General features: G+C 42.4%; 3 protein-coding genes across 4 annotated transcripts; 2 read left to right on the forward strand and 1 right to left on the reverse strand.

Moving 5' to 3' along the window:
* Positions 1 to 48,660: 48,660 nt before the first annotated feature.
* Positions 48,661 to 48,978, forward strand: LOC115647505 (histone H4-like). The gene has a single exon (XM_030554232.1). The coding sequence runs from the start codon at positions 48,667 to 48,669 to the stop codon at positions 48,976 to 48,978; it is 312 nt and encodes a 103-aa protein (XP_030410092.1). The 5' UTR covers positions 48,661 to 48,666.
* A 12,184-nt stretch (positions 48,979 to 61,162) lies between these two features.
* On the forward strand, positions 61,163 to 90,801 carry NR2E1 (nuclear receptor subfamily 2 group E member 1). 2 transcript variants are annotated; one of them, XM_030556066.1, is made up of 9 exons: positions 61,163 to 61,776; positions 66,781 to 66,926; positions 70,857 to 70,944; positions 73,347 to 73,582; positions 75,780 to 75,926; positions 83,655 to 83,751; positions 84,137 to 84,286; positions 84,544 to 84,649; positions 89,438 to 90,801. In XM_030556066.1, exons 1-9 carry the CDS (start codon positions 61,752 to 61,754, stop codon positions 89,598 to 89,600), a joined length of 1,158 nt encoding a protein of 385 aa, XP_030411926.1. In that variant the 5' UTR covers positions 61,163 to 61,751; the 3' UTR covers positions 89,601 to 90,801. The 2 variants fall into 2 exon arrangements, with proteins under 2 accessions (XP_030411926.1, XP_030411925.1); XM_030556065.1 differs by lacking the exon at positions 61,163 to 61,776 and adding an exon at positions 61,978 to 62,065.
* Positions 90,802 to 95,754: 4,953 nt separating this feature from the next.
* Positions 95,755 to 121,210, reverse strand: SNX3 (sorting nexin 3). The gene is made up of 4 exons (XM_030556068.1): positions 120,875 to 121,210; positions 100,145 to 100,240; positions 99,674 to 99,798; positions 95,755 to 96,449 (listed from the first exon to the last, which is right to left on the reverse strand). Exons 1-4 carry the CDS (start codon positions 121,034 to 121,036, stop codon positions 96,344 to 96,346), a joined length of 489 nt encoding a protein of 162 aa, XP_030411928.1. The 5' UTR covers positions 121,037 to 121,210; the 3' UTR covers positions 95,755 to 96,343.
* Positions 121,211 to 121,412: the final 202 nt, after the last annotated feature.

Genomic DNA, 121,412 nt, shown 5'->3' on the forward strand with positions numbered 1-121,412 from the left:
TTGGACTAGATGACCTCCTGAGGTCCCTTCCAACCCAGATATTCTATGATTCTTTGATTCTATGATAGGGAGCAGGGCTGTTGTTGTTCCGTTCCTGGCTCTGCTATTGTCTCACTGTGTGAATCTGAACAAGTCCCTTATCTCTGCCACTAACGGCTGTGTAGCCCCGTTACATGATCTGTGAAATGCGGTTACTAATACTTCCCTACTCACAGGCATGTTGTGTGGTGTGATTAATTAATATTTATTCAGTGCTTTGAGATACTAGAATGAAAGGTGCAGTGGAAGAAGGGAAGGAATTGACAAGGATTGTAGGGGATCTTAATGCATGTCAGTTTGTTAGCAAGAGTTAGGCCAGCTGTAACCCTAATGACGTGAGACTTCTGGAAGCGAGGATAGTGTGAGGCGAGTGGAAAAGAACTGTGTGAGAAGTTGTCACGACCTTGCACTAATAACCAAATATGTAGACTGGCGCCTTCCAGAAATGAGAAAAATAAGATAGCAGGATGGCCCATGTATAAACAAAATGCAGTTGTTGCTTATTATTATCTGTATTATTGCTTGTTATTGTCTGTAACAAAGGTATAAATGCTTGCTGTAATTGTTTACCTGTTGAGAGACCTGTCCAGGTCTGGGGCGACCCTGTGTCCTAGGGCACTCCCTCCCTCTATTGCAATTGCTGGAGAAATAATAAAGTATTTGATTTTGCTGCACCCAAACAAAAAGCGAGAACTGAGTTTTTCTCCAACAGTGCTAAGTATTGTTCAACATTGCAGCATATTTTACAAACATTGTTCAAGAGTTGTTTACCACAAAGGGCCAAATCTGCGTATCTTATTCATGTAAGTACTTCTGTTGACTTCAGTGGAACTGCTTGCATGAATTACAGTGGCGGATTAATGATTTTGCCAACCCTAGGCCCTGAAATAATTGCTGCCTCCAGCCCGATATGAACTTGTTTTAGTTATTTTACAAACTTGTTTGAACTAAAATGAATCTAAATATCATTAAAATAACTGAACATTTACAAGTTTTATTATAAATAAAATTACAAGTATAGCAGACCCTCACTTGAATGCGTGTCTGTATAGCGCAATTTTGCTTATAGCACAGGACCGTGCATGGATCCAAAACTAAGAACCACTTACTTTCTTCCTCTGGTCATATTATTAATGTTTAGGATTCTCGTGAGTATGTTTACTAAATGGTGTTGCGCCGTCATTGGTGGTTTCAGTAAGCACTATGATTGGTAGAATCGCGGCGTCACTGATACCGTGATTACAAAAATGCTGCTATTATAAATTTGCCACCTCTGCAAATTTGCCACCCTAGGCCTAGGTCTTGTTGACCTTGGCGATAATATGCCACTGATGAATTAAGGTAAGCAGGATTTGATTCAGGGGGATATAAATACCATTTTGGATATCAGATGACATTCTTTATGCTTTGCATGAGCTAAGAAGGAGCCTTCTAGAGGCTACAAATGGTTGAATGTGGTGAATGAAATTAAAAATAATTTCAGTGGCATCACTTTGATCCCATAGTGTTTGTTAAAGTCTTAAATTCACTTATCGCATTCCAAGGATTCACAATTATTAAGCAACACAACCAATGAATCAAAGCTGTGTTTCCTGCTAGTATAGAATTTTGGGCACTACATATTTTTAATTCTCTCTCTCCCTCCCTCTCTCTCTGTTTAACCTTAAGGATATTTTTCAACACTGCATCAGCTCTTGAAAAAAAAACCCAAATCATTCCCAATTTTAAATTCTGAACAGAAAATCTTTGTTTAATCTTTTCTGGCTAATTATAAAGAAAAAAACAAACCCTCTTCAAATTAGCAACTATCTAGACTACTCAGGCAATATTTCCATTCCAATCAATGGGCAAACCCTTACTCATAGGAGTAATCCTTACTCAATTGAGCAGTCCGATTGGCTAGTTCCATGGGACTACTCATGTGAGCAAACATTGCTTTTGTGAAGAAAGCATTTCCTTCAGAAGCCAGAGAGAAGCTGCAGTCCCGCGCCTGCCGGGGATAGAGAGCACCGGCGCCCACAGCCCTATAGTTCTCTGTCCCTGGCCACCATGGCTTCTTTCCTTTGCTGAGCACTAGGCGAGCGCACATAAATGCCCTGGCGGGCACCATCGCACCCACGGGCACCACATTGGGGACCACTGGCATATACCATAATGAGTAATGTATATGATATACATTATCATATACATTACTCTTTGTAATGCTTTAAGGAGTACTGTTTCAAACTGTACTACATTAAAGCACACTAGTAAAGCTTTAGTGCACACCAGCAGGGATTATGTGGCCCAATTAGTACTCAGCAGTTTAGTGCGCTTTAGAAATCACAGTCCCCATTGCCTGCATTGCTGCTCTATGTAAGCAAGCTCATAGATACACGCAACCATTGCTGGTATTTTTCCTGTATTTGTTGGATAAAAACCAATTTCATTTTTTCTTCTTCTTCTTTATTTGTTTGCATTGAGGGTATTTTATCAGTGTCTAGCAGTTAAAATCTAAAATCAGAAGGCCCCTTTAACACTAGAAAAAAACAAAAACAAAAAAAACACCCTTACATCTGTGCCCCACATTAATCCAATTCTCAACCAAACTTTTTTCAAGTACTGTCCCTTCTGACCTCTATAGAATATCTGCTCCTTTAGTCCATGCTGTAAATTGATCTTGCCTTTCTGACAGAGAACTATAAAAAAATCTTTGTGGGAGGGATTTTTTTAAGTTCTGCTGTGTCCTATCATTCTTGCATGAATATTTTGACTTATACACTTCACCTTCTGGGCCCAGTCTAAAGTGGATTGAAGAAGAACTGCAGTGAACTTTTCATCAAAGCTGTGAAATCCGGAGAACAACAAGCCCTTGGAAGTTGTGAGCTTTGGTTTGTTACTGCCATTCACCCAGGGAACTCTATCTTCATCACAAGCCTCGAATGTGCCCAAGAAGTTTTCAGTGAAGAGCAAAGGTTTTACAAAAAAACACTGCAAATCACACCACCATGCTGGTGGGAAATTCAACCTGTTGTCAGCACAGGAGGCAATGGAGCTGCTGAAATGTTCAAGACGAGGTTAATGTGTCCTGATCTTCTTGTGAATGTTGAGAGGAGGCAGGGAGGAGGGGAGAAGGGAGCTGAGTCTGAGGGTATGTCTACACTACGGGATTAATACGATTTTACAGATACCAATTTTTTAAAACAGATTGTATAAAGTCAAGTGCACGCGGCCACACTAAGCACATTAATTTGGCAGTGTGCGTCCATGTACCGAGGCTAACATTGATTTCCAGAGCGTTGCACTGTGGGTAGCTATCCTGTAGCTATCCCATAGTTCCCGCAGTCTCCCCCTCCCATTGGAATTCTGGGTTGAGGTCCCAATGCATGATGGGGCAAAAACAGTGTCATGGGTGATTCTGGATAAATGTCATCACTCAATCCTTCCTCTGTGAAAGCAACGACAGACAATCATTTCGCGCCCTTTTTCCCTGGATTGCCCTGGCAGACGCCATAGCATGGCAACCATGGAGCCCGTTTTGCCTTTTGTCACTGTCACTGTATGTGTAATGGATGCTGCTGACAGACGCAGTACTGTAGTGCTACACAGCAGCATTCATTTGCCTTTGCAAGGTAGCAGAGACGTTTACCATCCCTCTTGCACCGTCTGCTGTTGTAAATTGGCAATGAGATGATGGTTATCAGTCCTTTTGCACCATTTGCATTTGGAAATTGGCGATGATGGTTATCAATCCTTTTGTATCGTCTGCTGCTGTCATGGGTGCTCTTGGCTGGCCTCGCTGAGGTCGGCCGGGGGCACATGGACAAAAATGGGAATGACTCCCCCGGTTATTCCCTTCTTTATGTTTTGTCTAAAAATAGAGTCAGTCCTGCCTAGAATATGGGGCAAGTGTACTAGAGAACCAGAAAGCACAACTGCTCTGGGTCAGAGCTCCAGAGATCCCGCAGAAATGATGAGCTGCATGCCATTCTATGGGGTGCCCCTGCAACAACCCCACCCATTGCTTCCCTCCTCCTGCAAACCTCCTGGGATACAGTGGCAGTGTCCCCCAATTTGTGTAATGAAGTAAGAAAGAATGCAGGAATAAGAAACACTAAGTTTTTAGTGAGATTAAAATGAGGGGGAGGAAGCCTCCAGCTGCTATGATAGTCCAGGCAGGACATTAAAGGGTTGGGGAGAGAGGAGCCCAGCCTCCAGCTGCTATGATAGTCCAGGGAGTACAGAATCTTCTTTAGACATGAAAGTGGGGCGCTGATGGAGCTCAGCCTCCAGCTGCTATGATGAAGACGGTAACCAGCCGTTCTGTACTGGCTGCCGGGAATGACTGGAAGTCATTCCCATTTTTACCCAAGTGTCCCCGGTTGACCTCACTGAGGCCAGCCAGGAGTACTCACAGGCTGATGATGACAATGGCTACCAGTCATTTTGCACCATCTGCCACCAGGAAGGGGATGCTGGTGTTGAGCGCTGCAGCACCCCGTCTACCAGCAGCATGAAATAGACACAGAGTGACATTGAAAAAAGGCAAGAAAAGATTTTTTTCCCTTTTCTTTTTTTGCGGGGGGGGGGGGGGATGTAAATTGAATACATATACCCTGAAACACCCGGGAAAATGTTTTTGACCCTTCAGGCATTGGGAGCTCAGCCAAGAATGCAAATACTTTTCGGAGACTGCGGGGACTCTGGGATAGCTGGAGTCCTCAGTACCTCCTTCCTCCCTCCATGAGCATCCATTTGATTCTTTGGCTTTCCATTACGCTTGTCACGCAGCACTGTGCTGAATCCCTGCTGCTGACTCTGTCTATCATAGCCTGGAGATTTTTTCAAATGCTTTGTCATTTTGTCTTCTGTAACAGAGCTCTGATAGAACAGATTTGTCTCCCCATACAGCAATCAGATCCAGTATCTCCCCTACGGTCCATGCTGGAGCTCTTTTTGGATTTGGGACTGGATTGCCACTCGTGCTGATCAGAGCTCCATGCTGGGCAAACAGAAAATGAAATTCAAAAGTTTATGAGGCTTTTCCTGTCTACCTGGCCAGTGCATCTGAGTTCAGATTGCTTTCCAGAGCGGTCACAATGGTGCACTGTGGGATACCACCCGGAGGCGAATACCGTCGATTTGCGGCCACACTAACCCTAATCTGACAAGGCAATACCGATTTCAGCGCTACTCCCCTCGTCAGGGAGGAGTACAGAAACCGGGTTAAAGAGCATTTTATATCGATATAAAGGGCTTCATTGTGTGGATGGGTGCAGAGTTAAATCGGTTTAACGCTGCTAAATTTGGTTTAAACACGTAGTGTAGATGAGGCCTGAGCTGCTATGTGTTAATGAGAGATGGAACAGAAGAGGAAAGGGAGCCTGGCTTGAGCAATACAATAAAAATAAAACAGGTGATAAATGTAAATCATTGAGCTCAGTGGAACTTCCATACAGTGAAGATTTCCTCGCTGAACTGCACAATGGAAGTACAGCACTTCACTCATTTATTTTCACTGTGATCTCTGTCTACGTGGAGTTCATACTTGGAGTTGAATGTTGAATCACAGCTCAGCATTTTTAAGCATCTACTGTATTGCACTGCACAGATTAAACCTGAAACCCTGGATAGCATTTTAAAAGGCCCTGTTTCCAAACCACAGAAGCCCTAGACTGAAACTACCTTTGGGTATGGCAGGTCCTAAAATGGAGCCTTTATGATAAATGTGTAACTAGGGTAAATTATTTAGACATTTCATGGTGATATGTATTACAAACACTAGGATCGAATTATTCTGAATGCCAAAATCCCTTTGCTGTTGCTGACCCAGTTACTCTGTGTTCTCATACTCTGCCCATTCATTTTGGGGTCGCATGGTTAAGCCCAGAACTGCTGCTGTCATGAAGGGCATTGGAGCTGAGTTTATGATGCACAATAGTCTTTTTCACCTAAGAGTCTGAATCTTTTCTGCCAATAAAAAGGACGGAAAGGATGCCAGCATGTCATTGGAGGGCTCTGGTACCTATTCCGGATGCAGGATCGAACTTTTGATCTGAAAGTGAATCTGTGACAAATGCCCCATTCCATCTCTCACGGGGGCGGGACGACCGGGACGGTGGGGAGGAACAGTGATGGTGCTTGGGGAGTTTTCCTAGGTTAGTTCTTTAATTTTTGTCCATAGCATATTCCGATTTCCAGGTTCTTCCACCAGGGGTCGACGTTGCTTCTTTTGTCTCCCGGCTGATGTGACTCCCTTGCTCAGTAAACTCCTTAGAGCAGCTTTAAACCGCCCCAAAATGTGTCGCGGTATTTCAAGCCCTGGAGGTAGCCGTCATCAAAACACCCATGGTCCAATATCCTGGAGGAACGGCACGTTCATGAGAGTGTGTCGCTCCAGGTCAGGTTGCTCCCAAGCAGCAAGAATTAAAGACACACAACTAGGCAGAGATCCCTGGTGTACCGGCCGGGGAGTTTACCCAGGAAGGAGAGGGGCCAGCAGGATCTAGGTGGCTGCTGAGGAACCGCTGAGAGTAGCTTTCAGAGCCAGTCTCGGGGAAGGTGAATGTAATGGAGCAGGTAGATTTGTGAGGCAACAACAGCAAAGACTTTTTGTCCAAATGAGTGCAACAGCCGCTGTCCTGCACCGCGGCCCCCTCTCGGGAACGATCTGATCCTGTCGGGGAGGCATCGCATTGCTGAGAGCTCCCTGGGGTGTCTTTCCACAGGCCTCGCGCCTGCCACTGGGCTCAGGGGGGACTTTGGCTCAATGGACAAAACCCATCCTGGGACTTCGGCTCTATCCCTGCCGGGGGCAGCGGGAGAGCGGAACCTCTCCTGGGTCTCAGTAACGGCACTGATTGCGGTGCAGGTGAAATCCTGGGAGCAACCCAGCTGCCAACGTGAGGCCTCCCGGGGATGGCCAGAGACCCCTGCACCAGGCTGACACGTTCTCCGTCCTCAGAGCCCCGGCTCAAGCTGACCTAAGAAACTCCCTTGCTAAAGGGGAAATCGGAATGTGAGCTTTCTGTGGCCGAGACACTCTCTAGCTCCCTCTCTCTTACACACACACACACTCACTCTCACACATACACACACGCTCTCTCTCACACACACAATCTGTCACACACACTCACACATACACACTCACTCTCTCACACAATATCTCTCTCACACACACACTCACACTCACACATACACACTCACTCTCTCACACAATATCTCTCACACATACACACACACACACACTCACACACACTCATTCAATCTCTTAGACACACATACACACACACATACACTCTCTCTCACATACATACACACACAGTCACAGAGGAATTCGACTCGTTTTGAAATCGGTTGTGTTTTAAAACAAGATTGTGACTTTGGGGAACGAGTGTTCGTGTGGCTCCCGCTTCCCCGCTCCGCCCCCCCCCCCCCGCAAGTCCCCCTGTCTGACTCCGGATCCCATTCGTCATGCTGCGGTGAAATGTTTACATGTCACTTTCACTTGCCTAGCACTGCCCGGACGGGCGCTCCGACTCGGCTTGCAGTTATTTTCCCAGAGACGATATTAATTAAAAGAAATACATGATTAAAAAGTAATGAGTTGAATAAAAATTATCTCCACTCATTTTCTGATTATGTTAATTGTTAAAAACCCTTCAATCACGCGGTTGCAGTCAATGGGTTTTAATGTGAAATTAGTGGGCTCTTGATACTTACAGTCCAGAATAATACTGGAGGTTTAGTCATCATTCCTAATAACGAGCATGTTACTAAGAACAGCGATGTGACATGATTTTGTACATGCAGCCTTTCCCCCCATAAAAGAGTCTGTCTTTGTGGTACACAACTTCTGTGCTTATGCCTACGACTACTTTGTTAATCATGCCCAGCAGACTCCGCTATATGCCAATTACGATAGATAGATAGATAGATAGATAGATAGATAGATAGATAGATAGATAGATAGATAGATAGATAGATAGATAGATAGATAGATAGATAGATAGATAGATAGATAGATAGATCTGGCATACCAAAAGATAAACTATACGTCAGTGGGCATGTAATTGTATTTTTTATTTTTCTGTCAAACTCTTTTTAGCCTTTTAACTGCTTACATTCTTTTATTAATTATATGCATAATATGTATTCAACCCAGAATGATATGAAGACCTGCATGAAAGCTAATTAAAAGTATATGAAAAATTATTTGCTGCAAGAGTTTATATCATAGAGGGAGTTAAAGTACTATGAAATGATAAAAGCGTAGTGCTTTTCCTATTCGTGATTACAAATGGCGATACATGCAGAATCATACAAGCACAGTCCTCGTTTTCAACATTTTCAGCCCTGTATTTTGGAAATACTATGGAATCCCCTAATATGGCACCTCAATCTCTTTCCCCAAAGTGTTTATCTACCAGGAATTCGTTTCAGAGGGATTCCACTTGTGTACAGCTAATTAAATCTGTTAATTTCTATATGTCGTCGCTGAGAATTTGAATGTAAAATAATCTATTTTTAACCAGCTAACAATTTAGATACATTTCAAGTATTAATGTAAAGCACACTCCTAAATGCAAGCAAAAAGTACGCCAGAAGAGACGGGAATGCTTTTAGGGGAATGCCAGTGGGATATCGGACAGGCTGTTTCCGTGTTCCATCCATTGCACACAATTTCTCATGAGACCACAAATTCATAGTTATGCCAGCACTCATGTTTGCCTGGGAATCAGACATTCGGTGTAAATGAAATTCGCTCAATCCTGTGCCTTACTTGTAGACTTCCAACAGGAACACGCTGCTGGATGTTCTCTGCGGGTCTGTAATAAAAGACACTGTGACATTTGCTGGCTATATATATATATATAGATTAGATTCCTCTCGTCCCAGTCCCGCCAACAAGTTCCCTGAAAAAAAGTAGCTGGGGATCTATGTATCACGGGGGAGGGACCACTAATTACTAATGACAGATCAGAAAAGACGTTTTCATCTAAGAGGCGGTGGGACATGAGGAGCAGAGGGAAGGAGACGTTCCCTGCCGGCCGAGCCACCAGACTCAATCTCGGGAAAGTCAAGAGGGGAGCCTGAGTAAGGACTGCGGGATCCGGCCCCTCTGTGGGTTCGGCCCCATCCTGACGTAGCACGTGGCTGTGCCCAATGCCATTGCTTTCGCGAGACCCCACAGTGGTAAGCATCATAGATCGGGGCCCGATCTCGCCCTGGGAGGCAAACCCGCCCCCTGCTTCCCAGCAGTTTCGCCGGAGAAAGAAGGCGAGGCTCGGGCCCCTGACATTTGCAGGAGGCGGGCAGGCGAGGATTGCCTTTTCCCCCTCTGCCTCCTTGTACCTGGCCTTGCACATCGGGCACGAGTGAGCGTGTCCCTCAGTTACACACCCACCAAACGGAGCTGGAGCCCCGGTGCTGGGCTGGGATCGGAGGGCGGGAGGGTGGGGGGAGCCTCTTCTGCCCTAATTTGTTGTTTTGTTTTTCTTGCACCTCGTAAAAGAGCAATTGGTTTTCAAAGCGCTCCAGTCCCACACCTACCCAGCCCGAAACCAACAGCCAGCGGAGAGCTCTGCAAGGGGGGGAGAAGCCCCTCTGGGTAATTTCCTCTTGTTCATTTTCCTATTTGCATCCGCTGTTAGCTGAAGATCATTTTAATAAATAACAATGACAGGGACGCGCATCTCGAGGGCTTGTCGGCAACATTTAAAAGCCAATAGAGTTTATAATTCTACTCTATCATTTCTTATTGATTAGAGTAATCAGGATAAAAAGCTAGCCGGGCTCCGAGGAGTTCAGCGGCATATCATTAAAGATAAGAGTCAGTTAATTCATGGAGCTGGGGTAATGGTGCCTGCGCTGAAGAGTTCATTTGCATGAGCTGCTGAGCCCAGTAACAAGAAGACAAAAATCACTAATTAGGAATGCAGAGTGTCTCCAGCTCTTCAAGCACCCTTTGGAGATGAGAGATGATGCAAAGATCGCACTTTTATGGAAATCGGGGGCAGGACACCACAGTGGAAATGTTGCTTATAAGCAGCGATTATCTGAGTACTCCTGACCGCCTCAAGGGACAACGGTTTTATAACCCGATGGATGGATAGATAGATAGATAGATATGCGCAGTTCTAGCGCTATGGACCAGATCCGCTTTGCAAAAGGGACCAGGAGAGAGCTGGGAAGGTCTGGAGAGAGTATTTCGTTATGTTAAAATTGCGATTGGTCTGTCTCACTCGCTGCTCCGTTTGAAATGTCCTCTGTCTTCTGCATGCGTCTGTCAATTACCAACCCCTTTCTTTGATGCAGGCCTGAGCAAGGGGCCGGGCATTCTGCTAGAGAGATTCCCAGTGTCTTGGACGCTAGTAGACACTAAAATGAATGAGGAGGAGAGAGCAAGGAGAATGGGGGCTTACTCGTGTCTGATACACTTGAAGGCGTTGCCATCCTACACTTTGATGAATTTCATCTTTACCCTGAACCAAACAGTGCCCTGTCAGCGAGGGTTCCTGGGCAGCTAATTTCATTAATAATTTCATTTCGATCCCCGTTTAAAAAGAACTATATTCCTCGGGGTTGTTGAGAGAAAAGAGTAGTAAAGATAGTCAGGTAAAAAAAAGTGGATCTATTGTTAGCAGATAGCTTTTGGAAACTAGACCTAAGTGATTATATTGACAGCATTTCAAAACTGCGTGGGTAGATAGATAGATAGATAGATAGATAGATAGATAGATAGATAGATAGATAGATAGATAGATAGATAGATAGATAGATAGATAGATAGATAGATAGATAGATAGATAGATAGACAGATAGATATGCACCGTTTCAGATGCATAGCTATGTGTGCGAATAGGAGTGTGTGAAAGTCTCTGTGTGTGTATTCACATGTGTGTCTGTGTCTATGTACACATCGGGGGTGTATACGCACCTATAGACGTGTATAATGACTTAGAGAAAAGATTCCAGTACTGTACTAGAAAGCCACAGGGACATGTTTCAGAGTAGCAGCCGTGTTAGTCTGTATAGCAAAAAGAACAGGAGTACTTGCGGCACCTTAGAGACTAACAAATTTATTTCAGCATAAGTTTTCGTGGGCTACAGCTCACTTCTTCGGTTTCATGAAGTTGATGGATTTCCACTCCATACTGGGGGACATGTCAATACAAAGCAGGGCTAGCAGACTCTTTGATTAGTTACACAGCGAGGTCTAACAAGTTGCTACATTTACCATAGCTGTTTTCCAGGCAGTTCCCCCTCCAGGTCCTTAACGCTATAAAAACCGTCCCGCACACGCCAATATTAATGATCAATAGCACGCAAAAAATTGTTAGTGAGGGGGGCTGAACCTGGAGTTTCCTGGTGTTTGTTTGTGGGGGGGAGGGTTGTTGGTTGCTTTTGCTGGAAATGTTCCGAGTTGCTAAAGGAAAACGGGCTGGCAGGTTTTGTGTCCACCCTCCAGAGATCGTTTTGCTAATCAAGGGAGCTGCATTTCAGCAACTGTCCGTCCTGAAGGGGGGAGGAGAAGGCGAGGTCGGAGGGTGCACCACGGTTTGTCTTCCCAGCGGAGTCACCAGCGCTGCTACTGGTTTGCACTCGCCCTGGTCTGCGAGATGGGGGAAAGCCCATACTCCCCATCGATGCTACATTCCCGCCGATCGGGCACAAGCGAGGGAGAAGTGGCCTGTAACAACACCCCAGGACGGCTGAGACTGGCCTCGCAAGTCTGATTTTCTCTTCACCAAATTAGACTCCTCTTAGCCAGTCTCTGTGACACAAAAGCCCCCTCTTCTAGCCGCTCCTGCTCCAAACAGCCTGATCACAACACAGCTCTTGCTGTTTTCCCCGGAGGTTTGATTCAAACTCTTCATCTAGTCTGGAAGTTCAAAGGAAATAAATCGTGCTGGTTCCGCGCTAACCACTAAAAAAATGCGGAGGCGACCCAACGGGTGGGGGGATCAGTGGCGGGTAAGGAAAACTGAGCGCGTGCAGGAGTGATTTTCAGGTCTGTCAAGTTGCTTACTTGTCTAAAACCAGCCATTCCCATGAGCGCTTGGCACGGGCAGCCAGCTCTTTGGTGCTCACTTTGCCCCTCACTTGGCTGCGGAGGAAAGGAATCCTGGCCTTATTTTGGGTATTTGCAGGTGTCAGCCTGGAAAGGGGCTTTCAGAAATGTCCCTGTCTCTCTTCCCCTTAACAGCTCCCGCCTCTAGCAGTGCTGCGCCCCTTCCTCGTCTAGATGCGCTGTTTGCGCAGGGGGATTTTGAGAAAGATCACATCAGGTTGAGAGTACAGGCAGTAGGCAGAAAGGGGAGCGCTCAGAGCACAGACCTTCTCACTCTGTCTCACATACATATAGTTACCCACATATATACCCCCTCCCTTACACTTACACACACACACACACAGCCTCACTCCCTCTCATTTTCTTTCTCCGGGGCCCGTGAGTCTCCCAGGCATGTCTCACACACTGTCTCGCACACACACTTTCTCTCCTCACATATACACCTCCTTGCACACACCGATTCCCTTTCTCACGCTCACACTTATTCTTTGACGCACACACACACACATTTCCTCTTCCAGTTTCTCTCTCAAGCACATGCATCACACATTCTCTGTCACATATACACACGCGCGCACGCACATACACACACACACACGGCTCTGTGCCGAGGCTACAGACTTGCCTATTTCTTCTGCCTCGCCTCCCTAGCCCTCGCTCTTTGGACTTTCTGTCTAGTTCTGTGGCTGAGGGCTCCTTTCCCCCTTGTTCCTCCCATGCAGAATAAAGTCAGTCTGTATTTAATGGTTATGGCGGATGTGAGGAGGATTTGGCACACGAAGAGGCCTTTTCGCTCTAAAATATTGCTCCTTACGTCGTGTGAGTCTACCAACCCGCCACGACCCCATATTCTTCTCCGGGTGTCTGACTCGAATGACAAACGAGCTGATTTTTTCAGTACATCGCTGGGAAATGTAGGGAGTGATAATAGAGATTTCTCTTTCATTTTTTACGCTTGACTTGGTTATTGTTGCTTTTCTTTTCCCGTGATTCCTTCTGCGGATTAGCTCTGACTTCCCCACTATTGGCGGTCAAAGTGGCCCAAACTCTGGATGACAATTGATGGGGATCAAGGGATTGCCCATTCTGTGCCTGTAAGAACTGATTTGTGCCAGAGAAACTCATCAAGTATAGGCGAAGAATAAAAAGCATTTGGGGGTAAATGTATTCATTGAGAAGGGTTCTCCCAAATTGCTTCTAAGTTTTCTTAATGAAAAGTAACGCTTGCAGCAATCAACGGCTTTTTGACGGATTACAAACCTTGACAGAACTATGGAGCTGCATTTAAAAGTGCCCCAGCCTTAGCATGGGGGCAGCTTACTCACAAAAGTGTAGGAACGAGGGTCAGTCCCGAAAACACAAAGCTGAGGTTTGATGCATGTAGGAGTAATGAAAGGTGTATTAATTTATTAACATGGTGCACACAGGCAAAGTGAAAGAACAGTCCAGTGTAAGAAGAATCATTAACTCCCTACCCCAGGCACCCACCCAAAGCCGGCCATTTACATCAAAATAGTTATTGTAGCTTCACACAGAAAAATCCTACAGCAGCAAAACTGCGTGTAAAAGCTCGGAGAAAGAAAGAAAAAAAGAAAACCAGCAATCTGAGATCTAGACAGGGATTTAGACGCATTGAGTGTGCAAGTTGCTGGGAAGGTTCATTAAGACGGGGAGAAAGGGAAGTTGACTTCGTCCCAAGTAAGGACAGAGTTTCACAAGAAGATACAGATTACCCCCGCCCCTTCCTCCCACCCTGAACTGCCTTACAGATCTCTCTCTCTCTCTCTCTCTCTCTCTCTCTCTCTCTCTCTCTCTCTCCCCCCCAGCTATAGAGCCCATTCTGCAGTCCTCACTCAGGCCAGACTCCATTGACTTCAGGGAGAGGGGCCTGAGTGAGCCGCAGTCTTCATGGCTGTTTGTTTGCAAGTCACCCACTTGGTAAACAAAATACTACTAATGAATACAGCACGCTTAGATGCATCGGTGGCAGAGCTGTAACTCAGCTGTCGCTGCAGAACCCCGAAAGCCAAGAGCCCCCAAAGGCCGAGAGGGTTTGTGTGTTTAAGGAAAAGCAGGGACACCCAGTGGAAAATTAGGAACAGACTAGCAGGATGTAGGAATCTAACTTTTTTCTTTCAGCTCTGTTGCACCGAAGGCTAAAAGCAACGAGTTCTTCCCTCCTCCCCTTTAAACAGCTCCCCCCCCCCCGCCCCAGCATCACTGACAGCCGCTAACCCAAAGCGATGGCTGGGAGCTCACAGGAAGAAAAGTCTTGCCCCAGAACTTTGTGACACAGAAGATATGTTGTAATTATTCCATGCAGATCACACTAATCAAACTTGTCAGAGAAAGGACTCGACTTTCCCCCCTCCCCCACCCGCTCCGCCCCTAGTCTCTGCTATTTATTTGCCTTCCTCGGATCACGTCCAGTTTAGCTTTCCTGGCGTTAATGGTCCAGGAGAGAGCCCTTCGCTCTGGCCCTTGTCATTCGGACTGCACCGGACCTCCCTCTCCCCACCGCCGCATGAGATGTTTAAACCTCGATGTTGTTGAATTAGTCGAATCATTAAGGACCAGGGAAAGCGGCTCTGGGGAGCGGCGAGGAAGAGAAAGGGAGACTATATTCCGAGGGGGATGAAACATACAGGCAGCTTTAGGAGGCTTTGTTCATCTGGGCCATTTTTAATGCTTTACAGGCTCAGGGCGGGTTAGGTTTTTTTCCTTATGCACGGTGGAAGTGTACAATGAAAATGAAGAGATCGGGGAGGGGGGATAGAGGGATCCTCGATCCCTTATATTAGCCCCCTTCCCCAATCCTGGAATATTAACCTTTCCCCCCCTTGCATCTTGTCAATGCTATCATGGCTTTGATGGGAGGATCTTCAAGGTGGCACATTTCTGAACTTAACCCCTTTTCAAGCTAACTCTCTACCTCCTTGTTAGTGCCCAGCTCTGAACTTCTGAAGAGTATTTTTGTGTGAGTCAGGGTTCATTCACTCGGGCTCTTTTGTGGGACTTTCTTCCTTTCAGCCCTCAGTGTGTTACACCAATTAAAGGACGACGTGCTGTAAATGTAATGGGCCGAGGAGTGATTGTTTTTGACAAGCAACAAAACACATAGATCCACCCCTTAGATTAGGCCGTTGAAGGGGAGGTTCACGCTGGTCAGTTTACTGAATAGTTCATGAACTGTAATTCTGAGGGCTCGTGTGAAAGAAAATGTCTCTCTCTCTTTCTCTCAAAACCCCCTCCCCCCAAAAGAAGAAGAAACAAGCAGCATCTATGAAGAGGCGGGTGGCGGGAAGGGTGAAGGGAGAAGGAGGAGAGCACTGATGGCCCTGTCTTGTCATTTAGAAAAAAGCTAACAATCAAGCCACTTCATGATATTAAACATGCCAGCCTCCTTTACAGAGATGCCCATCCATTATCTTTACTTATAAGCTGATGTAAGGCTTTGATTTAATAATCACCTAGCTGGAGCAGTGTTTATACCCTCTGATTATTTCTATTGTGGTAGCACCCAGGAACACCACTAAAGGACCCAGGGTCCCATTATACTAGGCACACTGCAGACAAGGAACAGGAAAGGTAGTCCCTGCCCCAGAGAGCTTGCAGTCTAGGTGCTTCTGACTTTATTTCCTATGGTACAAGCGCTAATCGGATCTGTACACACTGCCTCCGTCAAAGGTGCAGAAAGCATCAGAAAGACCCTAAAAGGATCCTTCACCATCTGCCTTCCTATGGATCTGATCCTGTTCCTATGGACTCAATGGCAAAACTCCTCCAGAGCTCAAGAGAAGCAAGCCAAAGCATTTCCAAACTCCAACGGCTCGACTTTGCACTCTGAGTCACTTGGGATGGGTCAGGTGCTCCCCAGACGACTGTGGGAGGAAAGGGGCAAAAAATCTGGTCCTGCCTCAACCAAGCCGGCGTGTTCTTATCTTGTTCTAATGGCCCTTCCTGGACTGGTCAGGAAATGTACTGAACTGTGAGTTGGGTTTTTATGGTGTGTTTAAGAAAGGAATCTGTCTGTGACACAAAACTGCAACGGATGTCTGCTGAGCAAGCCTGGACAGTGAAAAGCAGGAAGAAGAGAAGATGGCTTTCCTAGTGAAATTCGGAAAGTTCCTGTAGCTGTTTCCACTGCTAACATCACAGAGAATGTATTTTGATAGCATTTCATACAGTATGTGAATGGGATCTTACTACGCTTTAATTAAGTAAAGTGGAGCCATGCCTGTGTTGTAAGTTTTCTGCAGTTCTGGAGCTTCACAATAAACGCAGGGCACAGGTCATGTAAGAGAATTGTGATAGTACAATCTGTTTAAGATACCATAACAGCAAACATGTCCTATAGATCTCTTCTAGAATGGCTCTAGAGTCTCTGAGGGGGATTCGGCCCTCCATTACTGCCTAGTAAAAGCCTCTTAATTCCCTGGGGAAGAAACCTCCCAGTGCAGGAACTACCTTAGACAGCCATAGGTTGTTCTGTGCAGGGCCCCTCCAAATCTGATCACAGAGAGTGTGCCAGGGAAGGGGGCATAGGCCATGCTGCTGCAGCTACTCTAGGTATCTCTGGGTTGTAGAGATGCCTATAGGCAGCCCAGGCAAGTGCTGCTGCAACTTAGAGTAGCAACTTGAGCTGTTTACGTTGCACTGGGGACAATCTCAGAGGGGCAGCTGGGTCAAATCTCAGCAGCATTGCGACCAGCAGCTGCCCTACTGATGGGATCACTGCTTAAAAGTGGGCAGACCAAGGCCCCCATCTGAAGCCTATGGAACTTTGAGCAAGTGTTAAAATATTTGGGAGGGGGATCATTCACTGCCCCTCCTAACTGGAGGCACTGTTATGGAAGGAGGGTTCAACCACCTCCCCTGCACCATCTTCACTTCCCTAGAGGACCCAGAAAGCCTCTCAGATCAGTGAGTTCTGTGCAGGGAAGACCTGGCAGATTGGGCAAAAGAGAGGGATGGGATGGGGCCCGGGGGAAGCACACTAGTTCCAATAACCAGTCTCAGGGAGCCAGGTAGAGGCAAAGGGCTTTGCTGCAAATGGCGCTGTCCTCTCTCAAGTCCCCAAGGATCTACTCTGTGGGGGCTGTTCCCTGGCCTCTTCCACAAATAGACAAACCCCACCAATTGGCCATGAGAGGATTCCCAAGAGCATGTGCCTGTGACAATTTCCTCCTGAAGAAACCCTCCCAAGGCCATGGCCCACTCTCTCTTCACTGAGTAACATTTCAATTGGAGTTGCCCTTGAATCAGTATATTATTTTGTATTCCTACAGATGCCCTATCTATTTCCATAGGAATTTCGTTGTAAGTCAAGGACTTCTTCAAGTCTCTGCTAACAGATGCTAAATTCATGCTGTGCTGCAATGAACTGTGGCACTGCAGAAATCCTTTGGCTAGCCAGGTGGAGAACATCCAAGATTACTTCAGTGTAATGATATTGTAGCTCTGAGGGCACAGCTTGCTTTGCAAAGAAAATATTTCCTAACTCATTCCCTTCATCTCAGTACAATGGGACCTAATTTCTGCAACAGCTTTGTGATGCAGGAAGTTGTTTACATTATTAATAAGACTACTCTATGCTCTAAACTCTGTACATGTCACTGCTGCAAATTAATGAATATGTGAATCCCATCTGAACCGTTTAACTCCCATTGACTTCAAAGATATCAGCAAACAAACAGACAAAAGTATATTACACGAATTCTAGTCTGCAGGGCCTCAGCAAAGCAGACCTTACATCTGCGATTGGTGCAGGCCTGCATGTTGTCCACCCTGGGCCTTGGACCAGTTTCATTTTGAGGTGCAAATGGAAGGAACCACTGTGGAGGAAGGTTGTTTTAAAAAAAGTGTCTGTTTGAAGCTGCCCAGAGGTTTGAAATCTGTTTCTTGCAGAGAAGGACTAATTAGATAAGGCAATCAAAGGAGAACAATAATTGCTGTTAATCACATGACCCTGCAGGTGATGGCTATCACCACCAGATTTGCAACCATGTAACATTCATGCAATACATTGCAAAACCATGTGATAAACATACAAAGGAGTAAAGGAGCACAAGGGCTCCAGTCCTGTGTCCTACTCCAAGAGCGGCAAACCTGACTTCCACTAGTGGCGCGATGTGAGGAATCTCTCTGAGGGACTTCTTGGCAAGTTTCCCTCTTTTAGCACCCCAACCTGTGGCTATTGACAAGGGAGAGGATGATTTGGCCCATGATTACTCAGGCACTTTGCTTTGTGGCTGGAGGGATACAAGAAATAATCCTAATGAAAGGTCTTTAAACTCTGAAACATGGCTCAGTTAGCATTTCTCTAATGTATGTGGCTTGTGCAAAGTACATAAGGGTATAGTGTGGTAGACAGATGTTAGTGGGTCTCATCTGGGAAGAGCGGCATAACCCATTCATGGTTTTGCCAGTTGTGAGTAACATGTCCATCCCAAACACATGCCAAAACACTTTATATCACCAGCTATTTTGCTGAAGTTTCTTTACATCAACCACACAGCGGCTGTTTAGCTGCACACAACAATTTAGGACAGGAAGTGAAGAATTCTGCATGCCACTGACGCTGCAGTGTGTAATTCTGAATGGCAACTGGCCATCTCGAAAGACAATGGTGTAAGTGCCAAAGCCCTTCAGTTCCTGTGTGTCTTGCTGCAGCATCACAAATGGCTAAAAAGTCCAGTTCTTCAGTGACAGCCCTTGCCACAGATAATGCATGCATAAAGCAAAGGCCAGAAGATGACAACAATGGCTAAGCAACCAAAACCAATTCGTCTATGAAAAATAAAAGGACACATACACACACATTTGTACGTGTATATAAATATATTTGTATGTCAGCTGATTAAATGATTTACTCACAGTATTCTCCTGGATTTAGCTGTATCGTAAGAGTCTTGTGCGGCTTTATTAGTTAATGTTTGCACTATGCTCTGTGAGTCTTGGTTGAAGAGTGCTATGTAAGTTCAAAAATGTATAGTAACACTGTTCCCATGGGTTAGAAAATGTGTTATTCACCAGAATGCAATGGGACCCCAAGATCTGAAAATTAAAATAATATTTACCATTAAATCACTCCACCAAAATATACTCTTGGACTGCAAGAGTTCACTGCAGAAATAGTGCGCCCTTGTAGCTTATAAAAGTAGTTGTGTGTTACATGGAATGCAGAGAAATGGGAATTTTCATCCACTCTTAAAAGTAAAGTACTGGCTCTTTTTATGAAAACATAGCTTCTTTGGATTCTGAGAAAATAGGTGGGGAATGATTCATTTGTATGACAAAAATAAAAGTTCTAACAATTTCTGCAACTCTATTCTTTACCCAAGAAAAGCACAGAGTAGAGACATGTATGAGTGTGTGTGTGTGTCCTCCCTGCCCCCTGAAAATACTTTAACCTGACTGAGAAGAGGTAAAATTAATATTTTAAAATAATCTTGTGGAAAAATGCATCAAATAAGGATATCTAGGTTGCCAACAAGCAACCCTGACCAAACGTGGGGGCAGTGTCCACACTGGTTAGCGTATATTTGATTGGCAAGTAATGTTATCTCCTGTGGAGATGGTTTTCATGTCTCTTCACTTTAGAGATATCAGAAACACTAGCCAATTTATCAGGACTAACATCTTATGAATACTACACTGGGTAGTTGCATGCAATAGGACTTTTGTTACACTCTGATGTGTGTGAAGGATTGGTGACAAAGAGAGATTTATTGATAAGCAGCGTATCCAAAGACATTCCCCAAGTAAACTGCTTCCTCAATGTTCAATATTTTCCCCTCCCTCCTCCATATATAATTCCATGGTTTGTGTAATCATTTGCCACCTATATCAGAACACTTTTTATCCAATCCCACAGTTTTGGGACCTTTGTGTGGTTTTCTTAGAATGTCTCAGAATTTCACAAACCACTCAGTGCAGAAGGAAAGAAAAACATACTAAACTAGCCCTAGAGATCACATCAAATGACAGATTTTGTGAAGGAAAGGTTTTTTTTACACAAGGCTATTTTCTGGAGCTGCAGTAAAGGGAGGGCAGGGAGAGGCAGATTAAAGCTGTTTTACATTACCGGCTCTGTGAATGATCATTGGTAAAAGTAGAGGAGACTGACTGTTGTGCAGAGAGATTAGCAGAATTCACATTACCACTGAATGAAAAGGTGGGGGAAGGCAGAAAGCTAAGCAAGTGAATTCAATTACATCTGAAAAAGAATAGACTAAATTAGGATTCCCTTCTCGGTCTTGTTCCGGGGACTATTTCTACAAAGTTGGTTGAAGAATACCAGTTATCCAAACCCTGATTTTGCTATTATGTCAAAACTCTTATTCCGTGGTGGTTTGGTGGTTTCTGATTAGGAAATATTTCCCTTGTTTTGTTTATGCTGCTGGCAGGTGACTTCTTAATTTAATTTTGGTTTCTGATTACACCAGCCAGTGTAAAATTGTTTGTAAAGATTTCAAAAGGAACACAGGACCTGATCCAAAGCCCACTGGAGTCAATGGAAGAGTCTCAGTGACTTCAGCAGGCTTTGGATAGTCCCAGAGTATATTAAGCAATCTGAGCGTTCTATCGGTTTCTACAGAGCACAGTGGAGTAGTATATCTTAATGAATACACTTGGAATGACTGCTGTGCTTGTTGTTATAAAGTGTGTTGGTTGTACGGCGCTATAGTAAATGACCTGGAAAGTTTGTATTTTAAATATATTTGCTGTGTTGTGTAGTACTTTTTTTGTAGTAAGTTATATTATGGTGTAAGTATTATTAATTTTACAGTACACTGGAAAGAGATCCTTTGATTAGGAAGTTTAGAATTCCCACCTTTGTTGTCCTATCTCTTTAGACTGCAAGCTCCTGAGGGCAGGAACTGTCTCCCGTTTGGCGTTTTTACAGTGCCAGGCACAATGGTGCTCCAGTCTTGGCTGGGGCCTCTGTATATTACTGTAATAATAAAAATGATAATGTTAATATAGGCTGAGATTGTAACTCCTCTGAGGGATGGATGTCAGTGTTGACAGAGAATAGCCTCCCTGGGGCTCTTAGCCCCCATCCCACACAGGTGGGCAGCCAGGGGTGGGGAATAGGTGAAATCTTGGCTCTGCCCACTCATCCCCATGCACCAGAACACACAGCTGGGCTGCTGGTGTGGAGCGGGAATCAATCTGCACCAGATATAGGGCTGGCAACGATCATTTCCCCTCTGGGACAAGGAGGAAATCAGGGACCAGACACTCTGGGTCACAATCTGGTTTCTGCTCTTCACTAGTTGTGCCGCCCCTTATCCAGCACTTATGAAAAAGGCACAGTTGAGCCCATAAACAATTAGTTATTTGGACCATTGCATCTATTTTTACAAACTTTAGGAGGCAACATTCAGGCTGGGAGGGAAGAGTAAATGAAGTGGGGGATAGTGCATGAGGAAGGCTTATATGACACTTGGAACCTGGCTGGATGTTGAATTCTACAAAGAGAAAAGGTGTAGAATTCTACACAGAGAAAATGAACATTGCTTTGGTGTGTTACCTTGGCTTCACTGACACACACTCACCACCTTAACTCTTCTGAACATAGTTTTTTGTTTGTGAATTTGCCTGTTTTTTTCATGAACAGGGAAGGCTTAAATTAGCTTAGCATATATGGCTACAGTCTGCAAGAGGGAAACCTTGCCTGGCAGATCTCAGGATGCCCATCAAAGCATGGCTTTTCTCCTGGAAATGTTAGTGAGTCCTTAGAAGGTAGGTGGGGACAAGCAGGTAAAACAGAAGGCGGGTGGACAGTGGAGGGAGGCGTGAAACACTTACATGTTTAGATCTAGAAATGTTAAGTGTGTAAAGTTTAACATGAAGAGAGACTCTGCCTTTCCCTGTTCTATTCTCTACCTCTTCTGGTCCCTTTGCCCCCATCTCTATGCTCTCCAATTCCCTGCAACCTTCTCCCCACCTCTGGCTTCTGTATCTCCTGCTAAGTTGTCCATTCCCCACTCCCTATCTCCTCTGCTTTCCATGTCCTTTCCCTATGATCCCCAGGCTCCCAGCACGCCCTTTATAGTCCCTGCATGCCAGCTTCCTAACATCCCTGGATCTCCTCATTCCAAGAATGGGGAGCAGATCTCCATATCTTCCCTCTACACGCCCCCAGTACCCTGCCTCCAGTTCATTATTAATTGGGCTTGTATTTATTTGTACTGTAGTAGCACCTAGGAGCCCAAGGGTATATCTATGCTGCAATTAAAAACTCACGGCTGGCCTGTACCAGCTGACTTGGGCTCATGGGGCTCAGACTAAGGGGCTCTTTAACTGCGGTGTAGTTCTTTGGGTTCAGGCTGTAGCCTGGGTTCTAGAACCCTGCAAAGTGGGAGGGTCCCAGAGCTTGGGCTGCAGCCCACACCTTAATGTTTACACTACGATTAGACAGCCTTAGTGGAAGCCCCACGAGGCCAAGTCAGCTGACATGGGCCAGCCGCAAGTGTCTAATTGCAGTGTAGATATATCCCCAGTCATGGACCAGTGCCTCGTTGTGCTAGATATTGTCCAAACATAATACAAACAGACAGTCTCTGCCATTTGTCCCTGTCATCCCCTTCTTTATACCCCTCATTCATATCCCCATCCTGACTCCAACCCCTCCAGATCTTTCCCTGCTCTCCTATCCCTCATCCATTTCCCATCACCACAACTGCAGAAACATAGCACTGAGTTAGTCTGCAGCAGATCAATTTACAGTTATAAATACTATCAAATAATTGTATCCATTGCTCTGTGTCACTAAAGAGCAGGAGGGGGCTCCTTGATAGCAGAAGCAACCTTTAGGCCCCAGGAAAGAGAATCTCAGCTTTCAGTTTTAAAAAGCATATCAATGTAATTTCTAGCTCTTTCCTTTTGAAAGTAGCCTTAAAAACTGACGTCAACCATTTGCAGTGGCTGAAAGATGCAAACATCTGGGCTCCCTTTCTGGATCAGCAAGCTGTTCAGGCAGGCAGGCACGCACGCACACACATACACCCCTGATTTACCGCACAAAAAGTGTGTCCAAAGAATTATATTGGTAACCCACCCCTAGAGTCTCTTTACAGAACTCACTTGTCTGTGCAGAGCATTCCTTCCCACTTATGGGGAATCAGAACTAGGATCCTGACCAAAACCAGACAAAAAAGAAAAACTGCCAGGAAAGGGTGGCTTGCTTCAGCCAAATGAAAAGAGCAGAGAGGGCCAGATCTTCAGCTGAGGTAGATGAGCATAGTTCCATAGAAGTAGATGGAGCCATAGTGATTTAGCCCGGCTGATAATCTGCCCTGCAGTTCTTAACTATGCATAGCAAGATGGCCAATTTTCCTTGCTGCCTGGACCTGGGAACTCCCTGACCCTGTTTGTTACCTGGGCTGAGTGGAGGTGGGGCGGCAGCGTGAGAGGGGAAGGTGCTTTAGCTGTGTCTCCTTCTTATATCCCTGCTCTAATTTGCCCCTAATAAACTCCTTTCTGGCCTACCATAGAGTGGGGTGTATACACTCCACCACAGCCAGTCAGAACACTGTGAGCTACTTTTCCTCAGCAAAGTTAGCAAAACAGAAAGCAAGTGGTGGTTTTAAACCAACCCTTCTGGAGCTAGGATGAACCAAACCCAGAAAAAATTAGGAAGTTTTCCAAAAAGTGAAAAACCAAGGAAATGTTTTTAACGTGAAGGGTGGGATTCTGGGGGGACAGCCCCAGGAGGAGCAGTACAGAAAGGCACAGCCTTGGGCCACCTTTTTGTCCTCCCTATTTTGGATTCCTCCTGCAGCAGCCTCCCAGCATAAGTTGGAGCAGCCAGGAGTCTATCTAAGTTACAGTACCCTGCCCAATCTCCTGGGTTAATTAGGGCCTGCTCCATGGTCCACAACAGTGGAGAAGCCTCATAACTGCAGGAGCTACAAGGACTGTCCACCTCCCCTTGACACATCCCTTTCGGCCCTTTGCACATTCCCTACACTGGGGCCTGGAAACGGCAGCCTACACAGGGATTACACCCTCAAGGAAACTCCCTGGCTAGCTAAGGGGCTTTCACAGCCCCTGTAGCAGGAAGGGGAATCTTTTTAAAACTGCTTTCCAATTTTTTTTCCAGACTTCCCAGAAAAAATTCTCCTTTCAGTTGCGAAGTGGCAGAGGAATTTGGTTCTTTCCAGAGAAGTTAAGGGTAGAGGTTGAAAATCTGGTTAGCAGACAAAGGCATAAACAAAATCCAGCGACTATACAAGTTCAGACTACAAATAAAGTGGTAATTTTTAAGTGGAAATAATTAACCATTGGAACAACCTACCCAGAGCCGTGGTTGATTTCCCACCACTTGAAGTCATTAAATCAAAATTGGATGTCTTTCTAAAGAACAAGCTTGAGCTCTACCTGAAGTTATGGCCATGATGCAGGAATCTCTGGGTAACATTGCATAGTCTGTGTTATGCAGGTCGGATTAGATGATCATAATGGTCCCCTATGGATTTAAAATCTATAAATCTATTAATCTTCATTTACTACTGTGGAACATACTGCTGCTACATAATACAGTAATAATACTGATCCTTTATATAGCACTTTTCCTCTCTCAACATGCTTTACAATGGTGGAGAAGTATCTGTTTCATTTTACAGGGTGAGAAACAAAGACACAAAACAATGAGGACCAAAATTGGAGTTTTGGATGCTCACCTCCTCTGGAAGTCAAGCTCAATATATCCCTGTTGAGATGCTCAAAATAAGAAGACACTTTTGAAAAGTTTGGTCTCTGGTGAGTTATTGTCAGAAACAGGAATAGAATCAAGATATTCTCCGTCCCCTGTGCTCTCTCCCCTGCCTTACCTACCTTATTCCCATATTCCCCTCTTGACCCACAGCATGTGGTCCATGAGCTCTATGATAATTTATGATCAGCTCTAGCCAGGACTCAAACAGAAGAGTTTCAGATCACACTCCACCGGAGAGAAATAGCTATGGAGCAAGGCGTCTGGGATCACATTTAAAGATGTCCATTCAGAGGCCCTGAGACTTACAGGCCTTACTCACCAAGTAATCCTTACTCACCAAGCAGTTCCTTTGAAAGCAAGGTGACTATTCACATGAGTGGAGGTTGCAGTGAAGAGCTTCTAGTGAGTATATTGAGATTTCTCCACCATTTATATGGAAGAGGTGCTGCCAGTTCCTTCTCAATTGGACAAATTGCTTTCTACGGTAATGGTATTATTTAACTCTAAAACGTTTTAAGGTACCGCTTGCATGAAAGATGTGATACAAAATATAGCATTGACTTTTGCTATAGAGTATAACAAATATAGATGGTAAAGTAGTGTTGTCCTGCATGTGTCTTATTTAATATTTACTTCTAAAATGTAGCAATAGATTTTTAAGGTTAGACTATTTCATGGTACAATGGAATAGCAGCAAAATTCCTTTTGATGGCGGGAGAAGCTTTGTCAGAGTTAGAAGTGCCAGCATGGGCACAACATCCTTTCAAGGTCCTGGAAATATTTAATGGCCTGAAAATGTGTATACCTTTGTTGTTTATCATGGAGAAAGCCAATGAAATAAAGTGCTATTCACGCAACTACTTTATTTTTGAAATGTTACTAATACATTTTCTATCACTTGGCATCACTAAAGGTATTTGTACATTCATATAAGGTTTGATCCTGTATTTCTGAAGTACTCAGAACTCTCACTGTGGTCAACAGATGTAATGGATGCAGGGTTGGGGCTTTAAACATAAATATGTCATTTGCGGGTAACTGTTGTCCCTGCCTTCAGTCTCTGGAAAATGACAGCCCCTCATGTCCATGCGAAGTGTTGCTCAGATATTATGGTGATGAGCAATACACTGAGCGGGTGACTGGAGAGAGACAGCCAGTGAGAGAGAGATGTGCAATGGGACTTATTCGGCAATGACTGTACATCAGATTTTCCATAACTGCTACGGTAGATATGTAGAGACACACGAACAGAAAATCACCCCATCCATTCAAAATGTGAAGTGCAAAATTATAAATAAAATAGTCACAAAAATCATGCCCCCGCCCCTTGCTCCTGGTAGGTAAAAGAAAATAGTCTCATTTTAAAACACGGGGACTCTACAATGTTTCACGTGGCGTTTTCCACAGCAACACTGGAACTGCAGCGGTTCAAAGAGGGCAAAAAAGCCACAGTCCCCATCAAGGCCGTTCAACGTTAAAGTGAACATGTGAGTGTAGGACGAAACGTTTGAGGCACAGATGCATGTTCACTGACCATTGCTTAACAGACTCGTTTAATGTTTGGAAGGAAGGGGGATGGATAGCATTTTACCATGCAAAAGCAATGTGTTCTGCCCAGGAAGACTGGGATATTAACTACTAGGGCTGAGAGGCAGCAGCAACAGCAGCAGCAATGAGTTTCTCTTGCTCTTCTCCCCGCCCTCCCCCGCAAGCCCATCTTCCAGGTCCAATAAAGATTACATCATGGAGAAAGCATGCAATGTAGCCTGAGACTCAAAGCCGTCACAATTGGCGGCTGTTTAACTGTAATGTCGCTGAAACACATACTTTCCACCCCCCACTTTCCCCCGACCAGCCCCCCCATCCCACCCCAAGCCCTCGGCTTTTCGTACTATTAAGGCGAGCATTATTGGGGAGAGGAAAATCTGATCAAAACTGTCGACCGCCAACTGCCGATTTTCTATGGATTCAAGAAAGGCCACCTTAACGATTTCCCTAATTAATGGATGACATCTTTGGCTGGAGGAGAGCCGATGTATTCTACTCTGCCTTAGTCTTTGTTAACCTTCTAATTAACTTTCATAGGTCACCCAGGTCTCCCAAACCTAAAAGTGAAGAGGGCCATTGTGCTAGGAGCAGTAAAATTACTTTTTCTGCCTGGATACTTAAAAGGGGGAATGATTATAGGCAGAGAAAAATAACTCCATTTAAAGTCTTTGTGACTACAGAGAATGCATAGATCCCTGCCTTAGAAAATAATTGAAACACCATTTATACCAATATTTCCATGCATAATAAAAGAAATTAGCAAAATGCATCTAAATTCAGATGCACACCTTTTTAGAATGTGAACTTGGGCAGCGCAACAAAAGAATTTAGATTTACTGTGCAAATTGCAACTGCAACAGCAATCAGTCTTTTTACTGAATGATTTCAGGCAAAGAGTATGGGCTAATAGTGTGTGTGTGCGTACACACACACACACACACACACCCCTAATACTATAATATTGGGCCAGATTTATCCAGAGTAAAACCACTGAAATCAATGGAATCATGTCAGAATAAATTTGGCCCACTGCCTATTGGCCTACTGCCTTTCTAATATGGACCGACCATTGAACTGGAGACATCAAAGATGATGAACACTGTTCCCTTTCAAACAGACTGATGCAGCCAAAAAAGGGTGGGCAGAAGGCATTTGGGTGGCCTTTTTCTGTGTCTACAATGTTTTCAGTGAAATTCTGCCCTCCTTCACACTCATGCAGCCCTACTGAAGTCAATTGGATTCTGTTCATAAGTGGCTATTAAAGTGCATGGTGTAGGATGAAAAATAAAACTTCATGGTGGCAACCTGAAGTTAATAAACCTGAAATTAATGGTTCATGGTGGCAACCTGAAGTTAATAAACCTGAAATTAATGAAAAGTAATGAATATGAGTGGTTCTGTGGCTTTGGGAAAACACATGGAATTAACAGTTCTCTACCTAACGTAGAATAGTAATAAGATAGTACAGAATAGGATAATAATATAACACACATATGCACACTCACACACAAACTCACACACAGCTCCTTTCTCTTACATAAACAGGAATACAGAGCCCCAACAATTTACTTTTTCAAAAACGTTGCCTGGGGAGGGATAATTTAGAGCATATTTTTCAATGAGGAAGAGGAAGTCTGATCTGTGATTAAAACACAGGCCTGGCAATCAGGCTATCTGCGTTCGATTTCTGGATCGGCTACTAACTTGGAGTGGGATGTTAGGAAAGCCACTAAGCCAGGTCTACACTAAAATATTAAGTCAACCCAGCTACGTTGTTCAGTGGTGTGAAAAATCCACACCCCTGAGCGACTTAGTTAAGCTGGTCTAATCTCCTTTCATCAACCTAGCTACCACCTCTCAGTCACTGTAGTGAGTGTCTACACTGATGCGCAACAGTGGTGCAGCTGCAGCATTTCTAGTGAAGAGCTAGCCATGGATTCTCTTTGATTCGTTTCTCCATCTCTGTGATAGGTGCGCCAATAACGTAATGGTTATATAGTACGTTGAGATCCTCAGATGGGATGCACAATAGCAGTCCCAAATATTAAGCAACAAACCAAAAGATCTACGTTTTCAAACAGGTAAGTCTATTATTACAATGGTTCGATTCTGCCGCTGTGTGCATGTTGCATAGCACTGAATTTTGTAATAGGCCAAGTGTATGGTCTGGCCTGCAGCCTGTTATATACTGCCCTCAGTTCATATAGAGAACTCCCAGGGTCACCAACAGGCATTCCCTGTACAAACCCAGGGAAGTACATGGCCCCGCCTGCTTAACTTTTGATACACTAGAATTCTATCTTCTTTCTAAAGTTTACTTTGGTTTGATAAGTGTTCTGCATTGGTGATGGCAAAGCCCAGCAGGAGGTGTAGTTTACTCAAAAGAGGATGGCTATCCCTATACACATAGGGCTAGACTGTGAACTGTACTGAGATAACATAAAGGGGCTGCAATGGAAACAGAAATGGTACCCTCCGAATCCCTTTGTCTCAGGAGGGTTCCTGGGCTTGCACAGAACCAAAGTAATGGCTTTATACTGGCCACTCTCACAGCCTGCAGTGTAGGGGATGAGCCAGAGGTGGGAAGGGTTAGGGACAAGGTAGGAGTCCCTACAGTGCAGCACAGATATTCTGTCCTATTTTGAATGAATCATAGAAGCCAATGCAACTTAGAGCAGCTCTGGGTTGCTCTAGGTTGCAGTGGGAAGGGGCAAGGAGGCCCTAATCCAGGCCAGAATTCAGGAGATACAGAGGTGACTTAAAGCAACTTTTGCCCACCTTATTCCTCTCTTTCCATCTCCACACACATATACTTTCGTGTATCCAGCACAGAAACAGGGCCACCCAGAGGAGGAGGCAAGTGGGGCAATTTGCCCAGGCCCCGCAGGGGCCCCCACGAGAGTTTTTGAGGGCCCCTGGAGCGGGGTCCTTCACTTGCTCGGGGGCCCCAGAAAAATCTCATGGGGCGCAGGTCCCCACAGCTTCTTCTGCTTCGGGTCTTTGGCGGCAATTCGGCAGCGGGTGGTCCTTCCGCCCCGGGGCAGAAGGACCCCCCGCTGCTGAATTACCGCCGAAGCGGGACCTGCCGCCGAAGTGCTGGGTCTTTGGTGGCAATTCAGTGGCAGGTCCCAGAGCGGAAGGACTTCCCGCCACCGAATTACCGCCAAAGCGTGGGCCCCCCTGCTGCTGAAGACCCTAGGCCCCCTGAATCCTCTGGGTGGCCCTGCACAGAAAAGGAGTAGGAGGGAATCAGGTATATAGGGTCAGGTCAAAGTCATCCCTAATGTAACTCCCAAGTGTAACTGGGGTTAATTTGGCCCATGCTTTTTTTCAACTACTGTCTGAAACAGGTGACTCAGGTATGAATTCATTGAGCATAAATTGCCGCTGAGTTTAATTGAGAATAATATACATCTTGATACTCTCCAGCTGTGTAGACAATAAGCAGCTATTTGGCTTTGAGTTTTTCCATCTCTCTGACCTAAATCAAAGATTCAGATGAAATAGCTGGGACCCAGGGGCAACACAGGCCAGCTCCTGCTCTGTTGAATTCCAGGGGAGCAGGAAGGCTTTTGATACTGTCTCGCATGACCGCCTCATGAACAAACTAGAGCAACACAACCTAATGGAACTACTGTAAAGTAGGTGCATAACTGGTTGGAAAACTGTTCCCAGAGAGTAGTTATAAGTGGTTCACAGTCATGCTGGAAGGCCATAACAAGTGGAGTCCTGCAGGGGTCGGTTCTGGGTCCACTTCTGTTCAATATCTTCATCAATGATCTAGATCAAGGGTAGGTAAGCCATGGCATGTGTGCCGAAGGCGGCACGTGAGCTGATTTTCAGTGGCACTCACACTGCCTGGGTCCTGGCCACTGGTCCAGGGGTCTCTGCATTTTAATTTAATTTTAAATTAAGCTTCTTAAACATTTTTAAAACCTTATCTACTTTACATACAACAATAGTTTAGTTATATATTATAGATTTATAGAAAGAAACCTTCTAAAAACGTTACAATGTATTACTGGCACGTGAAACCTTAAATTAGAGTGAATAAATGAAGACTCAGCACACCACTTCTGAAAGGTTGCCAACCCCTGATCTAGATAATGGCATAAATAATAGAATGGCATAGAAAGTTTGCACAGGATAACTAGCTGGGAGGATAGGATAGGATTTTAGGATAGGCTTAAAATTCAAAATGATCTGGAAGAACTGGAGAAATGGCCCCAAGTTAATAGGATGAAATTAAATAGGCACAAATGCAAAGTATTCCACTTAGGAAAGAACAATTAGTTGCACACATACAAAATGGGAAATGTCTGCTTAGGAAGGAGCACTGCAGAAAGGGATCTGGGAGTCATAGTGGACCACAAGCTAAATATGAGTCAATAGTGTAACACTTGCAAAAAAAGCAAACATCATTCTGGGATGTAGTAGCAGGAGCGTTGTAAGCAAGGCACAAGAAGTAATTCTTCTGCTCTACTCCACATTGATAAGGCCTCAGCTGGAGATTGTGTCCAGTTCTGGGTGCCACATTGCAGGAAAGATGTGGACAAATTGGAGAAAGTCCAAAGAAGAGCAATAAAAATGATGAAAGGTCTAGAAAACATGAGCTATGGGAGAAGTTTGAAAATATTGGGTTTGTTTAGTTTGGAAAAGAAAAGACTGAGAGGGGACATGGTAATAGTTTTCAAGTACATAAAAGTTTGTCACAAGAAGGAAGGAGAAAAATTGTTCTCGTTAATCTCTGAGGATAGGACAAGAAGCAATGGACTTAAATTGCCACAAAGGCTGTTTAGGTTGGACATTAGCAAAAAACTTCCTAATTGTCAGGGTAGTTAAGCACTGAAACAAATTGACAAAGGGAATTGTGGAATCTCTGTCACTGGAGGTTTTAAAGAGCAGGTTAGACAAACACCTGTCAGGGATGGTCTAATTATTATTTAGTTCTGCCTTGAGTGCAGAGAACTGGACTACGTGACCTCTCGATGTCCCCTCCAGTCCTACAATTCTATGATTCTATTATGTGACTTTTACTTCTGCAACAGATAGAGGCTTATAATATTGTTCATTTAATTATTACAGTAGCACCTCAGAGTTACGAACATCTTGGGAATGAAGGTTGTTTGCTATGGTTGTTCTTTCAAAAGTTTACAACTGAACCTTGACTTAATACAGCTTTAAAACTTTGCTATGCAGAAGAAAAATGCTGCTTTCCCATTATTTTTTAGTAGTTTACGTTTAACACAGTACTGGACTGTATTTGTTTTGTTCGTTTGTTTTTTAAAGTCTCTGCTGCTGCTTGATTGCTTCCTGTTCTAAATGAGGTGTGTGGCTGACTGGTCAGTTCGTAATTCCGGTGTTTGTAACTCTGAAGTTCTGCTGTACTCCAGGTATAATCAAGTCAGTGATATGGTTTAAAATTGTCTTCCTTTACTTAAGAACACATATGTGAGAGAATATGAAAAAATTGAAGCTGTTTTCATAAAAATTAGTGCAAGATGTGCTGTGCAGCTGAACTGTAAGTATTTTGTAACCATAGAAGTCAAAATTAAGATACAATTAGGGAGCCTGTTCTGAACTGGACAGTCAGAACGATGCATATAATAGATATAAACTTGTTCAGATTGACACATATCTCTGGATCAATGCAAGGATTAAACACTGACCATGTTTTAGAGAAATACTGCTCTGAACAACCATATCCACGGCCAGATACACCAACACTGACTGATATATATCAAATAGAAACAGAAGGTATCAATCCTGTTGTCACTTGCCAGATCCTGCAATTGTTTAAGTCAGTGGGAGTTTGCCACTGATTTCAACAGGAACAGGACAGAGCCCTTTAAACTGTCCTCTATCTGTGGGCCTAACCAAGCCATATACTGCTTCTAGGCCCTATATTGAGCCTCCACTAATCTCAGTAGAAACTGTATGGACAGATCTAGGACAGTATATGGCCCTCGCATTTACATATGTTGGTCACAGATCTTCAAAAGGACAGATCTTGGCCTGTGTGAGAACATATTTTTGGTAATGATTTGATGCCTTCAATGAGGGGATGTATAATCCTGTGTATCAAGGTGAATATTGCCTTTCCCATTTGTTATGTATTTTAGCCCAACAATAAATAATAAATAACAAGTTTGAGTTGTTTTAGATCCAAAGCCCTTCTTGATCTGTTGAAGAGTTTCTACTCTGCCTTTCTCAGAACAAGGATGTTGCATATAGAGTGGAGCTGGACAGCGAGAATCAACATTTGTAGAAAATTGTTTTAAAGATACGGATCTTCACAGATATCGTTCAGCTCTGCTCTTGCATGGCTCCAAATGACTTGTGCCTGGTGCAGCATCTACAACACTAATTAATGGCACACTTTTCCAGAAGTTGCATGGTTTAAGAAGATAAGCATCTGCATGCTCTGCTTTTTCCTCATATTATTCAGATTCAGCCCTCTTGGAAACACTGTCAGCTGGAATGGGCACTGTAATTATAGCATGGCGTGTTAGAGCTTGGTTGTCCAAGCAAGAGCGCTACAGTCCCATTTATGGGATCACATACAACTAAGTTTCAACAAGGGGTCTCTGTAAGAAAAAGAAAGCTGATTGCAGGTAAACTTCCAAGAAAAAATGCGAATGGAAGCATACGTTCTCCTGGCACTGTAGGCAGAGACACTATTAATGTCAATGACATGCAACTAGAGGAAAAAGGAAGACCAGAACCCTGCCACCCTGTTACTAAAAAATCTTAGGCAATTAGGTAGGGTTTGTGTATTTCAGACTGATTAAAGATAAGGAGATGGACGTTTCTAGGGGAGACAGATGATCTGTTATTAGTGGCCCTTTCATTCTGGCGGCTTACTTGGCTGAAAGTGTTCAGTGTCCCCAGTGCCAGGATCCACCTGTGGAGAGGCCTTCTTCCGAAAACAGGAGATCCCTAGGGAGGACCTTGTGGGTAAGGCACACAGGAAATCTAGGTTCAGTTCTTGGTTCTGACACCGACTTCCTGGGTGCCCTTGAGAAAGTCCCTTCATCTATCTATGCCTCAGTTCTCCTTCTGTGAAATGGAAATAATATTATTTCCCTTCTCCCAACCATAGCTTTTCTCAACTTAGACTGTAAGCCCTTTGGAACAGGCACTATCTCTTACTGTGTGTCTGTACAGAACCCAGCACAATGGGTCCCCGAGTCTGGATGGCTATAATTTAGGTACTATAATCAAAATAATGAAAAATAAATAAATAATTTAGATGCATTGTAAACTTCCTTTGAACTGCCTGTGCATCTTTAAAGTGTGATACGGCTAATTAATTCTGTATTTAGTTAAGATAAACATAAGGTCTAGTCTTTAAATACACACAACAAAATGCTTTAAACTTAGAAATTTGTCAGACTGAGGCTGAGCATGGGGCTTGAGGGTCCATGAAAAAATTTAAATCAAAATGGGGGTCCTCGGGTTGCTAAAGTTTGAGAACCGCTGTTCTAACATAATGAGCCTGATTCTCACTTACACAAAGACCTCGTCATACTGCTGTCACATTGTAAAGGGGCCTTAAAGTGGGCATAAACTATATTTACACCCATTTTAAGGCCTCTTTACACTGCTAGAGCCATGTAAAGGGGCTTAGACCTGGTTCCTCAAAGGTACTTAGGTGCCTACCTCCCTTTGAAATCAATTGGAGGTGGGCACCTAAATACCTTTGAGGATTTGGGCCTTAGCGTAAATGCAGTCACTTTTCAGAGCAGAATGGCACTATACATGAAGAAAGAAGGAAACTATTCTTATCCCAGAAGAAAAAGTTACAATGCAAGGGCCTGATCTTGCAACCTCCACTTAGTATTCTTGTTGCTTATTATTTGTGTTGTAGCACTTCCTACAAGCCCCATCAAGATCAGGGCTCCTTTGTGCTAAGCAATGGACAAACAAACGGAGGAAAGGAGTGGGAAGGAGAACAAGGATAACGAAAATACGATCACCTTCCCTAAGTGGCTATTGCATAACTTGATGGCTCAGAAGGTCTCTGTTTTTAAAAAATAAATGAAGTCAACTATCCCTGACTGATGCACAACTAAACTACTCGTAGGCCTCACAGCAGGGGTGGCTTTTGAGGAGGAGAGGGCAGTGGCCTTATCTATGTATTAAGGTAGAGTGTCCCAGCACAGAGAAGGTTGTGAGAGAAGCTGACATACTGACGGATAAAGCTTCTCTCATTGATGGAGTGCTGGGTGAGGAGCAACAGCACAAAAGACAAGAGACAAACAACAGGGCAGAACAACGTTGTAAAGGCCCTTGGCGATGAGAACAGGAAGCTTGACTGGGCTGTGGTGAAAGAGGGGACGCCGGTGGAGGGATCTGAAGAGGTAGTGGAGGGAGATATGGTCAGAGCAACAGATAAGAAAAATAGTCTCGTGGTTGCAATGTGAATGGCGGTGGGAGGTGAGCGTATCAGAGAGAAGCAGACTGCAGTAGCCCAAGAGGAAGGAATGATAATAAAGGCTTGAATTAAAGTCTAGCAGCATGGACAGAGCGAAAGGGTCAGAGTTGGAAATGTTACGCAGGACAAAATGGGGAAGGTATAGAAACCTGGATCGATAGGGATCTATGGGTGTGGTTCCAGGCCCAGCCTTGGGGTGGGCAAGGCTAGGGATGCTGGGGAAGCAGCATGCTCAGCAGCATGCTCAGCCTTTGGGAGGGAGCACCTCACTTGGATCAGTGCAACCCTCTCTGGCTAACTGAGTAGCACCAAAGCCAGGCTCTGCAGGGAGCCCCATCCCTCAGTGATCTGGGCATTGAGGCCTTGAAGTGGGGGACTCACAGGACTCTGACAGGAAAGCAGAGGCAAACAAGAGTGCGTCAGCATCCAGTTCTTCCTGCGGGAGAACTCCAGATGTCAGGAGTTCACATCTTCAAGCAATTCTACCCTACATCTCAGCACACCAATAAGTTTGTAAAAGGGGCACAGTATGTGGCGAATGGCATCAGATATCACAGCACTGAAGAAATAACCTGGGGAGTTATTTTGCATAAAGTCGCTTGGAAAACCCACTGTTAAGTACTGAGTGTATTCAGTCTGGCCAATCTTCCCATACAGAGACAAGCCCGAGCTGCTGCTGGAGCTGTGGTATGCTTTGCTTCATGCTCCTTATCCTTCTGAGTCTCCTCAGATTTCCCAGGGATGGAGAACAGCAGCCTCACTCAAGCAGGCTGTCCTTGTTCACGAGTCACTCCATTGAAGTCAATGGACTACACATGTGAGTACAGATTACTCAGGGGAGGAGGATTTCTTGTACACATCCCCCAGCAAACACAGGAGCCTTAGTTACTAAGAGCACAGCTGTTTGAGGTTCAGAAGCAGAAAAAAATGAAACTAAGCCATTCAAAACACCTCAAAAATTAACCTAAAGAATCTTTTTAGCCATACAAATGTCATCATTAAAAATCCAATGCCATAGGGCCTTTCAGCAGCGGTGGCTCCAGGCACCAGCACACAAAGCGCGTGCCTGGATGGCAAGCCGTGGGGTGGGGGTGGCCTGCCGGTCACCGTGAGGGAGGTCCACCGGTCCCGCAGTTTCAGTGGCAATTCGACAGTGGGTATGCCAAAGGCACGTGACCGCAGACCTCCTGAAGGCATGCTGCCAAATTCACATTACTAGCAGACCTCCCGCAGGCACGCCGCCGAAAGCAGCCTGACTGCTGTGCTTGGGGCAGCAAAATACATAGACCCATCCCTGCCTTTCAGGGCCAGAGGTGCATTACATGTGTCCCATTGCAGGGGAGGGCTAGCTCAGTGGTTTGAGCATTGACCTGCTAAACCCAGGCTTATAAGTTCAATCCTTGAGGGGGCCGCTTAGGGATCTAGGGCAAAATCAGTACTTGGTCCTGCTAGTGAAGGCAGGGGGTTAGACTTGATGACCTTCCAGCTCTGATGAGATAGGTATATCTCTCTCTATATAGGAAAGTTCAGATTGTCCCTTTCCCTGAATTTCTCATTTCTCACCCTCGTTAGTCACAAAATATTGGATCTAAAGCTTTCAAGAGACTCATGGCACAAATTTTTCTGGACCAAAAGGCCAGCTCTGAGTGGCTGTGATGGGATAGCAAATAATCTGGGGTCAGTGACGACCTTTCAACTGGAGAGGTCAGTTTGCTTTGGTTATAGTTTCAAGGCTGCCTCTGCGAGGGTTAGGATTTAGTTTTGGTTTTGAATGAAAGCTGAGATTCTCCTTTACATTTCCTGCTCTCCCAAACAAAGGGAAACCCCAAACCCTGGGCTTTGTGAACCCCTATGGGCCAGTTTTTGCAACTTCCTACAAAATACTACAGACTTTTTAGCAGACTAAACTCTGAGTAACAGAAAGCATGGCTTCAATTGAGAATCTAGTAGAGGAACTGCATGATGTTTGCCTTTTATGTGATATGTAAACTTTGGGCACACATTTCTGGAACCCTATGGGTGAACTGTTGTGACCTAGGTTATCCAGCATAATGGTATGTTATTGTCTATTCAGCCCTGTACACGGGGCCACAGAGTGAGGCAGGTGTAGCAAATAAATATCCAGGGTCCTTGTCCCAGGGGTTTAACGGTCTTGGCACATGCAGGTAAGAAATGGAACAATACAAGAACAGAGCTGGATTCATGATGCACACAGTGTTTGGTAAATATAATCCCATATCTGGGACTAGATTTATTCTGGTCTCAAATCTCCTGTTCTGAAAGGCATCCAGTCTCTCCTTAGTTCCCCTTCATCTCAGTATAATCCTAACTAGGACTAACACCTGATGCCTAAGTCTTTTCTCTCCCTGCCATCTACAGTCTTCCGGGTACCTCTTCCTCCCCCTCTGCTGCATTTTTGTTGCTTGGCTTCCTCTCTCTCTTCTTCTAGTGTCAGTCTCTACCTGGAGGTTCCTGGGATTTAAACCAGCACTTTGACTATCGAGTCAAGCCCAGCACCCCTCACCTCCTCTGTTTTGGGCTCCAGCAGTGGACCAGCTCTCCTACTGGCTGACTTGCCGATTTATCCTCAGATTCTAACATCTCTGTCTCCACGTTTCTTCTCTCACCACTATCTCCACTCTGTCAGCCTTGCCTGTTCCCCTCCCCCTTGATCTTCCCCTGACCCCGTTTGTGACTTCACATTCATTCATCACTCCAATTTTGCTGCAGACTTGGACACTCTCTCCACCCTCCCTCCAATCCATTGATTCCATTGTATTTATCTATAACTTCATGCTTTCCTCAACACTTGACACCGTTGCCTATTCGTCCCCACTAACCCCTAGGCTTTGTACTATCTTCTGCTCTCTACTTTCACTCTTGCCTTGGGTTCCTTTTCTTTTTGTTTTCAAACATGTCCCTGCATCCTCCATAACAATGCATCGCTCTCTCCATCTCCACTTATCTCTCTATAGGATAATGGAAGGATAAGCCAAACTGGATCAGCAGCTATGATATTTTTATTTCAAAGAGGGCAGATTTGAGAATTAATCAAAGAAGTGATATGGATTGAAGAGCTTCAGGAGTTCAATGTGAAGGACACTTGGGCCATGGCTACACTAGAGAGTTGCAGCGCTGGTGAGGGGGTTACAGTGCTGCAACTTAGGATGTGGCCACACTTGCAAAGCACGGCCAGCGCTGCAACTCCCTGGTTGCAGCGCTGGCTGTACACCCGGTCGAGCCTCGGGTGTAGGGATTCCAGCGCTGGTGATCCAGCGCTGGTCAGCAAGTGTGGACGCCCACCAGCGCTTTTATTGACCTCTGGGGTATAAGGAGGTATCCCAGAATTCCTGTCCACAACAAACCGGAAGAAAGGGAGAGCTAGGAGTTCAGCCAAACTGCTTATTTAAAAAACAAACACAGCTCCTGTTTGCTGAGCGAGCGGAGGCAGGCAGGGGAATTACTTTGGAATGTTCACAGCTTTTTGCTTGAAGAGAGAAACAGCACTCTCACACGGCAGAGGGGGAAGGGGAAGTCCATGTTGAGCAGTTGCTTATCTGGTCTGATGGGTATTTAAAAGTACATAATTTGCATTTAGTGAATGAGAGAGCAGCGGGGGACGGGAGTTAGAACTTTTAAAATAATTGAAGGTAGGCACTGTGTGTCTTCCAGTCCTTAGAACTTGCAAGGCAGGGAGCTGAGAACAGTGTCAACTCCAAAAATCCATTCTGTCTGTCTCCTCCACGCTCCCTGTCACATTCCACCCCACCCCCCCTTTTGAAAAGCACGTTGCAGCCACTTGAATGCTGGGATAGCTGCCCACAATGCACCACTCCCAACAGCGCTGCAAGTGCTGCAAATGTGGCCACACTGCAGCGCTGGCCCTACACAGTTGTATGAACACAGCTGTAACTTTGGAATTACTTCAAACCAAGTATACAAAAAAAACCTATCTGAAATGTGCATCTCAAGCAACAGGAAAAGACACGTAGGGCAAGGCTTTAGACCCATCTGGATGAATATCCACCTCAAAAGGTTATTAGGAGTAAGCAGAGAGCCTACAGAGAATGGGAAAAGGGGCTGATCAGCAAAGAAAGCTTCACTGCAGAGGTTAAAAAATGTAGGACTAAAGCGAGAATTGCTAAAAGTCAAGCTGAATTAGCTCCTGCCAAAGAAATTAAAATTAATAAGAGGGGTTTTTTTAGTTATAAAATAATAAGAAAATAAGGACTGATGAGGTTGGGCTGTTATGCAATGTTGATGGGAAAGAGATTAAAAATATCTGGTATGGCCCAAAAACTAAATGAATACTTGGCCTCAATTTTCAATAAGGATGATAATATGGAACGTAGCCATGAAGGCAGTATGGCTGATGGAAATGAGTGTCTAGAAGTGGAAGATGACCACCTTTGAGGTGGAGGAAAATCTTAAAGAGTGTAATGCACTCAAATTGGTGGGAACCAGATAATTTCCATATCAGAATACTGAAAGAACTGGCACATGCGATTTCTAGTCTGCTAGCAAGAATTTTTAATAATCTATATAGGGGTGGTACCATATGACTGGACATTCGTTAATGTTGTAGCTATATTCAGGAAAAGGAAAAATGTGATCTGGGCAGTTATAGACCTGCTAGTCTGACCTCAGAAGAATGCAAGGCTTTAGAACAAATTGTGAAGGAAAGAATAATTAAATTCACTGAGATAAATGGTAAAGGGAATGTAATGCAACTTGGGCTTACTGAAGGTTCATCGTGAGAATCTAACCTGATTTCCTTCTTTGAGAAAATAACTGATCCTTTTTATACTTGGACTTCAGTAAAGCATCTGACATGGTACCAAACAGGAATTAAATTAGGAAAGATGGGGATCAGTGCAAGAATTGTGAAGTGGGTAAGAAAGTGGCTAAAGAATAGAAGGCAATGGATTGCGCTGAAAGGTGAGTCATTGGACTGGAGGGAGATTATTAGTGGATCTGTATTGGGACCAAGCTTACTTAATATTGTTATTAATGACTTTGGCATAAAAAATAGGAGTGTACTAATAAAATGTGCTGATACAAAGTTAAGGCATCACATTAGTGGTTCATAGTCATCCTGCGGTTGTCCCCCACACCCAGGTCTCTCTTGTTCTCTTTTGCTTCCAGTTGATGAGCCCCCAGTTTATAGCAGAAATTCTTATTGGGGCTGTCAAGTGATTAAAAACATTAATCATGGGATTAATCGCACTGTTAAACAATAATAGAATACCATTTATTTTTGGATGTTTTCTACATTTTCAAATATATGGATTTCAATTACAACACAGAATACAAAGTGTACAGTGCTCACTTTACATTTACTTTTGATTACAAGTGTTTGCACTGTAAAAAGACAAAAGAAATAGTATATTTCAATTCACCTAATACAAGTACTTTAATGCAATCTCTTTATCATTAAAGTTGAACTTACAAATATAGAATTATGTACATAAATACTGCTTCAAAAATAAAATAATATTACATTTTAGAGCTTGCAAATCCAGTCAGTCCTACTTCTTGTTCAGCTAATTGCTCAGACAAACAAGTTTGTTTACATTTGCAGGAGATAATGCTGCTGCTTCTTGTTTACAAGGTCACCTGAAAGTGAGAATAGGTGTTCTCATGGCATTGTTGTAGCCGGCATTGCAAGATATGTATGTGACAGATGAGCATGCTTCAACCACCATTCCAGGGGACATGTGTCCATGTTGATGATGAGTTCTGCTCGAAACCCATCCAAACGGTGTGGACCGACACGTTCATTTTCATTATTTGAGTCAGATGCCACCAGCAGAAGGTTAATTTTCTTTTTTGTTGGTTCGGGTTCTGTAGTTTCTGCATTGAAGTGTTGCTCTTTTAAGACTTCTGAAAGCATGTGCCACACCTCGTCCCCCTCAGATTTTGGAAGGCACTTCAGATTCTTAAATCTTGGGTCGAGTGCTGTAGCTATCTTTACAAATCTCACATTGGTGCCTTCTTTGCATTTTGTCAAATCTGCAGTGAAAGTGTTCTTAAAATGAACAACATGTGCTGGGTCATCTTCAAGACTGCTATAACATGAAATATATGGCAGAATGCACGCAAAACAAAGCAGAGGATGTACAATTCTTCTCCAGTGAGTTCAGCCACAAATTTAATTAACACATTTTTTGTAACTAGCGTCATCAGCATAGAAGCATGTCCTCTGTAATGGTGGCCAAAGCATGAAGGGGCATACGAATGTTTAGCATACTTGACATGTAAATACCTTGCAATGCCAGCTACAAAAGTGCCATGCAAATGACTGTTCTCACTTTCTGGTGACTTTGTAAATAAGAAGAGGGCAGCATTATCTCCTGTAAACGTCAAACATACTTCTTTGTCTTAGTGATTGGCTGAAGAAGTAGGACTGAGTGGACTTGTAGCCTCTGAAGTTTTACATTATTTTGTTTTTGAGTGCAGTTATGTAACAAAAAAATCTATATTTGTAAATTGCACTTTCAGAGCAAAGAGATTGCACTACGGTACTTGTAGGAGGTGAATTGAAAAATACTATTTCTTCTGTTTATCATTTTTACAATGCAAATATTTGTAATCAGACTATACACTTCGATTTCAATTACAAATGTAGAAAATGTAGAAAAACATCCGAAATATTTAATTAATTTCAATTGTTAGTCTTTTGTGTAACAGTGCGATTAAAACTGCAATTAATCATTATTAATTTTTTTAATCACAATTAATTTTTGAGTTAATTGTGTGAGTTAACTGCAATTAATCGACAGCCCTAATTCTCATTATTAGACCTTAACTGCATGATTTTGCACTTTGCACTACTGAATTTCATCTCATTTCTGTAACTCCAGCCATTAAGGCCATACAGATCTTCCTGTATAATATTCCAATCCTTTTCTGTACTGATGATGCCTCAACTTTGTATCAGCAAATTTTACTAGCACGCTCCTACTTTTTGTGCCAAAATCATTAATAAAAATATGATTTGCTCCAAGACAGATCCTTGAGGGACTCCACTAGTGACCTCCCTCCAGTCCAATAACTCACCTTTCAGCACAATCCATTGCCTTCTCCTCTTTAGCCTCTTTCTTATCCATGTCACAATTCTCGTGATTGGCAGTGACCTTGGGAGTTTTTCCACCTTCTTCTCCAGCACAGGGCTGCAGGTCACTGGCCAGGATTATCTCAATATATTTCATTTAATTCTTTCTCTGCCATCTCAGGTCTCTCCTATTCTCTACGTGTGGATCTCATTTACTTTGGTCTTACTTCCATTGCTTGGCTTAGGGTGCACATGGTGGTCTGTGATATACAGAAAGTCAGACTAGTGATCTATTTGTTCCACTACATTTTTCTCCTCTCATCTCTTCAAGTGACTCATTTACTTCCATACTCTTCTATTTCTCTCATACTGTTCAATCTGGTTTTCAGCCACTTCACTCCACTGCAGCTGCTCTTGCTAAAGCCACCAATGACTGCCTTTTAGTCAGATTTAAATGCCCCATCTCCAGTCTTTTTCTCTTTAATTTTTCCACTACCTTTGAAAAAAACTGGTAATTCCTGTTCTTGGTGCTGGCCTGGCCTTCCTCGGTTTAGGTGCTCTCCTGAAAATATTTAGGTTTAGTTATTGGTAGCGAAATAGACAGAATCATGATATTAAAGGGGCAGAATGAATAAGACTAATTATTAAATTGCCTTCTGCCCGCTAAATGGGCTCCACATGAAGATTTTAAGAGCAAAATCCAGCTGTCAGGAAGATCCAGGTTGGGGAAGGCCAGGCCTACCAGTGAATAATCTTCTGTGATTATAATCTAATTGTCTACTGCCCCAGACTCATTATTATCTGAGCCTGAGAGTTCAGTTGTCAATAACTACAACTAAACATGAAGCAATTCAGGACATATATTGGGGCGGGGCAGGGGGGCGCAGAGAATATAAAAGTAAGAGGATCAGACAGTGGATGCAGTGCAGTCACCGTCACTCTCGGTAAAGGTTTTACTATCTAGTAAAAGCAGATCCTGCTACATAGCTGGGTTTAGAATAGAAGCTTCAAGAGATTTTCATTCCACCCTCTGATTCAGTGATGAAGCTACAGTAGTTACCTTCTCTCATTAGAAGGCTCTTTTCAAGTTGGAAAAGACTTACAGAGCTATTAGCTATATGCAACATTCAGCTCTAATTGTAACCATTTTCAGAACACCTTACTTCTGCTGCAAGAGCATATGTAATAAAATCTAGAGTCAATTACGTGGACTTTAAATTACAACTTCATGCCCAGAGCATATGAACACATAATACATGGAAATCATCTTAAGCTTCACATCAACCTGGGAAATCAAAATCACCGCACTTCATATTCTTCAGCCTTATTTCATGTTCTGTTTAGCTACTACATAATCAATTACAAAACTAATAATACTAATTTATTAGCACAGCAAATACATATTTTATCTTCAAAGTTAATATTTAGATTACTAATAATTATGTCTATAATATTATTTTAAAGACTCTGAAATGGACTCCTTCTAATTTTGTGCTGTAGTATGCCTATATGCCCCTACATGTCAGAGCAATGCACGCAAATAGGTGGAACATCAGATACCTAGGTCAAAGGGGGAGGAAAAAACCTAATTTCTGATTTTCCCTTAAAAGACAAAAATACATGAAAATGAACTGCAGGTAACTTTTTTGGTATTTGTGTGCATATATCATGCCATTATACCACCCCAATGAGGAGAGCACCATCTGATAAGAGTCCCTCTTCTTCGTGTGTGGTATTATAAAGATCACCTTTTCTGAAAGAAGGACCAAATATGATGAAATGGTGTATCAAGTGTCATGAGATCATCACAACCATTAAAGTGATTAACTACCCCCAAACTATGCCCAGATAACCTCAACCACATAACAACTGCAGGAATCTGAAATGTCTAGTAAGATCAGTATGTAGCTTGATATTTGAAAAGGATACATCACCTCTCTCTCTTTTTATTTCTGACTGCTCCTTTATAAATTGCAAAGTATGGAACTTAACCTGCATTCCTTGTACATCCAAATCTCACCTTGAAGTCAATGGGAGTTTGGGGTGAGCCAGAGAGACCACTGAAGTCAGACACAAAGTAATCAATGCTTATTGCCCATTTCCACATGGGAAAACCTCCATAATTAAAACAAAGAATGGTAGAAGTAGTAGTAGGCCATGATGTCCTCTATGAACATGTTAAAAGAACAGGAGCACTTGTGGCATCTTATGCTCAAATACATTTGTTAGTCTCTAAGGTGCCACAAGTATTCCTGTTCTTTTAGCGGATACAGACTACCATGGCTGCTACTCTGAAACCTATGAGCATGTTATTATTCATGATTATCATACAGTGCCTTGCATCCAAGGAGCACAAAGCATTACAGAAAACTGCAGGAATGGCCTTAGAATATATGGAGACGTTTATCACCATTAAGCAAGAGCTCATGTTAAATCCCCCATGCACAAGTACACACACCTAGGACCCAGTTGGTTTGCTGGCATGCACACATCCACCAGTATGGATGGTTTGTTTGTCCTTTCATTTGTTTTTTTTCCTCATTCTTGTCTTAGGGGAGAAACAACTTTAAAGCATGGGAGAGACAGACAGAGAGACCATGACGCCCTATAATCCAACAAGTCAACTTCCCGAGCTCAAACACGAACTGATTTTTTTTTCTTCCCCCGCCTTATAAAAAAGAAATTGACTTTTGTTTGGAGTTTGTGAGAAGTGGGACTCGGGGCCCAGTCAATGGGGCTCCCCGCGGCGCAGGCTGAGTGGAGCCATCTCGAACCAGTCAGCCGCGGCACCAATTAATCCGCTCTTTGTCACAGCCCCAGCCTCAGCAGCAGCAGCGGCAGTGGCGGCAGCAGCAGCAACACATTTGCCCATTGTTCAGCCCTTCATGCAATGGGATTTACCCTTTCAAAGAACCAGTTTTGTCCCAAAGAGTTCGAGCGGAAGTTTCTCACTGACAATTTGCCCCAAATAGATAGATTTGTCATCAGCAACCTTTAAAAGCAAAAAGCCACATCAGAAAAAATAAAAAAGGTGCATCCCTCTGTCTGTGGATCTGGCCTGGTGAGGTGAGCTAGGGATGCAGTCTGGCTCTGAGGTAGGGGAGAGCTAAGTGGCCTGGACGGGGAGCTTGTTTGCCTCAAGACAGATCAAGGGAAGGGTAAATGGCATGGATGGGGCTCTTATTCATCTCCTGACAGATATAACAGGGAAGCTAACATGCTCCCAAGGCTGCTGTATGGCTGCTGAGTTCTGAAAGCCTGCAGGGGAGGGTGTTCTTTTATATGCCATTAGCATGCTTGCTCCACAGCATTGCATTAGGCCAAGCAGGCTTTACTGACTCCAGAAACACCGGTGGCAGGGTTGGAGCAACAGGCCAGGCCCAGTTCTCCATTGCCCAGCCCCTGGGCTCATCATTTACACCAGTGCCAACTGGATGTAAAATGCTACCACATTGGAATGGGACCACTTCACACATGCAGTGCACTGGTGCGAATGACTGCCCAAGGGGCAGGGCCAGGGCAAAACAGCCTTGCAGTCTTTTTCAGGAGCAGGGCTGCTTCACTGTGCTGGGGCAGGTCTTCAGCTGCCGGTATAAATTGTCGTAGCTCCCTTGTACTCAATTTATATCAGATAAGGATCTGCTCCCGCTAAGGCTGCAAAACATAGCTATTTACACCTGACAAGGTGAGCAAAGGATTATCCTCATGCACATAGCCTAGCCCAGGAGTACAGGCCCACTGGAGGGTAGCCTTTAGGAGCTGTGCCACCCTATCCAGCATACAGAAATGCACATGCTAGAGGAAGTAGGACTATCATCAAGGATAAAGTTTCAATAATCTCAGTTAAAGCAACAGTTTGAGAGAGAGTGAAACACATGATTGATCTCACCAATGACTCCTCCTCCCTTCCCATAACACCCTTTCCTGCGCATAGAGAATCACAGAATATCAGGTTGGAAGGGACCTCAGGAGGTCATCTAGTCCAACCCCCTGCTCAAAGCAGGACCAGTCCCCATAGGACATGGGTGGATGTGACACTTATGTGAGCTTTGTGATGCTGGATATTAAAGCCCTCTATTTATCCAGAAACTGCTGGGAGGGGTTCAATGGCCTGACTCTTAGGATCAGCCTTGTACATGCCAAGGAACCGTATCAAACCCAGGATTAGGCAAATGTACATGGAATTTGCCCAATTCCAGGAGCCCATCCTTGGCAAAGATGCCCAATTCATTGAATAATAAGTAGTTCTTTTATAATAGGGGCTCTTATCCACAGCCCTTAAAGTGGACTGGGTCAGCAGGGCAGGCAAGGCGGGGGAGGGGCTCGGTGTCACAAACCAAGCCAAGAAAACCAGAGATCTCTGAGACAGACCCATGGCAGGCTGCCTACCAAAGAGGGGGCAGTTTAAATGTATCTAACCCAGCTATCCTGGCCCTACACTTTTGCAGGGAGCAAACGAAATTACATCATTGGGAGATAACAAGTCTGGCTCTTCTGCAGGACCACTTCAAATCTACTAGAGATAAGGCAAGACAATCTGCTTCACTCAAGACCATCATCACTTGAGCATTGCTTGACTTACAGCTAGCTATTTTATAGCACTCAAAAGTTTACTAGGAACTTCACAGAAGACTGAAAAATATGGAACCAAGTTTAGAGTGATGTGTAAGATGGTGTCAACCCCTTTACACTCATTTAAGATCACGTAGCCCTGCTTTTGCCTGCTTTTTTGGTGGTTAATAGAATGTCAGTGGGTGTAACTTATAAAATGAGGTGTTAAATGATGTTTGGTACGGCTTTAACTAACTCCTTCTTCTGGCTCATAATGGACATGTTCCACTCCTTCAAAGCAGTCGTTCTCAATCAGGGGTACACGTACCCACGGGAGCACACAGAGGTCTTCCCCGGGGGACATCAACTCATTTAGATATTTGCCTAGTTTTACAACAGGCTACATTAAAAAGCACTAGTGAAGTCAGTACAAACTAAAATTTCATACAGACGATGACTTGTTTATACTGCTCTATATACTATACGCTGACATGTAAATACAATATTTATATTCCAATTGATTTATTTTATATTATGTGGTAAAAATGAGAAAGTCAGCAATTTTTCAGTAACAGTGTGCTGTGACACTTCTGTATTTTTATGTCTGGTTTTGTAAGCAAGTAGTTTTTAAGTTAAGTGAAACTAAGGGGTACGCAAGACAAATCAGACTCCTGAAAGGGGCACAGTAGTCTGGAAAGGTGAAAAGCCACTGCTTTAAAGCCTCTTGCACCTCAGTAGGGCAGGTTTAAGTGAAAATATGGCTCTCAGAGTAAGCTTGGGGGTGTGTCTAACTTGGACCACCTTACGCTTGTGAATTGGTCACAGCACCTATCCCCACAAGCGAACAGTCTAAATACTAGAGATGACAAAATGGGAGGATGACAAAAGGTAGGAAGGGGACAGGCTGAGGAAGGGTGTTACACAGCAGTGCAATCATGTGGTCAATCAATTTAGGCATAGCCACCTTGGGGTGGTGTTTTTCAGTTTCATCAGGGGCAGCTCTAGGTATTTTGCCGCCCCAAGCATGGCAGGCAGGCTGCCTTTGGCGGCTTGCCTGCGGGAAGTCCCCGGTCCCGCAAATTGGGCAGCAGCCTGTGGGAGGTCCGCCGAAGCTGCGGGAGCAGTGGACCCTCCGCAGGCAAGCCGCCAAAGGCAGCCTGCCTGCCGCCCTCACGGCGACCGACAGAGCACCCCCTGTGGCTTGCCGCCCCAGGCACGCGCTTGGCATGCTGGTGCCTGGAGCCGCCCCTGAGTTTCACTGTTGTTGTTTGGTTGGCATGGATGGGAGGGTGGATTTTTTTAAACCAGACTGCCCACACTGACCTCACTTGGGCTCAATCCGGTGAGCTGCTGAGCATTTCCTGAAAGGTAAGAAGTGCCCTCAACTCCCAGGGCACCGAGTATCTCCGAGGATCAGGACTTGAAACTCTTCCCCCTCCCTCTCCCCAAAAATACTCTCTGGCTTCACTGTTAAAAGCAGATACTGGCCCTTTTGAATTTAATAGCAAGTCCTGCATTTTCAGATATTGTTTTTGTTAAAATCATCAAGATATGAGGCTGTGTCTCCTGGAGAGACCTGGACTTTGGGCCTCTAGCCATGGAAAATCCACCTAAGGATAGGGTCCAGGGAGATTGCAATGGTCCAAAGCATCCGCAAGCTCAGCTGGTTGGCCTGGCACTGGCTAGCACAACTCCAAGTGTGGTCAGAACCCCCAGGAGAGATGCATATTCCACATCTCTCGTAGGGAAGCTCCACTAGTGGGATTCCTTGGGAAGTCCAATGGTAAATTAAAGCTGCCTTCCTCTGGCAGAGCACTGGAAAACAGCCCCTGCATCCGTGAGGGGAAACCAAGCTCATGAAGTTAACATAAGCAGAGCAGTACATTGCTCATTGGGTGATGGCTTTGCTGATGATCTCTTACAGACCAGAAATACAAACAGTTGGTTTTACAATGTGCAATAATTCCACTGCAGAGCAGCAGTCGATTTCTTATTGTGACACTGGCAAATCAGGTGCCAGCTCATGCTAAGGGCCCCATGTCTCAAGTGAACACTGACAAATACAGAGCTAGAATTAGTCTGGCTCACCTGTGTGTTTGTATGGTCAAAACAGGTATTAGAGTTATAGAAATGTGCTTGGTCTTTAGTCTATATTGAATGCTTGTATGTCGCCACATGCATCAATCTCACTTAACATCTGTATCTCATACTGTAAGGTGAGCGTTTGCATTATCGGTTGTATGTGACTTGATTTCACCATGTCTGGCCGTGGTAAGGGTGGTAAAGGCTTGGGCGAGGGAGCTGCCAAGCGCAATCGTAAAATGTTTCGGGATAATATCCAAGGTATTACCAAGCCAGCTATTTGTCGCTTGGCTCGACGCAGTGGGGTGAAGTGTATTTCGGGGCTGATCTACAAAGAGACCCGGGGAGTGCTGAAGATGTTCTTGGAGAACGTGATCCGCGATGCTGTCACTTACACTGAACATGCAAAGCGAAAGACTGTAATGGTTACGGATGTGGTTTATGCCCTGAAGAGCCAGGGTCATACTCTCTATGGTTTTGGTGGCTAAACAGGTCACTAAAGTCAACAGGATAAGCCTCTGTAACTGTGTAAATCACCAGACAGGTGACAAGCATGAACTAGTGTGAAACAATAGGCTCCAACAGAAGGTGTTAGGTCCTGCCCGATGAAAAAGGGCCTTTGACACCGGAGAAACTATTTTGGAACATGACAGGACAAAAGACTGTTGATTGCTCTCCCCACTCTCATCCCCCATGAAGAGGCAATGTGCCAGTATCTGCAACTTGGAGCAGAAGTGGGGGAAGGACTAAAAAGTCCTAACAAGGAGGAACTATATATTTATACCGCTTGGACTGTGAGAGGCAAGGATTACTAAATATAAGCAAAAGATCCCCAGTGCTTAGGCTGGGTTAGCCCTAAGGGACATATAGAGCTTGCTTATTATAGAAGTTTCTATCATCTTTTGAAAATTAAGACTAATTCATTTGTGTGTACATGTTTACCTGCTTTAACCTTGTAAATAACTCTTGTTTCCTTTTCTTAGTTAATAAAGCTTTAGAAAGTTTATTATAGGATTGGCTATACGGATTGTCTTTGGTGTAAGATATAGCATGCAACTGAGCTGGGTTAAGTGACTGGGCTTTTGGGACTGGGAGTAATCTGAATTTATCACAAAGGCAGGTTTACCTGGGTGGTGAGATGGATCAGAGTACCCAAGAGGATGGTCTGTGTCTCCCTGTTAAAGTTGTTATAGTGCCTGAGGAGTTTACAGCTGGTAACATCTGAATATAGAACTTGCAACCAATTTGAGGTTTGTGCCTGAGATAGGTATGCAGGATCTTACGCCACTGCAGGATAGCTTGACATTCATGTGTAAGATGTGAAAGGTGAAAGGAAAGAACTTGTCTTTGCTCATCCATCAGGTGATTAGGTCCTTAACCTCATATAGGGAAAACCTCTAGGTGGTCTCTAACAAGACTTCAGCAGAACAAGACTTTTAGCCGCTACTTGCTGCAGATGACAATACAACAGTATTTAAACAAATGTACCCGAAAACAGAAAACTGGTTAATTACCAAGCAGCGGTTTTGTAGTTAATTCTCCCTGTACATGTGCAGTATTTTGTCCATTATTAAAAGGGTTTTTATAAACCATTATTTAAAATTTAGGACAGTCCCCTCTGAACATCACCAAAGGCTCTTACTCAAAGTAAGCTGCCACGGGGTAAGAGGGAAGGTGCTCTCATGGATTGGTAACTGATTGAAAGATAGGAAACAAAGGGTAGGTATAAACGGTCAGTTTTCAGAATGGAGAGACGTAAATAGTGGTGTCCCCCGGGATCTGTACTGGGACCAGTCCTATTCAACATGTTCATAAATGATCTGGAAAAAGGAGTAAACAGTGAGGTGGCAAAATTTGCAGATAATATAAAATTATTAAAGATAGTTAAAACCCAGGCAGACTGCGAAAAGTTACAGAAGGATCTCTCAAAACTGGGTGACTGGACAACAAAATGGCAGATGAAGTTTAATGTTGATAAATGTAAAGCAATGCACATTGGAAAATATAATCCCAACTATATATATAATAAGATCGGGACTTTTCATCTTGGAAAAGAGACGGCTAAGGGAAGATATGATTGAGGTCTATAAAATCATGACTGGTGTAGAGAAAGTAGATAAGGAAGTGTTGATTATCCTTTCACATAACACAAGAACTAAGGGTCCTCCAATGAAATAATAGGCAACAGGTTTAAAACAAATAAAAGGAAGTATTTCTTCACACAACACACAGTTAACCTGTGGAACTCCTTGCCAGAGGATGTTGTGAAGACCAAGAGCAGGAACAGGGTTCAAAAAAGAACTAGATAAATTCATGGAGGATAAGTCCATCAATGGCTATTAGCTAGGATATGCAGGAATGGTGTCCCTAGCCTCTGTTTGCCAGAAGCTGGGAATGAGCGACAGGGGAGGGATCACTTGATGATTACCTGTTCTGTTCATTCCCTCTGGGGCACCTGGCTCTGGCCACTGTCAGAAGACAGGATACTGGGGTAGATGGACCCTTGGTCTGACCCATTAGAGCCATTCTTATGTTAACCATCTTCTTAGTTGGAACAAAAAATATGTGTTAGAACAAAAAACATCATCTCCAATTTTGACTCTTTGTAACTAACTGAAAATTCATAGCTGTATATTATAGTGCCAGGCAACTGTGCTTTCACCCTTCTAGCACTACCCCAAAGCAGAATAAATATAAAAAATGGTTAACACTAAAAATATTAATATTAATATTTATAAAAATACTCTACATGTATGTCACCATATTACATTAAACCATATTTATTGCCATTACACCATCCACACTAACCCTGAGAGAATGTTTAAATATACTGTATATTGCCAAACACAGAATCATGACACAAGAGAAAGAACTATCCCATGATTCCCAGCACCGCTTACACTGATCTGTGTTTCACTAGGAGAAAGCTCTCCCCCAACAAAGATGTAAAATATTTGAAAGTTCTCAGCCTTTATCATGTGGGCCACATCTTGCTAAAGAGACTGTTTCATGCACCATCTTCCTTCCCATTCCCAATCACTTAGAGCTCCTTTGTTTGTATTTGTTAATCACAAAATATCCCTGCAATAGCTACTTTTCCATGTACACAGTTTTTTGTAATATTGGGAAAGTCTTTAATATATATCTGTAGCTTCTTTTAAAGCAATTTAGCAGGTGAAATCCTAGAACGTTAGCAGCATGCAATCAGTCAACTCTCTGCAGTCCACCAGCAAGTCCTCCAGGAACCACAGTTTGAGAGTCCCTGAAACAGACCACAAATACAAAGAAGTAGTGCCCAAGACTTCAAAAGAAAGCAAACCCTGCGTGACCTCATAAAGCACCCATCCAATACGGCAATGCAGTACATGGTGCTATTTTCTCCCAGGCCATGCAGGTGATCACTTTACAGCCTGAAGTATGTGATTTGTGTTATACGAAGCAAGTGATCACCTGTATTTTAGCCGGCGTAGCTATAAACACTGCTAATGATCACACAATTTACACAATTGTAAAACCCTTTCTAAAATCCAGACACAGAAATTGACTTAATCAGTTCAAGAAGCCAAGAATGCCATACGCTGGCTCTGTGCTTCCTAAGGGAATATTTATTTGTGTGAGTTCTAAATTCACTGCCCTAACTAGACACTTTGGGCCATATCCTCAGTTACTGTAAATAGACACAGCTCTATTGAAATCAATGGAGCTGCACCTATTTACAACAGCTAAGGATCCGGCCCTTTGGAAGGACCTGCTCTGTTGGCATTATACTGTGTATTCTGTGATTGCCTAAGAGATCCAATTATTAATATGGTTCTGCAGCCAACTCTGTGAAAACAGTCCACAAGACAGAAAAATCCTAGGCTAACCTATATTAAACAGGGCCATATTTGACACACCCCTACCCACACCCCTACCCCTACCCCCACCCCTACCCACACCAAAAAAAAGAACTTAGGGCTTAACCATGGTTGTTGCTTTAATGCATTTGTACAATGATTTTTGGAAAGCTGAAGTGTGGTTGCAAACCACATAGACCACTTGTAGTTAGTTGTCTTTTCTTCACAGTCTAAAAGTATAGTATTTTAACTTTTCCCATATCAGAGTGCATTGGACCTGATCCTGATCTCACACTAGTTTTACACCAGTGTAACTCCATTGACTTCAGTTGAGTTATTCCTGATTTAGGTACCCAGTGCCAGATCAACATTAGGCCCATTCTCTCCAAAGTTGACGTAACCATTAGATTACTAAAATACTTGTATTTACTTCTAACATGTAAATCAAGACGCTAATTAGAACAGCTTTACTAGGGATTTTTGCTTCACGTTGTCCTGATGGGGTCAGGTACCAATGTGGGCGTACAAGTCAAGCCTGCCATTTCCTTTTATAAAGGCATATAGGATTAATGGAGATTTTTCTTTGATGCAAGTGAATTTGGGCTGAATTGCCTGTACTGCTTCATCTATGAATAAAGAGAATGAGAGAATGTTCAATGACTAGAAAACTATGTTAGTGTGGCCAGTCTTTTCATAGATATCACTCCCCCACCCTCTTTACACACTATATTATATATCTTCATTCACTATAAACATACACTTATAGGATATACATATAGTATATACAATGATCATACTTATATGATCATCTAATATAGTCATCAGTTGATTCAACTGAGCATGCACGGTAAAGAATGTTTAATTTTAATACCTTATCATTGGCACCTGCTGGAAATTGTCTCAAATACATATAATCTTGTGTTTTGTAGCTTATTACTTGATGGCTAACCAGAGCGAATGTGTTCACTGAAAACAAGTGAACGACCAAAGATATTGAAATATAGTCACTGGAACCCCTAAAATGAAAAAAATCATCATAGAATCATAGAATATCAGGGTTGGAAGGGACCTCAGGAGGTCATCTACTCCAACCCCCTGCTCAAAGCAGGACCAATTCCCAACTAAATCATCACAGCCAGGCCTTTGTCAAGCCTGACCTTAAAAACCTTTAAGGAAGGAGATTCCACCACCTCCCTAGGTAACCCATTCCAGTGCTTCACCACTCTCTGAGTGAAAAAGTTTTTCCTAATATCCAACCCAAACGTCCCCCACTGCAACCTGAGACCATTACTCCTTGTTCTGTCATCAGGTACAACTGAGAACAGTCTAGATCCATCCTCTTTGGAACCCCTTTAACCCCCATCAACCACAGATTGAATCAGAGAGGTATCAACAAGAACTTTGTGCCAATTATACAAATGTAATAATAAATAAGATTAGATTTTGCATATTCCGTGGGCAGGGATAGTATTTATAGGTCAACCTTAAGCAGCATGTCCACTTACCATTTTTTCACTCAGAAACTTTTGTTTTTCTCAGCTGAAGAAAACACTTGGCTTGCATCAAAAGACTTTTGGTCAGATATTCTGAATATGCCCCAGAGGTGATTAACTAAAATGTGAAAAAATCAAGTTTTATTTAATTCATGATCATCTAATCTGATTTCCCACATAGAACAGATCATAGAATCTGACCTAGCAATTCCTGTTCACATTAATAACAGTTCACTTTAACTTGTTTTGATTTTGCCTAGAAGCATGATTACTGGTCAGCAAGGAATACAGGAAGTGATGGTCACTACCAGGCTCTGCTTGAGAGAATATTTAGTGGGAGGCAGCAGACAGCCAGCTTCCCTGCCCACCAAGAATGGAGAAAGCATGACCATAGTGAGGTGGCTGCTGATGGCCTTTTGTCCCATTAAGACTCACACACCTCCACTTTGTGCTACTCCCCTGTGCATTGTCACACAGCAGAGACACCCATTCTTCCCACATTAAACATCCCAACCCATAAGTATCCATCCCTCACATGCCTGTTTCTCTGACGTACTCCAGCATGCACACTCCAGCATGGCTCCTTCCACTGCAAGGCATACATCCTCCCTGTGAAAAACACATCCTGTTGTACTGTCTAGCTATCTGGGCTTGAGTGGGCCCAAGACTGTAGAAGGAACTCCCACAGGAATTGAGGTCCATCCTTCTGCTCCAAGTGCAATGTTCAGCTCTTTGAATTTGCCTCCTCTAACATAAACATCCTGCAATGTGCGTATAAATTCCAAAACAGATCAGTCCATTGCACACCTTTCTCCCCCTGGAGAGAGGATGAGAGAACTAACACATGACAGATATCAGTCACAATGCTTAATGCACTACTGGAAGGCATACAGATACTATAGCCATAAGAACTGTATAAGAATTTATATAGAAAGGAATAAAATAACACTTTCACATCCCAATAGCTAATCCATACAACCCACTCCAGCCTCTGCTCCATGAGATATCCAGCCCTCTCTTGCACTCATCTCCCTCCATGAGACACTGGGACTTCATTTTGCCACCAACGTTCCATAATGCACCTAGTCCAGTGCCAGAGTAAGGCCCTGTCCCTCAGGCTCAGATTTCAGCCACAGAATTTGAGGTACCCTAAAAACTGAGAAAACCAGCAAAAATAGAAAGCAGGAAAGTAGGAGGAAGAAGTTTCCCCTGCACAACAGCACAAGCATTTTAAAATAATTTAAGAAATTCTGCAACACAAGGCACTAAGTATTTTGGTTTTTTTTTTAAACAAAAATCTGGCAACTTAGTGGGGCTCTTCAGGGCTCCAAGCTGGCCATTGCCTAAGAGAAGCCAAAGTTTCCTCAGTAACCCACCCGTAGGAGAACTTCAAGAAGGCTGAACATGGTCATATAGGCGTGTTGCTAGGCAACACCTTGACCTCCCTAGGTGGCAGCCATATTGGATGAGATCATTTATGCTGAGTGTTAGGAAGATTAAAATAGTTATTGTTCAGTGTGAGTTACAGAGCTAGTGTATTACACTGAACATACAAAGTATAATCCTCCAAAATGAATATCTGTCATCATGGGGCAGGGGCTTTCAAAAAGAAGGGAGCAGAAAGAAGCTTTAAAACTATAACAAGGCTTATGAAAAGCATTGTTGCCACTCCACAACTAAAGCAAAATATGACTAAAGGACAGAAATTGAAGACTAAGAGGGACATCAGATTCAGCCAAGTACAGAACATAGGAAGTGAACTGAGCTACAGATGTTCTGGAGTACAATGAGGAAAAACGTTAAAGAAAGCATGTGCCTCCAAGTTGCAGAAGCTGAAGTTATAACCTCTACCAATACAACAAACAACACTCTGCTGTGTCCTGGAGGATCTGTACTTTGGCCTGCCATGATTGCTGAAGATATTAATGAACAGCCTGCTCACAAAACTCCTTATTCAGTCCAGGGTGACACTTTTGCAATGGTTACCATTCAAATCTTTACCTACCCTTGCAAGAGCCATTTACTACAATTGGTAAGTGACTGTGTGGAATGTTGTTTCAGGGTTGCTGCATACTTTTCCCTTTGGTCCAGACTTATATTGGGGTTTTCTCGTCATCATCCACTCACCTTTGGGAAATGCTCTGAAAGAAATGAATGATCAAATTCCTTTCCCAGGTAGTAAAATGAAAGGGAATTATTGGTGGAGTAATTTAAGGTTGAGGTGTAAATGGAAGGGGAGCTGGTGGGTGGAAGCGGCCACAACCTTCAGAGTGGACGTAGGAATCCAGGAGACCTTAATCTAATCCCTCTAGGTACCAGCTCCCCTTTATAGGCCACTTTCCCTGCATGCACAGATCTCAGTCCTATAGGAGATGTGGGTAGCCCTTTCCATCAGATACCCCCAAGGAAGAAGTGAATTGGGTGTGGCTTCCCATGGGCTAATCCACTGTTAAAGAAGTTTTGGGTTCCCCCAGTGCAGAAAATGGCTCAGTCTTTTTCCTCATCACCTCCATAAAAAGGAGAAGGGATAGGTTATGTGTGCCTGATCCTGCCTATCTACCCCAGAAAGAGAAATGAGGGCCCGACTTTCTAGTCAAGTTCACCACATATAAACACAGCCACCCAGGAAGGCAGATTCTCACGGCCTAATCATGCCCTTCCTCAATGGAAAGGAAAAGTAGAAAAACTACCTGTTGTAACCTGAACCTCTTTCCTCCATACTCCTCTCCTCAGCAATGGAACTTTTTTCACTCCAGGTGTTTAAGACTCATTTCAAGTTAATAGCTAATAAGGATAAGGTCAAGGGGGCTGGAGGAGGGCATTTGGTTTTAACATGAGTTGCTCTTAGACACCATCAGAGGAAAGAATATTGCTGACAAATAACAGAGAGCCCTGTTATAGCTCAGCAGAGTTAGACATCACTTTTATAAGAACTATGTTATGCTGAAGGCCAATAAAAATTTTGATGAAAAGTTTAACAACATCAATTCCATACTATAATAGCTATTTCTTTATATTCCCTAAGCAGGAATTACAATATGGTACATATACATATAGTTCATTATTACCCATTAATAATGCCCATTACTGCAAATCTTTTCTCACAACATAAGACCATAAGAACGGCCATACTGGGTCAGACCAAAGGTCCATCTAGCCCAGTATCCTGTCTTCTGACAGTGGCCAATGCCAGGTGCCCCAGAGGGAATGAACAGAACAGATAATCATCGGGCGATCCATCCCTTCGCCCATTCCCAGTCCTATTCATTTCAAAGGGACTTGACCCAAAAGTTTGCAAAATTGGCCCCTCCTACAACAGCTCTTTGTGCCAAATAATATACTATATAATAATTGCACAAGAGGAATAGATTCAAGCAGTGACATGAGCATCCACAAGAATGACAATTTTATCTGATACTCAACTTTTCTTCAAATTTCTTCATGAGTTCCCCACCCCCTCCAAGAATTATAGGAAGTGATCTGAAAATGACAGAACTTACTTATCAAAAGAGTGGTTTGCTATTAAAATATCATTCAATGTATTAATAATTTTGACCATAGATGGGGGAAAGGAATGTCATATGTTACAGAAAATTGCCTGATTCAATAAGATTTCCAGATTCTTTAATTAGCAAGTCATTCTTCTGTGATTGCTCACAATTTTAGTGTAAGTGTCCAAGGATGCACAATTCTGCCTGTATGAATAACTAGAATTTTGGCACATTCTTCGTGTGGTTTAAAAGAGCTGTTACTCATTAGATTACATTATTTTAGATCAAGAGATTACACACACAATTTTTAAAATCTTAAATCAAGTATAGAAGTTCTCTGCTAATAGAGCAATGTAATCAAATTGAATTTATACATTTTCACGTATGCAGTTACAGCCGTAAACTTGCTCTAGTCAGTGCAGCTGTTTTCTATAGTAGTGACACACACATCTTCCACAGGTAACTTCAGCACTATCATATATAGGAAGGCAATGGAAGGAATGTAGACTATTTGTTGAATATTCCTACCTAGAGGGTTGCGAAGTAATCTCGCTGTGGTCAGTTTTATCTTCCTCCTAAATAAAATATCCAGTTAAAGAAGAAGGATGAAATATATTAGTGTTTTAAGGGTTAAAGATTTAAGTGCTTTAATCCATTCCCATCACAGTCAAAAATTCACACTATTGTCTGCAATCTTAGACAAGTCTCTTTACCTCCTGTTGGTGCAGTCAAACCAACTTTGGAGGTAAACAGAGAAATCTCACCCAGGACTTCTATGAGGATAACTATCCAATCCTGCTCTGGCTGAAATAATTGGAGTTTGGCCTTTACCTTCAAAGCCAGCAGAATCACATCCTAAATCTTTCTGAGCACTACCCTGGAATGTAGAAGAGAAATAATAAATAGTCCTCAGAGAAACAACAGAAAAGTTAAATTATTTAATTGATATCAGCTATTGGAATTTCAAGTGACCATGACTGAAAGCATTGAGAAGTGATAGTACTTTACAGTATATCAAGGGGGCTATCTCACCGGCCCGCAGCTAAGGTACAATGGCTTGTGCATATTTTTTAAAAGAGTTAACACTTTTTCTGTTCTTGTTACCTGAAATGTGTCCTACCTTCTCATGATCACAACACAATGATTAAGACACTGTCAGCCCCAAAAGGCTGGGTGCTGTGAACTTGGCGAAGATGAAAAAGTTGATTTTATTGTACCTGCCAAGCAGGGGTACATAAATTGTAAGAAACCCCATTCCAAAAATGTAAATGTCTGTGAGTATGCATGGTTTTGGATAGGCAAAACTAGGCAAAGGCCTTTGCCCATAGTGTCAATGTTTCCAATTTAAACAAACAATGTAAGTCTGCCTGAAATGCCTTGGGTTGCATTCTAAGGAACACGCACAATCAGTAAAGTGAAAATCCTGCTTTAATGTGCTTAACTAGGCAGGCAGGAGTGCTTATGGCCTGCTCATAATAGACCAGTATAGTGTAGGTGCCCTCTGCTACTGATGTCTGAGGGAGGAAGAGTTTTGAGCTATTCCACTTCATTTGTGTCTGACATCTGCAGCTACACCAACCTTTTATGTTCCAATCTGTAACTCCTAGATTCTCTATCTACCTTGAACTACATTCTACCCTGGCTTGCAATGAGGTTACCCCTCTGGGGTCAAATGTGGGTAGAACTGGTGCCCTGCATGTTCAGGCTATTTAGACACAACAGAGTGGCTGAAACGCCTACTGCATGGAATTAATAACTATGTGCAGTTGGAATGTAAGTCTTGCTCTAAATGACTTGATCGATCTATCTGTTGCTTTGGGTCACTCCTAATACAATATGATTTAATTCACTTAACATTTCCATTTGGGTGTCTCTAAACAGTACAGTATCATTTTCAGTTCATGGCTGCTGGATGCCTCTCCCTGTTATTGACATATCAAGCACAAAAATAGAGAGCAGAAGGTGATGACTATGATTTCAGTATGCAAAACTGGGGAATAATTATTGCTAGACGGGAACGGAGAAAATACAATGGCTTGTGTGTGTGTCCCATGTCGGGCATGGAAACAGAATACCTCATTAGGCTTTGGGATGATTTATTCAGCTATCACATCCTCAAGATAGTCTGCGGTCAACAAATGAAATATCAATAACAGTAAGAAAACCAAGGAAAGGTACATGAACAAGAAAACAGTGTGCTGCTCAGTTACATTGCATAGATTTCAAAGCTGCTCAGCGATTTCAGAATCTGGTCTTGGATTCTACCGCACATCAAACCTAAAATCAAAAGGATTTCTGAATGGATTCCCATGCCTAAACACACACCGTCCTCCCAACTTTTCCAGTGGATCCTTCTGCCCATTTGCTGCTGTGGCGTATCTGCTTTGACCTTGATCAACAGTTTTCAGACACAGACGGAAGGACTTTTAAGTCACAATTTGAATCCATATATAGTTGCTAGGTTTAAACTCTGCTGCCTTGGTTTGCATTTCTCAGCTTCCTCCTTTTGTCCACACTAAATCTAGGTGCCTTTTTAGGTTCCTTATCCAGGGTTGGTGGGGTTTTGTGCGTCTTCCTCCCCCATCTTCTTTAGTCTCCTTGCTAATCTGACTCGGTTTCACAATAATAAAGCTGTGATCCCAAGTCAAATGCAAACTATTGACACTTTAACAAAAGTAGGTTTGATCATGCTGCAAGCTGGGACTTTAGCTTGTGCTTTTCAGACTGCCCACTCAACCCCACATGTAAAATCGGGCTGCGATCCCCAGAACAGCAGGTTTAGTGACTCTTCTGTATGTGTGACAATGCCAGCAGGTCTCTGCTGGTTCCTTTCTACCCGTTTCTCGTGGGTTTCCCCAGACGGATCGGTACAGAAAGGCGTTGTGACGTGTTTGGTGTAATATAGATAACCACCGGTGGGGTAATGACCTGGGGTTTACATTCCTGCCACTAGAACCGGCAGAAATGAAGTAACCTGAATCACCTAAGGGGTTGATCACAAACAAAACTTTCCCCTTTCAAGCAAGGGATTTGCTCCAAAGCCTGGGGAATAAATAAGCCATGACCAATTTGATACAGCCAGCGACCCCTCTCGTTCTGTCGTTAGGGAACTGTCGCAGATTTAATTGAATTTGCCGACTACTTATACACAGCCAGATCTGTGGCGCCCAGGGCTAAGAACATCCCCCTACAAGCATGTAAAACACTGTTAGGAGCCCTTTAAATCTCCCAGCGCCGATGGGATGATAGCTCAGGAGAAGGAATTAACTAAACCTCCAAACAAAACCACACACCTGGCAGAGGTTAACAGGATCTTGCGCAACAAACAGCTGCGAAAGCCTCCGATTTTGATTTAAACCAATATTCTCGTAACAGCTCCTCCTTCTCGGGCCTGGCTCTTGCCTATACATAAGGCCCAGTGCATACCTGGCAAAGGATCGTCCGCTTACCTTGTGGTAGAGCCAACTTTTATCCCCAGGGACGGGCCTTCAATTGACACCTGTATATTCAGAACGTGATCACACCTCTGTCATCAGCGCGAGCCCCCCTCACCTGAACACACACTTCACACTCCAGCCACTGGGCGGGGGCAATAAGGGGAAATCGGATTTTGAGAAAAGCCCAATCTCACTTGTAAAAACCCGCTTTTATTACAGGAGAGGCACAATACACACACACCAAAGGGAAAATCAGCTTGGCAAACGCCTGCGTTTTCTATGGAAGCCGCTTGGGGGTTCATTAATATCATTAGCATTTAACCCAGTCCCTGCCCAGCGCAGGGCTGACGTCACAGCCGTCCAGGAGTTGGGGGGGGGGAACCAAGGAGAAGCTACGTGGGCGAGGGGCGTCCTATTCCCCTCCCTACTGCTGCCTGTCAGAGCTTCTCGGGGGATATTACAGGGGCTTCAGCCTGGAGCTCAAAGCACAAAGTCATCCAGTGTAATGAACTTATGGAAACCTTTCCCTTTTTGTGCCATTCACTTTGTGAGAGCCAGAGACTGCCTTCTCTGACGCTTCTCTCCCCCCCCCCCCCCATTATTTTCCAGGCTGTGATCTCTCCTAGCTGCACTGAGGCACTCAGCACAGAATCCAGCTCACACATCCTATCTTCTCCTTTCATTGCTGCTGGTATTATTTTTCTTCTGGGACAATAATAGCGAGCCCCCGTCTAAACCGTTTGAGTTCTCCTCGGCTCCGGGAAGGATTTTCTTGCAGCACCAACAAACCGCAGCAAACTTGTCTCTGTCTCAAGAAACCTTCCCAAGAAGCTGCCAGAGCTGGGAAGAGACGCGAGGATGTGTCGATTCCCAACGGGCAAGGACTTCTGACTGCTTGGGAAACACCTGTCACTGGGAGAGAAAACCGAGAAAGGGGAGAATAGAGATCTCCCCAAAGCAGCAAGACTTTAGCCAGAGTTAGCGATTTCCAAAGGGATTCAAGCATGAGCAAGCCGGCAGGATCAACAAGTGGGTAATATGTGGTGCAGGTTGCTAACTGCCTTTAGAAGAACTGCCCAGCCTGGGTGTTTTGCAAGAGCATGTTCTATTTCCATCTATAGCGGCAGTTAATACACAGTCAGGCCCCAGATGGGATTTGGGGAGTTTGGGACAAGTTCTCGCAAAATGCTGGGTTTGTCATTTCCAACAGCTTGTTTTGATCGTACAGCTCTCTAATGAAATCTTGCTCCACTGTTGATGTCGAGCATGTCTGACATGCAATTATACGTGCAGCGCGTTAGTTATATTCCACTTGGAGGTGAGCATTTGTATGGAGGTCTGCGTGATTTTGTGGGTGGGGGGGTGTTTGGTTTTAAAACAGCATTAAAGAGCTGAAACGTGCTGCTTCTCTCATGGGATTCACTCAACCTTTTTCTGCAGGACAATATTTTTATTTTTAAAAAGGGGTTTAAAACTCAGATCATTAAATTACACCGAATCGCATAAGCAACTCTGTTGAAAGAGGATTTAAATGCAATACTTTGCACACCATTTCCAGTCATACCAAATAATCCTGCAAAGAGGAAAGCAGAAACAACTTAAAAGTCACATTTCCCTTAATCCTAAATCCGTGTACCTCATAACTGGGGAATGTAAAGTATGACTAACCGCTCTTGCGAAGAGCGGCTCAATCGGTCTAATCCCAGCTGGCACTTTTGGAGTTTATAATATGGATGAAGTCAGTAACAAAAGAAAAAAATACGCAATCCAATTTAATGTGTGACAAGTGACTGACTGGACATTTATATGCCTTGCGATTTAATAGCATGTGTCGAGCGGGGTCATGGTGGTGTGGTGCAATTTAAATAGGAGTCTGAGAAGTGGGTGTGCACGTGAGTTTGTGACAATATGTACATAAGTGCTACCTTCACGCTCCTGCGTGTACATCTAACTCACATATGATGCTTATCTTTGCCTTTAGCGTCTATTATTTTGCCCCCTGATTCTCCTTTGTCCCTTGGAGGTTTGAATCCATCCAGGGAGAAGCCGCTGTTTTTGCTAGCTGCCTAGCTATTCTTGTTCGGAGTTTTGCCGTTGTTGCTTCCATTAATACTGTCTTGAATGTAGGGGTTTCTTTTGGAAAAGCGAGCGGGTGAAGTTGATTTATATGTACAGGGAGTTGCGTTAAGTATTTTCCTACGGATAAATTAAGGCTTTTTTTTTCTCCCTAAGGAACTTGATTTGTCACTAACAAAAGCCGAGCCAAAAAAAAATGAAGATGTAAGGACTTGATCTTGCATTTCTCCCGCACCCAAAACTCCCGCTGAAGTCCACATCCATGGGGAACTGGGTAGCAAAGGATGGGGGGGCGAAAGCAGCAAATTAAATAGTTTCCTGGCATATTTGTTTAAAGAAAAGGATAAAATAAAACGGGGAGGGGGTGCAGGAAAAAAAAGCCCCGTGTCCCTAAATACGTTTGAAGAAACAGAAAACATTTTCGGGAGGGAAAACCCAACGCATCTAGAAGCTTAGTTCTGGACCGGCTGCCCCAGCGTTCTGTGCTTTTCACATTACTTTTCTCATTTCTGACACTGTGAAATCAATAGCGCTTTGACTTCTGGCTCCGATATTCCCTGGAGCCCATTCAAATAAAGCTTATTACTTACTGAGTTTTCCTCCCGCGAGAGCTGGCGGCATTGATGGCCGTTTGAAATAGATTTGTTCCCAGCTGCGCCCCTCCCCACCAGCTCCTTTCCCCAAATCGGGCCAGATATTCTGTTTCCTCTCTCCGTTTTGGGGAGCAGGGAAGCAAACTACATTTTAGTTAAAATATAGGGCTATCTCTGTGGCCTTGATTCGCTTCGTGAAGCGCGGGACCATTGCATGGAGAACGGGTGGCGTGTCCTATATACGCACACGATGGTGGTTGTTGGTAAAGAAGGAAAAGGGGGGGGGAGCATCCCATGGTTTCAGGAAACGAACCATAATATTGTAACTGATGTGGTTAAAGGTTTGACAGGCGGTTTCTTGGCCCTTTTTTTCCAGTTGGTCTAATTTATAAGATTTTATCCAAGGGACAAGTTATAATTTAGAAAGCTCGGGAGAGATAGTGAGACAGCTAAGGAGAAATCTGCTAACTGTCCCCGAAGGGATGGGTGTTACCGTCTGCTGGAGCCACTAAAGGACTACGGTCTGCGGCTGAAGACCTGAGGCAGGCTCAGACCGTGGTGACAGAATAGCCCGGGGAGCTGCAGGCACGAGGTTTGTTTTGGGTTTTTTTTTTTGTTTTGTTTGTTTGTTGTTTTTGTTTTTTTGCGGTGGCTTTTCTTCTTGGCCTGAGTTTGCAGTGTGGATCTTGCTCTACTTCCCCTCCAGTGAGTGTATAGTTATGTCAAACGTGATCTCTGCCTGGGTGGCAACAAGATCCCATCCCGCAGTCCCTCAAACCCAGACTAACTTCTTTCAACAGCCTCTGATGGTAATTACAGTAATCGAAGCTGCCATATATCTTTAAGCAATTATGACACACAAAAAGCTGCAAAGGACCCCCTGTCGAGGGATGTTAAAAAACGGTTTCCCAGATCAACAAAATTCAATTTTCTGAACGCTGGACTTCAGAGACCAAGCTCTGCTTCGTCAAAAGAGGGCTCTTTTAAACAGGGGGAATCAGTTATCTCATGACCCCGTGTCAGGTTAACATTTCTCTCTCGCTCGCTATTTTTTTTCTTTCATATTTGTTCGGCCTAAAAATTTTCTCATAACAACAGCAAGTCTACAATAGTCTGAGGGGCTCACACTCGCTAAAGGTGTTGATTAGTCGGAGGAGAGTCAGAATAATTGCAAAAGTGATCAGATGAGACGGACACAGTTGGGATTGGGAGAAGAAGAAAGTTTAGTTAGGTCTTGAATGGAGGGTGGGGAAATCGACGGATAGAATTATATTTTACATGAATGACTATACATCTGGCTGCAATTTGCATCACCACACGCCTTTTTTTATAATTTAGAGCGGCAAATGCTGAATCTAGCATTATTTTATTAGCTCTAGGTCTAGAGGAGTTAAAATATCATTTTATCTTCTCTAGATCTGGTGAAATAAAATACAAAATAGAAACCGCACCGTAGTAAAACTACCTTTCACACTAAATAAAAGTCCCTTTCTAATGTTATACATATACTGCTACCGATAAGAATTACTTATTTTCAAAAAAGAGAATAACCGCACTCCTTAATTTCACTGGTTCACTGCCTTGCTGTGGTTGAAAACAAAGTTAGGGTTTATTTGGAGCGGGAAGCGACGATTTATCTGCAAGCTCCAGCCAGGGGGAAGAAAGTCTGGGATCTGCATAGCTAAAATCAAACTCCAAAGTGCCTGTGAACTCTGCATTTCGTTTGGAGGTGACATTACATACAAGGAGATGGCACAGATGCATGTATAATTTCACTGTCTTTTCGTGTGTGTGTGTGTGTGTGTGTGTGTGTGTGTGTGTGTGTGTGTGTGTGTGTGTGTGTGTGTGTGTGTGTGTGTGTGTGTGTGTGAGAGAGAGAGAGAGAGAGAGAGAGAGAGAGAGAGTGTCTATCGGTGGATGCTGAAGCTGAAGGCGGCGGGGGTAGTCGAGTCCTCGCCCCTGTTGGCATTGTGTGATATCCGAATTCCCAGGCTACTCTTTTTGACGGGTCACTGGTGACCCAATAGGCAGGTGGCAAGGAGGGCTTGTAATTACACAATTCCAGAAATCATTCCTTGTCCCTAAACCCTCCTCCTACCTGCAGATTCAGAGGCACAATTTATGTTACAGGCTTTAGGGGGAGAGGTGCGGGGGGGTGGCTTTCCTAGCTGGACTTATTAATTGCGTAAAAGTTTTCTATTCTTTAACCCCTCTAGCCTCCCTCCTCAGCCCCCTCCCTTCCCCAGTCCCTAACCTAATCCCCATTCCTCTAGCCGTGTTGTATATAGCAGCTGTCGAGCTTCATTTAGGGGAGAAGCTGGCAGCTTGTGCTGATTGGAGGCACTCAAACGAGTTTCAATGGGGAAAATCATTAAGTTAACACTTTATCTAATGTCCCTATTGTCTGCCAGGAGGCATTGTTTCAGAGCCTCCGAATAAACATGTCTGAAAGCATCCCGCGCTCCTAAATTCTCTAGGGAGCAGAAGAGACTTTTCTGAATCCAGCTCCCAATCCCTTCCCCCATCTCTCTTCCACCCCAACCCCCCCACCACACTAAAGACACTCTTACTGAGCTAATTCAAAGCAAAACAAATTGCTATAAACCAAATCGACCAGGTTTTTCATACCCAGGTTTTGTGAGAGAGCTGCACCTTTGGCTTGTGTTACTTCGGAGAGTGGGGGGAAGGAAACTGTTTGAACGGATGCTAACAAAAAGAAAAGAGCTGCTCGGTTTTGTGGTGCGTTCATTGAAATGGGGTTTAATAAGCTCTATAAATTTTATATGACTCAGTGCATTTGCAATTACAGTAAAAGTCGCTGAAAAGTAAACATAATTCAGACTGATATATAGATAGAAAGAAACAAACCAGGCATTTCAAATATGTTTGGCAGTACATAAACTGCATTTTCCCACAGTTAATGCAGAAAGTTTTGCTTAAATGTTAGGGTAATGGGAATCACATCCAAGTTAATGGCGGGAACAAACCCAACTGGAAGCTATTTTTGCGACTTGGTTCTCTCCACTCCCTACCCACGGAACGTAGCTTTCTCCCTGTTTGAAGAACATTACGGATCCAGCAAAAACTTTTCTTTCCTAGCAGAAAGGTTTTTGCTATTGCTGCTGCTGTAATGTTTCGTTGCAAAAATGGGTCTTGGCCATTATAGAAGATTCAAATAAATGTAGCGGTGCATGAATAATTCTCATTGTAGAAAACTGACACTTGCTCAAGGAAAAGAAGGTTGCCTATAAAATCACTTCATTATTTGCTTTTATCGCAGCTCTGGTGCTAATCCCTTCAGAGGTCAGATTGCTTAGTTCTCTCTCTCCCTCTCTCCCCTCCCCCTCTGCCTCTGCTTTTTCAGGTCGTATATTAGACATCCCTTGTAAAGTGTGTGGGGACCGCAGCTCCGGCAAGCACTATGGGGTTTACGCTTGCGATGGATGCTCAGGATTTTTCAAACGGAGCATCAGGAGGAACAGGACGTACGTCTGCAAATCTGGAAATCAGGTACTAGTAACAGCACCGGCTCATTCCCCTTCCACTTCCAAAGAGTTATGTATTGTACTGTCGCTCTGGACTTCCCCTCTGTCATGCCGAAATATGGATCAAAATCTAATATGCTTCCTGCCAACTGGATGTCATCCCAGCCTAATACATTCTGGAAATGGGGGCGGGGGAGATAGTAGATTTTGTCTGTAATAGATGTAAGCAGCTCGGAACGTTTGCTAAACATTTTAAGGATATTCACATTTTAACAGAACGTTTAATGCAAGCTTCTTCCGGACACGTATTATAATGGAATAGGAGTCAGCTTCCTGGGGGGATTTAAACAGGAAATCAAAAATCAGAGGTCATGCTTCAGGACGTGCTGTGGTCAGGAAGAAATGCCTTCCCCTATCGACTGCATTGTGGAGGAGTTTCGTCAGATACACTGGCCACCGAACGGTCTCTGAAGCATTAGGTATTGGATTGAGGTAGGACAACGGATTTCATGGACCAAGAATCTGATTCCACAGGTCAGATCTTTCCTCTCAAAGCAAGAGGATTTCAAAATTAGAGTAAATTATTATGTGTCAATTAACATAACGTATATAAGCATTAGGTTGGGCAGTTTTCCAGGGCCAATGCCCCAGTCTCCACGTGTTCAGATTACTCTCTGGTTGTGCGCATATGATATGTGGAAGTGTCTAGGTACATAACTACTCCGTTCAGCAGCACAGAGACAAAATAGATTCAAACGATAAACCAATTTACCTTAACGACAGTGACATAAATTGGTGTGGCCTTCTCTTGCTACAGGTTCTGTTTGTCCTCGCTACATCACTGTGCAGGTCAGACCCACTCTGCGTACTCCTACCGAGCTTATTGAAGCAGAAGAGAGGGCAGAGACTGGCAAATATTTTAAGACAATGTTCTGACATAAACTTTGCTATTAAAACATAACCAAGTCGGAGAACAATCAACCCCCCAGCTTTTGATTTCTGTCTCTCCTACCGCTAGCCCCCCTTCATTAAAATAAAAGCGCAGTTATGGAGAGGGAGGGGGGTGAATGGAGGAGCTGATGAGTTCAAGCCAAGCCAATACCATAGTTACAGGGAAGATTTCTTGAAAACAAAACTCCCCCTCCCCTGCGCCCGCCCATCTCACTAGAAAAGACGTTTGTACAAACTTTTGAACAAGCTTCTCTCGCTAGAGTTTCTTTTCCAGGTCACTATGAAACTTAGGACGGTAACAATTGCAGCTCCCACCGACTATCTAATAAATGCCTATAATAATAAAAGAGACAAGGCGAGTGAAGTAGTATCTTTTACTGGACCGACTTCTGTTAGTGCAAGAGATACGCTTTCAAGCTCCGCAGAGCTCTTCTTCAGAACAGTGCAGCTCCAAAGCTTGTCTTTTTCACCAACAGAAGTTGGCCTGATAAAAGATATGACCTCACCCACCTTGTGATCTCTAATTTCCTGGGACCAAAAGGCTACACCAACGCTGCAAATATATGATAATAAAGGCAATTAGTAGATTCAAGTAGAGGGTTAATTGCCTGTGTGGTAAATAGAATAAGGAGTGGTGGAAAATAATCTGACGGCATTTACTATCATACTTGAAGGATTAGCGCTAGGAAAATGAATCGAGGTTTCCCCTTTCCGGAGTATTTGAACTGTTCACTCACTGCGGAAAATAATTTTCACTTTACACCGTGCTCCTTGTCTCCTGTGTGTGTTTACAAACACGATCCTGCAGTCCTGTGTCAGGCGACTTCCCACCGATTTCACTGTGAATTATGCCCGAGGAAGAACAGCAGTGAATCAACATACAACTATACAGGGCACCCACAAGGGTGCTGTGTAACTTGTGGCACCTCCACTCACTCTCACACATTTAAAGATCGGCTAATATGTAACTGTAAAAAGGGGAAAGGCTGTCAAGTCAAAAGGCGGATGGCAAAGAGAATATTGAAATAAATTGGTCCGACAGTATCAGCTTTCTACTTCTACACAATAGAACCGTGCAGGGAGAGTAAATCGATTTTTCCGAAGCAGCTACAATTATATCATCCTTACTCATATCGATATTGCCTTAGGTGTCCTCTGCTTCTGTTCAGTGGATAGTGTCGGAAGGTGTTTTAGGTGGGAAGCTTTTTTGTTTGAGTGCACTTTGAACAGCTAGAGAAGAGAGAGCGTCTATCCGGGGCCGAACCTAAGTAACTGAAGTCTGTGAGTATTTCGCACCCTACTACAGTGGAAGCTGGAGACCCCCCATAAGAGTCCGGAATAAGTTTCGCTTTGCAACCTGGCTTCTGTGAAAGGCGAGTTTCCATTGACCGACGAGGAATGTAAATTCTACAGGGTCTCTGCAGGTGCTAACTGGTTTCCAGCTCACACCGCAAGTCAGAACTGCAGAGTTACAGCCAAATTGTTTCTGAACAATTAACACCAACAATTTATACCAGGCCCCCACCTCTCTGAGAAGGGGGTTTCCTTCATTGTCGTATCTCACAGGGCACCGGAGGCGTGAAGGTATGGCAGTATAACCACACATGGTGTCTGGAGTTAGTACCACAGGATAAGGGGCAGACTGAAAAAATGACCATTAGCTTTTGCTTGCATAAGTCAAGTTATCTGAGGCTCCGGGGCTAAATAAACGTAGCCGATGCTAGAGTATAAACACAGACACAGACAGACACACACACAGTGTGTCTGGTTCAGGACCTTTTTTTAGGATTCTGAAATCTGTCACCAGCATTTACATTTATTTACAAAATCCACCCAACCCCGTCTTGTCCCATCTTCTTAAGGTTTCCATGTACGCTACCTCAGTATCGGCTGAATTTTGACTCTGTGGCTGAATATTTCTGGCTTACTGAGCCGAGGGCTGCACGTGACTTTCTGAGACTGTGCTTGTCTCTAAGTCTATACTACTCCTCTTAGGACAGGGGCCTGGGGAGCTCTGTTGTTCCGGGGCGCAGCTGGAGCCTCTGGGGGTGGGGAGCTGTCTAAGGTGCTGAAACAGATTTGTCCATAACCACCTGCCCACTCATTTGTTAGGGGCCAAATCCTGTTCGTCTTACTCCAGTAGCTCCATTGGGTCAGATGCTAATCTTACTTACACCCGTGGAAATCCTTGGTAACTCCATTTGGAGTCACTGTAGAGTGACTCCGGTTTTCCCCTCTAAGTGACTGAGACCAGATTCTGCTTTATTGATTTCACCCGGGCTGCCTCCAGGAATGAGGCCAACAGGATTTGGTCCCTTACACCTCGTTACACCCTACATACACACCAGTATAACCCTCGATATAGTCTCCCCAGGAAGGAACCCCTCTGTGACTAGATCGGATTCATGGACTCACACCCGCCAAAAGAGCCCTTTCTTTTGTTCCTCACCGGGACGCTTCGGCACATGTATAGTCTCCCCTTCATTTGTCTGTTTCTGTAGAAGTAACTCCTTTCTGAAGCGAATAAATCCTGCAAACCCAAACGATTCTACCTCCTAGCTAGCCCTGTCCTCTCCAACTACAGACTGCGCTGACCAAGGGTCCAAAGTCTGAGCTGCTTGCTCAGGCCAAACTCCTATTTGGCGTAGCTGGGAGTTTCGCCCAAGTAAGGACCGTGCACACAGGTGACCCAGGGAAGGTTACGGAGTGTAAATACACAGGGCCATACGGTGGCATCCGGTTAAAAGCAGAACTCCTCACTGGTTTCGGGCTGCTGTTCCGCTTGGAAAATCGTTGGCACAAATCCTTCACAAATCCTTCCTAGGCGGACCACAGGCAGAAAGGGCACAAGCCACGTGCTAAGGGTGTGTGTGTGTGTGGGGGGGGTAATCCCTAATGCTGTGATCACTGCAGGTTCTTAGCTGCCCCGCCTTTCGCTCGTCAGTTTCCCACCCTATACCTTGTGCAAGCCCATCTCTTAACGAAAGGAGTTTCTCTGTTTTAGGGAGGTTGCCCCGTGGATAAAACACACAGGAACCAATGCAGGGCGTGTCGACTGAAGAAATGCTTGGAAGTCAACATGAACAAAGACGGTATTTGCACATCCTTTTACCCTTCTCCTTTTGGCTGAGTAGTATGAACCATGCATCGCATATATGGAAAAAACGCACCGTAATGCAACTACCTGGAACCCACGGCCCGTAATATTTCCTCCCAGCTGCCCTCCACCTGTCGGCAAAATTCCCTCTTCCCTTCCCCAGTGCCAGGCTCAGCTCAATGACCCCTTCCTGCCAATGAGCAATTAACGCCCAGCTCCGGCACCGACGCTTCCCGCCTGACCCAAAACAACACCGCCACTGCCTTTAGCCCTCCTGCCCCCACACCCAAACGGAGCCGATTCCTTCCCATCGGAACAGTCTGTTATTTAACTATGTACAATAGACCCAAAGCCAGTGACGGGCAAATTGTTTGCTTTGATGACAAAAGCAACTAATACAGTGAAACAAGTGCAATGAAACCACCAATTAATTAATGTATTTCAGCCAAATCCAGCCCTTGGCGTGGATCCATTCGAGTTCGCGGAGCTATGCCAGGGATGGATTTGACCCATACTGTCCAGATCCAACGTTTGGTAAGGAGCTTCAGGATTTTTGTGCGGGGAACAGAAATGTCATAGAGCTCCGAGTAATAATTACCCAGTTATTCCACACCCCTAAGCTTTGATCAGGTTAGACACAATCCAGTCCCTTGTTTTAATGTCTCAGATAAAATAATAGTAATTACTAATAATTAATAATAATAAAGGTCGTTCTATAACAATTGAACGAAGTGTAGGCAATGGGTGAATCCCTCAGCTTATTGAAGGCGAGGGGAGTTTTGCCACTGCCATCATTGGAGACAGGAATCCCTTGCTTTATTCAGAGAATGAAGACCCTTGCTGTTAAAATTAGCCCTTCGCCTTAGCTTTTCTGAAATGCAACTATTAATAATAGAATTAAGAATCACTTAAACTCTCAATTAAAGTCGTCACTTGGAAGCCGCGCGGTCTCGCACAGGTCAGCAAACTGTGAGCTGTAAAATTTCCCTATACAATAAACAATATGATGAGCCACAAACGTCTTTGTGGAGGAAATAGTAGCCAGAAACAATGACGACTTTTTCAAGTGATAATTCACCAGCAGTCAGCCTGGCTTGGCATTCATTCAATATACTCGTGTGCAACCGTCCCCTGTCTTCTAGTGTCCAACACATCTTTTAACACATTTCGGTCCGAAACAAGGAAAGTGAAATCCTGGCTCCCGGGATGTCCCGGGCAAAGCTCCCGCTTAACCTCGATGGGGTCAGGATTTCATACTTGTTTTATTAGCACGTGGTCGTACGTTGAAGATGCCGAGATAGAGAGATTTCCTGATGCACTTGCCACAGTTACTGACATAAATCTTCTCAATTTGAATCCGATTCCGATCCTATGGAGACCAGCAAGAGAGTTTAACCGGGCAAACACTCCAAGTGACTCATTAGGCTGAAACTCTCATCGAGTCTTGACCATTTCCTATTATAATTCTGAATTAAACTTGTTTAATTTTTGGTGGTTTTTTTGGTTTGTTTTTGTTTTTTTCTGTTGGACGGGTTCTAATGCCTGCCAGAGTTAGTCTGGAAAGTATTGTGTTGTCACTGCTGACTAGAGTTGCCAACCCTCCAGGATGACCCTGGAGCCTCCAGGAATTAAAGATTAATCTTTAATTAAATATTATGTCATGTGATGAAACCTCCAGGAATACATCCAACCAAAATTGGCAAACCTATTGCTGATGGGACAGGCAAATATTTCCTTGCAGATTCACTAGAGCTAGCCCATAAAACCCCAGGCAACAAAATTTAGGCAAGGCTAATGCATCGCTGAGTCCAGATTACAAAACTGAACTTGTATTTCAGACACTTCCTGGGGAATAGCACAATCAAAGTTGTGGAATATTGTGACCTAGTAAAACAGGACTTTAGCGTCCTATTGATTTGCTCCTCAACATAATATGACCCAGTAACTACTTACCACGCTACCCCACAAAGAACCCCACAGCAATCCTAAACTAGACGTCGCAGGAAAAGAAAATCAGGGCTATAAAATGCCTATTGCCACTAAATGAATAATATTGTCAAGCTGAAGAGATGGCTACTACTTCTATAAATGAAATCCAGACAAACTTTCAGATAACTATTTTAATTGGTTTTTGGGAAAAAATCTGGATGTTCATGCTGCATTTTAAGGCCAACCATCTAATATTAGGCACTGAAAGTAATGATATGGTATGCAATATCATGCACTTAATTCTGCATGCACCATTAAATAACTGAGGACAATGAAGTATAGTAAGTCAGTGAGGCCCTGTTCCAAAGTCCTTTGCAGTTAATGGGAGTCTTTCCATTGATTTCAATGGGCTTTGGGATCAGACCGCAACTGGGTAATGCATTCACTCAATGAGCCCTTTATTCCCAGCTGTGCAACACGAAAGAGGTCCAAGGACATCCACAATAAGGAAGCAAGTCGCGCTGTATTTCAGAGGACACAAGGAAGAAAATGGAGCTACACCACACTTCCCCTCAGCAGCTTTACCTGCTCCTGCCTTCTTTACTGCTGTCACGCAGCTGGAACCCCACAATCTAGAGCTGGCTGCTGTATCTACGACCCCTGAGCGGCAGACATTGGTGGGCCTGGCACAACCAACTCCAAAGGTCAGGGCTGCCTTCTGTGTTCTAATCGGGGCACTGCGAGAGTTTTCAGAGATTATGGCCAAAATATTAGAACCTGAAATCAGGGGTTGGCAAGTCTTGTTTTAGAGTTGGGGTTGTTAAGTGTCTCCAGAGGGTGTGTTTGTGTGAGATCCAGTCATTTCTATAGCAGAATACAAATCTGGACCCGCTACTATGAAGTGTAAATGCTCCTGTTGATTTTAAGGAGAATTTTGTTTGAATAAGAACTTTATGATTGGCCGCCTCAATACTTAAAAAACTATTTTGGTGGCGAGTAAAAGAATACTTGTCTGTAAGTTAAAATAGTTCTTGCTATATGGAGATAAATACACACCAATCCATTTCAGACAGAAGCACACACCATTTGTGAGCTGTTATAGTATATGTATACATGTGCATTCCCTGGAAAGACCTACATACAGGGGAACAGTTCATAGACACTGCCACCTGCAGACTACCCGCCAACCTACATGTTTCAATCACGGACACAGTACTATTAAAATAACCCAAGATTGGAGAATCATTGACTTTCTGGACAATAAAAGGCCCAGCTCCGTAATGATTGAGCCCATAATGCTCTGTAATGTACTAAGCAACTTATCGCAGCCTATTCAAATATCTAGTAATTTATATTTTTATTTCTGGACTTTGACATTTAATAAGCAGCATAGGAAATTGCTGTCATAAACTTGGTGGATGAGGCTTGGCTTATCTATGAGTTATTTAAATTGATAACTTAAATATTTTCATGCTCTCCTTTCCAAAATATTCATAAGCACATTTGTATTTAGAGTAACAAATGACAGAAAAATTGTTGTAAATCAAACTGGTTTATTGCTTGGTGAAACCCACTTGCTTGTAACAATCATATTTCTATTTTTTAAAATGTAAATACAAAAATATTAAACCAGAAATTATTTAGAAGGAAAATGCATTTTACTCTGTGCTTTCTCGAAACCACTTAAGCACATGTTTAAATCTAATTGAATTCAATGGGACTTAAGCATCTGACTAAGGCTAAGCATGTGCTTATGTGCTTTGAGGAATAGGAATAGACTGCTGAATCTGGGTGTGAATTAAGGGTAACAATATAAAATATTGATTCAAAAAATTATATTGCTCTAGAAAGCAGAGAACGCTGAATAAAGTAATGAGACAGGGACCTGGAATCAAGCTACATTTTTAATAGGTTTCCTCTATTGTTAGAATTCATGTCTGCCATACTGTGATCTTATGCTTATATGATCCCATTCATCCCCATGGATAGCAAAGCAAATAACCTGCTTTATAAAGGGCCCACAGAAGCCAACAGAAGTTTTGCTCTTAATTTCAGTGGGTGCAGGACGGGATTGCTTCAGTTATCTATATACAGGAATGACTAGTGAAGTGCAGGCATATCTGAGGTGAAGAATAAAGAGGGCAGGGCTTAGCAGCCGGCGGTCTCACTCCTGGTTTTTGTTTTATGTTTATGTCCCTGAAAGCTCATGTTTCAGAGTTTCAGCCAGCCACCTGCAGAGGATTCTCCCTCTCCCTTGCCCCAATGTATACTGTTGTTTGTTTGTTTGGGTGGTTTAGTTTTGTAGTTTATTTTATTTTTTGTTTTCATCTCCTTCCTCTGAAGCATCAGAGATGCTTATGGCTGGAGATGGGATATTGACGGGGTGGATCAGAACTCAGAAGTGGCAAAGAGCATTCTCTCTCTCAGGTTCTTGGCTGACTAGTTCTTGCTCACATGCTCAGGGGGCTGGTTCTTGTTCACATGCTCAGGGTCTAATGGGTCACCATATGCTGGATTAGGAAGGAATTTTTATAAATTGAGAAGGTTAGACTGGCAGTGATCTTGGGAGGGGTGGGTTACCTTCCTCTGCAACATGTGCATGTGGGTCACTTGCCAGGATTATCTGGGAATATCTCACTTAATCATTTCCCTACCCTTGCAGGGGCCTCAGGCACTGATCCATCTCAGTCCCTCCTGTTCTCTGCCCGTGGCGCATAATAGTCTAGTTTTCTGGAGGCTGTGATATTTTGGTCTCATGTTAGTTGCTGGGTTTAGTGCATGGGTGGTGGCCTGGGATAAACAGGAGGTGAAAAGATGATCTGGTGGTTCCTTCTGACCTTAAACTCTATGGATATCTCAATCACTTTTTATTATTATTCCTTGTTTTACTTTTTATATTAGTATCCACATGAAGTCAATGGTACACCTATGTACCTCTATGAAGTGGCCACTGAATCTGTTTGTGAATCTGCCGCCAGGCTTCTCTTTATGAGCATCAAATGGGCCAAGAGCGTTCCAGCCTTTTCTACTCTGTCCTTACAAGATCAGGTAAGACTTATATAATGAGTAATTGTCCTTAGCCTCACAACCGTATTAAAGATGGTTCACAAAATTCAAATCTAGATCAGATTTTTCACCCCCCAAAGGAATTGGCCCCTGTAGTTTTTGATCTGGCCCATCTCTAAAATAATATATTGTTTTAACAGCAATTTTCATCAGTCTGAAATGGATATTTTATAGTGAAACTCAGATAGGAAATAGATATTGCTATAAGACAAATATTACGAGAGGCAGCATGTTGCAGAACACTGGGCTGGAAGTCAGGAAACCAGGGATGAAATCCTGGCCCCTCTGAAGTCAATGGCAAAGCTCGCACTGACTTAAATAGGGCTAAAAGTTCACCTTTAAGATCTATTCCTGGCTCTTCCATTAACATTCTGTCTGAGCTTTTGCAAGTCATTTAATGGCTGTGTGCCTCAGTTTCTCCAATTGCAAACTGAGTATACTGGTATTTATTCTCCTTTGTAAAGTGCTTTGAACTCTCTGGATGAAAAGTGCACTCTCAGTAAACATTTTTACCATTTAATCTCAACTAGTGTACACTGGCCAAATGGGTCTCTATGTCACAGTGACTTGAATGAAGTTATTCCACATTTACATTGATCTGACTCAGAGCAGAATTCAGCCTACTCTTTTTTTCCCTCCTAATTAAAATCCTCCTTAATTTGTTTTGTTTTCCTCTGTGACAACTTGCCTTTGCCTCAAGTGATTTGTGAGTGAACCATAGTAACTAAAGCAATTTTGTAATGACTTGATTTATTTAATATAATGCATTAATTCTGAAAAGTAATCAGACAATAATAAAAGGAAAAAACTACACAAAGCCCTAACCACAAAAATGTATCTAATATTTTGATATCAGTGTGTTTAATTTTGCAATACAATAACTAGAAAGAAAAAAGTCATATCTTAAATATTACAACTAATTGTATTAGTCTGTGGTATGTTAGTGTAAGTACATAAACAAATGCATATTGTGAGCAAAAAAAGATTTTGAGGATGACAATAGAGTTTTCTACCTAAATACTTATCACATGTAGCATAAAAATACATTTGCTTAGACAAATGGAAAGGTCCTTTTTCTAGAGCTAGTCCCAAATTTTGAGAGCCCTTTTGTGAGGTTAGATATGTGGGGCCTCATTCACCTCCCTCTATGTATTGTCACCAGCAAATCAGGTATCTATAGAGTGACCAGATAGCAAGTATGAAAAATCAGGACGGGGTGGAGGGTAATAGGCAACTATATAAGATAAAGTCCCAAATATCAGGATTGTCCCTATAAAACCGGGACATCTGGTCATCCTAGGTATATACATTCAGGGCCACTGGATGAGTGGGATCTTACAGAGGCAGCAGAGCTGGCATAAGCCAAAGGCTTAACAATCAACAGGAAACAACTGACAGGAAGATAACAGGAGTGGGCCCAGTTCATCAGTTACTCCTGTGGATCGGGAAGCTGGATCAGGCTTATGAAGGAGCTGCAGAATCAGACCTAGAGTGTACTTTATTACACAGACATCATGGGAACTGGTTTTGCTTTGAAAACTACTTCCATTTCAAAGAAAACAATCTCTGTCATAATGCCACAGCAACCAAATTCAGCCATGGACTATTCACATCAACAGCAGTTGCATCCACCTAGGCCAGGGCTCAATTTGATCTAATATGTAAAAATTCCCCAAGAGATCATCCCCCTGGGAAGAATAGGGTGAAGTGAGTGGGAAGGAGGAAACATTTTTCAAGAGAGAGGCCCATCAATACAGTATAAATGGCTAATGCACATTCCATATCATTGAACATTTCCCATTAAACTCCTCACAGAAATCAGTTTTTCCGGCCATCTTAAACGAGCCAGCGGCATAGCTTACATTTGAAATGAAAGGCAAGTGTTAGTGAATTGTAACATCAATTGAATCTGTTTTAAAGTTCTAACAACATCAACTTCACCATTCTTCCCTCCAGGTTGTAAAGATGGGTCTGAGCTGTAAAGTTTAGACCTGGATCCAAATTTCAGAGAGGTTCAGATATGGAACTATGGTTTGAACCTCTCTCTAGCATGATTCCTCGGCTTCCTCTCACATTCAGGAGAATCTCAAAGGAAATAACTCTTGTTTTAATAGCCTTATTCCATTGTTAGAGAATCAGACAGATGATCCTTACAATAGTACTACTGTTCAATTTAATTTGATTGTAGCACAGATAAAAATGTCTGCATTTCCTCTGCATGTCTTTTGACATCTAGCTGAAGAGTCTATATCTTTTCCTAGGATCTGCTTTTGTTCTGGGCACCTCTAGAAAAATTAAAACATTACAATTCTATGACTGTCACTTTTCCGTCTTGAAAAATGTGGAACCCCATCTGCTGACAAAACACAAGCAATCAATAGTAGCTTATCCTTATAGATTGTGCCTGATTCTGAAACAGAAGTAGGTTCTTTAGAAAACCTGGGATTTTCTAATTCTTTTGAGGAATGAAGGCCATTTCTAAACCCTCACTAAGGTCAGCACGAGCTATTCCAACTGGAGGCTTTAAAGACGTATTAATAGGAATGAGGAGAGCCTTAGTGGTGTTGGAGGAGAAAGTTCCTTTAATTTCTAAAGTCGTCTGACTTTAACTGCATCTTGTTGATATAAATATAGGAATCATTGTTCATTGCTGTCTGCATAAACAAGTCACAAAAAGTTTTACAAAAGCCAATTAATGCTTAAGAATCAGTTTATTTATACCACACAGAAACTCATAGACTCTAGGACTGGAAGGGACCTCGAGAGGTCATCGAGTCCAGTCCCCTGCCCTCATGGCAGGACCAAATACTGTCTAGACCATCCCTGATAGACATTTATCTAACCTACTCTTAAATATCTCCAGCGATGGAGATTCCACAACTTCCCTAGGAAATCTATTCCAGTGTTTAACTACCCTGACAGTTAGGAACTTTTTCCTAATGTCCAACCTAAATCTCCCTTGCTGCAGTTTAAGCCCATTGCTTCTTGTTCTATCATTGGAGGCTAAGGTGAACAAGTTTTCTCCCTCCTCCTGATGACACCCTTTTAGATACCTGAAAACTGATATCAGGTCCCCTCTCAGTCTTCTCTTTTCCAAACTAAACAAACCCAATTCCTTCAGCCTTCCTTCATAGGTCATGTTCTCAAGACCTTTAATCATTCTTGTTGCTCTTCTCTGGACCCTCTCCAATTTCTCCACATCTTTCTTGAAATGCGGTGCCCAGAACTGGACACAATACTCCAGTTGAGGCCTAATCAGCGCAGAGTAAAGCGGAAGAATGACTTCTCGTGTCTTGTTTACAACACACCTGTTAATGCATCCCAGAATCATGTTTGCTTTTTTTGCAACAGTATCACACTGTTCACTCATATTAAGCTTGTGGTCCACTATGACCCCTAGATCTCTTTCTGCCATACTCCTTCCTAGACAGTCTCTTCCCATTCTGTATGTGTGAAACTGATTGTTCCTTCCTAAGTGGAGCACTTTGCATTTATCTTTATTGAACTTCATCCTGTTTACCTCAGACCATTTCTCCAATTTGTCCAGATCATTTTGAATTTTGACCCTGTCCTCCAGAGCAGTTGCAATCCCTCCCAGTTTGGTATCGTCCGCAAACTTAATAAGCGTACTTTCTATGCCAACATCTAAATCGTTGATGAAGATATTGAACAGAACCGATCCCAAAACAGACCCCTGCGGAACCCCACTTGTTATACCTTTCCAGCAGGATTGGGAGCCATTAACAACTACTCTCTGAGTACGGTTATCCAGCCAGTTATGCACCCACCTTATAGTAGCCCCATCTAAATTGTACTTTCCTAGCTTATCTATAAGAATATCATGCGAAACTGTATCAAATGCCTTACTAAAGTCTAGGTATATCACATCCACCGCTTCTCCCTTATCCACAAGGCTCGTTATCCTATCAAAGAACGCTATCAGATTAGTTTGACACGATTTGTTCTTTACAAATCCATGCTGGCTATTCCCTATCACCTTACCACCTTCCAAGTGTTTGCAGATGATTTCTTTCATTACCTGCTCCATTATCTTCCCTGGCACAGAAGTTAAACTAACTGGTCTGTAGTTTCCTGGGTTGTTTTTATTTCCCTTTTTATAGATGGGCACTATATTTGCCCCCTTCCAGTCTTCCGGAATCTCCCCCGTCTCCCATGATTTCCCAAAGATAATAGCTAGAGGCTCAGATACCTCCTCTATTAACTCCTTGAGTATTCTAGGATGCATTTCATCAGGCCCTGGTGACTTGCAGGCATCTAACTTTTCTAAGTGATTTTTTACTTGCTCTTTCCTTATTTTCTCTTCTAAACCTACCCTCTTCCCGTAAGCATTCACTATACTAGACATTCCTTCAGACTTCTCAGTGAAGACCGAAACAAAGAAGTCATTAAGCATCTCTGCCATTTCCAAGTCTCCCGTTACTGTTACCCCCTCCTCATTGAGCAGTGGGCCTACCCTGTCCTTAGTCTTCCTCTTGCTTCTAATGTATTGATAAAAAGTCTTCTTGTTTCCCTTTATTCCCATAGCTAGTTTGAGTTCATTTTGTGCCTTTGCTTTTCTAATCTTGCCTCTGCATTCCTGTGTTATTTGCCTATATTCATCCTTCGTGATCTGACCTAGTTTCCATTTTTTATATGCCGCCTTTTTATTTTGTAGGTCACGCAAGATCTCAAGGGTAAGCCAAGGTGGTCTTTTGCCACATTTTCTATCTTTCCTAACCATCGGAATAACTTGCTTCTGGGCCCTTAATAGCGTCCCTTTGAAAAACTGCCAACTTTCCTCAGTTGTTTTTCCTCAGTTGTTTTTCCCCTCAGTCTTAATTCCCATGGGACCTTGCCTATCAGCTCTCTGAGCTTACCAAAATCGGCCTTCCTGAAATCCATTGTCTCTATTCTGCTGTACTCCCTTCTACCCTTCCTTAGAATTGCAAATTCTATGATTTCATGATCACTTTCACCCAAGCTTCCTTCTACTTTTAAATTCTCAACAAGTTCCTCCCTATTGGTTAAAATCAAGTCTAGAACAGCTTCCCCCCTAGTAGCTTTTTCAACTTTCTGAAATAAAAAGTTGTCTGCAATGCAGTCCAGGAACTTATTGGATAGTCTGTGCCCCGCGGTGTTATTTTCCCAACATATATCTGGATAGTTGAAGTCCCCCATCACCACCAAATCTTGGGCTTTGGATGATTTTGTTAGTTGTTTGAAAAAAGCCTCATCCACCTCTTCCGCCTGATTAGGTGGCCTGTAGTAGACTCCCATATCTAAATGAACCCGCATATCTAAATGAAATATCAGTTCTCTATAAGGCACAAGGAATGGCTGGTTAGTAGTTTTCAGTGTAATGTAAGTTCTGTTTCTCTCACCAGAAACCTGAGATGGATATGGTACTTCAGATAATTTCATATCACTGGGCAGTTTCTGTTACTATAAAAGCCAATGCAATTAATTAAAACCTTTATTATGTGCAGAGACACACATTTACATTTCAGTCACAATTTCTTTATTAGAGTTGAATAAAAGTTCTGCAAAGTCTAAGTAGATAGTGCAGAAAGGTAACTGTGATGTCATGATGGTCATAGTTCTGGAATGCAGTGGTGGTGTGGCCATGTTGGTCCCAGGATATTAAAGGGACAAAGTGAGTGAGGTAATATCTTTTACTTGACCTAAAAAGGTATTACCTTATCCACAGTGCTTAATTTGTGCCAGGGCTGAGCCCTGATACGTCTAGGCTTGGCAGGTCATAGCCCTGGCACCTCTGGGCTTGCGGCATCAGTTATGAATGTAAAAAAATTGATTGAGCCCCAGCATCTCTTTCAGTACAAATTAAGTACTGCTCACCCACCTTGTCTCTCTAGTAGCGCTGTAATGACTTTTGACTCTGGGAGAGCTCTCCTGAATCTAATTAAAACAATATGGCTTAAAACACTGGGTATTAAAAATTAGAACTTAGATAAGAAACTTCCAATTGTTGGATGATTTCAGTGCAACTGAAATGCATCTCTTTAAATTCAGAGGTGTAAGAATAACAAAATTCTATTGAAAGGATTCTATTTTATAAAGGGACATCATTATACTCAACAGTTCCAAAATGTATTCTTCCCTTGTTCCCAGTATACCCTACATCTCCAGAATCCATGTAGTGTTTTCTCAGCAAAATCTTTGACCAACACTATAAGTCTAAGTGTGTGTTATCCTGAGTCTTGAGAATGGGACCTCTTCTCTTTTCCTGCCAACTGCATAACACCAGTAAAACTTATTTCCAACTGCTACTGAAGTCTTAGGGTGACAGTAGCAGCCACAGGCCCTTGTGTGATGCCTCCCTTCTTTGTAGGGGTTTTGGGTAATATATCATCATAATCATAAAGCCACCAGCCAATCCTTCCTGAGCCTAGTCCTGCTCTGCTCACAAAGTCACCTCCATCTTGTTGTGGACCACAAAGAGGCATCGAGTCCCAACTGTGTGTGCTCTCTGTGGTGTGCCCCTCAAACCATGCCATGGAACTGATGAGATTCAGCTGGGTATAGGGCCCCTCTATGTCCATGCAAAGGAGGTAGGCTAAGCCAAAGTGTCACATGTGCACTTAAATTATTCTTTGCTGGCTTTGCCACTGTAAATCCTAAGGACCCTAATTTTCCTGTCACGCCTACAGTGTATTTGTCCTTAAATCAATAGGATTGCCTCAGTGAAAACAGAAAAGGGAACTGGGCACAGAGTCCACTACTCAGCCCTCACAAGGAAAAAAAATCTACAAAAACAAATTAGGGTGGAAAGATTATGGAGAACAAACAATAGCACTGGCTGCAACATCTGGATCCAAATCAGAGAGGCGCCAACCTCCACAGGTGTTTGGCTGTGGAGTTGGGGTTCGTCCCTTGTTGAGGAGGGACAATCCAAGATGTTTGGACCCAGATTCGAACTTCCCTAAAGTTCAGTGACATTCTAGGGTTTGGATTTGTGACTCACTCTAAAGTAACCAGATTTCTGTGTCCAGCTTTCAAGGGCTCTTTTCAGCAAAAGTAGGAAAACAAATAAGATTTTAATATACCTTGTTATTGTCTTTTAACCGAGCATAGATTTGTTTAACCAACTGTGGATTCAATGTAAAGGAGAGCATGCCTGTCATTGTGTAGTAGTGCTTTGAATGGACACTCTATCCAAAGGTGCCAGTTCAGGCCACCACCTAGTAATCCACTCATTTCACAAATCACATGTTTTCAGGGTAAAAAAGTCTAATAGTACAGAAATTATTAAAAGAACGATCCGGCATACATTCTGCTCTCAATACACATGTCTATTGACACTAAGGAGGAGAAGAGAGCACTTACTGAGCAAGCCTGCTTTTGAAAAATATGAGTAGATATTTATGAAGAGTGTAAGCTCTTTGGGGCAGGGATTGTCTCTCTCCCTCTTTATGTTTGCACAGCATCTAGCACAATGGGCCATGAGTGTGGGTGGGGACTTTAGGTTCTCAAGTAATACAAATAATTAATACTAGTAATATTTCTTCCAGGGATATTCTTATCCATATACACCTCATCAAAAAGATAAAGGAAGAGCTAAAATATTCAAAGGGGAAAATACAAAAGCGGACATTTAAAGCAGTTTTTAAAATAACAGAAATTTACATATTGAAAATGTTTATAATCTATAAATTATACACCATGTTATATTGTACATCTATTGTATGGCAGCTGATGCTTTTGGAAGATGCTTGGAGAGAACTGTTTGTTCTAGGAATAGCACAATGGGCCATTCCAGTTGATGCTAACACTCTACTGGCTGTATCTGGTAAGAATTGCACAATTTAATGACTTTGTTATAGAAATTACCATAAAAATACATTACTGAAAAAAGAACAACATGTAAAGAATAACAAATTCCCGCTGAACAATAGAGCGTACCTGTCATTTATAAATCTATATTTAAATGCAAATAATGTTGTTTTGTTGTATTCATGACTGCTTGCATTGTCATTTAAATGCAAATTACTGTGTTTGTTATCATCCAAGAGAAGATTTTATATTAACTTTCATACAATATAGTCAGTTTAAATGGAATCGGATATCTAAGAGTGACAATTGAATAGATATTGATAGAGGATTGTGTCAGAAATCGATATACATTAATGCAAATGCCTTAATAAAGAGTATTTTTTCGTATGTTTCTATTCTAGGCATGAATGGTGACAATACAGATTCTCAGAAGCTGAATAAAATTATTTCAGAAATACAGGCTTTACAGGAGGTTGTGGCTAGATTTAGACAACTTCGGCTAGATGCTACTGAATTTGCCTGTCTCAAATGCATTGTCACTTTTAAAGCTGGTAAGCAGAAATAATCTCTTGTTTTTCGATAGCTAGCCATTTCGCTGGTTAGCTACTTCAAAGTCTATACTGTCATTTTAAAACAGATGTGATAACATCAGCTAATTGGTTTTCTGCTGTTGAATTCTGATAGGCAGTGTTACACTTTAAATATTAAAAATTAAATGTTTAAAAATGCATTTTTATTTTTACATTAAATCTTAAATATTTTGACCTTCTTAAGAGTCCACCTGACTAGTTACTGATCTGCTTTCCAGTACCTACACACAGTGGTTCTGAACTGAGAAGTTTTCGAAATGCTGCCGCCATTGCAGCTCTTCAAGATGAAGCTCAGCTCACTCTGAACAGTTATATCCACACCAGGTGATCAATATTTTCTTTGAATACTTTTTTCAAACACTCTGGGTGAAATCCTGACCTCGGTGAAGTCAATGGCAAAACGTCCATTGAGTTCAGTGGAGCCGGGATTTCATACCATCTTCACAGTGACTGTATGCCTATAGTAGAACTTGGGTTATCCAAACGGAATGGGGAACATGGAATGTATTCAAATAAGTGGGAAAATGAAAAAAGGAGTTTTTCATGGTATGTGATACCTAAAAAGGAACATAATACATTTAGAAAACTGGAGATTTTGCATGTCTTTTACTGTATTTAATAGCAACAACAAACATCACATACAGTGCTTTAAATTTTAGAATCTCAAAATCTTTTATTGTATTATTCCCATTTTTCACATAAGGAAATGGAGGCAGTGACTTGTCCAAGACCATAGTGTGAGTCATGGCAGAGCTGGAAATAGAAAAACTCAGATCTTGTGACTCCTAGCTCAGTGCCATCTTACCCAGGATGATGAAAATAATAGTTTATATGGAAAACCTCATTTCAATCTTGTTCAGTATAAAATATATGAGATACAGAAACCTTTTACACCAACTATAAAAGCTGTAGTTGCCACTTTGTGAAACTAACAAGGGTGAAACCGGGAATGTGTGAAATGTATTATGCAGAAAACCACTGTTATTCTCACTATGTGAGCAGTTGTCTTAATGTGACCACACTTTAGAGCACCATGCTTTGAATACTTTTTAAAACTATCCTCCAGCCCTGAACCACAAGGGTTAGGAGGACTACTGCCAAAGCAACTCACTAGGCAATTGGGTGGGGAAGAAAGGAGACAGAGAGGAAGGGTGTGCTTTGCATCTCATTCAATAGTGACTCCTCCAGTCATTTCAGGAGCTATGGGTGATGGAGCTCTGAAAGGCATGTTGTCCAGTCCTTAGCTAGAAATAAATTGGCTGTAATGCAAGGCCTGGAGCAGGGGGAACTTGAGTAGAGGCACAAGAGTGGGGGAGAAGGGAGAATCCTCAGGGTTCCATCGTGGACATGGAGGTGAACCCAAAAAAAAAAAAAAAAAAGAGGTCTAACCTCCAGTTGGTGCATCTCCATTTACCCATTCTTTTGTCACCTACCCTCATGTCCCTTCCAAAATGTCAGCTTGAAATATTAATTGAACTTTTTAGCCAGATTCTGTCTAGTGTCATAGATCAGATGTACTTCCCTCAATATCACCAAACTGCCTCTTCTTAAATGAGTATTCTGAAAAGGGACAACACTTAGACTCAATGCTTTCAACCTGGGCCTCCTCCCACTTTTGTAACCTTGAATTTTAAACGTTGTCAATTAATGTTAAATCACTAAAGCTAAGAATATAATAAACCAAACTTAGTTTTCAGGTTTAAGCCTCAAGGTCACTTAGACAATTTAACTTAGTAGAGAACCCTAGATGACACTTTGAATTACAGAACCAAACTTTTTTAAAAGAGAAAAATGATTAGTTAAGCAAACAGGCATACAATTACCATTTACACAATACTACAATTATACTCACATTCAAAGATGGAATGGTGTATCAATAGACGATCAGTCCACTGACAACCAGATAAAGTACAGCCTTATCTTATAAACTAATAGTACCCTTTTGGTGTTAGCTGGAGCGTCATCCAATTTAAAAGGCTATTACTTACATAACCCATGATAATACTAATTAACATTAAACCTATCCATTACCTTAGTCACATTTCCTTCACCTCTACATTGGCTCTTCACATTACACATTATTTAAATTAACATTTGCACCAATGTTCTTTCCATGCTAATGGTGTTCATAGCATTTTAGTAAAACATTCCTAATTCTCAAAAATGCTAATTAAAAACCATTCCAAAACCAGTTCTAACCAAAACACAGCACAATATAACCCTAGGTCACGTCCTTGCTAACTTCAATTTTCCCATCTTACTGTCTAACTTTTACTCACACTAACAAACTCAATTTCCCATACTCCTCTATACTTAGCCTAATTAAAGCCAAAGCCTAATTTCTCTTTATTTCTTGACCTAACCCATTTTATAGGCTACAACTTCCACCAACAATTTTTCTCCTATGGCACAATGAAACTCTGTACAATAAGGGTGAAGCCTGCCTGTGTGGGAGACAGGGCTCTCTCACGGGCCAACCCAAGACCGTCGTACGAACTTTCCCAAAAACTAAGGACCATCACAAATCTCATCACCTTCCGCTCCATGCACTAGGCACATCTTTGACCTTGCCTTCTCTAACATAAACACATAGCAACATGTCTGTGTGTGTATATGTTATGTATCATTTAAATATAAAATCCAAAACAAAATACTCCATTGCACACACTTCTCCCCAGTGAGAAGATGAGAGAACACACACATACCATGACAAACATTAGTCATATTGCTTAACACACACAAATACTATGGTGATGAGCATGGTATAAGAACCTATATAGAATAAAATAAAATAAAATCTCCAGTAGAGGATGTAATTCAGTGATCTGAGAGTTACATGTGTGAAGCCAGATGACAAAGTACTCCTAGGGAAACACCCCCGGCATCAGCACCAAATACTACTATAACTAGCCTTGAAAGGATTAGGTTTTTAATCAATAAATATCAGTAAATATCCATTTCACTGTACACACACAAACCGATGAAAAAATATTTCCATTGATAATAATCAACATTTACACATAGGCAAAAGTAAGAACAATGCTGCTTGAGAACTTATCAAAGTTTGACTTTCGGGATGTTTACTTTGTATGTTGACCCCAGCTCCCAGAATTCCGTGCAACTGTGAAAATTTAAGTATATAAAAATAAAAAATGCTTACAAATAAACATTAATATAATCAATTGAAATTGTAGGGGAAAAAATGAATCCTGCCAAGCCTAGCTATAACCTAAACTGAAGTTCCACCACCATCTGCATTTATTTTGCAAATCTAAGGACATTTAAAAAATTGTCTTCTCTTAAAAACTATGTTCACTGGCAGAAATCTTTGATGTCCTTTGTTTAGACTATAGATAGAATCCTTCACTGCAGATGTGAGCAAACAAAAATACCAGCCAGTTCTGTCCAGTACATACTAAAAAACGAAAAAGCAGCAGCTGTGTGGCATGCTCTTCCCACCCCCATTGAAGCCCCTTCACATGAATAATGTGCCATTGGAGCTCAATGGGAGATAGGGTTACATGGCCAGCTAGTGGGAGAAGCCAGGAAGTGGCTGCTTTACATGACATGGTCCTCTTTCCAAACTCAGCTTTCCCACTGGTAAACGCTCTGGAAGTCCTCTAACTTACACCAGTTTTACACCAGTATAACTATTTACATCAGTGATTTACACTGGTGTGAAAGGAGAATACCGCCTTGTGAGAACCAACAAGTGGGTTGTGAGAACAGGCATGAACTGAGGATCTACCGTCTCATGGTTCCAGAGTGATCCATGTTTCTGAGGTAAACATAAGGCACAGAGCAGTGGAACAATAGAGAGAGGCTGCCTGTCAGCATAGATGCCAAAGCAATATGTACTACAGACTAGATAGATAGTACTTTTCCACTGGTATTTGTACAAGAATGGAATGCTGAGTTCTGCACCACAAGGGTAAAAAGCAGTGAATGACTATACACTGTAAATAAATCTTGCAGTCTAAATAAAGGCAGCAATTAGGAACAGCATAATTCTTCACCACAAGTTTTAGGCATATCAAAGTCTTTGCTACTTTTCTGGAAAGGTGGACATGCAAAAAATATTGTTGGCCGTGTTTGATGGAGCTAGGACCCATCATATGAGGATATTTTCTTTTGTCTATGCAATAACCTTGGAATGTCTTGGAAGTTTCCATTGTACGTTGATATATTTTCATAAAAATGTTGGAAATTTTGTAGGTGAAAGCCTAGCTCCATTGAAGTTAATGAGAAAACTCCATTGACTTCAGTCAGGATTTCATCCTGTATTTTTATTATGTGACATGTGAAGAAGGAGGCCTAATTTTGCTCTCATTCTAGTTTTACCCCAGTGCAAGTCCTTTGATTTCAATGAGGTGACTTCTGATTTACATTAGTGAAAGTGATAGAAGATCAGAGAATCAGGCTCCAAATGTTTCTGATAGTGGTCCTGATTCTCCTTTTACTTACAGCAGTGCAAAATCCAGAGTAATGCCTCCAAAGTCAGCCGAGTTACACTGGTGAAAAATCAGCACCAGCAAGATCAGAATCAGGCCCATATTGTTTTCATCTTTAAAAGCTGGGAAGAATTCTGTGGCTAACAAAGATGGAAGATAACCTTTTATAGATGTATATTTTCAGGGGGAATGAAATGTTGCTTCTCACTCAGAATTTTGTATTCAAAATGTCAATTATTAAAAGTGACACTGCACTCAAACATCTGCAGCATACTGGGTAGATTGAATTTCCAATCCAATAAACCCAGTTTATTTAACATGGGCCAAATTCTTCTGAGTTACACCCAATTCAAGGTTATTGTTTGAGGTGTTAGGGCAGAGTTTGGCCTTCTATATATTATTCATCTAAGAGATCAAACAAAATGGCCAAACTACAAATGTGGAAACAGTGGCCCAAAGCCTGCTTACCTCACTCATGTCAGCATTCCCATTAAAGTCAACATATCTACTTTTATGAGAAGGCAAATAGGATTTCATCCAGCCAGAACCAAACCCTACAATTTGCTTAATTTTGGTTTTGTTGCTCATTAAGATAAGTGATTTTGCTGTTTGGAGAAACGTATGACACCTCAGTAACATTCTTTGTCATTTTGTATTCTAGGTACCCCACACAACCTTGCCGTTTTGGAAAACTCTTATTGCTTTTGCCAGCTTTACGTTCAATTAGTCCATCTACAATAGAAGAAGTGTTTTTTAAAAAAACCATTGGGAATGTGCCAATTACAAGATTGCTTTCAGATATGTACAAATCCAGTGATATATAAACCACCTTAAAAATAAACAATCAGGACGGACAGTTTGATAAGAACTTATCTATGGAGAATAAGCCTCAACTAACAAAATCTACAGGAAGTATAAGCCTGGGAATGTTTAATTTTTAAATTCATTGAGAAATTTTAAAAAAAGTCCCATTAGATATGATTTTTCTGCCTTGAACAGTGATTTAAAGCATGGAGAGAGTGTTTTGCTCTACAGAAAAAGTGAATTGGATGGAATTTGGCTGCTTCTCTTTGTACAGGGCGGTGGCAATTCACTTGTCAGTCATAGTTAAGAAAGACTACGATTCTATCACTTAGCTGGGAAATCTGAGCTAAAAAGAAAATACTTTAGTTCTTTCATTTGGAACATTGGGTAACCAAACATTGCATCTCTTATAATGCGTCATGAGGTGGCATTCAGATCTGTTGTTAAAGTAGCTTATATGGTGAATATGTTCATAATATTATAGACAACATCTAAAACCAGGTTACCAGAACATTGCTTCTGTTGTAATACATCATAATGTGGCCTTCAGAACTGATTTTAAAAGTAGCTTATGCTGGCAGTTACATTTTGGATTCAACAGAACAGGCCTTCCTGTAAAATGAACTGATAAACTTTGATGCAAATCATCAGAATTTCAGTTTGGTTAACATCTCAAAGACAGAAGAGCTTTACACACAACAAAAAAGGAAAAATGAATAATAGTCAAGTAAGAAAGACTAAAACAGCAAAACCAAATAAAATGGAGATGATTGATTCAGTGAGCTGATCGCTGTCCCATTGGCATAGTGCTGAAACCAAAGGCAATGGTGGCCAAACTCTGTGTCAATGAGATGTGCAGAAAGGTGAAATAACTTACAAAAGACAACGGAAAAAAAAACATAATTATGAAGAAATACAGATGGTCAATTGATACAATGCTAATAGTCTCCAAGACTCTCCAATGCCTTTTTAGAAAACTTCGGGTTCTAATTAAAGCTTTGATCTCTCGATCTCTCTCACACACACACACGTTATAAGCTGCTTATTTGATATAAGACTATACCTATGAAAAATGTAGAAAAAACATTTAAAGATAGCTGCTGTACTTTTCAAATTTTGATTTGTTATTAGGAACTAGCACTGAGAAAAATCAGCACTTGAACTATCATAGAATGAGTAAAACTTTTCTTGTACAAAGTGGATTAACTGATTTGTGAAGTTAAAAAGTTGTACTCATTGTATTTACAAAGAATAAAAATATATTGAATTTAAATTATCTTTACTTTGTTTCTTTCACTTCTCTCCCTTGAGTCCTGGATTAGTTTTCTCAAAGTAAAACTGTACACTGCTTGCCAAAAAACAGAAACATTCTTCAAATATATATCTGCCTAATGCAAGGTTTCTTTAACCTCTCTCTAAAGCAGTGGCATAGACCTCTTCTGGAGTACTGGACTCAATGGACCATGAGTCTAAGCTAGCTGGACAATTCTTATGTTCCTATGTTAAAGTGATTGTTAATAACTAACCAACCAGACAGCTAAAAGGCACTGTTGATGGGATGGAGGAGACCACCACTTTTCCCCACCCCCCACCCCAATTAAAATGACTTTTCTTTTAGGTGTGCAATTATATCAGCAATCCAAAGATCAGAGAATGTAACTCCCAGAGGGCAAGAAAGAAACTGGCAGTGGGAACAGAAAAGGCAACAATGAAGGAAAGGCACTGTGGCCATATGGTGATCAGTGAATGAAGAGAATATACATTAGAAATGTGATAGAGGTTTACATAAACTAATATCAAGGAATAAAGACCATGGGTGAAATCCTGGCAAAAACACCCTTTGACTTCAGTAGGGCTAGGATTTTATCTGTTTCCCAGATGTTCAGTCTAAGTTTTTTGCATGGCAGCCTATCCAGGACAGCTAAATCAAAGTATACAAGACTAATCCCTCTTCTGTTTGGGGATGTAGAGAGACTTTTCATCTCTCTAGTATTAGTTTTCTAGTCATTAGGGAGACACAGAGAAGCCAGTGTTCTTGATAGGATAAAAGGATCCAACATTTTGGAATTGCACTCTATGAATTTACAAAAAAATTTTTTAAACATTCATTAAAGTTTCTCTCATCAATAAACTAAACCATAAAAATAGGAAATAAGTTAAGAATTAAAAAAAGATTAAAAGGTGGCAAAGTCAAGCACTCCCAAATTTGGAAATGCCAGAATTAATGTTGCCCATTGAATTACCCAATGTTACATAGGAACTTGGAAGCAGAGGCAAGAATAGAATCCAAGTTTGTAGGGTGGCATGTAAGTGCCCTAACTCTGAGACCACCCTTTTTCTCCCTGCAGTCCCATCTCATTCACTACAAATGTCTCAACTTCTACAATAAACTAGACAATCTTATATACACAATACAAAAATCTTGATTCATCCCCAGAGCAGATTGATCCCATGCACTGACCGAACCAGTGTTCCTTTGTAAAGATAATATTGGATCATTTAATTAAAGACTGTATGATAATGAATACAAAGGTGGTAGGGTGAGGGAGGAGAATTAAGGTTGCATGAGCAACACTCATTCTGTCATTTCCTAACTTGAGCATGCTTGACTTTACAACCTTTAAATCCTTGACTTCAAATTTCCTAATTTATGGTATAGTTTTATTGATCAGACCAACAATAACTAATGTTAAATGAAGTTTTGAAAAACTATAAGGAAATTTACAAAGTCTTTATGCGCTATTTAAATAATAAAGCACCTATACATTGGTTTACTGAGTTATGGTTTCATAGTGTTGGAGAAAATAGGTAAGATTTACCACAACTTCTAAATGATATTTTTAAATAGTTGTGCATTAAAAAACTGAGTAGGGAGTCACGCACACACTTCTTTTTCAAGTATTTAGAAAATTGTGCTCCTAATTTGTAAGCAGCACGAAAAGGAGCTGCAGTTCTATACCTTAATGTTCATTAAGGCTTTTAGAGGAAAGCTGTAAACAATTTCCCTTTGAAAGGAAAAACTAACTTCCCAGAGTCCAAACCCAAAAGGAGCACAGCAGCAGCTTACCCAAACCCAGTCTGCTTTCATTACAACTCCTGAGATCCTTCTCTGTAAAAATGTTATGGTCATCTGAGGAAAATCAGTTGAGATTCTCCCCAAGTATTGTGCGTGTTTTAAGATAGCCATGGTCTCACACCTGATAATTATGTTTATATCTGCACTGTAATATTCAGAAAAGGTGTGAGATGACAGGATGTTTGCTCTCTAACTCAGCAACTCACCAGGTTTGGTGTACACAAATATTTAAGGGACAAATTCCATTCTCACATAAATCAGTGCAATACTATTGACAATGCAATTGTAAAGGAGAGCTGAATTTGGTCCTTGCTCATTTTTGTACATAAAACCTGGTTAACTGAAGAGTTTGGGGCACAGTGTCTTTCCTCCCACTCAAGGACTTTCCTTCTTCCTCATCCCCAAATCAGTCAGAGCTTCCCCCTCCTCTGTTGTGGCCCTGATGCTTCTCCTGGGGACCAGGAGGCCCTTGGCCAGGAGACACGCCATGGGAGGGCAGTGGGATCTTCACACACTGGCTGGAAGAAGTGGCAACAGCCCCAGAAGGAAGTGATTGCCTTGGGAATGATGCAGCTTCAGGCAGAGTAGATTGGAAGGTGAAGCAGTATGGGAGGCTGCAGGGGCCACAGCCAATTAAACTCAGCTCTTAGGGCAGTGCTCCTCTAAACAACTCAACTTGCAGGGCAGGTAGTTGCAGAGGCACTGCCTCTAGTCACCTCTAAGTCAGCAGGTTTAGCCAAAACTCAACCTCAGTCACCTTCCTTATTACTCCCTGCACCCTTTCAAGCAGTAGGGAAAGGGATTCAGCTACCATACTCTTAGGCAGAGTAAAGATGTTTCCTCCACCCCAGAACTCATGTGCCAGGAGATGGGAGACAAGGACTGGACTTTTCCCCAGGCTATATTTGAGATTATATAGCAGAGGGAAACCCCGATCCTTCTGGGCATGAAGCCTGGCCAGGCCCCTCATATATAGATAGGCTTTAGACAATAGGCATGGGATGGATAAAGGTCCTTCTGACTAGACCACCCCCCGCCCCCATCCTTTGGATTGGAGGTCAGTGGCCTTGGCAGATCTCAGATATGACCATGCAGAGAGTTAAAGCACCCGGGGGCTGGGATAGAAAGGGTAGAGGTTCAATTAGCTTTTCAATAAGATCAATGGGTCACTTTGCCTCTGCTCTTATTTCAGCTCAAGCCTCCAGCCCTTTCTTCCGGACTCAGACAAGCCACATGCATCAATTCCATCCCAGTTTCCTTCCACATGCAAGGCAGCCAGATCCCCAATAAGAGGGGATAAAGAGGCTCTGCTCTAACAGGCTGGCCCCCTAAACCTCTGGGAGAGAGCTGCAAAGCTTTAGGAAGACCTCTGTGCAGCAAGGTGAACAAGAGAGCTTTCAGCAGCTCCCTAAAGATCCCTTAGGTGGGCACAAGGGTGTGTTGAGGGGCTTTTAGACATTATCCATGAACAGCCCTCTTGGGCTGAGCAACACACACTAACAGTTTTTAAGGTGAGTAACACTGACCTCTTAACATGCATCTTTAGGACAGATGCAGAGTAATCATTTTACTACACTGAATAGGAGTTGAACTAAACTCCTTTGGGATCTCAAGTGACCATACTTGAAAACAAGGTTTGACAGCTGCTAGTAACATGTATCCAATATTAAAGACTACTAGAATAGAATCCAGTGATCTACACGTACAAAACTTATAAGCAAGGAGGCAATTGATTTGAGTGACATTCTATGGATTCAGCCTCTGAAGCTCCACAAAGTCTTGTGCAATATTGTAGAATGGCCCCCAGCATCTTGGAAGGATGGAGAGGAGAATGTGAGACTAATGCAAACTTACTACACTATGGAGCCCCCTGCTGGAATGATGTAATAGCTACTCAAACTGCTCAACTTATACAATGCTCTATAGACCGATGACTCTGCAGCTAAAAGAATGTCCGAGAGCTTCAGAAGGGGAGCATAAGGAACAGCAACCATGAAGATTTTAATTATTTTTTAAATTAAAGCCACCACACAAACCCATTGTGTTCTTAGAACACTGGTATGTTTGACTCCAGGTCTTAGAATTTGGATTGATACTGAGTATTTTCAACACAGGTTGCAATTTGATTGTATGTACACAAGTTGGATCTTTATACTAAAAAAAACTATGTACAATTGTTTCAGTATTCTCATTCCCTTGCAACTGTCCAGAGAATTACTTGAAGCTCATGGCTGTTCTTTGACTTAATCTTCAAGAAACCAAGATTAATAATTCATTTACATTAAAACAGAAGTTGTGTAACACTAAAAAAGAATGAGAACCACCAATGCGGTTCTGTCAAATGACTCACTAATAGGTAATTCTTAGTATATAAAATTGATTTATTCCTACATTTTAAGAACCAGCCCCTACTCTAGTCCAAGTTGCCAAGATATTTCAGTATTTTTGAGCTTGTCAAAGATTTGCAGGGTTTACAAACCCAAGCTGATAATAAAAATAGATTTAACAGCATGTAGGCTGGTGTATCTGCAGTTATCCAAGTTTACAGTTCTGTTCATCTGAAACAGGTTCCTTTTCCACTAACTAAGGGAACTATTTTCCTCGACAATTCAGTTTTCAGTACAAGGAGTAAGCATGCTAGTTGTATCCAACTATGAACTGGCTTCCATCTACAGTTTGGTCACAACTCAGCCTCCTTTTTCAAGGAAAGTTCGGTGATAGTGGAAAACCTTGTAGGAACATTGCTCCCTCCCACCTTCTTGTAAAGCAGTAGATGCAATGCAGTTAGCCCAGCTAGAGCCAGTGACCAACTCTGCAATTCAAGTTAACTGTTTTCTAGATGTGACCTTTTACTCACTTTCATGCAGCTGAAGCATTCTGAGCCACCACCTTGTTACAGGTGCACTACTATAAGGCAAGAACTTGTAACCTATTACTGGCTAAGAGGATGGATACTACCAGAAGTGAAGAGTCTCACATTTATACTATATTAGAGCTGAGCTAATCATTTTGCTTGCTCAGGAGATGAATGAATCAATGTGAGGGAAGAAAACATCTCTCCCTCCCCCACTCAATGTCAGCATCAACAAGAGACTCACTGGAAGTGCATTTTCACTTTTATTTCAAAACAACTTTTGACAAATGATTTTAGTATATAAATTTGTTTTTTATTTTTACAGAATATAAAGATAATTCCCTCATTTCAGTATAAAGTGTCTTACAAGCTTGAAGACAATTGCAGAAGTGTCTATCTTACACATGGGGATATTTGAAACAGAGTGCCTCAGGTCTCTACACAAAAGTTAGACAGATAATATAGCAGTTATTTTAACAAGTCAAGTGATTTAATCAAATGCAAGTGAACATGTGACACTGGGACAGTGCTAGTTCAAGGCCAACTCAGTAAACTCTGAGGGTCATTCCAGGTAAGAGTGGAAAGAACTCCATCAGTAGTGTGGATGGACTCTAAATAGCTTTAATGCCAGTATAATCATGAGATTCACAGAGTGATTTAGCTAAAGCAAGTTAGTTCTTTACTGCCATAAAATTAATGCAAAGACTGAGCAGCGCACTCATGTTAGTATAGTGGAGGCTTATTGTGCCAGTATCTGCAGCATGCTTAACTATAAACTCTTAAACCAAGTGCATTAATCACTAACATTTATTTTGAGGTTGTATTTAGAGCATTCAGGCATGTCTTATTTTGGATGGCGTGTAGCTTTTGTCTATTACTTCATCTTGTAAAAACATGTGAAGACAGCGTTCATTCTGTGCTAGAGGGTGGCCAGCAACTCTAGGAAGAAAAGAAAAAATTAGTTCCAGAAAAATAGTAAAATAAAAGCTTAATATGTTTTGCTAAAACCCCCTTCAGGTTCTAAATGTGAAGACATTTAAAGCCCCAACCCCAGATAAGAAATGCATACACCTAACACACACCACATTATGTAAGAATGAGACTTCAAGTGTTTCCTCAATTTCCCATCCTGACCCCTGGGAGACTTGCGTTTATACCATATATTGGCAGCACATGACAGGATGTTCTCCAGTGAGCCAGGTGTCCTTAAACATGGAGGGAAAGCAGTTAGATTACAGAAGGCATGTTCATGTGTTCCTTTATTAATTATCTCCACAGGACAGTGGCTGCACACAGACTAGTTAGTTAATCTGGTCTAACAAGGCCAAGGCCAAATCCAAAGTTTGTAACAAGGACTGATTCACTGGGTCAGGCAAGTCCTCAGACATACTACAAATCAAAAAACCTTCCTACATCAGGGCAAGATGAAGTAAGTTCCAGCAGTGCATGTAGGTATTCTTCTAGTCCAGTAAGGATTAGAGTCCTGATATAGCAACCAACACCAGTGTTAGTCTACACTGCAACAAAACACCCATGACTGGTCTGTGCCAGCAGACTTGGGCTTAGGGGCTATAAAATTGCAGAGTAGACATTTGGGCTCAGGCTGGAGCCTGGGCCCCTGGGAGGGGAGAAGGTTGTAGGCCCTACTCTAGCCTACACCTGAATGATTATATTGCAATTCAATAGTCCCACAGCCCAACTCAGCAGACATGGGCCAGCTGTAGGTGCTTTATTGCAGGGTACACATCCTAAGATTTTAGCACTCGGTAGTGGTGGCAGAGATGGATTCTTCAATACCATCCATAGTAGTGTCCTCCATCCCAATCATTCAGGTCAGGGAACTAGGCCACCATTACTGAGCAGCATTGACTCCAGACCAAGATTAGTAGTTCTACTGTACTGAAAACTGGAGAGAGTCATCCTGTGGTCAGAACATGCAAGCAGGGATCAGAAGGTTCAGATTCCCATTCCTCTCCAAGAGAAAAGGAGTCCCCAGAATGACCATCTTTAACTTTTCTTTGAATTGATAGAAATTCCCAATATCCACGATAAGACAGATGACCTATGGCATGACTAGGCTTGGCAGTTATTTAAAATATTGAAATTTTAATCTATTTACATTTTAACCACAACAAAATTATTGTTTTAAGCATCATTGATAAGTTTTCACTGTGTGGGAAATTATGGGGAGGATCAGACTCTTCAATAAGAGGTTATAAAGCTAACTTTGAGTCTAACACCACGTGTCCAAAGTAAATATTCTTATATTAAAGAAATAAGTCAGGCAGTATTTCTTACTTTGCTTATCTGTGAATTTTGATTATAGATGGATTTTTGATCATTTAAGAGATTATGGAGGACTTAGTCTCACTTCCTGCAAAACAGCCTGTACTTGTTTTTGAACATGTTCTAGAATAAAATTTAGTCAGAGCTTCTTCTGGATCTGAATGGAAGAGAGACACTTGCCACCCCATGCAGCTAGGATGTAATTCTGATAACCAGCACTTTCCACTGCATGCAAGCAACTTGATGTCATGGGAGGTCAATGGCCTGAAGAGGCCTTCCACAGCTCTTGGCTCTGTAAAGATTCTCCACAAGAGCAATCCTTCCACATTTTGAAGTGACCTTTGGCTATGTAGGTCAGCTAATCTACCAGCAAAAGCTGTTATCTTGGCAGCTTCAGTTTGGCCGCCAACCTTACCAGACAAATCCAAGCATCAAGCCTTACATTTCTGGTGCACAGTGCAAGGAATTTGACAATCCTCTCTTTGGCAATAGCAGTTAGTCACCCTGCTCTTATATGGAGAATGAGAATTCCTTGTCCCACTTGGTGGAAAGGCTGAGTTAAAAGGTTTGACAGACAAACACCAAATCATCCAGAAGATGCAGCAACCTGGACCAGGCACTCTCTTCTTTCTCTTGAATTTGTGTAGTTACTAAATCAGTACAGGCTGCATTATCAATGTTGATGTCTGCACTGTGCACACTGGTGAAACAAGAGACAGCTAATCCAACTGAGTACAGTATTGAGGCCCACAAACTTGCTGGAAAAATTAAATTCATCTTGAATAGTTTAAAATTGTAGAACAAGATAAAAGCAGATTTTTAATGCAGGTATTGATGCCTCTTGAGTGCAGCTGAACTGACAGACCACATTTGAAAGTTCCTAGCCTGAGCTGTTAATTCTGAAGTGGTGTTCTAATCTATATACACACAGGGGAGAACACATTTTGCCTCTGAGCAAACCAAACCATTTAACCAATCTGCTATAAAGTGTCAGACATTTGTGCTAATCCCAAGCATTGAAAGTTTCATGCAGTTTAGGTCTCAATGACATTAAATGTCAATGTAATTGTTTGTCCTTTATAAATGCTCATCTTTCAGAATGATCACTTCCAGATTACCTTTTTTATTTTAGTCATCACTGGTTCTGAAAACAGATGAGGTATACTTTAATTTTACAGGTGGGAGTGCTGTAGGGCTTTTACTTTTTTTTTTTTTTTTTAAAACACTGCCTTTGAAACTGTTTCACAGTAAATGGTATTAGAAAGCTTAGACTTAAAGTGTGTTTGGATCAATATACGGAGAGAAAAAAGGAAAGCTGGCCAACTCTGCTTCCTGGCACAAGCCTTTAGGTTACTTTAGCTTTTAGACAACTGATTCAAACTAGTAGCTTCAAATTGATATTTTAAGTAATATAATGTACCAGATTGTTGATTGCAGACGTGAGGTAGTATCAGCTCATGTCCTAGGGCACATTTTTCTTTTATGTTAAAAAATGTGGTCTTTTGAAGATGTAAAAACACTACTTGATTAAGACAAAGTGTCTGGAAGTCCATTGCAAGCTTAAATGTTTGTCTGATGGAACGTACCTTTTTCCAAGAATCATAATACAAGTAGAACTTCTCTGAATGCTGTAATTTGCATAAATTAATTACGCAAAAAACAGAACTCTGGACAACATGGTTGAATGAGTTGAATGAGTAAGAGCTGAATATCTGACATGACACTCAAAAATGGATATTTTAATATGTTTACAAACTTGTGGTTTGAGCTTGTTTATTGTTCTAAAACATGATGTTGCCACCTTTTAACACTAAGATAAAAACGAGCTAATAAAAAACTCAGATGTTCATAAGACAAGAAATAAACCTCAAACTTACTTGTTTATAAACTGCTCAAGACCTTGCTTCCTTTCTTCTATAAACGAATCATCAAATATTCCATCATCTCCTCTAAAAGGAAGCTGACGGAAGAGAGCTTTTCCAGGTAAGGGTGGTACTACAACCTGAAACAATATTTCAAAAAGGTAACCATAACCTCAGCCTGCACAGAGATTAAATGCACACCAATCCCCCACCCCCTCAATAAGCAACACTACATTTAGACTGTGAAAAAGGAATGTTTGCCTACATTGAAGCAATGAAGAAAGTTGCCCATATAGGAAAAGCAATTCTATACCTGAATGTCACACAGTAAGATTACTACATTTAAATTTGGAGTTAAAACCTGAAGACCCTTTACAGCTTTTATATGGTCTTCAGCACCCCAGTAGATAATTTCAAGCTTAATATGTTGTGATAATTAAGCTTTCCAAGTAGATTTGTATATTTACTTTTTAGCATTTGACTCACCTTGCTTTCTCTTTCGAGTTCACTCCTCAACCATTCAAAGTCACTGTATCTTCTTCTGACTGTAGACTCTTTCAATTTAAAAATGGGAAGGTTTGTCTGAAATACAAGACAGATCACTGTAAGTGACTACACTTTCAAAGTGATTAACTGATCTAGTTGAGGGGAGGGAATGACAAAAATAGGTAGAAGTTTCTTGCTAAGTTCTGAGTCATGACATCCCCAATACTCTTCCTTAAAAACAAGGGGGAAAGGTGTCAATGTTCTCTCATCATTGCTCTTAAGTTAAAGAAAAAAGTTACTGATGTGCAATGTCAAAACATTCAAGTTAGAAAATGCCAGTATTAAAGTTGCGAATTTGGATGCACTGATACCGTCTATTACATGATCACATACTTTGTCACCTGCCACCCCTCAAAACACAAAAAAGTCTTTTGTGCACAGGACAGACTGAACTCTGGGAAAGAATCATGGTTGCGTTATTTGTATGACCTCTGCCTCAGAAAGTTGGAAGGTGTGTAGTGAATGAGACACGGGACTGCAGGAACAGAGCAGAATCTCTTGGCTACAGCAGCTGAATACCACTGTGGTAAACAGTATTCTATTTGTGCCTCTGCAAAAGAGCTGTAATGCAATACTAGGCAAGTCACTTCAACCAAAAGCCTCACAGGTGGGTTTGGTTTTTTTGGGTGTTCAAATAGATACTGTGGACCATGAGACAATAACTTTCTATTCGGCACATGTTGGATGGTGTATGGTAAATAGGACTGGGGCCACACACTGAATGACAATTAAAATATTGAATAGCTACCCATTCAGTGGGCAGTCAATCCTGTGCACTGAATGAGGCAATAGTCTCTGGTCAAATTTTTTCCACAGGACCATCATAATGCATACAAATTAAGATCGCAGAGGGAACCTTATGTCTAGCATGTCCTGAAATTTAAGTGCTTAACTTGGCAACATCAGTAGCATTCCTGGAAAAAAAAAAAAGGAACAGAAGAGTCTCCCTGCTCTATTCTGGTGTCTGGCAACACAATGGCTCTCAACAGCCAGATGCAGCAATTACAAGGAAAGTCCTGCTCAGCTGCTCTGTGGGGATAAAGCATGTTCACTGAAGCTTCAGAGAATTTAGCCACCAGCTTTTAACAAGCCCACAAGCACTCATTGGCTGATTTTTTTAGAGGGTTATACTTTCAGTAAGTTAGAGACTTTACAGCAGGAGTTCAGACTTTTGTACAGGTGACCCCTTTCACACAGCAAGCCTCTGTGCAACCCCCCCTTATAAATATATAAAAACATGTTTTTAATGTAATATCTTTATAAATGCTGGTGGCAAAACAAGGTTTTGGGTAGTGACTGGCAGCTCATACCCCCCATGTAATAACTTTATGGCCCCTTGAGGGGTCCTGGCCCCCAGTTTGAGAACCTCTGCTTTCCAGGGATGCGAAAAAGGTATCTGACTCCAGGGTGATGCCCCTGCCAAATCTGAAGTCCTTCCAGAGCATGGAGGCACTACAGCCTCCCAATGAAAGATTTTTAGACATGGGTGTTTCCACCCATGCCATCCCCCAACCTAGTTATGTGACTGACACACAAAATCCAGCCTAAGGCAGACATACAACATAGGATGTTTCAGCCTTGTATAGCTTATAAGCAATTGATAAGGTCTTGTGATACTTATTAGACAAGCTTGACTACAAGCAAAAACTACAAACTTCTCATGTAATAGGCTACATAATTATTTACTAGTTAGTATTAAAGACTGGTGTTTTACAGCAAATATCACTTGGTCCCTAGGCAATTTGTTGGGACCTGAGAGAGAAGGGGAAGACCATAAATAACCTGTGATTGTTAAGGTCAGTGAAATATGAAAGACCTAGCAATGGGTCCCCATCAGTTCACATTCAGCAATATTTAATCTTGACCCTCAGTGTCATTAGAAGTGCTCACTTCCTAGGTCAAGAACTGCAATATGTCATTAGTGACTCTAAGGACAGGTTCTCTGATTAGCTGTGGCATGCTCCTGAGAAGGCCTACAGAGCTGACTCATTAAATACTGGAATCCCCACAGATCTTTCAAAACTCAGACTCAATGCAAGATGTATTTGTTCATCAGGATTCCCACAACAGCTCTTAAGCAGAAGGGATAAGGAAGAGGTTTTCCTGTGTGCAGTTATTTTTAACCAGGAGGTGGTACTTGATTCTAAGGTGGCAATTGGACACTTTCCCTCTGGTACACACCACCAAAAAAAAAAGTCTTCATCCTACTTATAACCTTCCACTTAGAACTTTCCATAGTTGGATCATTGTAGAGATGTTAGTCCTTGACATTTCTTCAGAGGCAGTATCCATTTTATAGATGAGGAAACAAGACAGAGGTGTGTGACTCAGCACATAAGTGTCAGAAAGGATTAGACCTCAGGAAGAATTCTTGACTCCCACTACCACATTAAGGCCACTTGACAGAGTGCACATGGAGGAAAAGTTTGATAGTCACATCATGTACAAGACTAATCAGACAAACTTGCACTGAGCAACTTGCTCACAACTGACAAAGGGAAATATTAATGCTGGAGATCTACCAAGTCAGAGTAATTAACCTACTTTCATAGTTTGAGATTCTGTATGTTTTTATGCCGAGAACTTATAAACAAGAGCAGAGCCAACATTTAGATACACATGTTAAATTAAAGCTCTTTCTACTTCACTGAATCCTACTGGCATCTTATTGTCTAATAATAATCCTGGCTCATCTCATTGCTGAGAACAGCAGTGCCTAGATACTAAGGTTACATACACAATAGTAACAAGGAGTCTGGTGGCACCTTAAAGATTAACAGATTTATTTGAGCATAAACTTTCTGGGTTAAAAACCTCACTTCTTCAGATGCATGGAGTGAAAAGTTACAGATGCAGGAAATACATAATGGCACATGGAGAAGGGAGTACCTCACAAGTGGAGTACCAGTGTTGACAGGGCCAATTCAGTCAGGATGCCTGCATCTAACTTTCACTCCATGCATCTGAAGTGAGGTTTTACCCATGAAAGCTCATGCCCAAATAAATCTGTTAATCTTTAAGGAGCCACCAGACTCCTTGTTTTTGTGGATACAGGCCAACATGGCTATCCTCTGATACTTGATATACAATAGCAAATACTGGACAGCTACACTTGAGATTTTGGTCTCCCTTTTGCTGTTTCACATACACCCACCATCCTGGGGGAGTCACTCTGACTGATGAATGGGTTTAGCCAACCAAAGCTAGGCCCCTACACTCAACTGGACGGCAGCCTCTTTGCCTAACATGATAACTTTTCACTACAGCAATCAATCAATTCCAAAATTTCAAGGAATGGTCTAAGTACCAGTGGGCAGAATTCTGGTGAAAAGCTAGCAAATTGGAACACTCTGATTTTACTGGTGGGGTCCTATTAGGTGCTGTAGACAGAAGAATCTGGCATTCCCTGCTCCTGCCTACACTTAGCTTAATATGCCATTCTCTCATTGTGTATACAGTTCAGCCTACATAAGCAATTCAGCATTTTCCATTTCAGAGTGGCAGTGAGGTTTGTACCAAGAGTTCAGAATTGCACTGGGGAAGCTGTTGCAGCACCCAAGTCCCTGCCCCAAGGGCTTTATGATCCATTGCAGATCCAGTCAGCAGGTCAGACCTACAGAGCATACACCACGAGATATGTGCAGGAACCTCAGAAGCTCCAGTAGGGAGGAAAATGAAGGAGGAATTGAAATGTGACATATGGAAAGAGGGAGAGACACTGTTCCACACAGAAGGCAGGGGCATGAAAGGCAGCATAAAGGTGTTGGGTGAAAGAATATGAAGGCATAGTGGGAAGGGAAGCTTGGGCTGAACAAAGTGCAGGGGACCAGAAAGAACTGGGTAGGGCCTTACAGGTGAGAAGTCAGCCCTAAATGCAGAAAGCAAGGGGAGGGTTGTGCAGAGATCTGAAATAGTGAGTGACATGAGTAGAGAGGCAAATGGAGATGGAGCAAAGCCACAGACAGTTACAAGAATCAGGGAGAGATGACCAAGGCAAGGGACCAGGGTTTAGTGGTGATGGAAAATAGGATTCAATGGCAGTCTGGAGGTAGGGGAGTAAAAGGCAACATCGAGGTTGCAAGCCTGGGTGGTGGGAAGCTTGGGGAAGAGGAAACAGGAGGGGGATCAAGGCAGCAGGAACTGACTAATGAATCTGGTGTCTTTTTGGTCCAGGAGAGTGAAAGGGTAAATTCCCTCAGGCTCTGATATCCTCAGGTGGATAGTGCCCTAGTGGAGAGGAGGGCAGGGCATTCCACCTGAGATGCCTTGAACTAAATGTTTGGGTAAGCTAAGGTATGATCTTTGCCTCATTAGCCTGCTGCACTCTAACTGTCCACATGCACCCTGCTAACACACATTAACAGTTTGTTAATGCCCTTCAATCTAGTCTGGCTCCTTTGCAAGCACATGAACTTGGCCTGAAGGTTTTTTATGCAACAAATCTGATCAATTCCCTATTGATGCCTAGAACACTGTGAAACTCTGGAAAGCCCTATGGGGGAAGGGGGAAGAACACTGCTAGTGGTGGGGCAAGGGGAGGGAAGAAGAATTTAAAAATTAGGTCCAGGCCCATGGAGTGTCTATTCCATGCTGCAGGTAGAAGATCCTCTGGCAATCCCTTCTGCTGCCTACAGACAGCACCTTAATAATTTGCTCCAATTGTATGGTTAGTTCACACTACACAAGCAACTAAGTGTGTGAACCTCAGGTGTACTACACAGGAAGAGCCGAGACTCCTTAGCCTGTCACACTGTTGTGAGCAACCTTAAAATTACAGATGAGCGGTGGGCTGATGAAACATTTTGGTTTTGAAATGTGTGTTGACAGTTACCAACTATATAAACTAGTAAGCTATGGTTAAATTTTGGGCCCAACTCAGACAGCTTCCATTTAAAGAGAGGAAGTGGGTAGTTAAGCTTGACGACTACCCAAGAGATATTGAGGTTGAAGAGTTCAGCCACTCAGGACAAGTTTAATTGCCTATAATTGCACTACCTCTTCTGAAACTGCTTCTATATAGAAGAGAAATAGGCTATTTAGTGGTCACTGCACACACAGGTGTAACTGCCAGTCAAAGTGCTTGTATTATGCCTAATGTAGTAAAGCAATTCTGTTTATTAAGCTGAAATATTTGAACTTCTAGACTGCTACTTACAGCCTTGCAGCTTTACAGATGCTTGTGTGGACAACACTGCACGTTTCATACACTAAATCTGAGCTCACTGACCTTTGAAAGCACTTGAGTTCTTTCCCAGGTAACCACAACATTGTTTATTGTACAAATGACTAAGAGCAAAAATGCAGCTAACAAGACTATTATACCAAAAGTCAGGCTTATATTTAAAGGTGCTGGCTTTCTGTATAGAACAGTATTCTTATCCCCAGCAGGGAATAAATTAGGTCCCCCAGAGTGCAGGATGAGGATTCCCATAAATAAAGCACTGGATTATTTCTCTCTGATTTCACCTATTGGCTTTTTAACTGAGTTCAACCTTCCACATTAAAATATTAAGTCTTTGTAAGTGTCTAAAGATAGAAAGGCCTTTACAATATTGAGTGTTTTCTGCAGGTGAGATTTCACATTTTAGATTCCCTCCTCTCAAGTTACTTAACAAAAGGGATTAGCTGCTCTTTTATTCAATGCTAAGATCAAGCCTATGAAAAGAGTTCCCTAAGATTTTTCATACTTCTGGGTACGGAAGTCTATAAAAGTTAATCTCTAAACAACATATCAGGCTTACAGGTACAATGTTGGGGTAAAAGGGCCAGTTCAGCTCATTTTACCTTCCACATTTTCCCTTTTGAACTTTTGACAGAGCTGTGATTAAATCCGACTCATTAGTTTAGTTATTTCAACACTTAGTTTGTTTCCTGTGCCTTCCAACTTCCATCCATTCCTCCATTTTTGAAATAAACTGCATTAATTAGCCACAGGGTCAGTGTTTGTGAAAGTGTCTACTGGTACTGGTTAAATCTACTGCTCAAAGACCTGAGAAACATAATGGGTTATACATCCAGCAAGTATTTCATAACTGAAAATTGAGGATAAGTCATGTGGACTGGACAGAGTGTACTAGTCAGGTGCACCTTTTACTATTCTTCAATCCATAACCTGAAGGAAGCTATGAAAAGGGACTAGCAATGTATTAACCCCTTTTTCATGTAACATTCCTTCTGAAGTAGAATCACAGCAGCAGTTACAGCCATTTAAATAGTGCTGATACAGCACTATTCATTTCCCAGAAGTACACCTGTTTGATACATCTGAATGGATCTCCTTTCAAGCAAGTCTGCAGACTGAAAGCACTGTTCTGCATTCTTGTTTCTCACCCACGCAGCTCTCATTTTATGGCCTCTGTTAACCTGGCTTGTATTCCCAGTGGAAGTGGGCTAGACATGCCTCTTTACAGGAGCTGCACAGCAGGGCTCGAGTGACCCCAAAGTCCCAAGATGCAAAAGGTGTTTTACCCCTTCCAATAAGATGCACCCCTTTCAACCTTTGCTGAAGAAACAAGAGCAGGGCATCAGATGATCTAGCCAGGCAGCTGCCTATTTTGTACCACAAGATTCATGCTAAAGTTGTCATTTCCAACAGGCGAGGGCTGGGATCCCAATTCCTCACGAAGAGGGATCCTGCTAAAACAGTGCAAGGAGGCATAATTTATGGCACCAGGTAATGCCAGCAAGAAAGATTCAAACCAAGTCTACTAGAGTCTCTGGCTAATATGAGCTGCAGCAGGGTTAACCTTTCATTCACTTACTCATTGTAACAGCCACAGGCCATCATGACCCATGAGATTAGGCAGAATTGCCATGGATTCCAGTAGCTATTGTTACAACTAACTGTTTCTGATGTACAGCACAAGTTTGCATTAGTCTTGTAAGAAAAATTCATTAAATTTGATGAAGGCTGGTGAGCCAACCTATCAAATTAAGCTAACCTTAGTCTAATAAAAGGTGAAAACAGAAAACAGCTTTTTTGCATCAGTCTAAGATAGTATTGCATCAGTAAGTGTGGCTAGCTATGGCTCATGTTAAAAAAGTGGGACCACAAAAGAGCTGAAGTACTTAAATCCCTGAAGTCTTTTTTTAAAAAACTATTTTATTTCCCTACCCCCCATCTATGACCAAAAGGGTCAACTAAATACTTATTGGGTCCCTTTACTGCTTACAAACTGCTATCCAATGCATAGTCAGATTGTATTCACCAGGCTGCTACAAGGGTGACCCACCTCACCACTCCAGAGTCGGAACAAGGTTCATGCACTATGTGACACTGTACCCAAGCAGAATAACCTGCAGCCCCATGTTCATTCTTATATGATTGTGTGGCATCCAACACAAAGTTCGTCATATATTAGGTGTCTTAGGAAGGCTCATGATGCACGGTGCATCGTTACAGTAATTTCATGTATTTAGTTTGAGGCTGAAAATGTGTCCTCATGGCTTAAAACAAGCCCAGACCAAAAAAAACTCTCCAGGAGCAAAGGGGCAGTTCACACCTCATCTGGGCACATATGGAACAAACCCAGCCCAGCCTCACAGGAACAAAGGACACTGGCCTAGGCAGCAAGAAAGGATCTGTTGGAGTCACTCCCCTTCCTTTGGGGAGTTTGGGGCTACCATAAGGTAATACTCACTTGACTCTGAAGTGGGGGAAAGGGGGATGCAAAGCCAAGAGGGAAGAATGATTATGAAAGGGAGAGATGTTTGCCATGTTCTCTTCCACCTCCATCTACAAACACCACCAAGAGACTGAAGCACTGATCAAAGGAGAGAGCCTGGCTGAAGAGCAACCAGCCAGCCTGTGGTGAGAAGCATCTAAGTTTATAAGGTCACTAAAAGAGTAAGATCAGCTTGGAATGTGTTTTGCTTTTATTTCATTTGATCAAATCAGACTACTTGTGCTTTGATTTATAATCCCTTAAAAAAATCTCTTTTGTAGTTAATTCATTGGTTTAGTCTACCTGAAGCAATGTGTTTGAAGCATGTCAGAGACTCCCCTTGGGAGAACAAGCCTGGTCCATATCAATTTCTTTGTTAAATTGATGAACTCATATGCCCGCTGGATGCTGCAAGCTTAACTGGACAATGCAAGACGGAGATTCCCAGGGTTGTGCCTGGGACTGGAGATATTGTTTAGTGTCATTTGGTTGCAGAATCCAAGCAGTGGCTGGCCAAAAGTGCTCACCCACATGCTGGGAGCAGCTTACATGCTAGAGGCTGAACATGAACAGCCCAGGAGCAGGGGTTCTCACAGCAGAGCAGGGTAAAGGCTGGCTCCCAGAGTCAAGGATTGGTGACCTTGCAGATCACTGGCCCAGATAACACCATGGGAATGTCACACTGCCCTTTGCTTAAAGTCCCTAAGGACATGATCAGGAGATAGACTCCCCATCCAGCACTCCATCTTGAGAGTTTAGACCTCAAGGTCTAGTTGCCCAGCCCCTAGAATCAGTACTGACCCCCCAGACTCCTGCATAGCTTAAACATACCATCTCCCAGAACCCATCCACATGGGCATTCAGGGTCTACGGTTAACTTCAGGGAATGTGAGATGTCAGACTTTGTACAGGATTCTAGACCATCCTTGCTCTTCACTTAAGCATGAGAAATATATGAAGGGGGTATTTCTGTATAACAGTTTATTCACCACTCTGAAAAATACTTTGGACTGCACTCAGGGCCCTCAATATATAGGGTCCTGCTACAGCGCATGGCTTTTCTTAGTTATGGAACCCCTCTCTGCCAGCGTACTTTGACTTTGGTTGATCCCACAGCTAAACCAAGCTTCTACTACAAAAAGCATTCCTGCCTCTGCCCTAAGCTTCCTTTGTGGCTTTGAGAGTCTCAAAAGGACTCAGCTGTTACTGGTGCAACTTTAGTCATGCTTCTGGTAATTTTCCATTCTCCAAACCCCAGCCCTTTACAGGCAAGCTGGAGCAAATGGCTTCTCCCAGCTGTACCCAGCCTCCTTAGTATAACTAACTATTAACCCAGAGTAGTCATTAGGGGTAACTCCTCTCCACTGTATCTAGTCTGGGAGAGACATGGTTACAAGCTTGTCAGCAATGGTGGATACATATAGGTATACACAGATATTCCATTATACAGCAATTTTCATAAGGAAAAAATCACAATATAAACCAGAATTCATGAATTCTACAGATTCCCCAAAGCATCACAGCTCTCTAAAAGAAACTAAATACTAGAAGTGCAATCAGATGCTTCTGAGATGATGCTATAGATGCAAAGTGCCAGCCCCACAAACTCAGTTTAGAATCAGAGTCCAAATGCATTCTTTCTGGGTCACTCAGATATTCTGCAATCTGGACTTTGAGTCAGTGAGGGAGTGACTAACCACAATCCAGCTCACTCTTTTAGAGCAAGATTGGCTCTGCAAGACTAACAAGAACTAAAGGTGTGTCTAACCAGACAGATAAAAACCAAAGGCATCTTTGGACTCCAAGTTACTTCAGAAAGGAATTACATCAAGGATTTATTCTGCTAAAGATTGTAACCCTCATGATTCCAAAGGAGTCCAATTTACTTTGGATGGGTCCATCTACTTGACAAAGACCATCAGATGTTCATTGTAGTGTACACAGGATATGACTGTTCAAACCAGTGCTTTGTTTCCCCACTTCATTAGAAGAGCAGTCTTGGTAAGAATTTATATTTCAACTCATGGAATGAGTTTTGTTAAAGAAACTATCACCAATAGTGTTTCAACTTGCATCCATGTGAATCTGCAGCACTTCTGGCCTCTGGAGATCTTTCATAACCAGCTCCTTTGTAATCCATACTCCCTCCTCTAGCCCATGTTGCTCCAAGGGCAGAGTTTGACCTCAGGGCACAAGGACTCCCCACTCTTGGTAGGAGCTGGAAGCTAAGACAGCCATATGATGGGGCAAAATAGAGGCACCTTTGAAACTGAGGAAAAAAGGTCCTGAAATTACCTGAGTATTCTCTTATTTGCTGATCAAATTGGTATGAACATCCAATCTCACAGCCCTGCTGAACTCTAGCTCCCCCTACCCTCTATATCCTTCACTCCTATTGATTCACCCCCTCCCACCTTTGTCTTCCACTAATGTACAAAGGACCAAAAACAAGTTAGATACCTGAATTAATCAAACTGCATTCCTTCCCAAACCCTTCATCTACCTTGTATTTGGGAGTAAACTCTTCAGGTCAAGGATTGTGGTGTGCATCCAAAACACTGGATGCCCAGTCCCGATTGGAGCATTTGGAATACAAATGAATATTTATTCTGCAGTTCTCTGAAGTAATAAGCCACTTACACACAATGGAAGGGCTATAAAATTCAAAGCCAAGCCTAAAAAGGCATAATATGTAGCAAGTCATACCTGCAGTATTTTGTTTCAACTTAAGTATGAAGAGTGCTTACATTTTTGTTGCAAGAAGTTTATGGAGAGCCAGTAAGTTATATTTGCACTACAAACAAAATCTGATGTTTGATATGGTTGAGCCAGTACACCAGAACTTCAAAGGAAATAAATTATAATCAAGAGAAGCTACCAGCTACCATCATTTAGTTTCATTCACTCAAGGAGTTTAATTTGTCAGATTTGCCATTGTTAGCACTTCAGTGGTCTCTTCCATTCCAATCCATTGTGGATCAGCTATAACTCCTATCCTGTTGCATTGCTCTGCTCCATTCTGCTAGCTTACAGTCAAATGGAATTTAGTAAAATCCTATTATCTACTATATTAACAGATTAATTCTGCTAAGAAACATTTCCCTAGCAGCATATGGGAAGCAGGAGTATAGCTATGAACCTGATTATGTTTGCTTAGACCAAGGACAGGTTTGTGTACTTGAGCAATCAATTTCCCCTCTCAAAAAGGCTACATAGTGGCATGTGCACTAATCAGTGACTTATGGGCCAACTCCTACAGAGTTCCAAGCACCTGCAACTTCAAGTTCAATGAGAGTTCCAGGTCTCATGCACATCTCAGAATTGGTTCTTGGTTATGAGGAGACAATACCAGAAGCCTGATTTTTCAAGATGCAATTAGTTTGGTTGTAAAAAGTCACCTGGGGTAACAGCTATGCCCAGCTTAGGATTTAAGCACTTTTTTAAAAAAGCAGCACTTATGTTATGCAAATGAAAAGCTGAATACTAATTTAGAAAGGCTGATCATTGAACTGAAATTTGGCCAACTGTTGCCATTGAATATGGTCTAATCCCCTTCAGGCTTAAAAAAGAACCAACCAAGATTATACATATGGTAAATCAGGTAGGAATTGAATTTAGAGGTTTAAAAATTTAGCCTGTAAACAGAAGTTTACATTATGGAAGTAAAAGTAAATCAAGCTTTAGATGCTTTTTAGGAAGTGTTTAAGTACGTACTCAATTGATCTAAAGAAGCCCTTCCACAGCAGCCACCCTTGTTCCTACTACAAGTATGCATTTTGAAAACATTCGTGCAAAAGACATCAAGACAATCTGCATACTGTTTGGGTTACTTCAGAGAGGAAGGAAAGCCGAAGTTGACATTCCATCTGTAAGTCATTCTGCATGCTCTGGCAGCTCACCACCACAACTGCATGAGTTAGGAATTTTGCATTTTCTTCAGTATCTGTTTAGTCAAAAATAAAAATTATCTGCAAGTAGAATTCAAACATTGCAATACTTGTCCCCCACCATACACTCTCCTCTTAACAGCCAGGAGCACTGAGCTGCCTTGTTGCCATAGCACCTCTTCGGATGTGGTCTTTTGAAGTAAGCTATGGTAGGTCTTGATAAAAATGGATTTAGTTCACTTTTGATAGCATAAGCTTATATGCCATTAACTTTCAAAGTTTGAGTTTTATGAAAAAAACTGAAATGCTTTGAATTCAGACCCATTAAAAAAAGCTAACATTTTCTTCATCAACAAAAAGCCTCCCATCATCCCCCAACAAAAGGTGCATCATCCCAGGGGAGCTCTGACACTGTCAAGCAGGAACATTCAGGCCTGGAGTTGCGTTCCTCCATTACCTTCTGCCAGCCAACTTCTGGAGAATTGAGGGCTTTAACATATAGCCCATTCATTGTTATGGTAAACATCCAGAGAAGATATTGACATTACCAGAGTTCTGAAGTAGGAAGGCAAAAGCTATCAAGTTATTAAATCAAATTCAGAAGCTACAGTAAAAGGTCTCCCTAGGAAAATCTCAAGAGTAGATGGATTGTTACTCAAAATCCAGGAGTTTTTCCACTGTCCAAGATGTTTAGACCTGCCTTTACACTTGAGTTACTTTACCCAATATACTCCTCAGAAAAGAAAAGAAAGTTTTTGGATTCCAAAATCTAATTAGATATAAGTCCAGTAAGGTCATGCAAGACTAACTTTTTTGAACACTTGCTTGCTCTGAACATTCTGAACTAGTGTTATATACACCTGCATCACAATCTTCTTCTTCCCCTTGTTGCCACTTAATGGGATATAAAGAGAAGCGATGTCAGACAAGAACTTTACAGTGCTGTAGTCTTACAAAGAAATTCCTATATTGAAAGCATTTTGCTTTAAATTCAAATACAGAGTTCAACTTTATAAGAATATTGCTTGTGGATACACCCACTAATGTTGTTACTATTGAATTTCATACTTCAAGCTATGGCACATTAGACTAAGGCGTTGGTTTTTTTTTTTTCCAAGCCTGCTTGTCAGGATAAGTTTTCAACTTGTCATTGATGAGTTAAGCTACTTACTATCAATTTCTGCAGAACTGAGACTCCCTTAAAATAAGCTTCTAGTCCACCTGGTTGCAGAGTAAGCCTTACAAATGCACTGTTGTCTTTAAGACTGTAGATTATTTCAGTGCTCATGGTGCTGCTCAGAGCTTTAAACACTAAACAGAACACTGACTTCAGGCTAGTCTACACTAGCAACACTACAGTGCTACTGCAGCAGCACTTTAACGTGGCTTTTGTAGTTGCAGCACAGCACAGAGAGCTCTCCCAGCACTCTAAAGAAGTCCATCCCCACAAGGGGCATGGCTCCCAGCACTGGTGCACTGTCTATACTGATGCTTTACAGCACTACAACCTTCTTGCCTGGAGTATGAAAAAACATGCATTAGATCAGAACTCTATTGACAATTCTTAGCAGAATATGCTCTCAGTTTCAGTCCGCTGCTCCTAAATAAAGCTATCAGCAATAGCAGAACCAGGCACTGACATTCATAGAGGTCAAAAAGGAGGCTCAGTGAAGTAGAGTAGAACTCTAGGGTGGCTGGTGCCAAAAGGCAGCAAACTGTTCTCCCAGGTGATTTTATCAAATAGCTTCTGGGGAGAAGCTGAGAGATGGAGCCAGAAGCCCACCTAAAAGGCGGAAGGGATAGTCCTGTTAGAGGTCCTAGCACTTCCACTTGCTATAGGCTTGCACAGAATGCTCATCGGTCAGAGGGGTTTAGCTTGTGGAATGGAGTATCAAAAGAGTATAAGCTACATTGCTTCTGTAGCATAGTTCCACATGCTACACCAAACCAAGAAGTCTCTCCATATCCAGCACCCACGGATTGCAGTCTCCCATCACAAGCTGCCTCTATTCCACATGAGAGTTAGCAACACTAACTTCAGAAGAGAAGACTTGAGTATCTAAAATATGAACTAGATTGGTATTATATAGTTTGTCCTTTGCTTACATCAGCTCCCAAGTTTTAAAACAACAAGCTTTTATAGCAGCTACTTGTATATAGTTTGGTATGTTCTGGGAGCACCATTGTGTGCAGTGCTCCCAAAACATACTCTATAAATAGAGTGCTACTCTATTTTTCTGGTGTAAGTCAAACATCTGAGGGCAGAATTTAGTCCATTAACCTCTACATTTGATCTTACTGCCTCAAAGTTTGTTTTCCCTCTAAAATACAAGATTGTAACCAATGCAGGATTACACAAGGCAAATATAAATTGAGATAGCAAGAGCTTTCAGGAGAACCAAAGACTGAAAGGACATCACTTATGTCACAAGGGAGCAGCAGTTTTGCATCTTCAGCAGCCTAAATCAAGACATGTTTTATTCTCAATAATGATCAAGCAAAAATGATTTTACACAGCTGTCCATTGCTATTAAATATAAAGCTAGAGTACATGGTTGCAGGTTATGAAGTACTACAGTGTTTTATACCAGTCAGACAGGCCAGAAGTTTTCATATGCCTTTACTGCATTCAGGATGAGCCTACAAACATAGGAATCTGAGTGTATGAAACATTCAGCTAACTGGAGATAGAAAAACTAGTGTACAAAAGTTACTTGGTATTCATAAATTCTTAAAAAACTAAGCAATTCTTCACATCTATGTAATTAGAAAAAATCTTAGCCAGCCAACTGACTGACTTGACAAAAATTGATTGCTCTAGAGTAAAGTGATAATCAGTTTGTTATTTCATAACTATCCTGGGATTTTACCTATTTTTGTATCAGCTATGGAATGAATTCTTTGGCACTGATTTGGTATCTTTTCCAGTAGGTTGTTCACTTAGGGCTTAAGTTCTGGGTACAGCTTGAGACCCAAAAAAGGACTTTGTTGTTTCCAGTTCCTTGATCCTGGAGCCAGTTTTTCCATTATTTTTGTCACCAACATGGTTTAGAACAGTCTTGGGTCTGCTCTCCACTGTTCTACCTTGTAACTACACATTCCAGGTTATGTTGGACATTGATCTCTACATCAGAGGGCACAGAGATGGAAGTACTAGTTATGCCATTTGAATATTCTCCCATGCTAGGCTAATCCTCCATTGTGCAGTTAGGATTGCATTACAGGTACTTTGGGAGTTCCTCACACAACAGTTTAGGCACAAAGATTGATATCAAGGAGTAGTAATCATTGCAAGTCTTTCAAATGGCTAGACAGCAGAGGCACAAAGTTACTTCTTGCAAGTATAGGGCTTTCTGATGCTACAATGGTCACTTAGTTCAGAGAGAAAGTGCTTCCTTTACAATTAAGTTTTATTTCCCTTAAAATAAAGCAGTTGACAATATCAAGTCAAGTTTTCATAAGGCTGAGTAGGGATTCAGATCTGTCCTGGTATAAAAACCCACAAACATGAAAATCATGGAGCAGTCTAATAAATTTAGTAACAGTTATGGGTTTTTGATAAAAATGACAAATGAGACAGGGACGGGGGGGAAGAGCAGAAAGGGGAAGGAGATGGAGAGTGAGCCTGCCCCCATACTCACTCCTTGGGGCAGCTCTTGTCTCCCATCCCATGAGGCAGGCCTGGCTCACTATTCTAGGAATTGTGACCTGGCACAAGTGGTTGCAGCACCACTCACTCAAAGTAGGCCTGGCTGGGGGATGGCCAGGCTGAATTTGTGTTAACAGTGCTGTGAACCCATGTGCCAGGTGACAATGCCCAGAGTGGTGAGCCAGCTCCAACCCCATGGGACGGGAGCTTCCTCTGCAAGTTGTGTTTTAAAATCATGGACACAAAGACAAGACATGGACAAACAGGAAAGTCATGGTATCCATGCCATTTCCCTCCCTGCATCATGACACTGCTGTATCCTAGCTAGGACATCTGATATTACAAGGCTTCTTTATTTTCTATTTGGATGTTCTGAGTTTGGGGAAAGATAAATATGACAGTATGACATTCAGGCTAATAAGAATTTAGATGGCTTGCCAAAAAACAATGTATATGAAATATTCTGGTATCACATGCCTACTCGCCCTAGCAAATGTAACAATGATTAATTTTACTAAGTTCTAATCAGTATAGGACAGAACATGAGTAGAAAACTACATTTTACATACAAAGTAGAAGTATTTATATGAACACCATTAAGACCTGCATCAATTTGTGTAAACCAAATCTAAGTGTTCAGAATCAATATAATGATGGAGCAGATGAACTGCATTTCTTCAATGCTTCCGCTAACTAAAGATTTGGAGTTCCTGGATTTTATAGGATTCTGAATGTGGAGACAACACTGCAGTATCCTGATTGTTAATGCAGGTAATTTTCCTAATGAAGACTTCATACTCAAATCATTCAGAAATGAATGGATGGGCATATTTTGTCTGCTTCCCATTGTCCTGAAATAGGTTACTATTTCATAAGTCTCCTCCCCTTTCAGAAGTTGAAATTCTAATCATTTCTCCTAAGCTAGCATCCTGTAATATATTTTCAATTTTGCACTTGCCTTTCAACAGTATGTTTTTAGCAAATCTAGGAGAGAGTTTTATTGTAAGTAAAGTAGTAAAACTTTCCGCTAAGTAAAAAGCTATAGGAGACAGAAAATAAAAGGAAGTCACACATACAATTTAAAAAAGCACCAAATTTGTTCCTCCTCTGATAATCAGTTTCTGAAAAGCCCATAAGGGTAAAACACAACACCACTACAGTGGATTGTGTTAATGTTTCTGCTTTCTCTTGTCCCCTCCAACACACACTAAAAGGCAGAACTGAACTAGAATTAAAGCCAACATTCTTATAGCATGTAGTTTTCTTGTACAAGAAAAGTTCCAACAGGAAGCATAGCTGAGTTTTTTATTTCTCTAAGACACACAATATCTTGCAAAGAATGTATAAAAGCTAGGCAACACTACATGTTCACTGCCTAGTTATGAAAGAATGCAGTAATATTACAATACTATATTTCATACTGCAGAGCCCCACAAGTATTGTTCAAGCTGTTGGCAGATCACACACCCCAACATATTTAATCCTCCTGGCATAAAATCTACAATGTAAACTCTTCTTGCCTAAGTCATCTGCAAAAACTGAAGTACTGGAAGCTGAAACATTGTCTCAAGTTTAGACCATGGTCAATTTCCATTAGGTTTATTTTTCTAAAACAGCCTGTACATTTTTTTGAAGCATAGATTATCCACCTTCAGTGCTTAAGTCAACTGACAATGAGACCTATACCCTTTCAAATATTTCACCCAAAATCAAGTGGTACTGTTCAACAGGAGTCTGAACACACACAGCTTATGAAGAAACATCCTGAGCCATTGGTTAAGCATTCACAAATTCAAAGCTAAAGTGCTCACCTAGCTGTATAAAACATATCACCACACCCATTAAAGACATGCGCTTCAAGTATAGTCACTATTATTTTCCTGTCTGGATTTCAGAGGGGGAAAAAAGATTGAAGTGCTGCAAGAATAGAACAAACATGAAATTCTACCACTTATTCAACTCCAATGTCATGGTCAGTGCAATCGAAATGTTAGAAGCGGAAAGACTACTATAGAGTTCTGTCTAGTCACAAAAAAGCATGACTGAGAACTTAGCTAACAGTTTTATTTGTGAGACGTGTTCCCAGAAACAGTTGCCTTTTTAATTTGTAGATGCTGGAGGAACATTCTATGCTTTAAGAAACACAAAGTTAATACTGGCAAGTGGGGTTATTAATGCATAGTGGCTTTTAAGTATCAGAAGTTTATGCTTGCTAGAAATAACTTGATCCTTCCAACTGAAATTCAGCCACCAACTTTTTAGCTAGTTAAGTGATAAGCATTTTAAAACAAGAGGTGGATAGGCTGTGAACTCAAAACTTGATTCTATACAACAGTCATATCAAACACTGCCAACCAAAGCTTCCAAGCTCTCAGATAAAGTGTAGTTTAGGAGTAATTCGAACCTTGGATTCCAAGCTCTACGAGTGGCCTACTGTAGATAAGCTGTAAAAATTCATAAAAAGCCAACTACTGTATCAGGTCTCCTCTGCTGACTGGCAGCAAGCTCTCTTGTACATGTACAGAGAATTAAGCCAGCAGCTTCTGCATAATTAAAGCTTTCATTTAAAGTTAAAGTTTCTAGTCACTGTTTGTGAAGATAAGTTAGATTGTATCAGCAAAAACAACTATGAGTCCTTGTGGCACCTTAGAGACTAAAGTTCACATGCATTGTCAACTTTGCAAGGTTGACAATGTTATCTTCTTGTGTCTAGAGACTGGCAGCTCCAGTACCATCACTGCTGCTTACCCAAACAGCTGCAGAGTAAAATTGAGAGAAATGGTTAGTTTCATTTCTTCTAATTATGACCCTGTGGGTAGTAGTGAAGCCATCAAGAACAGCTTCAAGAGAGGATCTCTCTCCCACCCCTGGGAGGGGAGAGGAGAGTAGGGAGGAGTACAGTAGCACAGGTTTATTCCTCTACCTCCCCAACAGTAGACAAGAGGCTATGGAGGGGAGAGACTAGACAAGGTTCCACTTACCATCCAGCATCTAGAAGAGGTAGAGCTCCACATGACACATACTAGCCATTTACTACTCAAAAGAGTTATGAGCAACTAAGCCTCAAAACAGAGTCTTAGGACAATACTCCAGTAAAAATCCTAGCATTCTCCCTTTCCCTCTCCATCAAACCTGGCAGAAGACTGGGTTTAGGAGAACACTGCCCCTTGCTGGTGGGACCCATTCCACCCCCACCCCACCCCTCTCCACTTCCTGTAAATAATTTTAAGCAGCCAGTTAGTACTTTTTTTAAAAAGAAAGTCTTGCACTACATCAATATTGTAGGCAAAATCCACCTCCCATCAACTTCACTAGGGCCATGATTTTACATGTGTCTATGTTAGACAAGACAAGTGAGACCAATGTTTTAAGATAATAGTTCTGAATCAAAGGGAGTGAGGAGGGTATTCCATAGAAGAGTAAGTATATGAGATACATCCAAACTCACAGGCATTTCAGAATTTAGGTTCTAGTACCTTTAAAATCCAATTTAGAGTGTAACAGACATACAGAATACACATTAGGTAACTGAAGTGTCAAACTCTACTTCTCCCTATCCTATTTTATACATACCATTTATCAGTAAAGATGAACTTAAATTGCAATTCAAGTTAAAGATTCAATATTTTGCTCATATGTCAAGGTGGGCACCATTTTCAGTTAGCATATTTCTGACAGTGGTTTGTTAAGTAGTAATTCAGACTATTAGAAAGTTTACTTCAGCCCATTGCTTTGATAGTACAAGTATAGACACTTTTAGACATTTGGTTTGGTAAGATATTTCAGTTTGATATTAGCATTACATTGCTACTATGCAATTCAACTGCCCCATTTACTAGAGCAACAACAAAAAAATTTAGTTAGCACCCACATACATTAACACTTTACAAGACAACACTTTATTTGTAAGTTGTCTCTTCATTATCTTAGTCAAGAGCAAAAAGCCAGTTGCAGTTTTATTTACAGCATTTTATTTCCATCAATAAGCCTGTATCCATCTCAGACTCCCCTCACTCCCCCACACCCCCCCCCCCAAAAAATTAGCTCCTTTGCTCTGCATAAGGATGGGATCCATTACCACACAGCTCTCATACACTTCTCAGGAATAGCTTATCTAAAAGAAGTTCCCACGCTTCTTTCTATTAGCTAAGCCCCATTACACCAATAAAATGTATTCAGCACTACTATCATCCCTGGCAAACACACACCTACCTGACATCAGTAATCTTCCTGGCTAACATATGCCTACAGAAGGCCTGAGCTCCAGTAGCCTGACAAACTATTGACACCCAGACATAGGACAAGCTGCTTTTTTTTAAATTATAATTTTGTTTTACATATCTTCCTTAAAGTGAACCTGACCTGTCTCACTTAGAGACAAGGTGGGTGAAGTAATACTGTTTATTGGACTAACTTCTGTTGATGAGAAATTCAAGCATTGAAGCTACACAGAGCTGAAGAAGAGTTCTAGGTAAGCCCAAAAGCTTGTCTCCCTCATCATCAGAAATTTGTCTAATAAAAGATTTTTTCACACCTTGCTCATCTTGGCTCCCCCACCAGGTCTCTTGCATATCCCAGGACCACCACAGCTACACCACCACTACAAACTTGTCACTATCACAAATGAGATCCCTGCTAACTGGTGTGCCCTGCAGAGGAGAGTTAGATAACCTAAACCATACAAAGGCCATCATCAAGCTTTCCCCTAGTTCCATAAGGCAGACTGGCTCACACTGGATCCAAGCCCCACTCTGGCCTCTCAGTGCTAACCCCACAAAAGGTGGAGTGGGAGGGAAGGAAGATTCAAGTTTCCCCTCTTATGCGATGTTTATACTATGAGTGAGGTGGAGGTTTAACACAGAAGTTCTCAAACTGGGGGTCAGGACCCCTCAGGGGGTCACAAGGTTATTACATGGGGGGGGGTCACAAGCTGTCAACCTCCACCTCAAACTTCACTTTGCCTCCAGCATGAATAATAGTATTAAATATATAATAAATGTTTTTAATTTATGGGGGGGGTCTCACTCAGAGGCTTGCTGTGTGAAGAGGGTCACCAGCAGAAGTTTGAGAGCCACTGGTTTAACACCTGGTGCGAACACAGTGTAACAGCGGAGGTTTGGTGCACCAAGCTAGGCAGCAGCACCTCAGCTGTTCACGCAGGGCTCGTAGCCCGGCCTCGGGCCCGCCCGCCAGCCAGCACGGGCCCTCCCAGCCGCAAGATGGTGAATGAGACGCGGCGCCACCGCGGGGGATCCGCAGCCCCAGCACGGCGCGGGGGTGGAGTCCGACTTCAGCCCAGCAGCCGTGTCACGGTTACAGCCCCGAGGGGATGGGGACAGGGTCCAACTGGGAGTAGGCAGCGCAGACGTTACCCCACGCACACGGCGGGGGAAGGGAGACGCAACCCTGGGGGTCACTGGGAGGCAGCATAGACCCGCCCCCCCCCCAGCAGCCCAACCGCCCCCCTCACCTTGACCCTGATCTCGTAGGTGGTGAAGCGGCCCCGGCCGACCCCCACGGTCTGCGGGTTGCTGACGTCGATCTCGAGGAAGTTGCTGGGCGGCCCGTAGGCGTCGTTCAGGTTCTGCGGTTTGCTCATGAGCCGCCTGGTGTCCGCGATTGTTTCAGCCATGTCTCTGCCCGCCCGCGCCGGGTCCCCGCCCCCCCTCACAGACAGCAGGGACGTAGCGAGCCAACCTCACGCCCCTCTCGCCCTTTTATTCTCCGGCAAACAGCTGACTCCCCAGCTACGCGCAGCGACCCGGCCACAGCCCGGCACGAGCGGATGCGCCCACCACCCGCGCAGGGAATCCTGGGACTTGTAGTCCTTTCGCTGCCACCGAACTCGCTCAGAGCAAGCACGGAAAGAGATGAGAAAACTACAACGCCCATGCTGCACCGGGAAAGGGCGCAACAGGCAGTACTCTGAAAAAAATTATCTTCATAGGCCCGTCCGCAGAGAGAAATGAAAAGCAACGGGGGCAAGGGGAGTAGGCCCAGATCAGTAG

The sequence above is a fragment of the Gopherus evgoodei genome, chromosome 3, assembly GCF_007399415.2.
Source record: "Gopherus evgoodei ecotype Sinaloan lineage chromosome 3, rGopEvg1_v1.p, whole genome shotgun sequence".
NCBI classification, from domain to species: Eukaryota; Metazoa; Chordata; order Testudines; family Testudinidae; genus Gopherus; species Gopherus evgoodei.

Bases quoted from the DNA above. Each gene is read 5' to 3' on its own strand.
- LOC115647505 (XM_030554232.1), top strand. From the start codon at position 48,667: ATGTCTGGCCGTGGTAAGGGTGGTAAAGGCTTGGGCGAGGGAGCTGCC.
- NR2E1 (XM_030556065.1), top strand. From the start codon at position 62,005: ATGTCGAGCATGTCTGACATGCAATTATACGTGCAGCGCGTTAGTTAT. The intron at 73,583-75,779 runs GTCAGGGCTGCC...TTTTTATATTAG, and splicing joins TGGCACAACCAACTCCAAAG to TATCCACATGAAGTCAATGG. The intron at 75,927-83,654 runs GTAAGACTTATA...ATTGTATGGCAG, and splicing joins CTCTGTCCTTACAAGATCAG to CTGATGCTTTTGGAAGATGC.
- SNX3 (XM_030556068.1), bottom strand. From the start codon at position 121,036: ATGGCTGAAACAATCGCGGACACCAGGCGGCTCATGAGCAAACCGCAG. The intron at 100,241-120,874 runs GTGAGGGGGGCG...CTTGTATTTCAG, and splicing joins CCTACGAGATCAGGGTCAAG to ACAAACCTTCCCATTTTTAA. The intron at 96,450-99,673 runs GTAAGTTTGAGG...TTTTCTTCCTAG, and splicing joins CTTGAGCAGTTTATAAACAA to AGTTGCTGGCCACCCTCTAG.